We start from the raw sequence: 144,179 nt of genomic DNA, 5'->3' as shown, positions 1-144,179 counted from the left end.
AATGTACACAACCACTACCTTGGAAAAAAAATTCAAAATGAGATCATACACAGTTACTGGTAACAAAAGTCAAACAGAAGATTGTGGCAGATCTGAGGTCAGCAAGATATTACTCTGTTATTCTGGACTGCACACCTGACATCAGCCACATGGAACAAATGACTTTAATGGTGCGTTTTGTAACAACAGAACATAGCGAAAATGTTCCTGCAATGGTGACTGTCAGAGAGCATTTTCTAGAATTTACTGACATTGATGATACTACAGGAGCTGGTATGACAAATGTGCTTCTTAAAAAGCTGGAAGATACGGGAATTGCGATAGCTGACATGAGAGGTCAGGGCTACGATAATGGTGCCAACATAAGAGGAAAGAACAGAGGAGTGCAGACACGGATCCGAGAGTTAAACCCTTGAGATTTTTTTGTCCCATGCAGTTCTCATTCCTTGAACTTGGTGGTCAGTGATGCAGCATCAGCTTCTAGTGAGGCTGCTGAATTTTTTAATGTAATTCAAAGCATCTATGTATTTTTCTCTGCATCAACTCATCGATAGCAAATTTTGAAGCAACATCTGAGAACATGCTCTCTGACACTGAAACCACTGAGTGCCACACAATGGGAAAGTCAAGTGGAGGTGATAAAGCCTATCAAACACCAAACTGGGAAGAGAGATGATGCTATAGTTGCCATTATGGAGGATAATGCTATGACAGGAACTGTTCGTGGGAGAACAGTGGCAGAGGGAAATGGAATCACCAGAAACATACATAACTTCACATTTCTGTAAAAAGAACAGGAGTACTTGTGGCACCTTAGAGACTAACAAATTTATTTGAGCAGCCTACTTCATCGGATGCATAGAATGGAACATATAGTAAGAAGATCTATCTATCTATGTATATATATACACACACACATACAGAGAACATGAAAAGGTGGAAGTAGCCATACCAACTGTAAGAGGCTAATTAATTAAGATGAGCTACTATCAGCAAGAGAAAAAAACTATTTTAGTGATAATCAAGATGGCCCATTTAGACAGTTGACAAGAAGGTGTGAGGATACTTAACATGGGGGAAATAGATTCAGTATGTGTAATGACCCAGCGACTCCCAGTCTCTATTCAAACCCAAGTTAATGGTATCTAGTTTGCATATTAATTCAAGCTCAGCAGTTTCTCGTTGGAGTCTGTTTTTGAAGATTTCCTCTTGCAAAATTGCCACGTTTAAGTCTGTTACTGAGTGACCAGAGAGGTTGAAGTGTTCTCCTACCAGTTTTTGAATGTTATGATTCCTGATGTCAGGTTTGTGTCCATTTAGTCTTTTGCGTAGAGACTGTCCGGGTTGGCCAATGTACCTGGCAGAGGGCCATTGCTGGCACATGATGGCACATGATGGTAGATGTGCAGGTGAATGAGCCCCTGATGGCATGGCTAATGCGATTAGGTCCTATGATGGTGTCACTTGAATAAATATGTGGACAAAGTTGGCAAGGATAGGTTCCTGGGTTAGTGTTTTTGTTGTGTGGTGTGTAGTTGCTGGAGTGTATTTGCTTCAGGTTAGGGGGCTGTCTGTAAGTGAGGACTGGTCTGTCTCCCAAGATCTGTGAGAGTGAGGGATCATTTTTCAGGATTTTCTTGTGGCTTAGTGTTGTGGCATGACATACTGTTTGAAATAAATACTGTTATCAAGAGACTCCAAGGTGTTGACCTCGATATATCTGGAGCAATGGAACAACTGGATAAAGCAAAGTCATACCTACAGTCTTACCGGTCAGATGAGGGCTTTCAAAACATTCTGAAGAGTACACAGAAGCTGACAGAGGAACTTCACATTGAAGCTATTTTCCCACCCATTCAAGAATACAAGAGTCACCGAAGAAGAAGACATTTTGATTACAAGGCACGGGATAATCCCATAAGAGACCCCAAACAATTCAAAGTTGAATTCTTTAACCAGGTGCTAAATTGTGCAATACAGTCAGTTGAAGAACATTTCATACAGCTCACGAAACACAGCAGTATATTTGGGATGTTGTAAGATATTCCAAAACTCCTCACTATACCTGAAGAAGACCTACACCAGCAATACAGGGCACTAGAGACAGTGTTGACACATGATGACATGCGCAATATTGATGAGAGTGATTTAGGTGTTAAACTGAAAGCCCTTTCACGATGCATTTAAGCAGGATCAACTCCAAAGGCTGTTCTGGAATATATGTGCACAAATAAGATGACCACCCTCTTTCCAAATGCTTTTGTTGCTCTGCGCATACTTCTAACACTTCGTGTAACAGTTGCCAGTGGAGAATGCAGCTTCTCCAAGCTGAAGTTAATAAGAACACATCTACGCTCCACAATGACACAGGAGAGGCTGGCCAGCCTTCCAACAATCTCAATAGAGCATGAGCTGGCCCAGACGGTGGACCTTCAGGAAGCAGTTCAAATCTTTGCAACCAAGAAGGCATGGAAAGCACCACTTTGAATATTCAAACAGATAAAAATGCCAGTGTTTACTATGGAGACAAGAAAAGTTACAATTGCTGTTCAGGCATCTGAAAGTTAAGTGTTACTTAAAATTTTTGAACAAGGCATTTTAAGTTGTTAGTTCTCCTTTATTGGCATTTTAAGTTGTTAGGTAGCAGAGCAGTACCATGAGAGGAGTAGAACAGGAAGAAGGCAAAACTGAGATCTTTCAAAGTTTTGGCCCAAGTGAGGGGCCATGGGGGCGTCATTTGAGCTCCCCGCCTCAGGTGCCAAAATGTTGTGCGCCGGCCCTGTTTGAGACCATAGATCAATGACTTCTTCCTTGAAACTTTTAAAATAGCTATTAACGAGAGTCATCCCAGAAAGAAACCTGATGTGTATGCAATGGGCTAGGGAGGTGATGATATAATAATACGATTAACTAAAGCCCTACTTAACTTGTGATATTGCAGAAACAGTGGATTCCACAATATTTGGCTTCCACTGTAATTTTTAGCCCTAGGCAGCTGACAGTGGGAGTTCCTGCTCTCAGCCCCAGGCAGCCGACACTGGGAGCCGCCGCTCTCAGCCCCAGGCAGCCGACAGTGGATAATCGCGGAAAAGTAATAAGGGACTTTATTACTACAAATAATTACTTTTCTGACAATTTTCCATGGCTTGTCTGCAGCTCAGCCAGAATTTTTTGACAATCATCCTACAAGGCATGTAGGGCCTTGTGCATAACTTTATTATGCTCCCCTTTTTCCTGAACCTCAGTTTACCTCTCTGCTGAAGCACAGACCAGAGCTCTGTCTTTTCATGACTTCCTCAGAAAAAATCTTAAACTGAGTTAAATCTCACAGCTATGACATGCAAAACCTTGACTGTGAGTGGTAATAAGTGCTGTCAATCACCCTCAGAGAGATGGTACCATACAATTTTCTTAGCGAACAAACATTTAACATACACACAAATATTTGAAACAGTACTTTAAATACTGTTTTGAAAAACTTCTTAAATATTACTATTCAACAGTATTGATATCCTTCATGCAAATGTCCCCATTTTGTGAGATGCTTTGACAAAACAATTAAGCTTCTATATTTCAGGGCACAGAGGCAAAGTGACTCACCAGCAGATGCACTGCCTTGTGGCTAAGAGTGACATTGCAGGGTTTCATCCTCTAGTCCAGCTGACGAGTCAACTGGTGCTATTCTTTGGCCTTGTGACTTGGCCCTCCAGCTGAGTTTCCCTGGTCTCACCATTTTCCAGATAAATCAGGGTTTTCACCCAATAGCGCCAGGCCCAATAGTATTTCTGGTCCCTTGTGTCTGGGTGTCTTCTGGTTAGTTCGTAGTGAGGCTGTAGGGGAACCCAGTTCCTCCATTTATCCCGGGTTCCAGCCCAGGAAGCCTTGTGCAAGTGGCTATCATCTGGGCAGACCTATTGCTTCTTCCCTGGGCTACTTTCTACAGTGTATCCACCTTCTCCACAGGGTACTCATATTCTCAGTAGGAATCTGCCCTAGGGCCTTGTCCTTAGTCATAGTCCTCGAGGTTATGTAGGCATCCTCTACCAGAGGGGCCTCTGAACTTAATTGGGAGTGTTCCAGTAAGGAAGATCCTGAGTTCTGCAATCCAGCCTGTGAGAACAGAGAGGCTTCCATTTCCAGGGGACACAAGGAAAGCATGTGGTGAGCTCCATGTTGGTGGGGAGCTGTGATCCTGGTCAGAGGAGCTGAGATTGCTTTATGGAGCACTATCCAAGCCAGGAGCTGCTGCTAAACTGCTGTTAGAAAACCACAAACTGCTGCTGAGAAACTGCTGGGGCTTTGACCAAGCAGGGAGCCATGGAGGCGATTGCTGGGCTTCATTGCAGGCAGGGCAGAGGCTGTTGCTGTGCCCAGTACTGACTGAGGTTGGCACGCAGTGAAGGTAGTGTGAGTAACCACCACATCTGTTGCTTGGTTATAACAATCCCCATTTCCAGGGGGGATGTGAAGCTTGAAATGACCCCAAATTAGAATCTCCTTTACTGTTGACAAGATCAGGGGCCTGGGCACACAGGTAAGTATTGCCTGCTCCCAGTTAACCCGGGAAGGAAAGAGGGGTCTGTGTGTTACAGTAACAAAGAAACAGAAAGTAAATTAACATAAATAAGGAGTAGCTCCAGCTTCCGTGCCATACCCAGATCCTCCAGCTATCTGTCCTATCACTCTTTGTCCACAGTCAACCTACAGTAGCTTGGTTCTTTGAGGTACTCCCTCCCTGGGAGCTCAAAGTGAGAGATCTGTCCATCTCCCCAGGCTCAGTCCTTCTGACCTGGACTTCTCCTTCTGTAAGGCTCCTCCTCCAAGAATGGCATGCCTGACATACGTGGAAGGGTGGGGCTGCCTGAGCTCAAACCTGCTCTTGCCTGTTGAGGAGTTTGTACACCTCGTTACAGAAACATCAACAGTCACAGCCCACTCTGAGCTCACCAAGGTGAGCTGGTGGTTTCTCACTCTCTATAATGTGTGTGTTGCATGTGTGTAACCTGGATTCTCCAGAGCCTGAGGAGTATGGCAGTTTCTTCTAAAAAAGCATGCTAATTATGAGCTGGACATTTTCCTGCTAGGAACTGGATTGATACTACCAGCTCATTTCATTTAGATCTCCAAATAGCCATCATAACGAACAAGTTTCTATCATTATTACTCTCTTAGGTTGGGTTCAGACTAGTGAAAGGCTCCATATCAGATTACAAATCACCTGAGCCACCCAGCCCCTTACCCCAAGCATTTTGTAATGCATATTTTGCACCAGATTTAGTTTTTATATAACCAACTTAGTTTTCAAGGTGCCATGCTCATACTTTTAAAAAACAAAAAATGTCTGTGTTCTAAACTATAATGTATTTATTATCTAAAATAATTCATATGTTTAGTCTTAAAAGTTTGGGGGCATACTCTTCCATTCCACTTAAAAACATGCCTAACACTCAAAGGTTAGTGGGTAGACCTATCTACACTACAAAATCAGCTCTGTTGGGACACAGGGTTAAAAGACATGTTTTAGAATGTAAATAAATCTGATTAGGAATTTTCCATTGAAATTATTTTTCAATACAAAATGATATTTCCACAAAACCAACATTTTCTGTAGGAAAATTTAAACAAAATATTTCATTTCAGGTTGGTTTGACTTAAACCAAAACATTCTGGCTTGTTGAAATGAACAAAAACATTTCATCTGGAGTCTGTTTGACATCAAACTACATCTGCCTAGTGTGCCACAGTGCTGATGCATGTTCTAGTTTGGGTGCTTAGTGTCCCCATTCACACATATAAGCTCCTTGGTTGGACTCCATCTCCCATGATGCACTGCGATCTGCCCTCTGACTAATCCATGTGATGTAATATAAGAGATGTGGACTGGCCAAAGAGTCCTGTCCATAGGAAAAATGATAGCATGAGGCACCTGAATGACAGCTCATATGGGGCACCTTAGGAAGATGCAGTACGATCCCTCACTCTCACAGACCTTGGGAGACAGGCCAGTCCTCACTTACAGACAGCCACCAAACCTGAAGCAAATACTCACTAGCTACTACACACCACACAACAAGAACACCAACCCAGGAACAAACCCTGGTGCCAACTCTGTCCACATATCTATTCAAGGGACGCCATCACAGGACCTAACCACATCAGCCACACCATCAGGGGCTCATTTACTTGCACATCTACCAATGTGATATATGCCATCATGTGCCAGCAATGTCCCTCTGCCATGTACATTGGCCAAACCTGACAGTCTCTTCGCAAAAGAATAAATGGACGCAAATCAGACGTCAGGAATTATAACATTCAAAACCCAGTAGGAGAACCCTTCAATCTCCCTGGCCACTCAATAACAGACCTAAAAGTGGCAATTCTTCAACAAAAAAAACTTCAAAAACAGACTCCAACGAGAGACTGCTGAATTGGAATTAATTTGCAAACTGGATACCATCAAATTAGGCCTGAATAAAGACTGGGAGTGGTTGGGTCATTACAAAACCTAAACTTAAATTTCCCCCATACTAATTTCACCCTACTGTTACTGACACCTTCTTGTCAACTGTTTGAAATGGGCCACTCTCATTACCTTTACAAAAGTGATTTTTCCTCCCTTAGTAGCCTACTGTTAATTGAATTGTCTCATTAGACTGAGCTCCCACTTGGTAAGGCAACTCCCATCCTTTCCTGTGCTGTGTATTTATACTTGCAACTGTATTTTCCACTCCATGCATCTGATGAAGTGGGTTCTAGCCCACGAAAGCTTATGCCCAAATAAATTTGTTAGTCTCTAAGGTGCCACAAGGACTCCTCGTTGTTTTTTCTGATACAGACTAACACAGCTACCACTCTGAAACCTATGAAGTTAAACTGACTCAAACCTAAACATTTTGAATTTTTTAGAATTTTTCATTCCATTAAAAATTTTGAAATTTTGATTTTTGTCCCAATTCAAGATATCAGAATTTCCCACAGAACAGAAATTCTGATTTGCTCTCAGCTCCAGTAAATAGTCAAATTTCTGCTCAGAACCTTCCTGCCCCAACATATGATCACACTGAACAAGCTATCACTGCATTATGTGAATTTTGGCACTTTTTTCCACCTAACATGGGACATTTTCCCTAATTTAGCAAACATTTTTCTAATAGCAGGAGAACAGGTGTACAATCAGTAGCAATCAGTGATGTTATATTCATATCAATAGTGCCCATGAATTGCTCAGGTTTTTTTTTTAAATGTATGTGCTCCATTTTACAATCATGCTCAAATACCTGACCCAGTGTATTTCAAGGTGATATCATCAGTGCGTAAATTATTCAGCCCTTGGCTTGGATTTTATCATGTTATTAAAAATATAGTATAACCAACCAGAAATGCACAGCCTAAAATATTTTAAGATTATTTATCCCCTTCATGGAAAAACCTGGAAAGGGTTTGCATGAAAAATGAGTTTCACCTAAATCAGCCTGTCAAGGGTATGGTTAGCAGAATCACAGAAAGGCCACCCAGTGTCCTGGATATCTTGAGACCCCTGGGGAAATCTAGAAGATCATGGAACTAACATGCAGAGGCCCAGCAATTCTGCATTACTCTGTCCATAATAATCAATAGGACCTTGAGGTCCAGTCTAGTGTGTACAAATTTTGGGGGCACTGTTTTGTAGAGGTAGCCAAGGGAATGAAGGAGCAGCAAAAACAATAGGAATCGTGCTGAGGGGAAGTCTGATGAGTGGATGGCCAAACTACATATATTTAGCAACACAGTATGTGTGGCTTCTGGCCAACATCAGGAGATGGCTGTGTATAGTGAAGGAAAGACATGCTAGCTGGGTGGCAGCACAATGGCTGCACAGCAAACCTTTGATCTGAGAGTTGTTCCTGATGTATTAACCTTAGTAGTGCCTTAGGATTAAAGGGAAAAGAATACAGGGGATCACACATTTTAAGGTCTATGGGTAATTCTGGGGTAATGGTTTGTCCCTATGTGACAAGTGTGATGACACAGACAAGAATCTGAAGGCAGATCTACGCTACAAATTTGTAGCTGTGCCACTGTAGTGTGTCTGGTGAAGGTGCTCTAAGCCGATGGGAGAGAGCTCTCCTGTAGGCTTAATAACTCCACCTCTACAAGAGGCAGTAGCTATGTCAGTTGGAGAAATTATCCCGCTGACAGCGCTGTCTGCACGGGGTGGGGCGGGGGGGAGGGGGGGGGAAATAGGTCGGTATAACTATGTTGCTCAGGTATGGATTTTTCACACTCCTGAGCAATGTAGTTATACCAAAAGTAAGTATGTAGTGAAGACAAAGCCTGAGAGAGCTAACACTGACTGGACCAATGTTAACTCAGGAATTTCCCTGTGGGTTAGTCAGGGCTTGATGCCATAGAGAGTAGGACTGGCCAGGAAACTGGGATTTCAATTCATGAAAAATTCTTTGGTTTTGAAATTTGTTTTTGTTCTGGATCAGAATAGGGGAGAAAGAAAGCAAGAGACACCCTCCCCCCATGTCAAAATAGCCTTGTGGTTGAGTACTTACTTGGCTGGTGAAGACCCACATTCAAGTACGTGTTCCATTTGAACCAGGTGAGTGCCCTAAGCATAGGATTGTTGGCTATTTTGGAGTTTCTCTTGTTCTGACCAGAAATTCCATTTTGGACTTTAGAAACTTTCCAGATGGAAGTTTAATTAAAACCAACTTTTTCCCATGTAATGTGTCAGATTTGACAAATGTGGCACCAACAAAAATGAAAATATTTTGTGGAAAAATTCCCAATCAGCTCTAACAGAAAGTGCATGTCCCTGGGTTGCAAACATTTTTCCTGCCCACCCTCAATTCCTCTACATCTGTCAAGTCCCCACTACTGCAGGGTTACTGAAGAGAAGCTTCCTGGTCCAGATGGGAGCAGGAAGGAAGCAAAGATGCTGCTACTATTGTTCCCTTCTGGATCATTTTGTGCACCATTGGGTGGATGATATGGCCCCCAATTACATAAATAAATTACTGAAATATAAGTTAAAATTGAGTCCTAGATACAACTATTTAGACTGTTTACTGTGCAAGTAACAGTGGCTTTGAGTGGTGCACACATTCCAATTTGCCCACGGCAGTAAAACCCCTCAAGACAGCCCTGTCAGGTATAATGCTGACATGCATTAATGTCCCAGTTACCAGTAGATAATATAATGCAATTAACAGATCTCATCACTTGAGGGAATGCAGAGCATTACAAAATCTGGATACAAATGGTTTACTCTTTCATAATCAGTGCAAAATTCATACAGCCCACCACACATCAACTATTCTGATCTAACTGCACGTACCAGCCTGCCTACTCTAGCCCTGTATTTCCTAAAATATTGACTGGAGTCAACAGAAGATTTACACCTGCAGTCCTAACATATGCAAAACCTACACTGACTTCAATCTAATCTGCACAAATATGTAACCCAGTGGCCAGAAGCTGCAGAGGGGAAAGAGCTCTCTACTCCCTCTATGGGTCAAAAGGGGAAAGTGCTGCTGTAAAGAGCTTTCTTTACATAAGCTACCTACCCACAAATCCTCTAGTGACACTTGAGAAGTCGCAATAACTGGACATAAACTTGGATATTTGGGGGGTAGTGGGCTCCCAGAGAGACACAAAAAGGGGGAAATAGCTTTAGCTTGTGGTAAAGAGCTCATTTCAAAGCATCCAGGATTCTGCTTAAGTATCATCTTGGCTCCCTTCCTATGAGGACTGGGAAAAGCAATGCAGACTGGACTGTGTGGTGAGATGTTGACAGAGAGAACAGCAGCAGAGTTGAATGGCCTCCGGTAAGGCCCTACTTACCCAGCACCTTCATAAAGCTGAATTAGTAGTTGGGTTAAGTGGTGGTGTCTTTAGCCAGGGCCAGGCAAGCTGCTTTTTTGGGATGTGAGACAGAGCAGCAAAGAGACATTTGCATTACTACTGCTACTCACAGATTCAAATTGTGAGTGGAGGTTAGTGCATGGGTGAGGTGGTGTAGCCAAAGGATTATCACCTGTGGGACATTCTCACTCCTGGGGAGGGGGAAGGAAGTTAGATGAACTACTACCAAATTACTGTAAGTGTGTTGAGTGGTGGGGTATTTTAATCTTTTGCTGCATATATATTATGTTGTTGTGATTTCCCACATTTACAACTTTGTTCCCTTTCCCTCCCCTAAAAAAATATTTCCTTGTTTGTACACAGACTCAGAGTCCTTGCAAGTGAGAAAATTCTGTCTGGTAAGAGCACCCAGGAAGAATGCATTTAGTTTCCCAGGCTTCTGGGGGGTGTGGGGGCGGGTGCATGCACTTTAGTTATTTTTCAGTAGGGGCCTACATACTGGAACCTGGCCTTTATTGCTGCCATTAACCACATGACAGAAGAGTTACACAAATAAAGGCAGAAAGATCATGCCCTAGCTTGGGGTTATCAAGGATTCCACAAATTAACAACATATGAATAAGAACAAGACTTTCAGCACATCACTAATTAGCTGTCCTCATTAATTCAGCACACAAAAGGCTGGTTCCTCGGTAGGGTGAAGTCAAAAAAGGTTCTGCAAAATTAGCATTTTCTTCTCTGAGGATATTAGCAAAGAGCACCATATTCTAAAATGAGACAGAGCTGATGTCTCCTGGCATTATTGTTACTTCTCATGTGTTTTGTAATAGCATACACCTGTGAAATAATTGGTCAGCGTGCCTTCCCTTCACAATGGAAAGCACTAGATAGCGGTCCTGGGTAGGGATTACAAACATAAAGGCACAGATATGCTGTGGGATGGGGGCAACATAAATATCAAAATAAGCAGATAAAATGTCATTTACCAATGTTTATGAAGTTTGGAAAGAATTTTAAATCAGGGTGATATTAGACAGCATCTCTAAATGGATTGCTCTGGGCCCCCAAAAGTTTCATAAAGCAATCCAGGTGGAACTTGCCACAATCACCTCCATTAGTTGCAAATCTTGTTCCCACCACCATATTGCAAAGGCCCTGCAACAGATCAGAACCACTTTGGTTCAACAATTCAGGGGAAGACAGATCCCAGGAGCATGCTCAGTGGGTATGCTCCCACAATGCACAACAGAACCTAGATCTGTGGCGGTTCTTTGTGTATGGCTTTTTGTTGGAGGATCCAACATTGCACATATTCTCCAGTCATTCCCAGGCCACATATTACAGTGAGAGGGCTTGCTAGGGCCATAAAGTCTGTGAGCATGTGTGCAGTGTTTCTTTAAATTGTACCAGAAAGCCAAAGAAGGTAGCCAAAGTTGCATCTCACTGCTCACCCTACTTGCAGTGATACTTGGCAAAATTATCACAACCGTGTTTTGCTTTATTTGCTACCAAATTCACGGCCATGAAAAACACATCACAGACCATGAAATCTGGTCTCCTCCCGTGAAATCTAGTCTTTTGTGTGCTTTTACCCTATACCACACAGATTTCACAGGGGAGACCAGCATTTCTCAAATTAGCCGTCCTGACCAAAAGGGAGTTGCAGGGGGGTCGCAGTATTGCCATCCTTACTTCTGTGCTGCTTTCAGAGCTGGGCAGCTGGAGAGTGGCAGCTGTTGGCTGGGCACCCAGCTCTGAAGGCTGCATCCTGCCAGTGCAGAAGTAAGGCTGGCAATACCATACCATTTCACCCTTACTCCTGCGCTGCTGCCTTCAGAGCTGGGCACTGGAGAGTGGCAGCTGCTTATTGAGGGCCCAGCTCTGCAGGCAGCAGCGCAGAAGTCAGGATGGCAATACCATACCATGCCCTCCTGACTTCTGCGCTGCTGCTGGCAGCAGCTCTGCCCTCAGAGCTGGGCTTCCAGCCAGCAGCCGCCGCTCTCCAGCTGCCCAGCTCTGAAGGCAGCATCACCACCAGCAGCAGCGCAATAGTAAGGGTAGTAGTACCACAACCCCCCTTACAATAAACTTGCGACCCCCCGACAACTCCTTTTTGGGTCAGGGCCCCTACAATTACAACACCATGAAATTTCAGATTTAAATAGCTGAAATCATGAAATTTACAATTTTTAAATTCCCATGACCATGAAATTGACCAAAATGGATGTGAATTTGGTAGGGCCCTATTTATTTGCTTAACTAGAGCTATAGAGCAAAATTAATCCCTGTGATAATTGTGTATAATTCTACTTAAGTAAATGGGATTAGAATAAATATGGCTATTATTAACCATGGTAACTGAGGTCTTTGCCTGTTTGCAGAAGTTTATAGATGTTTCTCCTCCCCTTTCCAGCTGCTACTACTGGATCAGATACTTAGTGCCTGACCCATTCACTGGAGCAACATCTTCCTGTCTAAATTTGAGATTTTCAAAACTGACTTAGTCACACAACTCCCACTAATTTAAATCTTATATAGCCATACCATCTGAGTGCTATCTAGCAGAAAGCATCTTTCTTTTAATTGGCCTTTACAAAACGCGATGCCTTTTATTCATTAAAACTAAAATAACCACCACTCCAAAAAACAAAACAAAAAACCAACCAAACAAACAAACACCCCAACAACAAAAACCAACATAAACCCTTCCTTTTGCATTTCATCTCAAAATTAATTAGCTAAAGCTACCCTTTATTCCAGCTAAATGCATGTGAACTTTAAAACAATGTTAAAACCTAACATCAATCGACCAAATAAGGTTGTGTTCTAAGATTGGACATCAACTGAAACATAGGTGTTACTTCTGTCTTCAAGTGAGTCACTGCAAACCACAGATGCATGTTCTACCTGCACCTCTCATAATAACAATAAGCAACTTTTCTAAGTGGGTAGAGAAAGCCAGACACAGGATCACAAATAGCCTTTATACTGACAGATGAAACACAATAGATCCTCTTCTGATTCTGGTGGGTGCACAAATGCATGTCTGGTAAGAGGAACCAAGAACAAACCACAGCAGAGTGCATTGTTGAAAAAGAATAGTCACCCAGCTTCAAGTTTTTTTTTTAAATCCCTAATACAACAATTATCATTACGAGTGATTTTTCTACTATATAACTGACAAGTAAATTATCCCATCTGTACCCTCATGTTGAGTTACTGCTTCACCTTCCCTAGTAAACAAAGCCGAGGGGGAGGGGGGGAATCCTACTTGCTGCTTTCAGCAACAAAGAAATTTCTTTCAAGGAACCAAGCTGTTTGTTCTTCCTTCTATACTGTATTATTTTTAAAAAAACAGCTATAATTAGATAAAGTGGTAGCATAAAGCCAAAAGAGCTTTCTCTGGAAATCAGGGAAATCTTGCTTCATTTACAACTATGCCTTTGGATGTCATCTTCCGCCATTGCTTTCATTCCTACAGCCATCCTTAAAAATATAAAAGGCAAATTAATGATTACTAAAATAAAAGTGTTTATTCTTCTTTATTAAACACTGAAGAGGTATACTGGGCAAATGGATAGAGTAGTGGGTCACAAATGTATAAATTCTGTATATTCATTTAAATTCATCTCTACTTCCTTCCTTACTTCCTGGCATTTCACAAAGGAGAGAGAGAGAACCTAAATCTTTGATTTGTCCATCAGTGTTATTATACTATACAGTTGTCTGCAGAAATTTAAGAAAAAATAGTGTAGGGTAAAGAAATAGAGACCTGATAGCTACTGCTGCTTTATCAAAGATGAATAATAATTAGGCATCACCAGCAAACATACCTGTGCAGAGAAGATGAGATAAAATTTTCAAGTGCTCCTAAGTTACTTAGCAGTGTAAACCCCATTTTCAAAGGTGATTTAAAGCCAATTTTTAAGGAGTTAGGCACCAAAGTGATTTTGAAAATCCCAATCTGCATATTTGCGTGCCTAAGTAACTTTAAAAATCTGTCCCTTAGGTTCTTAAGTGTCATAGGGTATGTCTACACAGCAGCTAGACACCTGCGGCTGACCCATGCCAGACAGCTCAGGTTTGTGTTGCTTGGCCTTCCAGGTTGTTTCATTGCTATGGAGGGTCCCAGAGTGTATGCTGCTGCCGAAGCCTGGAAGTCTACACAGCAATGAAACAGCCCCGTGAGATCAAGCCAGCTAACGCAGGCCAGCTGTGGGTTTTTCTTTCTTGTGTAGACATACCTTAAGTCACCTTTGAAAATGGCAATAAGAAGCCACTTACGTTCTTTTGAATATTTTACCTTAGACCTATATGGGGAAAAGTTTCATAACCAGCAAAAGTGGTAGAAAATATTAAGTTCAATGGGATTTATTAAATGAAATAATGTTCAATTTTGTCTTCAATTCTGTTTGCTTTCCCCATAAGAAACCATAAAGTGTGATTTTTTTTGCAGCAATTATGAATATTCTCACAACTCAAATGCAAGAAATGTTACAAGGTTTAATTATGGAAATTTTTGATAGCCAAAAAATTAAAAATGCTGGTGGAAATGCCACTGACAAAAAATCTGGGAATTCTAACAAAAATGTGTGGAATGGGGGACAGGTGTTGATGTATGTAGCTGTAGCATTGTAGAAGATGAATGGGACAGACCAAAAAATGGGGAAATGTAAGATTTTAAAATGGAGATACTGGACATCACATTTATGATAGCGAAAGATAAGGGAAATATTTTGTTATGGAGTGATATGGTCTACCATCATGGCCTACTGATTCTTCACTCATTTACCTCAACGTAACTGCTCTGACCTCAATGTAATTACCCCTGATTTAAGCCATTGCAAGTGAGTGGAGAATTAGGCTAGTCGTGTCTCCCATATTTGTTCAGTGGAGTCTTCAGGATCTATCCATTCACAAGATTTCTCTGGTCTTCCATGCATCCGTAGATGCTACCCCAGAGCTTCTCCAAGCTTTTGATCAACTGCTTTCTTCTGAGTAGTTCTAGAAACAACATAGGCTAAAGATCAAGGTGAGCAAAGATGAAAAATCATGCCAAATACAATTAAGCACAGGCATACAATCATTGCAGGGCATGGGTTGTGCCTAACACTATGTATAGTCTGAGTTGTTGTGCACACACATATCTAATTACGTCTGTTTAGACTTTTAAAATCTTGTACACAAATTCCCACTATTTAGATTCCAAATGAAAATTTAAATGACTCCCCGTTTTGCTCAGTGAAAGTGGTGAGCTTTGGGGATCACTTTCAAAAACACTTCATTTGCAATTCAGCTCATCTCTTCCTTGTTGGAGGAGATGAAAGCATGCCTCTATCTTATGTTTCCCTCTGCTCACACACACAACCAAGTATTCATACTTATCAAAAAAGAAAAAGAACTAGATCAGCAAACTTTTTCTCTCCTTTTCCCAGTGTTTCTTTGACTGCATAATTGAAACCCAGAAAAAAATTGCACGAAAGAAAGAGGCGCAGATGTTTTCATCACAGGTACCTCAAATAACTTTAAAGTGTCCTAACTGAGTATAGCCTGTGAATATATTTCATGCCTCACTCACTGAGAATTAGCATTGGAAGTCATCACAATGAACACAGGGAACTGGATGAATTTCAATCTGTTGCAGAAACGAGCCACTTATGTTGTTTGATGTCAGCTGCAGTCACATCACTGCAGACATCTTTTGCAAGACTAGCAAAAGAAGCACTGTCATTTTTGACATGGCTGCCTGTCCCTTTTCACTGCTCGAGTGACAGCATTCATAGTGTTCTTCCTGTTGCTCAGTGTATATAAAAAACCCAGGTGCAGAGATGATTCTCCCAGGCTTCACTTTGAAGACTGTCAGATTAGCTGTTTCTTTTAAAACCATTCCCTTGGATCAGCTGACATTTATGCAAGCCACACAACACTGAAGAATCAAGATTTCAGGCAAGTGATACCACTTTGGGGACACACAAGCACTAATCTAAATGAAAGTTATGAAACAAGAATTAACAATACATGCAACCTTACACCGCTGGGGTAAGAAAACACATTACACCATTATGAGAGTTCAGGAAACGCATCTCCACTGTGCAGGTAAAATAACTCATGCTCATGTTTTAATACTACCATTATTGGTCTTTAAACCTAATCCTGACCATCACTACTGCATTAGAAAATAGTCTCATGCAAGCTGTACAAAAGGGCCCAAAATGGAAATTTTCAAGGGAAGCTGGGTGCCTCACTTCTATCTGTGCCTTTGAAAATCTTCTAAGTAGCAACATTCAAATACCAGAATACAAGTCCAAATAACTGCCTTCTGTGGTAGGTTGTTAGCACCACAGGGGATGTAGTACTAACTTCTACAAGGGATAGGTGAATTTTTTATGTTTTGAGGGTGTGGTTTGGTGCATATGAGCAACCAAACTTTCAGGACAACTCTCCAAAGCTCTTGAATCCATCGAATTGGGCTGGAAATCAGATGAAAGCAGACTTTCTTGTGTGATCACTGACAGTGCCTCTTCCAGCTCAAAATACCAAGAGAAGAACCTTCCCCATGAATTGTGACACTTCTCAGATGACACCTGGCTGGAAACTAGAGGTGCGAAAACATAAATATGTCAGCACACTTTGGAGTCTCACAAAAATCTGGGTAGAGCAGTGGTATTTTATGTGAAGTCTCAGCAATTAGTTCCTTCAGGAAGGACTCTTTAAGAAAGAAACAATATTTTCCTTTCTTAAAGACATAGATATACAACTTATGTTTGGGGACAAACTTCCCAGCTCCCCTTCCATTACATGTATACCACATTAATCCCACTCAGACCCTATTTTGTTATTTTAAATGGGATTTACATAGGGCACGGTCTTGTGCTGACCTTCTGAACAGGGGTGAATGTCACCTACACAGAGAAATCAAGTTTTCAGCTTTCAGCCACCTCTTCATTTTCTTCATTTGACCCTTTGTTCTTCAACTCAGCGGCTGTCTATACTGCATTATTCTTCAGATGGCAGGTGGCACATTAAGATTCAGAAGACTTTTTACACCCTACCAGAGTTTTTCATTACAGTTATTGATATTATGTATTAAAAGATTAATGATTTGGAGCCCTTAATATCAGGAAATGATGTCTCTAACGATACAGCTTTGACCTCAAGTCTGAAGTCTGCACTGCAGTTTCCTCATCTAAAAGCCTGGCTGAGTACCTTATTGGCTAGAATAATGGCTTCTAGAGTTTTCACCTCTGCTACTCCACTTTATATACTGTTCTTCACAGAAAAGAACTGGGAAAAGACAAAGGTGGTTCATGGATACACGTCAAGGTGCACACCAGGTGACCTCAGCACCTCAGTTTGGTGTACAAGTCTTCTATATCCAGCAGTCAGCAGTCAGCAGACAAAATGGGGTGTTATCCAGGATTTCTCAGCTCCACTAGATGTAGTGAATTTGCACGAAGCATGAAGGACGTAAGTATATGCTCTTCACATTTAGATAACGTTACAGAAGTTCTGAGAGGTGGAGAAAGGCAAATAAAAGCAGGATACTGAGTTAAAAGCTATGGCAGTTATAGCATTCTACAACTCACAAAGCCCCCAATCCTGCAAAAAGCTCCTCATGGCTGAAACTCATCATAAGATCGAGGCTCTGGGGACCGCCAATACAGAACGTTAGTTCTAGTGCCGTCAGTCTTTTCACACCTTAGACACCAAGTATGACTATTCAGCTCTGCCTAAACTGTTCTGTTTGAGACTAGATTCCCTGCATTTCCCTCCATGTTTTGGAAAAGATTAAAAAAATGTGTACCAGCATTTGCATCGCCAGCATGCAAATGACAGCTTTCTCCTTCAGGGAAGCCATAAGAAAACATTTTTTATGTAAATGTACATATCAAAAGAGAATGAAATATTAACCAGCCGGCTGAACATTTTATTTTTAACAGTGTTCCAGCAACAGATTTGCCACCTTCAGTGGCAAGTATGATACTCTGCAAGGATTTTTGTCACCAAATGCTTCTCTCTGCAATCCATGTATTGCACTGGATTTCTCTGCAGAAGACTATTGACCATATGTGAACACTGGGATGTAAAATATTGCCTTAGGAAACTGAATTATGTTTAATTTTCTTGTAATTCAAACTTTTTTATTTCAGATTTTCATATTCTACCAAACACAAACACAAGGCCCAATTCTGAACACCTTAATTATGTAAGAACTCATCACATGAATAAGTGCCCAAACATAACAAATAAGGCCCCAATCCTACAAGTCTTATGCACATGCTTAATTTTGTATACTTCAGGTAGTCCTGTTGATATCAATACATAACGGGGTATTCAAAGACCACAGTTCAGCAATGCACATAGGCATGTGCTTAAGGCCATCCCTGTTCAGCAAAGCGCTTATGCATATGCTTTTGGGGAAGGACTTAAGCGCATGCTTAAAGTTAAGCATGCACTCAAGTGCTTTGCTGAATTGGGGCCACGAAGCATCAATTTAAGCACATGCATAAATCTATCCCAGACTGTGGCCCAACAGGCTGCATAAAAGAATTTTATCAGGTAAAAATAATTCAATACCTAAAGCTTATGGGAAGAAATTATTTTGCAGAATTTCCATATTAATAATAGACTCTAAACTGTTCTGCTTGATGTCAGAAGCCCTTTCCAATTGATATGTCATAAGAATAAAAAGAATCCAATGGTCAGAAGATATTCACAAGGTGTCTCTCCAATTTTGCGATATAATTTTGGCATTTGATATTATTGGATTGTCTATACATTCTCATATATTAGTGACAAGTAGGGCTACAGGTGAGTCATGGCATTTTTTTTTAAAATCACAGAGTGGTCATGTTAAATTTAGTGAAAGTCATGGGTTTAGAGACTGCTCCGTGATTTATGATCAAAAATACCCTGACAAAGGAGGGGACACCAGCCACCCACAGAAGCATCCTCCACCCCAGCACTATAACCCTAATCCTGGCCCATGTGGGGAGGGAAGGCAGGGATGGGCACTTGAGAGCGAACCCACCTTGCACTCATCTTGGGCAGTGGCTGCTCCTGTGTCCTGCAGAGTGGGATCTGGGATTGAGGGAGAGCCTGCCCCACACTCATGTCAGGCTCATCTGCAGTGGCACTCCTGCTCCGCAGGGCTGGGCCCAGCTCCCCACTCTGGGCATTGCAACTTGATGCGCTGAGTTGCGGTGCCACTCAGCTTTGGCCCATTCCTTTCTCATGATAATGGGGCAGCTGGGCCAACCTGAGCAGCACTGGGACCCCTCGTGCCTGGCTGCACTGCTTGAAGTGTGGAGCCAGACCCAGCCCCAGCCCCACAGGACAGTAGTCACTGCTGCTGGTGAGTCACGGACACACACACAAAAAAAAAAACTACAGACAAATAGCATGATTTTCCTGTCTATGACTTTTCTTCCACCGTGACAAACTTGCAGCTATAGTGATAACTTGCTCTTTTCATACAATTCTTTTTTTATATATTGGGTGCGAGATTCACAAAGAAACTTTGGAACAGTGATGCTCAGCATCACCATGCCTAATTTCTAGGAAATCACTGGTATTCACAAAGCCTGAGTTAGGTGCCTGACCTTTCAGTACAACAAATGTAAGGAGACAGGCACCTCAGAATGGGAGTCACAAAAGCCAGCACCTTAGACAGTTCTTCGACTAGACTAGCCCTGCCCCTCTGGGGGATAGGTACCTATGACCAAGCTGCAGGGAAGTGCCTCCCTCTGCCTGGGATTCTCAGATGCAAACCCTCTCTTGGCATTAGGTGCCTACACTCTCTTAGGGAGGAGGAGGACAATGACAATGGCCTCCTTCATAAATTTTAGTCCAGTGTAGTCACTGGTTCAAGTCCCCTGTCCACCTGACGAAGAGCAGGCCTTTGAACAGAGATCTGCTACCTCTTAGGTGAGTGCCCTAGCCACTGGGCTATGATATTCTGATGTGGGAGGGACTCCCTCAGTCTCTCCTGAGGAAGTTGTTCCACTGTGGCTTATTAAAAAAAGTCATTGGCCCAGGGTGACTAGAACCTGGATGTTCTACCTCCCTGGTAAGGGCTCTAACCACCACTCTATGGAGTCATTCCCGTTTTTTCTCTTTCTCTCTGGCCGAATGATTCTTTTATTATTTAGCCACAGTGGAACAGCTTCAGGGATCCTCACATGAGGTTAGGGCACTCACCTCAGAGGTGGCCAAGCCCTGTCCAAACCCCTTCTCCCCCTCAAGAAGAAGGGGGAATTGAATCAGGGATCTCCTACATTCCAGGTGTGTGCCCTAACCACTGGGCTAAAAGTTATGAGGGAGGTGGTCCTTCTTCTCTATTTTGTGACTGGTCGCCTATTGGGGTCCAGTGCAGTAGGCTAGCTCTGAGCACACTCACCAGATTGGGCCCCACAGGCAAGTTGGAATCTGGGGTTTAGGTGTCTGGGCACCTGACGTGGGGCTCCAGTGCACATGCCCACAAACTGAAACATAGGCACCTAGGGAACTTTTACTGCAATAAAGTAGGCACTTGGGCACCTACAGTTTTTGCACCAGCTGAGCAGGAGTTTTGTGAATCCCAGTTGGTCCTGATTCTGAGATTTAGGCACCTAAAGTGACAGTTGGGTGCCTAAATCCTTCTGTGCCTCTAGCCCAAAGACTTATTTAAAAAATGGTCGTCCTGTTTCTGCTCCCATTCAAATCAATGGGAAGATTGTCATTGGCTTCAGTGCGAGTTGGAGCAGAACCTCCGTCCTTCAGTAAGGACTCTAATTTTTTATTAAAAGCATATCCCACAATAAAATATTTAGTATATTCACAAATATTCTGATATCTGCTTTTTTGGTACACTCCAATATACTTTTAAGAAGCAGGCAATGGTAGGTCTGTTGTGTGCAGTGTCTATGCTTTCCACATGCAGTCATTTCCTGTTCCTGCTGGGTAGGTGCATGCTCAAGGGTCTCTGTATGCGGCCCTAGTAAAGCTCCAGTTCATCCTGTATTCTTTTAAGTGAGGACCCACATGGCATAAGAAGGACTCCTATATATGGTGTCAGAAGATCATGATCGCTGCTGGGAGACAGAACACTTTAAATTTTTTAAAAATACTTAGAAACCTTTCATTGTGTTTCTGTGCAACATGTGACATAAGTAAAATAAAATACATCATGGTGTGGACTAGAGGTTTTAATAATTTCAGGTAATCTGCATAATTTACTTATGACTTTGCTACTTGAGAGTTATGCAGGGCACCCCAAGCTCATGCCAGGAAACCTTTCTACTGAACCGTCATGCATTCTTTATTTATTAATACTATAGGCAGTTCTGGGCAGCTCAGCCAGAAAGGTATGCACAGCATTGAAGGAATTCAGAAAAGAGCAAAAAAGTTGATTAGGCACCTACAGGATTTGGCTGCAACTGAGCTGGGGTTTCATGAATCCCAGTGGGGCCTGATTCTGATGCATAAGGAAAGATGGGAAAAAACCAAACACCTACCATTTGGAGAACTGTCTACACTTACTTGAAGGATGAAGACAGGGCTTTGGACCTGTGCTCCGGCTCTGCTCCAGCTCCAGGCACAAACCTGCAGCTCCACTGCTCCGGAGCTGCTCCGCACTCCAGCTCCGGGCTCCGCTCCAAAGTCCTGAATGAAGAAGCCAATAGGGATTGTTAAAGGTGCTACAATGGGTAATATGAAGATTAACTGAATGAATGGGGGAAAAGGACAAAGGTAGTTTAAATATCGAGAAACATTTCTTAATGGCAAGATTTATTAGACTATAGGGCAGTTTCCCCATGGCAAGTGGCAGAAGTCCTATCACTTGCATCATTTAAAACTGAACTGGAGAATATACTGTAAGAGACCAATCCTCCATTGGCATAGGGATATCCTGGGTGACCTAACAGGTGTTTTTCCCATCATTTGTTTTAATTACTTTAATTAATCTTGACTTTCTTAATTTTCACCCTTTTAAAATACGGCAATATAAATTCTACAAACTAGCAAAGGCTCTACCTGCTTCTCCCATCTATGCTGATGTGCAGACAGATGTTTCACACAATCTAGTTATTTTTGTGGGTGGTTTGGTTTTTTTTTTCCTTCTAAAGCCCCACTTTTCCTTGGTGCACTGTGAATGGGAGCCAAGAGCGTACTTATGAGAGAGCAGCTGGTTTGAAGTGGAATAGACACACTGCTGCCAGAGTAATACAAAGAGCAGTTAGAGAGCCACTGACAGTTCAAAGTGTCTTGCTTTCATTAAGCCACACCTGCCATCAGCTCTGTGGCATCTGTTAAATTCCCTTTAGAGGAATGTTGTTTACATGAGAAAAACGAATAGCTCCCCTTTTGCAAAATGAAAACCTGTGGCCGTACAAAGTTGTTGAGGAAATTAATATTAGCTCATATATACCATTTAATGGTAGCTTCTCTTGAGAGCTGTGCCTAAAACAGTGACATAATTTACTGTCATTGCAATAGGAGAACCCTGCAGACGACTAAAAGTGATGCTCTGTCTGTGTGTCTAGAGCCACATGTGGCAGCTCTCACAGGCTCAATGACAACTGCAACCACACTGCTTGAGGCACACCAAGCTATAGGAGGATTAAGGAGCAAAGGGATAGGTTATTCTGCGATCCCTTTCCACTCCTTTAAGCAGGGTGGGAAAGAGAAAGAGATACTAGGCCAAGATCGCTGGTTATGGCCAAGATGCAGAGAATCGGTGCCCTACACCTCTCCCTTTCACTCTTTGATCCTGGGGCTGCTATGTGCACTGCTGCTTCTCTGAGCTGTGTTAGAGCAGCAGCTGCTCCAACTTTTGCTTGCCTGTAACAGCCCCAAGAAACTGAAAACATAGCCCAGGACTTGCAAAGCACAGGGTCAGCCTGACCAGAGCTTTTTCCCTACTACGTCCCCTGCCCTGCTACACTGTCAGCTGGGAGAGTGCATGGCATCTCAGCACTCGTGGGCTGCATGCCAACAGGATCAGCTCTACCCTAGCTTGATCCTCTCTGTGCCAGTTAGACAGCCTTTGTGACCAAAGAACTAGCAGTAGCAGTGCAGCACAAAGGAGACACGTTGCACCTGTTGAACTGAGGTGCCACAAAACAGCATGACAGACTGAGATTGCACTGTAATGTCTGTGGCCCGGTGATGTGTCAATACATCATCCGCGGCTGATGAGATATCACGACTCTTGACAAAAACAAGTCATTGCAATATCAGTACATCCCACTGTGACTATTTTGTAGCTCATTACAACCCCATTCAATAATGAAGAAACTCTCTTAGCTCTTCAAGGCTATCCCTGCTTTCAGCTAGCCACACATAAAAGCATGTCATTCTAAAAATTAGCAACAATCCCAAAGCTTCCTTCCTTTCTAACTAAGAAAACATGAGCTTTAGACTGTGTTTGAAAACACAGATGCTCCTAAATGTTATTATCCACTGTACACTATACAGATCGCCAGTCCATCAAATACATCAATATTGTATTGCGCCAAAGCACATGGTAAATTTAAGCTGAAATTTGCGAAGTGAGGTGTCTAAAGTTAGGCACCTCTGGCCTAATTTTCAGAGGTGCAAAGTATCTGTAGCGCTCACTGAAATGTGCTACGTGCTGAATGTTACACACCCAAATTTGAATTCTTCTGTCTTAGGTTATATCTGCATTAGAAATGCTATAATGGCATAGCTGCAGTGCTGATGTTGCAGTGCTAAAGTGCAGATACTTACTACAGCCACGGAAGAGGTGCTTCTGTCACTGTACTAAATCCATCTCTCTGTGAGGCAGAAGCTAGGTCACTGGAAAAATTCTTCCTTCAACCTAGTGCTGTATAGACTGTGGCTTAGGTCAATTTAACTCCATCTCTCGGGTGGGGGGGGGGAATTTTACATCTCTGAATGATGTAGCTGGGTCAACCTAACTTTCTAGTGCAGAGCCACCTTGAGATTATAATCTCTGTGGAGCAGTGACCATGCTTGTTCAGAATTTACCACTTTATGGGTGCTACCAGAAGCAAATGAATATTAATAATAATATATAAATTGATAAAATGCAATAATAATAGCCATACAGATTACATAGAAAATTGCATTTAGTTCTGTCTTCTGCACCAAAATATACATTTCATGGTGATTACCTTGTTTAGCTACAAAGTAAAATTAGTCCCAAGCAATCTGCAGAAATGTGCAATTACTACATTGCTACACAAATTTCATCATGGAAAACCTAAAAGACCTCCCTGCCATTGCAGCAGCTTCCGATGTTAGTGCAACTCAGTTTCTCCTGTACTCTGCTTATGGCACACAATAGTTTAGGCTCCTAAGGGTTGTGATACTTTGGTCTAATTCTGCTTGTCAGGCTTAGTGTGGGGGTGGCGGGGTGGTGTTCAGTGGTTTCTGATACACAGTATATATGAGCTGGTAGTTGGTCTCTTCTGGCCTTAAACTCCACGATTCCAGAATGGGCTCATCATTTCTAATGTTCCAAAATAGGAGAGCCCACTTTAGTGGGAATGAAACAGGAGGTAATCTTGCTAATTTAAAGGAGCCAGATTCCAATGCAGTTCAAGGAATGGACAATGATCTTTAAAGCCCTGCAAGGTATGGAACCCGATTATCTGAGAGATGATCTCTACTCTTCCCCCTGTGGAGGCAGTTAAGATTCTCTAAGAATCCCTCAGCCCACACCGCTTCCCGCAGCCCCCATTGGCCTGGAACGGCGAACCGTGGCCAGTGGGAGCTGCGATCGGCCGAACCTGCAGACACTGCAGGTAAACAAACCGCCCCAGCCCACCAGAGGATTTCTCTGATGGACCATGTGCCAAAGGTTGCTGATCCCTGCTCTAGGATAACCTTGTTAATACCTGGAGCTGAGCTCTGCAGGATCAGAAGTAGAGATTTCTCAGATGAAGTGCATGCTCTGGCATGTGTTCCCTTTGATGGTCCACCAGAGCTTGACTCTAAGAAGCAGGACATGATACAACATCTATCGATAGAGCTGGGCTTTTCCTGGACTTTGGTAATAGTGGTTTTACTTTAATACTACCCATTGAGAATGTGCATGGGTTTTTTAAACTTTGTATGTAAGCATTTAGTTACTGCATTGAAAGGCTCCTAATAAGTCAACAAATCACAAAATATGTGCTTTTTTTCTGCCCCTACTATCTACAGCACTTGTTATTGCACAATTATCTCATCACCTTGCTGTGGCATATCCTTATTTACTCACTATCAAGTCTTGCTTCCGTCTTTAAGGAAATTCAGTTTCAGTGGCCAAATGCACTGGAGTGTCTTCCAGACAAAGTCCTCTAGAGCCAGTGACATGAAGATCCATGCTGATGCTGGGGGAAAGACAGTCTGAAGCACCTTCTTAGAGATACTAACATTTATGCAATGCTTGGGAAATCCTGATAGCTCACCTGTGGTCAGGAAGAGAATGTACCTACTTGAAAGGAGACTGAGAATTAAAAACGGCTTTTTATTACTATGGGCATGCCACAGTAGTATCTGCCCAATCACCTGAGTGCTCTGCATTCCTCAGTAATAAGGCACAATAATAACAATGACTTTATTCCATGGAGCGGAATGGTAGTATTATGAGATTCTGTGGGATTATGCAGTTAATTCTCATATACCACAGCTGGTAACTGTGCTATTAATGTATGTCACTATAGCAGAGTTACTTGTAAGTGAACAATAGCTTTCATGATATTTAGTAGAATAAAGCAGTGTTTCTCAGCAGGGGGTTTGAGGCCCCCTGGGAGGCCATGAGCAGGTTTTAGGAGGTCTGCCAAAATCAACCAGAGAGCAGGGCCTGCGTTTGGGTTGTTGGGGCCCAGGGCAGTAAGCCCAAGCTGTGAGGCTGAAGTTGAAGCCTAAGCAACTTAGCTTTGTGGGGCCCACTGTGGTGTGGGGCCCAGGGCAATTTCCCTGCTTGCTACCCCCTAACACCAGCCCTGGCTTTTCGCCTACTGGATATGCAGAAAAACAGGTTTTGTGGCACAGGTGGGCCCTAGCATTTTTACAGCATGCTGGAGGAGCCTCAGAAAGAAAGAGGTTGAGAACTTCTGGAATAAAACATTACTATCATTCTGTAAAATAAAGCACTGCTGGCTCATTCACTACTGAAATCAAATAAGCAGCTACTCATTAAATCCAAGCACATTTTTAAATGGAAAATGCCATTGGGAGAAACTTGAAAAGGAAGAAAGGAGTTTGCAATATTTTACATTCAGACCCTTGTTTATGGTGTATTAATTGAGGCACATTCTGGCCTACTTAGGCATGAAGCCACAACTCTTTAAATGAAGATCAAAGCTTGAAGGTAAAACTACTAAATAAACCAGAGTTGTCACATTTAGAAAGGTGGAAAGATATTTATCTGAGAAGGCAAGTTCTCTTCTCCCACTGGAAAAGCTGTAGGAAAAAAATGTGGAATGGACTATACTGACAGCATTGCAAAGTGGGGGCAGCTAGGGAGATTTTGTGACAGCAGAGGCTTACACAAATCTTCAGGTGGCAATACTTTGGCTAGGCTGTAGTGCATTTTGTGAGCTAGCAATGTACACTTAAATAGAAAAAATGCCACCCTAATAAGGCCCCACAGCAAAAGAATATATATTAATACGACTAAAATTGTTCTTCCCTTTGAACCCTCAATGAAGACTGTAAAGACAGTGATTATTAAAGAATTCAGCTGGTTTCAGTATTGACCTTAACCTGGGAAAAGCTAGGCAGAAGCAGAGGGAAAACAGATTAAAAATTCAATGCAGTGTTTCACGGCCTTGGTAATGTGGGACTGGGGTACTCGAGAACTACTGACAGCTTGCATTTCAAAGCTGATTTGTAAAGTTGCCAACAGGTCAGTAATCAGTAACTTTACAGAGCATGCAGCTGACACAGAAAGGCTAAAAAGAACAACAAAAGACATAATTGGATCTTAGGACTCCAAAGATGCCGTGAATGAATTCATTTTTGTCACTATGTATACTGAATGTTGCGACTAGATATGGGTTATAATGAAGATGATTTGCATATTTTTCATGACGTTCGGACTCATTGAATTATAAAAATAACCCCCACACATGAAGCTGTTTCACTGGTACTTGGAAAACCTGATTTGAGACATTCAGAGTCACGAAGAAGTTAGAGAAGGAAAAAAGACCCACTAGGTCATCATGTAAAAAGAAAAGGAAGACTTGTGGCATCTTAGAGACTAACCAATTTATTTGAGCATAAGCTTTCATGAGCTACAGCTCACTTCATCGGATGCATACAGTGGAAAATACAGTGGGGAGATTTATATACACAGAGAACATGAAACAATGGGTGTTACCATACACACTGTAACGAGAGTGATCAGGTAAGGTGAGCTATTACTAGCAGGAGAGCGGGGTGGGGGGAGGGTGAACCTTTTGTAGTGATAATCAAGGTGGGCCATTTCCAGCAGTTGACAAGAACGTCTGAGGAACAGCAGGGGGTGGGGGGGGAGAGGAAATAAACATGGGGAAATAGTTTTACTTTGTGTAATGACCCATCCACTCCCAGTCTCTATTCAAGCCTAAGTTAATTGTATCCAGTTTGCAAATTAATTCCAATTCAGCAGTCTCTCGTTGGAGTCTGTTTTTGAAGTTTTTTTGTTGAAGAATTGCCACTTTTAAATCTGTAATCGAGTGACCAAAGATATTAAAGTGTTCTCCGACTGGTTTTTGAATGTTATAATTCTTGACGTCTGATTTGTGTCCATTTATTCTTTTACGTAGAGACTGACCAGTTTGGCCAATGTACATGGCAGAGGGGCATTGCTGGCACATGATGGCATATATCACATTGGTAGATGTGCAGGTGAACGAGCCTCTGATAGTGTGGCTGATGTGATTAGGCCCTATGATGGTGTCTCCTGAATAGATACGTGGACAGTCGGCAACGGGCTTTGTTGCAAGGATAGGTTCCTCGGTTAGTGGTTCTGTTGTGTGGTGTATGGTTGCTGGTAAGTATTTGCTTCAGGTTGGGGGGCTGTCTGTAGGCAAGGACTGGCCTGTCTCCCAAGATCTGTGAGAGTGATGGGTCGTCCTTCAGGATAGATTGTAGATCCTTGATGATGCATTGGAGAGGTTTTAGTTGGGGGCTGAAGGTGATGGCTAGTGGCGTTCTGTTATTTTCTTTGTTGGGCCTCTCCTGTAGTAGGTAACTTCTGGGTACTCTTCTGGGTCTGTCAGTCTGTTTCTTCACTTCAGCAGGTGGGTACTGTAGTTTTAAGAACGCTTTATAGGTCATCATGTGTATCTCTCTTCCAATGAAGAATTATTCCCTATAGTTTATTGACAAATCATTTGTCCGGTCAAGACTTAAATGACTGCAGCAAATGTGACTTCCCCCATATCCCTAAGGAAACTATTCCACAGTCTAGTGACAGCTGTGTTTAGAAAACCAAAGAAAATAAAAGCAGGCAAACACAACAGAAAATACCAGAGGAACTACAGGAAACTGAAAACTTCATAGTAGTTTAACGATAAACTCAAAGGCCCGAAAGATGAAGTCCTTATTCAGTGTTACTAAGGTCAAACTGCTATTGACTAAACAGAAGTATCATTTGAATAAGGACTAAGGGTGTCACAATTGGGCCCACAGGGTAAAATTATTTTCCCTAGCATCTGCCCAAGTAAATGTGCTTTGTGCAGGGAGCTATGCCATGCTTGGCAATGATGGAACTCAACCTACAAGCTTTGTACAGGGCAGCTTCTCAGTCTTTCTGTGGCCATGGCTCCAGCGCCTTAGAGTGGACCCCTGCATCCACCATGAAGAGGTTTGGGGGACCTGGTTGGGTGTAAATGTGAGCTTAATAGTCACACTCAAGGCACATTTTCATGTAATAATACCCTTGGCTGTCATCTGGGGAGACTGAGCTGGGGATCTTTGGCTAGAAAAGCATAAGCCTCACCTGCTTGACCTAAAGGACCAACTTCATTACCTGAGAGGCAGTAGCCGACTAATACACCCCTGTATGTGGTACAGCTGTAGAAGGGGAAAAGGCCCCCAGAGGTTTACTGCAAGTTACACTTGCTCTGCTCCCAATCCTCTGCAACAGTGGCATATGCAGAACTGGCAGCATGCCCAGCTCTGTCAGGTACAGGGCATGCAAAATCTCTCTGAGCTCCTAATTCTACATAATGGAGAATGCATCTAAGGCTCTCTATGGTCCTGGGTGAATTTCACCCATAAAGAATGGTGAGGAAGGTCACATGACCATTTCCAGATGCTGTATCTGCTCTACTTTGGTAATCCCTATCTTCACACAGGGCAGGATGGCAAAATCTGACAGGAGTTACAGTCCATTCACCTTGGTTGCCATCAGCATAGAATAGTTATCAGAGCCTAGATTCTCACTTACATTGGTGCAAATTCATTAGGTCAGAATATGAACAAGAGGCTGCTAGACAACTCTCTAACACCACATTCTACAGGCCAGTACCCTCTGACCCTATTGAGGATTACCAAAAGAAACTACACCATCTGCTCAAGAAACTCCCTAAAGAAGCACAGGAACAAATCCTCACTGACACACCCCTAGAGCCCCGATAAGGAGTATTCTACCTGCTACAGAAATCCATAAACCTTGGAATCCTGGATGCCACATCATCTCAGGCATTGGCACCCTGATAACAGGATTATCTGGCCTCTTTCCTCAGGCCCTATGCTACCAGCACTCCCAGCTAACTTCAAGACACCACTGACTTCCTGAGGAAACTACAATCCTTTGATGATCTTCGAGAAAACACCATCCTAGCCACTATGGATGTAGAAGCCCTCTACACCAACATTCCACACAAAGTTGGACTACAAGCCATCAGGAATAGTATCCCTGATACCATCATGGCAAACCTGGTGGCTGAAATTTGTGACTTTGTCCTCACCCACAACTATTTCACATTTGGGGACAATTTATACCTTCAAGTCAGCAGGACTGCTATGGGTACCTGCAAGGCCCCTCAGTATGCCAACATTTTTATGGCTGACTTAGCACAACGCTTCCTCAGCTCTCGTCCCCTTATACCCCTACTCTACTTGCACTACATTGATGACATCTTCATCATCTGGACCCATGGGAAGGAGGCCCTTGAGGAATTCCACCAAGATTTCAACGATTTCCACCCTACCATCAACCTCAGCCTGGACTAGTCCACACAAGAGGTCCACTTCCTAGACACTACAGTGCTAATAAGCAATGGTCCCAGAAACACCACCCTATACCGGAAACCTACTGACTGCTATACCTCCAGCTTTCATCCAGACAACACCACACGATCCATTTTGTACAACCAAGCTCTAAGATACAACCGCATTTGCTCCAATCCCTCAGACAGAGACAAACACCTATTAGAATCTCTATCAAGCATTCTTACAACTACAATACCCACCTGCTGAAGTGAAGAAACAGATTGACAGAGCCAGAAGGGTACCGAGAAGTCACCTACTACAAGACAGGCCCCACAAAGAAAGTAACAGAAAGCCGCTAGCCGTCACCTACAGCCCCCAACTAAAACCTCTCCAGCACATCATCAAGGATCTACAACCTATCCTGAAGGACGACCCATCACTCTCACAAATCTTGGGAGACAGGCCAGTCCTCGCTTACAGACAGCCCCCTGTCTGAAGCAAATACTCTCCAGCAACCACACACGACACAACAAAAACTCCAACCCAGGAACCAAACCCTGCTACAAACCCCAGTGCCAACTCTGCCCACATATCTATTCAGGAGACACCATCATAGGGCCTAATCACATCAGCCACACTATCAGAGGCTCGTTCACCTGCACATCTACCAATGTGATATATGCCATCATGTGCCAGCAATGCCCCTCTGCCATGTACATTGGCCAAACCAGACAGTCTCTACGCAAAAGAATAAATAGACACAAATCTGACATTAGGAATCATAACATTCAAAAACCAGTAGAAGAACACTTCAGTGTCTCTGGTCAGTCAATAACAGACCTAAAAGTGAGAATTCTTCAACAAAAAAACTTCAAAAACAGACTCCAACGTGAAACTGCAGAACTGTAATAAATTTGCAACGTGGATACCATCAGATTAGGCCTGAATATAGACTGGCAGTGGTTGGGTCATTACAAAACCTAAACTTAAATTTCCCCAATACTAATTTCTCCCTACTGTTACTCACACCTTCTTTTCACCTGTCTGTAATGGGCCACTCTCTTACCACTTCAAAAGTTATTTTTCCCCCTTGGTATCCTGATGTTAATTGATTTATCTCATAGACTGACCTCACACTTGGTAAAGCAACCCCCATCCTTTCATGTATTTATACCTGCTCCTGTATTTTCACTCCATGCATCTGATGAAGTGGGTTCTAGCCCACGAAAGCTTATGCCCAAATAAATTTGTTAGTCTCTAAGGTGCCACAAGGACTCCTCGTTATTATTACCATTGCTATAAATGAGATCAGGCTCCAGCCCACTGTTCTTACAGACAACTGTCAGTGGGTAAGGAACAGAAGTAATTTCTTGAAAAGGCAAAACATGGAGTAGAATTCATAGCACATCAGATATTCTCATGTGTCTCAACCCAAGAACAAATAATATGTTGGATTTTGGACACCTTCCTGTTTACAAGAGAACAGAGTCATAAAAGTTTGTTGTTGTTCAGGCTGTAGCACTCTCAGGAATATGGCAAGTCTTTTGGTTCCTGTCCTTAGAAAACCTTATTGCTCCTGTGCTTGTTTTTCTGCTTTTCCGTTTTTGAAGATTTTTTTAAAAAATGTTTCCATGAGGATATTATAGTTGTATATTCACTTAAAAGAAAAATATATATATAAATATTAACATAGGAATGCACTTTACTGTTATTTTTGCTCTTCTCAATACGCCAGTGGTAAATATGTGCCAGTTTTCAGGATTAAATAATTTATTTTTAGGGATTTTTTTTCATATCATGTTTCCTACAGGTTCTCTACAGGGATTAAACTATGAAAATACAGAACATGAATATGTAATTAGGATAAGGATTTGTGAGTCCTTGTTTTATCAGAATTGCAGACTCCCTTACTGGGACTCCGAAGAAACTAATGGTCAGGACTAGGTTTTTACTCCTGAAGAATTTTTACCATCAGGTTTGTGGGAGAAATGTGTATGCCAATTTGCTATCATTAGAAAGAATCTACTGCTGACTTTATGAAGAGAAAAAGCATGATGTAAGAATATATATATTGCAAAATGCTATTTAAGTGCAATGAAAAATCTGGCATTGTGTCCATGGGAAAATATATTATTAAGTAACATTGTAAAATGACACAAAGTCTCTTTTCAGTTCTGCACATGGGATGTCACCTCTGATAATCTGATCTGTCTCTGTGTATGGATCTCCCATGATGGCAACAAGAGACTTTCATATGTAGGGAGAACAAAATGTCTCCCTGCATATGACTTGCAGATGTATGGAAAACAGAAATCTTCCATGCTGCTTTGAGAGTAGATTTTGTTCTAAATGTTCTTCAAAAATGCTGTTATTTCCATCAGTCCAGGATACCTTAATAAAGAAAGCAGAGCCATACCAAAGCCACAATGGATGTTGCAAACTGAATGGGACAGTACATTGATGTGGTTAAGATGCCAAAACCACCGAGTGTCCTGAAAGGACTGTGAATGGAACAGTTCTGTCATTATAATGCCAAAACTCACTATACTGTCCCCAGCAGTTGATTTTGAACACACATCTCCTTACTAAGCAATGGCTAAGGGTGCATATGTTAAGTTTATGAATATTTGAAGGGTGCTAACATTAAGAAGGAAGAGAAATTATTCAGCCTATTAAAGGGAGCCATAACGAGGAATAGTGTGATAAAAAGAAGAAAAGGAAAATGTAAACTCAATATCAGACAGACTTCCCTATCAGTGGAAAGATTGTCGTCCTAAGATCCACATGCAGAGGACTGGGTCAGAATTTCCACTGCACTATCTTGGTTAAGGGGTCAGGCAACCACCTATCTGGACACCCTTAAATCCATTTAACAATTGTAAAGTGAATTGGCGATAAAACCTTTGGGAATTTTTAGTACACTTCCTCAGTGTAGACATGGTCTCACAGGTCAAAGGGTTGGACCACTGCAGAAGTGCACTAGCCCTCTGTCTACAGAAAGGTTGACAGGAGGTCTGTTAAGCATTTGCTTACTGCGCTGCCATTGGGTCTGACACTTAATTTGCTATGACTTTTTAGCACTTTCTACCAACATTTGGAATGAAGACAGGCTGTGCTGTGCATGCATGCGTGGCTAACTTAGCTACCTAGGGAATGTGCATATCTTGTGCGATGAGCAATGAATGAGGCAGGACTCCACAGGAGCCATTATTAGTATGGCTAGCACCACTCACTCCTTTAATTTAATAACCTGATGTCCTGTCTATCCCATTTTTTAAACATTGTAATAGCTGTGATCCCATTTACTTATACACACACACACATAGAGACCCACACACAAAATTATAAAAAGCCCTGGAAAGTCCTCCAAACTGTTTTTTGTTTAAAAAAAACTGTCAATGTTGCTAGCACCCAAAGTTGAAACTAAGGCCTCTGCAACTCAGTACGGGACTGTGTCAATCTTCTTTGCTTCATCACAACAAATTGTCAAAAATTGTAGGTTTTGCCGTATCAGCTTCATAGAGGTAAAAAATAGGTTTAAATGTTTAATAGGCCTTTAAACAAAAGTGGCTTAATTCTTCTTTTTAATATAAAATTGAATTTGACAGACACCTATTCCATAACACTCTAATAATTTTTAGTATTTTGATACGAATCTACTGCACATATAGTTTACTGTATGTAGTTACTACTATCCATACAATATTTACAATGCACACTTTACAGCTAAGTTTATGTGATAGCTGTTATTGTGTAGTCAGTAAATACAAGAGCATGCATTTTTCAAATCGTAAATATGGATAGACTAGAATGGCCTTCGTCTTTGAAGGATGTTTACTATACACTGAGATTTACACCATCAAGCCAGCAAGAAATTTCACAAAAATCTATTCCAAGCCAAGCTTCTGAAACAAACAATGCCATTCAGAGGGGAATCACTGCAACAATGATGATATTGTCTATAGTGTGACAGTGGTGTGGTGGGTATCACTAAAGAGAAGAGAGTGGAAGACACAAATCACTAAAATTAGGAATTGAGAGGTCTTTGCCCCCACATTATCCAAAAACCAACTATACAGAAAGCCTTGTTAAATCATATTAAAATCATAGATGTCAGAGATGGGAAACACCTCTTAGACAACCTAATACAGGCCCCTTTCACTACAAAGACTGCAAAAGAGGGTTGGCAAAATGTTTTCTTGTGCACAGCAATTCTTTTCCTGCTCCAAAGATAGAAGCAGAGAGGGTATGCACTGGAGTGTATCAGGGACTCTGCAAACCAGTACAGCATGAGCAGTAGCCACCACATAACTTAATGCTTTGAAAGTTACTTTCTTCTATGTATAAATAAGAGGCAGACCTGTGCATCCCTGCATAGTCCTAGACCCAGAGACATTACAACTAAAGGGAACATAAGAACAGCCATACAGAATCAGACCAATGGTCCATCTAGCCCAGTATCGTGTCTTCCAATGGTGGCCAGTGCTAGAAGCTTCAGAGAGAATGAACAGAATAAGACATGTATCAAACGGTAATGATACATGGTCTAATGAAGATAAAAAGTATGAGAATCCTTGTGAATTTTAAATCTGAAATTTTAATTCTGAAATAAAGAATATTATATTATATTTATTTACAACATTAAATATTTCTTATTAAATTCTATACAAAATTTTATTTTCAATGTTTTAAAAACATATCTAACAATTTTGTGTTAGTTTTCTATAGAGTAACATCAGCTTTTATAACAAAAAGATCTTAGACTTAATGTCCAAATGCCTCTCTGCTGGGGACACCACTGAGGAATTTGTGTCAGTCTCCCATTTATCACATTGATCAACAATCCCATGTATATCATAATGAATATTAATAGTTTGCACTTCTATTGCACATTGCATCTTAGGATCTTAAAGCACTTAAAAACATTAATGTGTCCTCACATTAGGTAAGTAGTAATATCCCCCTTTTTATGGATAGGTAAACTGAAAGATGGAAAGATATGCTTTAGTCAAAGACAAGTTATTAGGTTCAATACAGGAGTAACTAGATGAAATTCTATGGCCTGTGATATACAGGAGGTGAAACCAGATGAACTAATGGCATCTTCTGGCCTTAAACTCGATGGATCTATGAGCTGTAGGAAACTGCTAAATTACTTTCACAAGGCCACAGAGTGAATCATTGACAGAGCTATATAATTTTATTTATCATTAAGAAACAGTGATACAACTGATACTTTTTCTATATTGACATAACATCACAAATATAGCATAAAAGAACTGCTGACTAGAAAAAGACAAGTTTGATTGTTGTGATTATACACTTTCCTAATGTTATATAGTTTACAATTAATGGCATTATTTTTTACTAGAAAGACCAGTGTTTAAATGTTAATACTTATATTCAGTTGATATCACTTCATAAAAAAATCAGAACCACTTTACCTTCACCCAAGGTACATCTGATTCCTATATGTCCTTATACAAAATAGATAAACCACACATATTTGCTAAATTGTGTGTCATATTGTCCATTGTAATTTGACAGAGTAATAAAAAGGCTTTCTTCGCATATTTAAATGGAAGGGAAGAAAGTTAAGGCCAGATTCTGATTTCATTTAAAACTGTGTAAATCAGGAGTGTCTTCACTGGCTTCAGTGAAGTTATTCAGGGGTAAAATTGGTCTGAGATCAGAATCAGGACTTTTAACTCTGAAGTTTTGACCTTTGTTGATTTGAGATGTCAAACCTTCTTGCATTAATTCGTATACATATTTTAATGCTTTCAATTTGTTACAGTATATATTGTACAGAAGGGCAACATCTATTTGATGTTTAAAAGGTTATTGTATTTATTTTATTATGTGGAAAGCTTTAATAAAAATCTACTTTCTAATAAAGTTGGGAGGAGAGTTTGAAAATCATGTAATATAGGTTAAAACAGTGATATTTCACCCGTGGCTCTTCCACTGCACATGACGCATCATTTCCCTCAAACCTTCTCACCATGTGCCATCAAGATGCTGAAGCAGCAGATGCCCTGGGAGAAAGAAAAGACAATTAAAAATGAAAAGCAAGGGACAGAATCACACACCACACTACATCTGGGTGGCAGTGATTTTAAGAAAATCAGACAGATTTTGAATGCTCCTTCTCCTGATAAGCTTCAATGACATTTCTCAGACTGACTCAATACACCATAAGGGCATTGTTCCCATTTGGATAAGGTTTAAGTGCTGGCTTAAAATTGGAGTCAACAGTACCAAAATTTTGCTCATTGTTCTCATGATATTTTGGCCCCAAGAGGTGAAATTTGGGGAAGGAACAATGTCTTATTTATTTGTCTGTAAACACTATGTATATCTTTGAGGCAACAGAAATAATAATTCAAATCTTGAATGGTAGATCTCTTACTAAGTCAGGGATTCTCATAAAATTTCCACTATCTTGAGTGGAAAGTTCATGAGAAAAGTTTTGAAAAATTTCAGCCATATTGGAAAGTAGGCCCCTTCCAGATTTGGATGTGACTTGAAACCAAAACTATAGGGGGAGTTCAGATCCAGTGACACAGATCCAAGCCCATGGAATTTTCCCCCCATCCCTCCCCAGTTTTCAGTGTTCCAGGTTTATTCTCTCTAATCCTAACCTCTGTGTAGCTGTTTTTTTATGAAGTATCTACTAGTAATGCCCAAATCCTATGCTAAGCTTCACAGTCATGGCCTCCAAAGAGGGAGGGGAGAGCAGTAAGTGCAGAATGCAAGAAAGACACTGCTCCCTCTCCAGAAGCCATTACTGTGGAGCAACTCAGATTGGAATAGCTCTGTGGCCCCAGTATGTCCACCTCTCGGTGGGAGTGGAGGATACAAGTATCCACACAACAGCTACAGCTCAACTGCATGTACTGTGTGTACAATGGCCTGCATTGGGGCCCCTGTAGAGCTGAGCTCCACACCAGAAAGAATGTGAGCAGCCCCCTGACTCTTGTGCAGCTGAGCTGAACTGTTTTGCTTCGGAAGAGTCTTTAAACCATGCAGGCATGGACCGGGTTTGCCACTAAATGCAAAATAAAGAGAAAAAAAGACATCCTTGTTTGCTAGAGTTGCACTGATAGGCATTTCCAAGTTGGATGTGTAGCTTTAACTGCTTCCTTGCACAGGTGCATTATGATTAAGCCCAACAATGCTACCTAAATGTAAGATAGTATATCATGAGTAAGGGTGTTTAGTGATTAACTCCTTTCTAGAATCAGATGTTTTGAAACCTCACTGTCAATGTCCCAGCTGTCCAATAAGACAATCTTGGCAAGGGAGGAGTTAGTGTGGGCAACATAGACGAAAATAAATTTGAAAAAAATAACATTTACCACAAGGTCGCAAATCACCTACTGCATTCATGCTTTCAAATTCCTATGTAAGTATCTATTGTGTATAAATGTATTTTAGAATAAAATCTCATTGTAGAGCATGACTCTTCTCCTTGCTGCTTTGGAGAACTGTGGTGGACGTAACAGTAGTTCTTAACATCCACTTGTATAAACAAGTCAGAACAATTTTTGCTGTACTGTCTGCCTGCTGCCAGCCTGATTTCACTTCCCCTTCTTTGGACTTCACTTTCAAAATTCATCTAGACATTTGCGTTAGATGACACTTCACAAATATTAGCTTGTGAAGAGGGAGCGTATGCCCCATTCCCAAACCTACCTTCAAAGAGACAATATCCTTTGGACAATATCCTTATGCAACCCACTCCTGTGTATGCTATGGCAGTTCTGCAAGTGCCAGTACAACCTCTTGTTTTTGGCAGCCACATGAGGCTGTGATCCCACTGGTCTGTTCTCCACTGTTCAAGTATTCTATTGTGGCACTTCTGATCATTTTTTTTAAAGCAGCTGGGCATCAATATTGGAAAAGAGCTTCTTGAAGAGGAAATAGCACGTGAAGTAACATGCAGACAACACAGTCAAGCCCAGCTGTGTTTGAAACCTATCCTGTTCTGAGAATGACATACTGCATACCTTTTCAGAGGGCACAGATGTCATCCCAACAGTTGGAAATGAACAGAGGGAGCCAGAAGACCATACATTCTATTTGTGTGCTAAGTGACGGATTGCTATTCAGATTGTCAAAACCACAGTCTGTCCTGAGATTCCAAACCTGTCCAGAGGGGATATGTTATTGTTACCCCCACTGAAAGGTAGATTAACTTCACAGATAATAAAATATAGCTTTAGAAGTCATGGACAATGAGTTTTTAGGTCCAGTGAATCATGATTAGTTTTCTGGAATGGGTAGCAAGCGATATCATAATGCAATTGCCATTGCTTTTGGCTTTCTACAGAAGGCTGTCATAGAAATGGCTAGGAAATGTTCCAAAGAATGGGTGAATTTCTCTTGAAAGGTAAAACCAGTAAGGCAGGTGAGGTTCATTTAACATTTCTGCTAAATAAAGAATAGATAACGTTTTGAATGGATTTCAGTCACACAAAGTCATGAAAACACAAAACCCAGCAAAATACATAGTAACATTCTTAAAACCTCACTCTGATCTATAACAGATTATAACGGGGTTCAAAAAAGAATTAGATAAGTTCATGGAGGATAGGTCCATCAATGGCTATTAGCCAAGATGGGCAGAGATGGTGTCCCTAGCCTCTGTTTGCCAGAAGCTGGGAATGGGCAACAGGGGATGAATCACTTGATGATTACCTGTTCTGCTCATTCCCTCAGGGGCACCTGGCATTGACTGTCAGAAGACAGGATACTGGGCTAGATGGACCTTTGGTCTAACCCACTATGGCTGTTCTTATGATCTCCCACCGGGTTTTATGCCAGTGTGAAACCACTGACTTCAGAGTTACCCCTGACTCAAATCAGCAGTGTTGCCCGCTCCAATATTTTATCATGAGTCACGAAATAGTTGTCTGTGGTTTTTTTATTTTTATTTGCTTTTGTTTTTAATGATTCTCATAAATTTCTGATATCTATCTTTAATCTTGTGAAGTTTTGTCCTTCTTCAAAACAGCTACCATCTCCCATTACTGTCCTCAACATAACTGCCAGGTCCAGTTAAACTTTGCAGGTGAAAGTGAGGCTGCACCAGCAAAAACAGGGTGCTGTCAGGGAAGATAGAGGCCCCTTAAGGTATGTCTACACTGCAAAAAAAAGGAAAAAAAAAAAAAAAGATCCACAACCTCGATTCTCAGAGATTTGGTCAATTGACTTAGGCTTGCAAGGTTTGGACTGCAGGGCTAAAAACAGCAGAGTAAGGGTTTCGACTTGTGCTGGACCCTAGACTCTAAGACCTGGTGATGTGGTAGGTCTCAGAGCTTGGTCTCCAGCCTGAGCCAGAATGTCTACATTGTTATTTTTAACCCGTCCACAGCCTGAGCCCCATGAGCCCAAGTCAATTGATGCAGGCTCTGAGACTAGGTGCTGTAGGTTTTTGTTTTCAGTGTAGTTGTACTCTTAGTTATTATGTGGGAGCCAGTAAGCAGACAAGAGAATGTGAGAGTAACAGGGAGGGGATCTGTATTAGGGAACTGGATAGGAAAGGATAGGTGAGGGGTATATGAAGAACAGGAGGCAAGCAGGGGTGGTGCAGGGGAACATGAGGAGCAGGAGGCAGATTGAAGGGGGGCATGTAGGGGAATGTAGCATGACAGAGGAAGAATGTGATGGATAATAGATTGTGAGAAGAAAGGGAGGGAAATATGGAGGCCAAGTGGATGTAGGGAACAGGGGTGGACATGAGACTGTGCAAGGACATATAAAAAGAATGTGAATGCCTATCCTATCTAACTAGGAAGGCAGACAGAGAGGCAGTAACTCACACCATGGGGGATATGAGATGGTAAAGGAAGTTTCCTCTGATCAACGAACAGAGAGGCTGATTTTTTGTGCATGTATTTAAGGGTGAATTTTGACCCTGAGATGATCACACACACAAGGGGGGAGGGGTCTCCCTACAGGGAATGAACAAAAGAAGGCAAAGTGTAGTCTGATTTAAAAAAAAATCTCATGATGTTTAAGTCAGTCTTATTCTGAGTCTGATTCTGGGGGGCTGGCTTTAGAATTTTGAAGGTTTGGGATGGCAAAACTGCACCAGTGTAAGTGAGGTCAGAATCAGGACTTTCACAACATTCTTAAGATTATTGTAACTATAGCTGTCTGAGTGTCATCAAGACTGGGCAAGAATGGATTGTGATCAGCCCCTACATAATAAAAGTAAAAATATGTAATACAATGAAACAACTGCCATTATTGCCTTTCCATGAAGAAATCGCTAAAGATTATATATGTATTAAGATAGTTATACAGTAAATTAATACAAGACTACATGGAGTTTAAGGCTAGAAGTCATTCTTCCCCATCTGTGACATGAAAAAGTACTGCTCCAATATCCTCTAGCAAAGTATCAGAGGTAAGACTTAAAGATCCACTGGTGTCATAGCGTACTAATATTTTACAGACGAGTGGCTACCAAGATTTATCTTTTAAAGGCTTGCCAGTGTCATACTGTACTGCTATTTTACACTTCAGTAGCTTCCAGGGTTTATCTTTTTAGAAAGGCCCATGCAAAGGTTGCAGTGTCTTTGATAGGAAACATCCATAATCATTTAAAAGACTGAAAAGCAGTTGAAGCTTAGAAACATTAATAATCTTCACTGCATTCACAATAGGTGGCACGTTTTCCTTTGTAAATGCAGCATGTCAGAGATCACCAAGAAAGGAAAATTTCCCAGTTTTCTCCTAGATTGATGGAGGTTGTTGAATAGGTTGTGGACAGATGGCTGGAAAGAGGCTTTATTGGTGCTTGGTAATTTTTCTTTTCAAGAATTTGTACATCCCCCAATGCACTAGCAAGCACAGCTGCACCAGCACACCCGGAGAAGTACTCCATGCCAAGTATATACCTGGTATAGGACACTTTCTCTAGAGCAGGGAGAAACCAAAAATCAGATTGAAAAATTGAGTCACACTCTGGTTCCCGATCTGCTCCTGGGCAGCAAAGCATTGTGACTTTTGACAAAGCCTTTATTAATCAACAGCAGCAAAAAATACATAGTAAATATGCTTTGGGAGTTGGCATACTGGCATCTGACCCTATAATATGCATAATTCTAAACAAGGTAGGATTTCTCCTCATGACTGTTTTCTTTTTTGACTCTGACTTCATACTAACCAAACAATCTTCAAAGAGCCAAAATCACACCTTCGCCATCCCATCTTGCTGCATCAGTGTTTGTTATAGATGGAAAAGCTGCTCTAAGAGCCCATTGGGATAGCCTGTGCTTGGTAGACATGTGACATTTTCATTTTGTTATGTGCCTCTCAGTAACTTGTGGTAAATCCATATTCAGTCATTTGTACAACAATAAACAGCTTCATTGTTGCAACATATGTATACTCAAAAAGAAAAGGAGTACTTGTGGCATCTTAGAGACTAAGGTGCCACAAGTACTCCTTTTCTTTTTGCGGATACAGACTAACACAGCTGCTACTCTGAAATATGTATACTGTAGTTTCAGATCAGTGGTAGTCAACCCCGGGTCCACAAACAGGTTTTGGGGGGCCGCTAAGCAGGACCAGCATTAGGCTCGCTTGAGGCTCAGGGCAGAAAGCCAAAGCCCCACTGCATGGGGCTGAAGCCTGAGGCCCTGAGTCCTGACACCTGGGGCTGAAGCCGAAGCCTGACCAATGTAGCTTTGTGGGGGGCCCTGTGACATGGGAATTGCCCTGTTTGCTACCCCCTAATCCTGGCCCTGGCTTTTATATGCAGAAAACCAGTTATTGTGCACAGGTGGGCCGTGGAGTTTTTATAGCATGTTGGGGTGAGGGGGGCTGGGGGGCTCAGAAAGAAAAAGGTTGAGAACCCCGTTTTAGATGATGCTTTATTTCTGCCCATTTTATGTAAAACACTAACATAAAGCAATCCTTCCTCCTAAATTGTACACTGGTGCGCTGTATTTAGAAGAGGATAAGATTTATCCATCATATCCTACTTTAAAGAGAACTTTTACTCTCCACAATATATACAGTCCTGATTCTCCACAATGTGTGCATCTATCAGTTCTTCCATAGGAGTCCAGTCTAGCTAACATCCTATTCTTTATGGTCTGATATCAACTCATTAAGTGTTATAAAATTTCACATAACATAGGTTTGCGTGCAATTATGAGTTTCTTGACATCAGTGCTCAGAAAATATACCTTGTTACCTGTGGCAAAAATGTTTGTCCAATTTAAGAAAATTCTTTGGTAACAGATATGTTATCTCCTAGCAATGCTGGCCAGACTGCCAGTCTTCTTTTTAAATAAACCTGCCTAGCTTTTTCCACACCTTTCAAAAGCTCTAATCTGACCAGCCATACCAGTGTAAGAGTTTAGTTGTGCTGAACCTTAGTGTCTGCTAATGATAAATTTACTGAACACTTTTGATGGCTCTAACACAAAGGATGCAAGGACTTAATTGTCTACGTGCAGTTCTTGAGAGGTATGTTATTGCCATTTTCCCCTACTTCTGGCAATACCTATAGTATGTTCAGGTCAGCCTTTTTTTCCTTCCAAGATCTTTAGATCCTACAGTCCTTTCAACCAACTCTGCCATTTGTTCAAGAACTCTCTCCTTATATAGCAATTTTTATTGAAACCTACAGGGAATGGGTCTGTGTTTGCAACTATATAAGCAGCTAGATTTTCTGAACCTTTCATCTTCCACCTTTGGGATAATTTTCTTACTTATGCTAAAATAGTTTCATTTTTATCAAAAGATTGCTGTTTGGAAATTTGTCACCTAGTGGATCCGTAACCTTTATTAGCTGTTTATAACTACCTTTTATTTATGGGACAATTCTTCTGTGCTTTGAGTAGCTATTGCCATAGCACAAGCGATCTCACAAGCAGTTTTAAAAGATTTATTTTCTGAGTGTAATTTTTTGTGAATAGACTTGCTGTTCAGTCCATATTCAACTCTATGTCAAAAAACACCAGGAAACGCACCCAAGTTACAGTTTGCAGGAAATGGTTTCAAATAATATTGCAATACAGTCAGGGAAGGCTCTCAACCTTTATACAACAGGATGTGGTGCACAGCAAACAAACCAAGTGTCTGATTGTGAAAAAAACACATTGAGTAAAGACGCTCATATGCATAGGTGTTTGCAGGATAAGACTCCAAGCTTGCCAAATGTATTCGTATTTGAGAATTTGCTTTATTTCCTTATTCCATGAGAATTTGCTTTATCTAGATTTTTATATTTTACTGTGGGTCAGGATAGCTCTTTCAGAATCATGGAAGATGTATATACAAACGTCTCCTTACTTAAAAAAACCCAACAACCCTACCATTACTCAATGTAATGAGCTATTCTCTAAGTTGCATCACAAACAGAAATACTTATACTCTGAAGCTTATTATTGGAGGCATGCTATTACCTAGCTGTAGTATTTTTATATAGAACTGGTCAAAAATAATTCAATGTTGAAATTTGTCAATGAAAAATAGGTACATTGTTGCAAAAGGTCTTCCTGAATTTTGGACTCTCTGACTACCTCCAACATTGCCTGGGACCTAATCTAAGACACTACCCTCGCTATTCAGATCTTTATTAAAGGGGGTTATCCAGAGTCTCCCACCCAAAAAGAATCAAAACCTTCCTTTTAATTCAAAAGAGAAATTACTCGCAACTGAAGCATCTAGGCAACTCACCACTGTATTTTACTTTATATATTTAAACTGACCCAAACACAAGCAAATAAACATGCCTGCAGCAAGATTGTCACTCAGGCGTGTCTACACAACACAGCTTTTAGTGACACAGCCACGTTGACCCAGCTGTGTTGCTAAAAGTCAGGCAGTGCAGCCGCTGTTTGTTGGCACTTTTCCCAACAAAATACTTCCACCCCCAACGAGTGGCGTTCGCATTGTTGACAGGAGACTGCTTCTGCTGACAACGCGCTGTTTACATTGACGCTTGCCGTGGCAAAACTTTTGTCTTTCACGGGGAGGAGAGGGTTGCCCATAGGCTTATCCATATGGGCAACCAAACCTACAAAAAAAAAAAGTTTTGTCGCTCAGTTGCCAGTGTAGACATAATCTCACTCACTGAACTACATTTCCTAGGGTAACAAAAGGTTCACACCTCCTTCCCAGTTTTAAAAAATGAGGCTTGACTTCTACTATGCCTCCATAATAAGCGGCTTCTAACTCCAAGGGAGAGCAAATAATGTTCCAGCTCTCACTGGTCATATTATCAACATACTGTACATGCAAATAAATTAGGTATTTTAAACAATCATTGGATAATTCATCAGCCCACTCCGGTTTGCACAAATATAGTGTATAACTGAATTTTTAAGTACTTACTTTTACACAGAAAATAACACCTTTTCTTTCCCTCCTCTCCAATATTTCCTTTTAAGGGATAGACTTTTTAACAATTCTCTTCAATCAAATTCCCTGTCTCAAAGTAAGAATTACATGCTTCAGTTCACTCTAAAGAAAGGAAAAGTCTGTTAACCAACTACAGTAGAAGGAAAACAGAATAAAACTATGCACAATACACCCATTCATACACATATTCCACATACAAAGACTGTCAGTAGGTTGTTTTCTTGTCCCATGCATTTCTATCACCTGTCCAGGCAGTTATAACATGCAAAATTTCTGTTGGAAAGACTGGCAGAATTTTGGGGGTGCAGTGACCTGTTTGAGACCAGCCATGTCAGACATACAAAGGACCATGTAATACATAGGCTTATCCACATGGGCAACCAAACCTTCATTCTAAATGGAGTTTTACTTTAACAGGTGAGAATCTGTTTGGTAAAAACTGTCTTCTTCTTGACCCTGAGAGTTGCAGCAGGTCCTCTTTTCCCTTTCCTGACTTTTTTCCTTGCTGTGACATATACCCAGCCTTAATATTAATACCTTTGGCTTCCACCATGTAACATCTACCAGAGTGGTGATAATGTATGTGTTCCAAATGGATTAGCTTAGTGGAACCTGATTACTGGAATCTGATTTCTTATAAACTGCATGAACCTTTACTATAAATAAATAGTGAAATGCATTGAAACTATTCAGGATTTTCATTCCTGTTAATTAGAAGTATAGTTTTGCTATATCCAAGTTCACTGCAATATGGCCAATATAAATAGATGAACATACTTCCCAACTAACAATACAGTGCAAATCAAATAATTTCCAGTGTCAGTTAGTCATTATATTCTGTAGTTCTGGTGGTCTGCATAACTTTCAGCTTTGTCCCATTCTGCTGATAAACCCCCTCTAATAATAACACAGTTCAGTTGTTTTAAGTAAAATAGGTTTGCCACAACTCTTTCTACTAACTGCTTTGTAGCAGGTATGCTAGACAGTGTCTCATATACCAGCTGTGACCACAGTATTGTCTATTAAACAAAAAGTGTAAGGGCTAGGTACTGCAGGGGTACCATCCTCTTCCTCTTATTCCTTAAAGTGGCTGATCTTCTACCTCCCCTAAATCAGTGACAATAATCATTAAACCAATGTTTCCAAAGCTGTGAGCCATGGCTCACTAAGGGAACCACGAAGGATTCCCATGGGGAGGGAGGGAAAATATTAATTGGAAAAAATTAAAATTGGCATATAGATTAAGAGGTTATTAAATTAGGCTTCATATATCACCTGTGTCTTATCTATGGGTCTGCATCTTATGCTACTGCTGCTGCTGGGGCTGGGAGCCTGCCTTCTGCTCTGCTCCTATAGGGATCTTCAGCAGAGAGATTCTTGTCCTTGCTGAAGGAAGCATTCATAAGGAAGTCTCTTAACTCAAAGACCCCAATGAGCAGAGTGCAGAGAGAGGCTCCTGTTAATGGTTATGGCAGCAGTAGCAGATAGGGGAAGTGGGCTGAGGAAGAGACAGGTGTATCTTATCTTTATAATTGAACAGTTTTTACTAAGTACTAAGCTTACAGGTAGCAAACGTGGCTGAAGATGATGATGATTTTAATAAAGGTAAACAGAAAAGGAAGAAAAGACACTAGAAGTAATTCTTCCACTCTACTCCATGCTGATTAGGCCTCATCTGGAGTATTGTGTCCAGTTCTGGATGCCACATTTCGGGAAAGATGTAGACAAATTGGAGAAAGTCCAGAGAAGAGCAACAAAAATGATGAAAGGTCTAGAAAACATGACCTATGCGGGAAGACTGAAAAAACTGGGTTTGTTTAGTCTGGAAAAGAGAAGGCTCCCGGGGGGGCGGGGGAGACATAATGGTTTTCAAGGACATAAAAGGTTTTTACAAGGAGGAGGGAGAAAGATTGTTCTTCTTAACTTCTGAGGATAGGACAACAAGCAATAGGCTTAAATTGCAGCAAGGGAGGTTTAGGTTGGACATTAGGAAAAACTTCCTAACTGTCAGAGTGGTTAAGCACTGGAATAAATTGCCTAGGGAGGTTGTGGAATCTCCATCATTGGAGATTTTTAAGAGCAGGTTAGGCAAACACCTGTCAGGGATGGTCTCGATAATACTTAGTCCTGCCATGAGTGCAGGGGACTGTATTAGATGACCTCTCAAGGTCCCTTCCAGTCTTATGAGTCTATGATTCTATGAAATTACAAAATAGATGAACTAACAGTTAACTCAGCAACCCAAGGGGATATTCACTCCGGCCATCCCCTCTCCTAGAGGCAACCCTAAACCTGCAGATCCCCCAACCAGAGTTCAGTCCTTTGGTCCTGTCACAACTACCCCGTCCGAGACAAGCTCTCAGCCTTTCAGTCCCAATTCCTAAACTGCCCAGCCTTCTTTCCTCAACCAGCTCCCAAGCTGTACCAAGAGATTTAAAAATTTTATTAAAACTTATGTTAGGATTATCTAAGACATGGCTTAATTAAAAAGTTTCTATTCATCTGGGTATAATGCTTAAATTATCCAAAAGCAGCAAGTTTGGTTTAAAAAGGCATAAAATGTATTAGTTGATAATCCACAATATCCCAAATTAGGGTTAATAAATTTAACAGTACAGTTTAAATATCAGTATTCAAATACTCAGATACATCACACATATAAAGTTATACTAAGAGTTGCTTGTGGAAAATAAATATAGTAATGAGTGTAAATTGTCCCTCAGTAATTGAGAATATAGGGTAGGTTTTCCCTGAATACATATGGTCCATTAGAGAAGTATTTCAGCTACTTTCCTGTCTTCACTTCTCATTGGCACTGTAGCTCACTTCTCCTAATGTCCAACAATATGTTCTAAATAAATGTCCCTTGAACACCTGATAGTGTCTGACATCAAGAGTCACTGCATCCGCCAGGCATAGCACTGACTTATTCCGTATTCCCATAACATTCACTCATTACTGGGATCCCATGCACTCTGATGATCAGCATGTGTATTTGAACCTCACAACTCCTAGCTCTCAAGGCATCAGCTGGGGAGTGTGTGTATTTCTCCACCTTTTGAGATTTGGCATAGTGGAAAGACAAAGGCTGTGTCCTGAAGAGGATGCCATTCGGCTATACCACACTTTGTGCTCCCCACTTCCAGGGGAGTGTACCGCAGTCCAGTGGTCCAGCTAATTCCTCAGTGGTAAGTGGGGTGAGGGGGCAACCTGGGCCCACCCACTACTCCGGGTCCTGGACCAGGGACCCTGTAAATAGCAGCCATGTGCTGCATCCCCTCCAACCTCTCAGTTTACTTCCCTGGGCTGCTTCCCTGTAGCCCCGGCATCTTCTCCGCCCTTATCTCAGGGCCTCAGCAAGCCAGTCTTAGCAGTCAGCCAGGCGCTCACTCTTACTCCCCTGATCCTACCCAGCACTGCTCTGTCAAAGATGCTAGCTTTCCTCTTCCTGCAAGGCAGCCAGAATTCCCTCCTCGAGCTCCAGGGAGCAAATGAAGCCGCAGCCCTTCTTATATAGGCCAGCCCAGCTCTGATTGGCTGCTCCTTGTAGCCCCTCTCTAATTGACTGCCTCCTACGCAGACTCCCTAGGGCTCTACTAACCCCTTATGGGCCAGTGTGGGGCAGATGCCCCATCACAGGGATGCAATTGAACTGGACAAATGGATGGCATCCTTCCAGGATCCTCTCAAGTATGGTCCTCACTCTTAGAGCGATAATTGTGTACTCCATGTTCTTTACCTGTGGCACAAGGACTCCCAGCTCCTGACGTTCCTCACGCTATCCAGTAGGAAGCAATATGCTTCTCCAGCTGTCAAGTTGTGTCTCAGGCGTCAGTCCAAAGTGAAACAAAGTCTCCCACATCTCTTCCAAATTCATCTTCCAAGGAGCCACTACACTTGATCTTAACCAAAAGGCCAAAAAGCAAATGACTGCCACTGCTAATGGACTGTATTTATTCAGGGCCAACCTACCCTAAATTCTCAATTACTGGGGGACAACCTCCACTCATTACTGAATTTTTCTACAGTCTACTGCTAGTATAACTTTCCATGATTGATGTACCAGCGTACTTGGATACTGATATTTAAATTGTATTGTTACATTTATTAACCCTAATTTGGGATATTTCAGATAATCAACTAATGCATTTTATGACTTCTTTTGGATAATTTAAGTATTATACCCGGATGAATAGAAAATTTTTAATTAAGCTGTGTTTAGATAATTTTAACATAAGCTTTAATAAAATATTTAAATTTGTTCTTATCAGTTAAATTAGTGATGCAGAAACTACACCAACTAGAAGGCTCAAATTATGATCCTGAAGATGACTTCTGATATGAAGGTGGAGTCTATAGCTGCTGCTTCAAAAGAAGTTCTTTTTTCTGAAGACCTTCATCTTCTGCTTCAGAGACTGAAGCACAGACCAAGAAGATGATCACTCCATTGCGGATTCCACAGAATATTTCAAGGACTGCATGGACAGTTGCTGCTCCAAGGAATCCATGTTGGGAAATGGCTTATAAGAAGCCCCTCAGAGCTTCCAGGACATCGCAGATGAGCTTCATTGTGGGGAAAAGCAGCACATCCTCAAAGAACACCCACCAAGATACTGTTACGGGGGGGTCTCTAGGACTGCTGCAGGGGACATCACAGCCAGGATAAACATTGCTTTGCACACCTTTCAACAGAAGGATGTCACAAGGAGAACTTTTGTCACCTCTTCCACTGCCAAGGTGATCCTGATGCTGGAGGTGCTCCGTCTATTCGAAATGCCATCCAGGAAAGTACCACCACTGAAAGGAATAGCACCTCCTTGAAAATCCAACCTGCTCCATGGAGCCTCAACACCTCTCTAGATGCTGGCCAAGCTGAACCTCCTGATACTACTCCCCCAGATCAAGGAGAACCATCTAGCAAGACAGTTCAAGTGACTGAACCCCATCCAACACAGGAAGGCAGTACCCCACAGTTCTGGGTCTCCCCCTCCCAGGGGAACCCCCACCTCCTATCCCTACCTCGCCTCAGTCGTAGGCTCCTGCCAGTCACCAGCTAGGCCCCGCACCCTGGGGCAGACTGCAGTATGAGCCACTCATCACAGGCAAGGTTGGGTTTCGACCTGCTGCCTCTGGCTACCCATGGGCTGCCCCCTGCAACTCCAGTGTCTAATAGGCCCTGCAGTCTGGTACTTTCCTAGGCCAGAGCTCCCCGGCTCCCTTGGCCTGTCCCCAGCCCTGCTCCCCTCCAGATACTTAGTTAAGCCCCTGCAGCCTCAAGGCAGAGAGAGACTCTCTCTGGGCTTCTAGCTCACAGCCTTTATAGAGCCAGCTGGGCCCTAACTGGGGCATGGCCCCCAGCTGAGGCTGCTTCCCCAATCAGCCCCCCTGCCTTTCTCCTGCAACAGCCCTCTCTCAGGGCTGTTTTAAATCCCTCTGGGCCCGAGCGATTGTCCACCCCGGTACATGATCATTAGAGGCATGAAACAGACTTCCCATCCTGTAAGAATTTAAGATTTCAAAACGTTTTCCCATCTTGAAAAGTCAAAATCTCAAAAAAAAATTTCAAATCAAAAATCCTCCTTCTCACCCACCCACCCACCCCCGCACCCCCCAAATTCAGATTGGATCAAAATGTTATGTTTTGATTTTGACTTTTTTTCTACTATAAATTAACTTAAATTTCTAAACAAAAAGTCATTTCAACCCCAACATTGGATCTTTTTTGTTTCAAAATATGTCAAGATATCCTGTTTCAACAATTCCTAAAAAAAAAAATGTCAAAACAGGCAATTTATCAAATTTTCTTTCATGCAGATGTTTTTGGTGTTGACAAAACATCATTTTCTAGTGAAAAACACCTGTTATTGAAAAATTCCTGGCCAGCTCTTGTGGTAATATATTTACAGGTTGTATCATGATTAGGCTTGGCAGAATTCAATTTTTTTTTAATAATTTCAATTGATAATGTTTGTTTTAAGAATTTTTTTTTCATTTTTAATCTATTTAAATTTTCACAGTTGTAAGAAATTATGGAGGAGGTCAGCCAACATTTATTTAATGACAGAAGATGTTGACATTAAAGAAGTGAAAGCTTTATAACCACTAAAACACAAATTGTCAACATCACACGTCAAAATATACAAAGTAAATATCCTGAAATCAAACTCTAATAAATTCTGAAGTTGCATTTTGCTTTCTTTGCCCAACTGTAAATTCTGATTATCAATGGAAATGTTTTTTCATCAATTTGTATGGATGATGAAACTGACGTTTACCAACATTCACCAAAAAAAATCTAATCTTACCAAACCTTAACATGATACATGTGTATAAGGGGGAGGGGGCAAATTAAAGGTGTCAGGCAACCCTAATTCTGGCATTTCTTGACTTTTGAAAGCTTGACTTTCCGACATTACTAATGTCCTTTTAGCATAGCATTCTTGTATGTAATATACTGTATATTTTATTAATTGCCTTCTAAATAAAACATACCATGTAAAGAACATTGCTACTAAGTAAAACTTTTCCAGAACTTAAACCCATTGAACTTTTTATAAGCAGGTAGCATATGTGAGTTACTCAGCTTTTTCAGCTCTCTAACGGCGCAGTCCCTCAAGGTGCTGATCTCACGGGAGGCACTCTTCTCCTTACAAAATCAAGCAAGGATGGAGTATCTATTTTCACAATAACAGTTTCTCTGGTTTTGGTAAAGATAATGAATTAATACTGATAGATAAATGTATCAAGCTTGGGTTTTGTTCTCTGAAGCATTCAAATGGATACACCCATCCTATTTAAATAGTAACGAGAATAAACCTTGGTCTTACAGAAATAAAAATTAAACCTCCTCCTCTAAAGTTTTTCCAATATAATAAAATTCAGTAAGCTTACTCAAAAAGAAATTCAGCATGTTCCTTGTGGAAGGGATAAATATACTCATTATTAAAGGACACTTGGAAAGATATTACAGACAATTAGTTCATAAGCTTTTCATTGTGGGGTATTTCAGCAAGACACAGCTGAAAAGATCACCCCTCCTTGTGGCACATGCTTCTGCATCCTCCTGCCAAAATGACAGTTGTGCTAGTGTCAATAATCAGTATAGGTCATTGCTCTGGGCAGGATCTATACCTTGAGCAGTTAAGATGTAGGCTGTGGACAAAAATGAGCAGTGTGGCTACCTGGAACAAGTTTAATTTTGTGAGTTGTCAGGATCATACTATTTCTGCCCACAGTCTCCAGAAGGGACAGACAAATTCTCTCACAATACCCTATGAAAACATTTGTTGAATGATATGGTGTGCTGGTGCTACAAACCTTGGGACATGCCCCTAGAAGTTTTCGATTATTTCTACACTAAAAATGCTACAGCAGTGTAGTGCTGTTGTGTAGACACTGGCTACAGCAATGGAAGGGGTTCTTCCATTGCTGTAGTTAATCCACCAAAAGGTGGCAGCTAGGTTAACGAAAGAATTCTTCCATTGATCTAGAGCTTTCTATACCGGGGTTTAAATCAGCTTGACTATGTCTCACAGGGTGTGAAATTTGTCACAGTCCTGAGCAATGTAGTAAAACTGACCTAAGATTGTAGCATAGACCACTCCTTTGTGTCACGCACAAATTGAGTACAGTGCCAGTGTGGGTACAAGCCATTAGAGCAACCACATGGAACTCTATTGTTATTTTGTCATGTGGTTGCACTCTGTTATGCCAGTGTGACTCAAGGGAATTCACTTGAGGCTGAATCACTAGAAAAAATTCTGTAACATTGACATACCCACGGCGGGGGGTTGCCTAGAGTTAATTGAGTGTCAGCTAACTAGAGGTAGTTAACATCTGGCTAGTCTAGATGCTCCCCAAACATTTGTTCCAGATTACAAACATTTGTGGTTTGCCCAAGGGATAAGGATAGGGTAAACTGTAAATGTTTGTATCCTGGAACAGTTGTTTGGGGGGTATCCAGACTGGCCTTTAAAAAGGAGTTAACTACTTCGAGATAACTGGAAATCAACTCTAGGTAAAAAACCTCTGGTAAAGACAACGTGTGTGACTAAAGTCAGTCAGCATATTTGCTACAAAACGTTTCTTCACAAAAAGATCCTGTCTCATCAAAGCCTAAATATTTTGCAGAGATTTGTCTATTTCAACAGAGTTTTCAATGGGAAGGGTGGACTCTCCAGTCACTGCTAGAAGAGGTGGGTGGGAGAGTGTGTGACTGAGTCGAAAACCTTACATTTTTGATCAAAATACGGACATTTCCAACACAATTCTATTTTGAAAACACATCCAGTGTGGAACAAAGGCAACATTTGAAACTTTGAAGTTGTTGCAAAATGGAATTGTCATTCTCTGGCCAGCTCTGTATATGATCAAGAAGATGAATGGAAGCACTGGATCTTCTAAGGCATGGGGCTGGCTTTGCTCCAAATATCCAAGTACCAAAAAGGTACTTCCAAGGGTTTCCTAGTACATCTGAAGAAAAAGAACATCTCTGCAAATAGTCAAGTGAATAGTCTCCAACTTTGATAGGTTCACTATACCAGTACTGATATAAAAATATTCCTTACAGTGACTATTTTATCTCTGACTTAGGTATTTATAAGTACCTTGGTATCTAAGCACATAGAATCAATTAAACTAGTGTTTTGCTCTTTCCCCATTCCCTGGGGATCTATAGCTGGTTTTTATTTCTTTGTGTTTTTTGGGGAATGTACAGAGCATTTAGCATTTGCAGCATTTTGCATTTTTGATATATGTGGCATCAAATTTAGACCATTACCATTGTGAACCTCTTAATATACAGTAACTCCTCACTTAAAGTCGTCCCGGTTAACATTGTTACGTCGCTGATCAATTAGAGAACATGTTCATTTAAAGTTGTGCAATGATCCCTTATAATGTGGTTTGGCAGCCGCCTGCTTTGTCCACTGCTTGCAGAAAGAGCAGCCCGCTAGAGCTAGCTAGTGGGGGCTTGGAACCAGAGTGGACTGGCAGCCCCCACCCCCTCCTCAGCTCCCCTAAGTTACTATGCAGCAGGTTACCAATTGCCAGGCAGTTCAACTGTCCCTCCCCACTCTGCCCTGTGCTGCTCCTGCCCTCTGCCTTGGAGCTGCTCCCAGGAGCCTCCTGGTTGCTGGGGGGGGGGGAGGAGTGTTAATGTCAGGGTGTCCCCCCTCCCTCCTTTATCCCATTGGGCCATCTCCACAGAGCAGTGGGGCACACAACAGGGCTCAGGACGGAGGGAGCTTGCTGGCAGCAGCTGCTGTCTCAACTTGCTGATCTACTTAAAAAGGCAGTGTACTTAGAGTGGGGGCAGCGTACTTAAAGGAGCAATGCACATCTCTCTCTCTCTCTCACACACACACACACACACACACTGTGTGTGTCTCTGTCTCTCTCTTTGCCATGCTGTCTCCCCTCCCTCCAGTCGTGCTGCTTTGTAGAGTGTGAGGCTACGTGAACAGCAATGTGCTAACCCTTGAGGGCTCAGCCGAGTGCTAGTTCATCATTTAGCAGTAAGGCATTCCCTGGGAAATATCCCACCCTCTTCCACCCTCTGACTTCACCACCTCAACCAAGCTTCACAATCATCATTGCTGTGTATAGCATTAAACTGTTTAAAACTTATACTGTGTATATGTGTGTATATATATAAAATATAGTCTTTTGTCTGGTGAAAAAAATTTCCCTGAAACCCTAACCCCCACTATTTACATTAATTCTTGTGGGGAAATTGGATTCGCTTAACATCGTTTCGCTTAAAGTAGCATTTTTCAGGAACATAAAACTACAACGTAAATTATTGTAAATGAGAAGGGAGTTGAGGAGTGCATATAAAATGGACTTAACTGTGTCCATAAGTCCGGCGATGCTAAACTCTTTTTCTTTTGTACTATATAAAACCTACTTCTGCAGCATCAATTGAAGTACTGGTACTGTACTCAAGCCTTCAGAGATTTGGGTTTATACTAAGAAATCTAAGCTTTGGAACCCTCAGGTTCATGATACTTAAAATGATAGATGACCTGATAAGAAAAGATTCATATTTTATTATGCCATTGCCCACATTGTTGGTCCAACATTGTAATCATTAATCCACTGAGCGATGGAGGAATGGCTGGAATTTTTGAAAACCTCTAACCAATCAGAAGCATTCCATTATTTGAATATCATAGCTTATTTGATGATAAAAATTAACTAATAACTAAAGGAGGATCATGTAAATCTGATCTAAATTAATTTTTAAAATGTGCTTCCAAATGACTCAGAAAACAAGAATTTCTTAGGAAGCCTGGTCTAACAGAGGAAAATGAATAAAATCATTTCAAAAAAATGTACCTTATTCCTCCTATAACCTTGACACCCCCTCTAAATTATTTATGTCACTATCCTTGGTGCTAAGGACAGATTGCAAAGAAGGATCTTGAATTAAAAGTGCCACCTGCAAACTAGAATGTATTGATACTGTAGCTCTGACAAATAGGTACAGAATGAGTCAGATCTTTTTGATATTCTGATTCTAGGAGATAATGCGGAAATGATTAGTCCCAAGGATTCTATCTAACATTTGTTGTAAATGTGATGCTTTACAATTGACAAAGGTGTTTTCCGTTTGGTTTTGTGCCATTATTTTGTCTCATTGAAGTAAGGCAAACAACCTTTCCTTTAACCTCACTGTTAGGTTAGTTTTAAGTGGTAAAAGGTTGTTAATATTGCAAAGCTATCTTCTTCAGCGAGATTTTTTTGGAAGCCGAATGATTACTGTATTTTTAAGGTATTTCCTTTACAACTTCTGCTGTGTAGCGGTGGGAAAATAGGAAGAATCCTTTCTGAAGGATTTCTGAATTCATCTGAAGAAAGTTTTCAATTGCGACATAGAAGTTAATGTAAGCTTTTAATAAAAAAAGATAAAAGATGCTGCAAATTGTTGGTCCCCAATAAATCTCACCTGGGACACAATATTACAGGATAAAAAGCAGCATTACCCCCCATTGAAATAAATATATGTAATATATTTAATAAGATACATATTTGGAGAAGGGACTGATACTATATGTTGATATTACAGGTTTGTACAGTGACCTTGTTGAGGCCTGGAGGCACTATCATAATATAAATGTTAAATAATAATAAACGAAATCAAGGAAATGTGGATGTTCAAACCAGGATTAATAAGAGGCATTTTGATAGATGCTTACACGTGCACTATTCTATATAATTGGTCATTAAGTCATAAGCACATATTATAATACAACCAGTAGACACAAGACAATATAGAAGAGACATATCTTTTCATTTATATGAAGACTGCTATAACCCTGATACCTTTGTATCCTTGTTGAGTATTATTAACTATCAGTTTTTCTCTCTCAGTATTGTCACAGTTACAAGGTTAGCTATACCTTTTATCTGCTTCACTTCAGTCTCTCTCAAGTGTACCCTTTCAAGTTACAGTGCCTGTACCATCACTCTTCTCAGGGTGGAATGCACAATACTCCCTCCCACAGACTGGGTCCCTGGGCTACAACACCCTTGTTTACCAATGTGGTTCCTCAGCAAGTCCAGCTGGGTTTGGCACCTGCAAGAGACTTCCCTTCAGGAGCTGTGACCAGTAGGTGATATAGCAACTCAGAGCAACTTCTTCAAAACTAAGTATTATTTATTTGGATCAGAAAAAAGATAGAATTCACAGAAAAGGACTAAAACAACAGCTTACACACATTTGTTTTACCGAAAGGTTGGGTAGGTATAACTTGTCCCAGACACAATGAAAGGAGGGATAGTCTGCTCCCCAGAAGTCACTTCCGCCTTCTGTTTCTCTCTCAGCTTCAGCACTGAAGCTCCAAAGTTCATTGTTTCATTCTGTCCATTTAGATTCTCCTTTCTAGAGTTATCAGCCAGCTTGTTGATCAGAGCATGCTGGGGTAAAACTTCAAAGGAATCGGCCTCTGTATCGTTTGTTAAGTACTAGTAACTGGGTTATCTGAAGCCATTGACATTGGTTCCTGCAGACTTGAAAGCCACCTAAATCCACTTGCAAAGTAGATTAAGTTAAACTGTACAAAGACACTCTTAAAGCTTGTCTACGCTTGAAATGCTATGGCGGCACAACTGCATCACTGCAGGTAGGCCACTCTGTCACTTCAGTGTGTACACTACCTACAAAAATGTGGAGGGTACTCCCATTGGCCTAGGTAATCCACCTCCGTGAGAGGCAGTAGCTAGTTTGATGGAAGAATTCTTCTGTTAATCTAGTGCTGTCTACACTGGGGGTTAGGTCGATTTAACTACGCCACTTAGAAATGTGGATTTTTCATACCCCTAGTGAAATAGTTAAGCCAATTTGATTTGCTAAGGTAAAGCAGACCTTGGTGCAGAAGAGCGTCCACTTGAAAAGCTAGTGTGGAATAGCTATTTTGATCTATTTTCCCATGTAGCCAACCCCTAAAACTGACTTAATCCCTATTTATTTTTTTAGCAAGCAACACAATAACCGCACAAACCAATAGCCATAAAAATATTGGAAATATCTCCCACATTCTTCACAAATATTATGTCATCTTGCAGCCTTATTGGCTCAGACGCATGGATTCAGTTTCTCTATTGGGGCTGTAGTCATTCCTATGAAAAACTCCACTATTTACTCAGTGGTCTGATTTATCAAAAAGAAAACGACAAGAGAAAAGAAAACTAACAAGAGACAGAAAGACACTAAAACTTAAATACATAAGGTTTAAAATGTAGTTAATAATGTTATTCGAAGGGGCCTCCTTATACCCCTTGAATTCTGGAACTTGCTGAAGTTCAGATACTTCAAAAAGTTACAAATAAAAAAAAAGACTTATCAGGTTCTTTCATGTTACCCAATAAGGTGATTTCTTTATCCTGTGGAGAAACCAATAGGAGACAACTTCATCTGGATGTCATCTGATTGGCTACATTATAAAAGCAGACTGACTGATAGCCAATTGCAACATAAAACGGATGTTCATGGAATAGGATAATAATGTTTTAATGATGAAGGAGTTAACACTGAGAAGAAAAGCAATTTTTGAGAGCAGTGTCTTGGATTCAGAGTAGTTGTTTGGACCAGAAGACCACTGGTGCTGACTTAAAGAGGACAAACACAGCTGTTCATCTATCTTTGAACAAGGTAGGAACAGTAACATGAACTACAAACATACTCTAAATAAATAGACCAGGAGAAATTATCTTGGGTTTGTGTCCACCCATCATAAGAACGTAAAAACAGCATACTAGCTCAGACAAATGGTCCCTCTAGACCAGTACCTGTCTTCCATCAGTGGCCAATGCCAGGTGCTTCAGAGGGAATGAACAGAATAGGTAATCATCTCTTGTCATCCACTCCCAGCTTCTGACAAATGGAGGCTAGGGACACTCAGTGCATGAGGTTGCAGCCTGCCCATCCTGGCTACTAGACAGTGATTGAACTATCCTCCATGAATTTATCTAGTTATTTTTCACCCCTGTTATAGTTTTGGCCTTCACAACATCCCATGGCAATGAGCTCAATGGGTTGACTGCGTTGTCTGAAGAAGTACTTCCTTTTGTTTGTTTTAAACCTGCTGCTTTTTAACTTAATTGGGTGACCCCTAGTTTTTGCATTATGTGAAGTAATAAATAACATTTCCTTATTCACATTCTCCACACCAGTCAAGAGTTTATAGACCTCTATTATATCTCCCCTTACTCATCTCTTTTCCAAGCTAAACGGTCTCAGTCTTTTTAATCTCTCCTCATATGGAAGCTTTTCCATACCCCTAATCATTTTTGTTGCCATTCTTTGTACCTTTTCCAATTCCAATATATCTTTTTTGAGATGGGGCAACCAGATCTTCACGCAGTATTCCAAATGTGCGCATAGCATGGATTTATATAGAGGCATTATGATATTTCAGGTCCTCTCAGAGGTCTAGAGAGGCCCAGGCCACTTACGGCTTTTGAGGCCCCAGCCATAATCAAAATAAAAAATGACGACACATGGAAACAAACTAAGGCACCAAAAAAAGAGTGAGACATAATTTGAATATTTTTTTATTTAACAAATGCTTTTCTAGCCTTTTTCTGTGCAAAATGCACTAATTATTGAGGAAAAAATCTAGCTTTTGTGCAATGTCACAATTGATATTAAGCATGGCAAGCCCATTCAAACTCTCTTGTCCCACAGGTGAACGGTGATAGTTTTTTACCTGCTTCAACACATTGAAGGTGCATTCATCTGAATCCACTGATGCAGGCAAACTGACAAAAATACGCAACATGTAGCCAACCATATTTGAAATGTTCTGCTATAAATAAGTAGCATATCCACACTTGAAATGCTCTACTGTAAATAGTAGCCTATTTACACCTCAAATGTTCTAAATATGTAGCCTATCCACACTTGAAATATTCTGCTGTAAATAAGTAGCTTATCTACACTTGAAATCTTCTACTGTAAACATGTACACAAATGCTGAATGGTACACAGATGCTGAAAAGAATCAGAATGAAGGAATACTAATTAAGATCACAAAACGAAACAATTGGACAGCTTATTATCCTTATTACTGAATCAAAACTCAAGCACGCAAGGTATAATATAACAGGCTGAGCTGAAAACAAAGGCATGACATATATATAGTAAACACAGACACAGATACAGACAAAGGGATAATGTCCAAAAATTTCAAATGTGTGTCCTCACAAAACTCACTGTACAAGATTGTCCTCACAAATTTTCACCGTGAATCTGGGCCTATAGATTATGAAAGCCTATGACGATGGCCAAGCTACCAAGCTAGGGCTCAACCAACCAACCAGTCACTCTTTTAGCTACCATATGAAGATAATAATGAGGAATTCTCACACATAAATAATTCCTAAGTCAAATAGATGTAAAACTATAAAGACACTAAAATGTAACAATTCTCTACCTTTCAACATTCACTTGATCCAGCACCAGCCACTAGTGGTGGTTTGTTTTTTAATCAGTTGATCTGAGAGGACACATTCATCATGGTCCAATCTTGTGCCATCAGAACCAATATATTTTTATTAATATTTATGAACATTTTTAATTCTTTAATATAACAAAATCTGTATCAGTTAACAAAAAAATTATGTCTTTTACCAAATCACATCTCTTCATTGCTTAAATTTGCAGCTCTAAGCTGAGAGAGTGTATCACATTTTGGTCTGATAGGGATGCGCATAAAAACAAGTTGTGAAACTTATCAAATGCCAAAAAATTAATAAGTGTCTAAATTTGAGGCCCTGGCCAAATGGCCCTCCTGGCTCCCCCTATGATTGGCCCTGTGATATTTTCTGTCTTATTATCTATCCCTTTCCTAATGGTTCCTAACATTCTGTTAGCTTTTTTGACTGCCGCTGCACAGTGAGTGGATGTTTTCTGAGAACAACTCACAATGACTCTGAGATCTCCTTCTTGAGTGGTAACAGCTAGTTTAGACCCCATCATTTTGTAAGCATAGTTGGGATTATATTTGCCAATGTTCATTATGATCTCACCTAATGAAGAATTAAGACATACAAGAAGTCTAAAATTCTTTATCCTGCTCAGCCAAGGGTAAACTACAAATGTTTGTGTCCTGGGACAACTGTTTGAGAAGTATCTAGATCAGCTTTTATAAAGGCGTCAACAAACTCAAGGTAACTGGCAATCATTTAACCAAAGCGAAAACAGGATCAAATATCTCTAGTCTATCCATACCCTGAAACACAGAAAACAAAGAATAGGAACAAATGACTAATTTTCACCAGAGCAAAAGGTTAACAATAAAGGTGCCCAAAAGCACTGTACTGTAGCCCAGAGAGCTAGTTTAGCCTTTTATTATATTCAGCTGTAACACAAGGATGCTATAGGCCTGTAAGACCTTAGCTTAAGCAAGTTAATATAAGTATAGCTAAGCAGAGTAGGCCTGAGACCCTTGGCATAGATAAATGGCTGGATAGTTACCTTCAGACTTTGGGGAACTAAGAATAGCTTGCTCAATAGCAGGAATTGGAACATAATGGTACCGGGCAATCGTCGGAATGCTGAAGTGATACTGGGCTTGGATATTTTAGGACAGAATCATTGGCAGATGTCTAACCACAAATTTGCTTGAGCAATAGATGACATATAGGATAATGAGTTAAATGGCAAGAATATGTTAACCTATAGCAATAAGCATGTCCCAGTACTATGAGGGTGAGGAAGTTAGATTTGGACAGGGAAGGCTTGGCATCAAAATGTATATTCACAATAGGGCCTGATGACTATACTAGGCCAAACCACCATATGGAGGGGGATAGCTTTCCATCATTTGACCCTTCAGCTCTATTGTTATCTACCACCAATCTCTGGGCATCAGGGAACCAGGACCATCAGACTCATTCAACATGCCAGACTGATTCTTTGTCTCTGACCACCAGATCCTCATGGCAGGGTGTGAGTAGACAAGTCACAGAGCGTATGCAAGACTGATACCACAGATATCCGCAATACTACATTATTCCTATCTGTTTATGTGGTTTGGAGCTTTTGTCTCTTTATTACTTCCTCTAATAAAAAATACCAAGGCTTTGCTTTGCTCTCAGTATGAGTGTCCTTTCCATTCACCCCGAGGTTCCCGACAAGATATTGAACTTGTCAGTTTTAGTTATGTGGAGCCTTATTCTGGGACAAGAACCCTATTACCCCCCGCTCATTAATCAGTGTCACTCGGCAATCAATATAATTATTATTAACCATTAAAAAGGATCAAGCAACGGTAGTAAGACAACTAACACACTGAAAGGCAGACAATTTAAAATAGTTTAAAATAAATACTTTTACACAATGTTTTTTCACCTGCGGAACTCATTACCACGGGCTATCATTTTGTTCAAGAGCTCTTTAGTAACCTTCAGAATACAATTACTCTTGTTATTTGACATTTATATCATAGAGAAGGCACAGAGGCCTCAGTAAGGACTGGTGGCTCTGTTTCATCAAGACTGGGATCCCTCTATGCCAGAGGTGGGCTAACTATGGCCCGCGGGCCACATCCGGCCCGCGGGACCATCCTGCCCAGCCCCTGAGCTCCTGGCCCAGGAGGCTAGCCCCGACCCCTCCCCCTCTGTTCTCCCTTCCCCGCAGCCACGCCGCCATGCAGGCAGCACTCTGGGCTGCAGGGCTGTGCGCTCCTGCAGGGCAGCATGGCAGCATGTCTGGCTCCGGTCGGGCAGCACAGCTACCAGACATGCTGCTCTGAGCGGCATGGTAAGGGGGCTGGGGGGTTGGATATGGGGCAGGGGGTCCCAGGGGCAGTTGGATGGGGCAGAGGTTGTGGTGGGGGGCGGTCAGGGGACAGGGAGCAGGGGGTGGTTGGATAGGGCAGAAGTTCTGGGGGTGGCAGGGGGGGAACAGGGGGCTTGATAGGGGGTGGGGTCCCAGGGGGTGGTTAGGGGTGGGGGGGTCCCGGGAGGGGGCGGTCAGGGGAAAAGGAGCAGGGGGGGTTGGATGGGTCGGGGGTTCTGAGGGGGGCAGTCAGGGAGCAGATAGGGGGCAGGGGCCAGGCTGTTTGGGGCAGCACAGCCTTCCCTTCCCGGCCCTCCATACAGTTTCGCACACCGATGTGGCCCTTGGGCCAAAACGTTTGCCCGCCCCTGCTTTGTGCTATGTACCATAAAAACACATATGAAAATATTGTGCCTGCCTCAAATAAGAAGTTTATCAGGCTAATAAGAATATCCACAATTACATTATATAGGGTTAAACAAAAATATTGTAAGGGATGTAAACTGTCTTGATTCAGCACATAAACTAACTATCTGGGGTTAAGAAGGTACTGCCCTTATAGCAGCATTTCCCAAAGTGTGGGGTGCACCCCCATGCAAGCACACAACGGATTCACAGGGGGGAAGGTGGGGCACTGACACGTAGTCTCCAGAGTCTTAACAAAATAAGTAATTAGCTTAAAAAAAAAAACCACTTTGGAAAGTGACCTGAGTGTAAAAGGTGCAGATATTTCTGCCCGAGTGTGCAGACAGCCTGAAACAATAGCTCTGAGACGTAACTACCACATTTATTTCACTAAATGGTAACAGATGCTAGTGAAGATAGTTAACAATGTTGACATTTAAAATATCTTCACTGATCAAAGCATGTAAGAAAGGAAAGTTACTACTGTATTATAAAGATTTACTTAGAGCAGGTTTGAAGGGGGGCACAATTTGTAACCCCCCTTCATTTTCCTGAAAGGTGGCTCTACTTTCAAAAACTGGGAAATGCTACCGTCAGTGTAGGTTATTCCATACTTGTATCTTGCACCTTCCTCTGAAACATCTGTACTGGCTTCTATCAGACACATAGTACAGGACTGGATAGACCTTGACTCTGACTGAGCATAGCAATGCCTAAGAGCACTTTTATCATTGGGACACGTAGACTGATGGCATCACTGAAAGCAGAAGAGTGAGTATTTATTTAGAGGCACATGCAAGCAAAGTTCAGTGTGATCCTACAGAGTTCACAGCTGTCTGAGTTTGCTCTGACTGCTATTGTTCCTTTACAGAGGATCCTGATGTTGATTGTAAAACATCCCATCATTTTTCACGTTCATGCCTTTAGCTGTACCTCTTGTGCTGTTTCAGATAAAAACTGTAGCACACTGACCCCCAGAAATAGAATGTTATTTGTGATGAGAGTCTCTGTCATCATATTATTGTAAAGTCACAATTTAAAAGAGTTAAAATATATATACAACTTTGCCTGCAGTAACATCAGGACAATGCAGTGAATAGAGACAAATATTGCTGTATTTGGGGATGGCATTTTGTGCTTAAATATGGGGCTCAAATTGGAAGAGTGATGGGGGGGGATGTAAATGACCTTGTTAAATTGAATTTGTTAGTCAAAATCAATGAATATTTCTGTTTAAAAGATAGAGGCCTCCCATTCAGGAAAGTATTTGTACAAGTACTTAAGTGTACCCCTACTCATCAAAGCCCTTAGCATGTGCCTAATTTTAAGCATGTGCTTAAACCCATTGAATTTAATGGGATTTAGGCACATTCACAAGTGTTTTGCTGAACAGGGGATGCTTTTCTGAAGCGGAGACAAGGAGAGGAAAGAGAGGGAAATAATTCCTTCTGTTAAAAGGAAACAAGAAATATAAGATGGAATATGCCACCAATTTTTGTGGCAGCTGAGCTATTTTGGCTTATTGCTGATGATGATCAGTTTCCCTTGCAGGGAAAGGTTTTGTAACTGGTGGCAAGAACTGGGTAACCAAATCTTGAAGTTAGACCATCAACTGGGTGCCTAGATGCACAAAACCTATGGTATGCACTTAAATGCCTATTTGGGAAGCCAGTCACTCTCTTCTTCTGTCTTGCGCGCTCCTTCGCTCCATATATAGGTGGTCACCCACTTTTCAAAATTTGCCTCTGTGTCTTAGTGAAGCTGTACTTTGTGGAGTCCAAATTTCCTCTGCCATATAACTCTGCCTTTAAATCAGGACTGGGTGTCTTTCTAAAAGATATGCTATAGCTCAAACAGAAGTTATGCATCAGATGCAGAAATTAATTTAGTGACATCCCATGACCTGAGTAATGCAGGAACCAGGAGGAGATGATCGATGGTCCCTTTTGGCCTTAAAAATCTATGAATCGACATAAGGTTACTTGGTACACAGAATGGTACGGATTTTTTTAAAATAAACCCCATTTCAAAATAATAGTAATAATAGAGTTGAACGAAGCCATATCACAAATGTATACCTGAAAGTGTCACTGTATTCTATGAGAGACTTCAAAGAAAGCATTAAAGAAATTATCATCCTAAAAGTTCCTTTTTATTTCACTTAATGTCAACATTTTCAATAAATGCCATTTGTCTGAGTGCTTTTGTGGAATGTGATTAACATAATTTCCTTCATTTTCTCTAAACTGTGTGTTTACAGGGCTATTTTTGGTAAGATACAATATAATCTCGTTAGGATAAAATGGTATAACTTCTGCATTTTCTATAGTCACTCAATCTTACAAATTTTAAAGACTCTGGCCAAATTATTGATGTAGAAGAAACCTCAACTTTTGGAATATCAGAATTTAATTTTGCAACCTTAAAGCTGCATTAGTGTTATTTATTGTATATTTGCATTTAATGTCTGAAGAGTTTAAAGAATGAGGTGAGGAAATCTGGTGGTTAGAGTCATGAAAAGATTTTCAGGCCTCAGAGGCAGCATGACAGAAGGCATTTGAACTAATGTGGTCACAGCAGAGTGACCAGACAAATACAGGCCTAGCTTGAGACTATTGTACTTAATGCGTTAGTCTGGATTGTACCTTCATATGTCACATGCAGTTATGCCAAAACTTTGACAAGGAGTATTAGGGTTTAGGATACATATTTCAGTGGGTCTGACATACCATCTGGTAGAGGGCACTGGCACCCATAGACATTAGTTATTACATCACCACTTCTCACTCATTCTCAGAAAGAACCAAGACCTCCATCTTTGGACAGAAGTACCACAAACAGAGCAAGCTGAAAAAAACTCAATTTCTGTATTGCAGGAAATTCTTAGATTTTGAATTTGATTTCTTCCTAAATCAGATTGAAAAGTAGAAATCTCAGATTTTTTACAAAAAACAGATATTCAATAATGGTTTGTTTGTTTTTGGATAAATTTGAAATGTTTTGCTTGCCTTTATGATTTTGACTTTCATATTATGTCATAAATTACAATAAAAATCAAAATGATAATGTCGAAATGAAATGAATAGAGTCCAAACAAAATGTTTCAACCTATTAAAACATTTGAATAATTTCCCACAAAATTTTCAGCTAAATAGATATATGCCCACAAAACAAGTTGAATCAGCATTTTCTGATGGAATACTGTTCCGCAGAAAAATTTCAACCAACTCTTGTCAAAAACTTTAATTTACCTTAATGGACAGGTTGTGATCTCTCAAATGGAATGGCAGAATTATTCCCAAGACATTTAGATGGACAAGCACCTGAGTGATAGTTGTGATAAAGGCAGTGTTATCTGTCTCTGTACTTCTTTCTTCCATGTATGACAAATAACTAACAGCCTAAACAGTTAATTCCTGAAATTTTTACACCAATAGCTAGTGCCAAACTAAGCACTGGAATCTCGTGGCTGTTGAAATTCTCTCTGAAAAAATCATAAAGGAACAAAAGTCACCTTTTCCTTTTATACCAATAGGAAGGGATGGTTCCCATTATGTAGATCAGGCTACAGTTTATTAAACATTCCAAGAGAATAAATATGGCAGGGAATTGTATTTGTATGCAATGCTTTCACCAGGAAAGTCATTCATAGAAGGTTTAAATTCAATTTCCTTCAGTCTCCCAGCTGTGGAAAGCTGTTGCAAAGAGGATTTCTGTCTTCCATTGTTGTTACCCTTTTTAAGTACCAAAAAAAAAAAAACCCACCTACTACAACATTTCATCTTTACTATGCAGCACTGTATAAATTGCCCCACTGTGATAGCCTGCTTCTTAAAGCAACATATGAGAGGAGATGCTGAAATACCCTTTGCAAATCCATAGCAAGTCATTGCTAATTCTATCAATGATTTTGGGATGCTACACACGTGTCCTTAGCCCACAATCACAAGGTCTAGAATTCAGGTCTCTCTTTTTGGAGACACAAGATTCAGTTTAGCACAGACAAATGTAGCATGCATATTTTTGTGCTCTCATGCTATATTCACACATTTGTAAGGATCTGACAGTAGCAGCGCAGAAGGGCTATCAGGCATCTGGCTGCTCCACAGTCTATCAGCAAACTATAGCTGACACTGGCTGGGGCAGTACAGAGGTAGGAATTAAAAACTTTGTCTTGTTAAATCTTCCCCTTTTCACATCTGTGGAAGTAGAGCAAGATTCAGCAGAAGTTGGGAGGGAATCTGGTAGAGCAGTGGTTACAAACTGATTATTTGCTCCATTATCTTTCTGGGTACTGAAGTTAAGATGACTAATCTATAATTTCCTGGGTTATCCTTATTCACCTTTTTATAGATAGATATTATATTTGCTCTTTTCCAGTCCTCTGGGATCTCACCTGTCCCCATGAGTTCTCAAAGATAATTGCTTATGGCTCAGAGATCTCTTAAGCAAATTCCTTAGGATTTATTTCATCAGGCCCTGCTGACTTGAAGACATCTAACTTGTCTAAGGCAGGTCTACACTATACAATTACCTCAGTATGTCACTCAGAGGTGTGAAAAATCCACACCCTTGAGCAACATAGTTATACTGACTTATGCGCCAGTGTAGACAGAGAGCTTCTCTCACCAACATAGTTACCACCCCTCACAGAGGTGAATTAACTATGCCAACAGGAGAGCGCTCTCCCATCAGCATAGAGCGGGGGGGGGCAACCTGCAGCCACTGGCATAGAGTATCTTCATTAAAGCTGTACAGCAGCACAGCTGCATCCGTACACCTGCGCCAAGGCAGTGTTTTAAGGGTAGACCTGCCATAAGTAATTCTTAACTTTTTCTTTTCCTATTTTAACCTCAGACTCTACTCCATTTACATTGATATTCGCTATGTTAGTCATCCAATCACTGCTAACTTTTTTGGTAAAAACTGAAACAAACACACATTTAACATTTCTTGTCTTTTCCTCCTCATTGAATAATGGTCCAACCCTGTCCTTGATCTCTTCCTTCTCATGTATTTGTAAAATGTTTTCTTGTTGCCCTTTATGTCCCTAGCTATTTTAATCTCATTTTTTAGCTTGGCCTTTCTAATTTTGTCCCTACATGCTTGTGTTGTTTTATTTATATTCATCCTTCATAATTTGACCTAGTTTCTACCTTTTGTACGACTCTTTTTTGAGTTTTAGGTCATTGAAGATCTACTGGTTAAGTCAGTGTAATCTCTTACCATATTGCCTGTGTTTCCTAGGCATTGGGATAGTTTTTTGCTCTTGTGTCCTTAATAATGTCTCTTTTAAAAACTGCCAACTGCCCTGAACTTTTTTTCCTTAGATTTGCTTCCTATAGGATCTTACTTTAGGAAACTCTGAGTTTCCTAAAGTCCGCCTTCTTAAAGTCCATTGTCTTTATTCTGCTGTTTTCTTTCCCACTATTCCTTAGAATCATAAACTTTATCATTTCGTGATCACTTTCACTCAAGCTGCCTTCCACCTTCACATTCAAAACCAGTTCCTTCCTGTTTGTTAGAATTAAATCTCAACTAGCCTCTCCCCTATTTGATTTCTCCACCTTCTGGAACAAAAAGCTGTTTCCAATGCATTCCAAGAATTTGTTGGATAATCTGTGCCCTGCTGTGTTATTTTTTTCCCCAACAGATGCCTGAGTAATTGAAGTCCCTCATCACCACCAAATCCTGTGTTTTGGAGGATTGTGTTAGTCATTTTAAAAAAGCCTCATCCACCTCTTCTTCCTGGTGAGGTGGTCTATAGTAGATACCTACCATGACACCATCCTTGTTTTTAGTACATTTATCTTTACCCAGAGACTTTCAACAGGTCTGCCTTCCACTTCTATCTCAGCCTCAGTACAAGTGTCCTGATATACAAGACAACACCTCGTCTCTTTTCCCCCCACTTGTTGTTCCTGAACAAGCTGTATGCTACTATATCAATATTCCAGTCATGTGAATTATCCCATCAAGATTCTGTGATGCCAGTTACATTATAATTTTGATTATTCAATGGTATTTCTAGTTCTTCCTGTTTAATCCCCATATTTCTCACATTAGTACACAGAAATCTAAGATATTCATTAGATTTCCCATCTACATTCCCTCTTGTCTCTCCTTGTCCCTGCTGTAATTGCCCATGTTTTCCCCAGATTCCAGCCTTTCACCCAGGTTCCATGTTTTGTTTTACTTGTGGGCTTTTGTCTCCTGACCCCATTGAACCTAGTTTAAGAGTCCACATCAGTAGGTTATCCAGTCTGTATTCAAAGTTGCTCTTCCCTTTCCTTGACAGGGGGACTCCATCTCTGCTCAACAGTCCTTCTCAGAACAGCATCCCATGGATGAGGAAGCCAAAGCCCTCCTGGTGACAACATCTGTGCAACCAAGCATACCTCCAGGATGTGTCTCTCTCTGCCTGGGCCCCTACCCTTGACTGGAAGGATCGATGAGAACACCATCTGCACCTCCCAACTCCTTCACCCTCACTTCCAGGGGCCTATAGTCTCTTTTCATCTGCTCAAGGTCATACCTTGTGGTATCATTAGTGCCCACACGGATGAGCAGCATTGGATATATATATTTATTTAAAAGAAAAATCTTTTCAGGCCTCTTCTAAAGATCAAAGAACCAAAAGAATTTAAGGACACCTCTTTTTTGTGTTATTTTTTCAGTTTGTCTGTCTGCAGACTTGACAATAAATATGCATCAGTTTATATTGGCAAGAACCTTTTCAACTGGAAAAAATAATTTCAGTTCTACAGAAGTCTTGTCAACACACAAAAGATACACTAGTTTAAATAACAATTGTTTATTAAATCAATTTAAGCCATGTCTACAACAGGGAAAGGATTTATTTAAATTATGTGTTAAAATCCTAGTGTAGAAAAGGCAATTGTAGTTTTAATATGAGTTAACTGGTTGGAGTAATTTCTAACAGGGAGTCCAGGGTCTACCTCAACCAGCTAACAGGTTAAAACTGCAACTCGCTTTGTCTCCACAAGAATTGTAATACACATTAAAACCACACCTTTTCCCCTTGAAGACAAGCCTAAATTACACTGGTGAAAACACCAGAGTGGACACACTTAAACTGATTTACAACAGGCTTAAATGGATTTAGTTTACGTCAAGAGAGAGTAGGGATCTTTAATATACCAGACAGCATAATGAGATCCAATGGCTGAAAGCTGAATGTAGACAAAATCAGAATGGAAATAAGTTCAATTATTTAACCATGAAGATAACCGATGATTATTACAAGTTGTCTAGTATGCTCTAGTTCCACCAGAAGTTGTAGACTTGATGTAAGAATTACTGGATGAAATTCTGTTGCCTGCATTATGCACTAGATGACCTAATGGTCCCTTCTGGCCTTAAAGATCCATTAATCAATAAATATTTGCATTTAAAAAATAATATAAGCAATTTATAAACAGATTTAAGTATGTCTGTGCAGGAGTTTGCACCAGTTTAACATTATACACACACATGCATGCACACATATGTACTGGTGATATTCTTATGAAAAATTGCAGAGCTATATGATACATTCCATTTATTATGCCCTTTTGATATTATGCCTACCTCAGAAGCACTGTATTCATTAAGCCATCAGCACCAGGACTATTTGTACCATTACAAATCCATATAATATGTAGACTACATGATGGCACAGTGTGGTTTTTCACATTAGGCATAAAGGTTTTGGTGGCATGAATTGCAGATACTTTGCGTTATTGACAGGTGGCAAAGCCACAAGTCAGTTATTAATCATAGAATCATAGACTTTAAGGTCAGAAGGGACCATTATGATTGTCTACTCTGACCTCCTGCACAACTCAGGCCACAGAATCTCACCCACACCCTCCTGTAACAAACCTCTAACCTATGTCTGAGCTATTGAAGTCCTCAAATCATGGTTTAAAGACTTCGAGGTGCAGAGAATCCTCCAGCAAGTGACCCGTTCCCCACACTGCAGAGGAAGGCAAAAAACTCCCAGGGCCTCTGCCAATCTGCCTGGAGGAAAATTCCTTCCCAACCCCAAATATGGTGATCAGCTAAACCCTGAGCATATGGGCAAGATTCACCAGCCAGACACCCAGGAAAGAATTCTCTGTAGTAACTCAGATCCCACCCCATCTAACATCCCATCACAGGCCACTGGGCATATCTACCGATAATAGTTGAAGATCAATTAATTGCCAAGATTAGGCTATCCCATCATATCATCCCTTCCATAAACTTATCAAGTTTAGTCTTGAAGCTGGATATGTCTTTTGCCCCCACTGCTTCCCTTGGAAGGCTGTTCCAGAACTTCACTCCTCTGATGGTTAGAAAGCTTTGCCTAATTTCAAGTCTAAACTTCCTGATGGCCAGTTTATATCCATTTTTGCTTGTGTCCACATTGGTACTGAGTTTAAATAATTCTTCTCCCTCTGTGGTACTTATCCCTCTGATATATTTACAGAGAGCAATCATATCTCCCCTCAGACTTTTGGTTAGGCTAAACAAGCCAAGCTCTTTGAGTCTCCTTTCATAAGACAGATTTTCCATTCTTCAGATCATCCTAGTAGCCCTTCTCTGTACCTGTTCCAGTTTGAATGCATCCTTCTTAAACATGCGATACCAGAACTGCACACAATATTCCAGATGAGGTCTCACTAGTGCCTTGTATATCGGTACTAACACCTCCTTATGTCTACTGGAAATACCTCGCCTGATGCATCACAAGACCACATTAGCTTTTTTCATGGCCATATCACATTGGCAGCTCATAGTCATCCTGTGATCAATCAATACTCTGAGGTCCCCAGTTTATAACAAAAATTTTTGTTATTAACCCCTAAATGCATGACCTTGCACTTTTCACTATTAAATTTCAACCTATTACTATTACTCCAGTTTTCAAGGTCATCCAGATCTTCCTGTATGATATCCCAGTCCTTCTCTGTATTGGCAATACCTCCCAGCTTCGTGTCATCCGCAAACTTTATTAGCACATTCCCGCTTTTTGTGCCAAGGTCAGTAATAAAAAGATTAAATAAGATTGGTCCCAAAAGTGATCCCTGAGGAACTCCATTAGTAACCTCCTTCCAGCCTGACAGTTCACCTTTCAGTGTGACCCATTGTAGTTCCTTATCCACATTTCAATTTTCATATTGATCCCCATCGTTTCCAATTTAGCTTATAATTCCCCATGTGGAACTGTATCAAATGTCTTACTGAAATCGAGGTAAATTAGATCCACTGTGTTTCCTTTTTCTAAAAAATCTATTACCATCTCAAAGAAGGAGATCAGGTTGGTTTGACACGATCAACCTTTTGTAAAACCATGTTGTATTTTGTCCCCATTACCAATGACCTCAATGTTCTTAACTACTTTCTCCTTCAAAATTTTTTCCAAGACCTTACATACTACAGATGTCAAACTAACAGGCCTGCAGTTACCTGGATCACTTTTTTTCCCTTTCTTAAAAATAGGAACTATGTTAGGAATTCTCCAGTCATACGGTACAACCCCTGAGTTTACAGATTCATTAAAAATTCTTGCTAATGGGCTTGCAATTTCATGTGCCAATTCCTTTAATATTCTTGGATGAAGATTATCTGGGCCCCCCGATTTAGTCCCATTAAGCTGTTCAAGTTTGGCTTCTACCTCGGACGTGGTAATATCTACCTCCATATCCTTATTCCCATTTGTCATGCTACCATTATCCCTAAGATCCTCATTAGCCTTATTAAAGACTGAGGCAAAGTATTTGTTTAGATATTGGGGCATGCCTAGATTATCCTTAACCTCCACTCCATCCTCAGTGTTTAGCAGTCCCACCTCTTCTTTCCTTTTTTTCTTCTTATTTATATGGCTATAGAACCTTTTACTATTGGTTTTAATTCCCTCTGCAAGGTCCAACTCTACATGGGTTTTGGCCTCTCTCAGTTTATCCCTACATGTTCTGACCTCAATAAGGTAGCTTTCCTTGCTAATCCCTCCCATCTTCTACTCCTTGTAGGCTTTCTGCTTTTTCTTAATCACCTCTCTCAGATGCTTGCTCATCCAGCTTGGTCTACAACTCCTGCCTATGAATTTCCCCCCCTTTCTTGGGATGCAGGCTTCTGATAGTTTCTGCAACTTTGACTTGAAGTAATTCCAGGCCTCCTCCGCCTTTAGATCCACAAGTTCTTCAGTCCAATCCACTTCCCTAACTAATTTCCTTAATTTTTTAAAGCTAGCCCTTTTGAAATCAAAAACCCTAGTAACAGATCTATTTTTGTTTATCCCTCCATTTAGTTCGAATTGAATTAGCTCATGATCGCTCGAACCAAGGTTGTCCCTTACAACCATTTCTTGTATAAGGTCCTCACTACTCACCAAAACCAAATCTAAAATGGCATCCCCTCTTGTTGGTTCAGCAACCAGTTGGTGAAGTAATCCATCAGCTATCGCATCAAGGAAAATCTGAGCCCTATTATTCTTACTAGCACTTGTCCTCCAGTCTATATCTGGGAAGTTGAAGTCTCCCATGATCACACAATTCCCATTAGTATTTACTTCATTAAAAACATTAAAGAGGTCTCTGTCCATATCCAGATCAGATCCCAGCAGTCTATAGCACACCCCAAGCACTATCCCAAGGGAGGATGTAGTAGCTTTCTTCCTCAATGTGATTTTTGCCCAGACAGACTCTGTCTTATCCATTCCATTACTTCTTATTTCTTTACAGTCTACCTCATCATTGATATACAATGCTACTTCACCACCTTTGCCTTTATTTCTGTCTTTCCTAAACAGCACATACCCTTCAATACCTGTACTCTAGTCATGACTATTCCATCATGTTTCTGTTATCCCTATAATATCTGGTTTCACTTCCTGCACCAGTAGCTCTAGTTCCTCCATTTTGTTATCTAGGCTTCTCGCATTAGTGTACAAACACCTTAATGTTTGCTGTTTGGCCTTGCTCACATTCTTTACCCAATTAGGCACAGACATTTTACCGCTAGTATCACCTATTAGACTGGTATGTACACTACCCTTCCTCCTTATGTCCATTCTCCTACCCACAGCTGTATCCTCTCTTACTTCGTTTACTTCCCTCTCAGAGTTAAAATCCAGTGTGGAGATTACCTGGACATCTCCCAACCATCTCCCCCAGATTCCTAGTTTAAAGCTCTCTTGATCAATTGTGCCATCCTCCATCCTAGAAGTCTATTTCCCTCCTTACTCAGGTGAAGTCCATCCCGAGAGAACAGTTCTCTGTCCATGAATGCTTCCCAGTGGCCATACATCCCAAAGTTCTCCTTATAGCACCAGTGCCTGAGCCATCTGTTGAGCATCATAATCTTGTCACACCTTTGTTGCCCTTCTCTAGGAACAGGCAGAATCCCACTGAAGATCACCTGAGCCTCGATTTCCTTAAGTGTCTTCCCCAGCCTGGCATAGACTCCCTTGATACATTCCAGTAAGAATCTAGCCGTATCATTTGTTCCCACATGAAGTACAATCAGTGGATTCTTTCCCGCTCTTGTTAGGATCCTCTTCAGCCTCAGGTCCACATCTCATATCTTAGCACCCGGCAGACAGCACACCCTTCTGTTCTCTGGATCAGCTCTTGTTACAGGCCAGTCTATTCTTCTCAGTAAGGAGTCCCCAATCACATAGACCTGCCTTTTCCTGGCGATAGTGCAATTCTCCAGTCTATCCTCTGGCTGCAAGTCCTCTCGATTCCTATTGTCCCTTGCAATCCTCTGTAACCCATCCTGTATTCTCCTGAGGTTCATATTTGGTGTTGTTATCTCCACTGACTCTTGCCCTCTTCCTATAGGACTAGCTGCTCTTCTCTTCTTCCTTGCCCTCTCACCTTCAGTGATCACCTGCTGTGCCCCTTATTCATTTTCCAACTCTGCAAACCTGTTCCTGAGCTCTATTTCTCCTTCACTAGCCTGTCTTTTCCTCTATCTGGTTCTCTTAGTCACATGCTTCCACTGTCCACTTCCCTCACCCAGCAGTCTCCCCTCAGAGTTCTTTGGTTCTGCTTCCATCTGCAAGTCTGAGCTTTTCCCTTCAGCCTCCTCATGTCTTTGCTCCATCATCTGCTCAAACCCCCTTCTAAACTTGACCAGCATTTCCACCTGCATCTCCAATCCTCAGATCTTTTCTTCCATCGGCTCTGTCAGACGGCACTTCATGCAGACGAAACTCTTTTCAGATATCCCCTCCAGGATCACGTACATGCCGCAGCTTCCACATCCAGTCATCTTCATTGTGTCTTCCACTGCTTGGGTCACTACCTCTTCTGCCTCTGTATCTGTTATAGCCTTCTCACCTAAGTCCTTTTAGTCTGGAAAACACAAACCAAACCAAAACACCACCACCCACAGCAAAACAAACCCCCAACGAGCACCAAAACACTGCCACACACTCCCTTCACTAGCCTGTCTGTTCCTTTGCCTGGGTCTCTTAGTCTTCCCCCCAAACTCCCCTTGCAAACTCCCACTCAAACTCCCCTGTTTACAGCTCTGTTTGCTGGCTCTTGTGCAGCTGTTATTCATAGATTCCAAGGCCAGAAGGGACCTATGGATAATAAAGGCCAGAGAACTTCCCCAGAAATGACCTCCTGGATAATAAAGGCCAGAGAACTTCCCCAAAATATATAGTTATGCAGATTATCCCAGGTGAGTGCTGATAAAACCTTCATACCACATCATGCCATTATATATTCTGTATATACAGCACAGACTCCTCACAGTGAGCCACAAGCTTGAGGACCTTTGGCCCTGGAAGCCTCTTCCCCTCCAGATCTGTGTATGGGCTGGAATTTCCCAAGAAGAATGGCTGTGTAGGAATTCTTGGGAATCCTTCAGAAAGGAGAATGCCAGGAACAGCAGCTGCCTGTACAACCAGGGAATGAGAGAGGGTCTAGCTTAGCTCCTGCAGCACTCTCTTGCGCAGCTGGGACTTTGGTGGCACCTTGTCCCTTCAGCCCCTTCTCCTTCTGGAATTACCAGTGAGGTGACACCTTCAGTTTCAGAACATCAGCAGTTTTGGACTCTGAATGCAGGTCAGGAGTACTGACTCCCTGCACTAAGCAATGGAGCACAGTAGCTTGACGGAAGGGCAAGAGAGAGGCTGTTGGGCACATATGCTTTTGTTTTTGAATCTGACCATCAGCAGCTCATTTGCTTTTGCAGTTCTCTGATCCCAAAATACCTCTGTTATTTTTCCTTCCCCAGCCTCATTTACCTTGACCTATCCAAGTGATCATGCATGCAATTAAGTCAGATTAAAAACTTATAACTGGCAGTGCCTTTTCTGTGAATATGTAGCTTCCAGGGACAGAAAGCTGCATTCTTATAAGGCAACTAACATGATTTTGTTCAAGTTTTGTGCAACACTTCACCCTCAGACTCTGAAAGTCCCACATGATTGCTGCAATTCAGACAAAATTTTTATAACTGGAAATTAATTCCCTGATTGCAAACTATGGCCTTTAAAGGCTATATAGCCCTAACTATGGAAGAACAAATGACTGACATAATGGAAGCAAACAGAGAAAAAAAAACCCCACACTTCCTTGAAAGATGCTCCCCTTCACTGTTTCCTACACGATGGAGTATTTAGTCCACTTTCCTATATCAGTAACCCTCCATGTGTTTGCAAACATTATCTTTATTGTGAATCATTTTCAATATTATTTTCAGTTTCAATTTTGGTGGAAGCTTGTGTAAAAAAAATTTCAAGGGGAAAATATTCAGAGCAATCCCCTAGACATTCCCGTTAACCTGCTGATAACTACTCTGACATGTCTCATAAGCCTTCAGTAAAAAAGAGGAAGAATGTGCCACGTAAATTCCTATTACCTGTTTTAAAATTCTATTTGCAATCTACAATTTATGGTGGAAAAAAAACCTAGTGAAGATTCACTATACGATTGTTATTATTATTCAGTTCCTCCAAGTCCTTCTCCCCCACACATTACTTATTTGGGAGAGCAGAGATTACTTGAGCTTGTCTTGTTTTTGCATCATTTTCACACTGTGTCATGGCATCAACAAACCCTCCATTCTGTGAGAGTGTAATTCCTCTATGTGAGAGTCACTCGTATCACAGGCTTTGTCTGTGCTGTTCTCGGATCACTCTCCCATTAGGGAAGGGCAAAAATAGCTCTAACCCCAATCCAGATATCAAACTAATGAAAACACAAAAATGTTACATTAAAGAAATTCAGTTAAAAAGAAACTAATTCTTCCCAGGACTATAGACACCTAATTTGACTTGAAAAACAACTGATCATCACAATGATACATAAAAATACTTTAACGTCAGATTTCTGTGTAAAATTATACTGTACAACTTAGTAAACATAGTGTTATGTTTTTCATCTCATTCTACAAGCATGGTCCAAAACAGATTTAAAATAAGCAAATGTGAACAATTATATAATATATATAGACACACATGCACACACAAAATCTCTCTCTTTCTCGCACACACATGCTTCAGTTAAAAACAAAATAAAAAACCTCACCCCAAAACAGTAAATAATTTTGAAGACAATTATTTTTTCTGATATCACCATCTGAATATTTTATTTTATTTTCCCTCCTGTGCCATTGTCCCTTGTCACTGCAGGCATGAAACTGGAAGAGCTAAAGAAAGCAGAACTAAGACAGATAAAAGGGTCAGTTTGCTGAGACAAAAGATGATATCACGTCGAGACAAATTACAGAGGTGCAGTGTCTAAATGTGTTGAAGCAATAACTGCTATACAACAGCCATATCAGCAGGGCTGCTCTGTGCCTTTTGCTTACACGCACTGCATGTAAAGCATAAGGTCTACAGATGAAGAGTTGTTATTCAGGTCACACAAGCAGCATCCCAGCAGTTTCAAAGACTGCTAGCTACTAGGCCCCCTGCAGGCCATTCTGTTCATACACAGAAAGTAGCTAAAAAAGAAGTCATTAGAAGTGACAGGTAGTCATAAACTTGAGGGCAGAGTTCCATCCTGCCATCTCGCACAGCATTTTCACAAGTCTATCGATAGTCACCTACTTATCCTGCAGGGATTGTGGACCATGCACGAACATTCAGGCAGGCTCCTTAAAATGCAAGCTGCAGAACAGAGTAGCATAAAAAAGATCCCTTTAAAAACACAACAGTCCCAAAATTTCCCTAAGTCTTCTGCACTATTGCAGCTATTGCACACACTTATTATTCTATTATGATTACGGAAAGCAAAATATATACAGAGAGAGATTAATATCACAGAAAATTATCATCATTCATCCTATTGTTATTACTGGGATTACCCTTTCTTTAAAAATCTCATTACATCTATGAAGGGTCTTATAGCTAGTTGTGAACTGCTGGAGAGGGGCTAATTGTAGGTTCCCTAAAACCATGATTGCTAAATTAGCTCTTTAATCCATCTGCCTGTGATATGAAATTGCAAGAGATAGCTACAAACTTTGCAAGGGAAACACCAACTGCTATGAGAATATTGGTCACATCACCCACTTGCTACCAACAGGGCAAGTTAAATCCAAAATTCCCACTCAGACCTGTTTTATTATTCCATTACTCTATATTACAAGGAAACATCATCATCATCATCACTTTTTTTCTGACATACAGTGCTACTGGTGTAACTAATGAGAGGATAATTATATCCACTGTTGTTGTACCTGTGTTGATCCCAGGATATTAGAGAGACAAGGTGGGTGAGGTGATATCTTTTATTGGACCAACTTCTGTTGGTGAGAGAGACAAGCTTTCAAGCGTATACAGATCTGAAGAAGATCCTCACTCACCTTGTCTCTCAGGATTATTACATGTAGCCATCCATATGACATACATGGCTATTATATACCTAGCATTATTGATCTTGTAAGGAGTTTGCATGTTTAATTAGACTGAGGACCAGCAGTCACTATAATGAATTGGACTTGCAATAAGCATCAGTGCTAGTGTCTGAGCTGTGAGAATAAAGTGAAAGCTTGGGGACATGCTTCTGTAGAAACCAAAAGTCCTCTCTTGCATGTTTTGCAGTCAAAGTTGTGGAGGAATTTCATTCTTAAATTCAGTGCGCCCAATCCAGTGGGAAACAGCCATGCTTTCTGAGTCAGGCATGTCATGGAACTCCAAAGGACATTGGCTCAACAGCTGGCCAATTTATCCCCAGGTCCGTCACAAAAGACATATAAGAAACTAATGCTGTGGAAAGAGCTGTAGAGAGAGTTGAGGAGGAGTTTGGGGAAATGAGCACAGGTAAACTGTTTCCATGATTCCTGTCAGCTGCAACTGCCTCTTGGCTTGTCCCCAGGGAAAGATTAGCTGAGTCCCACATGGCCAGTAGGGAATAGTAAAAGAAAAATGAACATCTGGGGGAAAGAGGTGGGGTAAAATTCTTCTGGTTGTGGGATGCTTCAGCTCCCAAATGTGATGCATGGGATTTCCTCCTGGTTACCAAAGTACTTCCCTCAAACTTAGTTGGTATGGTTTTGGGAGATTTGCTGGTGAGTGCAGATCTTTGACCCAATTCCTTGTTACTGATTGAGTACCAGAACCAAGCTGACATTCAGCAACATTCTCAACATCTTTAATATACTATCCTACCTAACTAAATTACAGTCTGTTAGGGAGATATCTCCACTCCCAGCTTCTGTTTGGGATTCCAAGGGGCTAAACTGCTCATTGTCCTAATATCATTCTCTCACTCTCAAGGAGATTAGGACTGTGGTAGTGAAGACAAACCACAAAGTAGGGAGCAGCCTACATGGCTGCCAGTCCCCAGAAGTTTAGAGAACTCCTGAAGACTAGGTGTTAAGGCTATTTTGGGTCCATAGTTTGCAACACACAAAGAAAAGTCTGTTTTACACTCTTGTTTGCATTGCATAATACATTGTCTTCTCCAAGAATCCTAAATTCTATACCCCCATGAGCTTAGGTTGGAAAAATAATTTAGAAGCATTAAAATTATTGGTGATGTCTGTGTTGGCCAGAATGTTTGAAACCAAAGTTCTGGAGCCGTACCTTACATAAATGCCAAGTTTTGTAATTATATTTCTGTTTGTCCACATTCTTTTGTCTACATTATTATTCTGTTGGTTTTAGAGATTTGTTAATCAGCACCTCTGCTGCTGATTTTTGTTTTCTGTATTAAGGAAAGGATTTCCAATTATTTTAAAAGTGTAGTTATGCCAAAGGGGAATTCTCTGGCACTGAATTGGCAATATAGATAGTGCATTTCTGTACCAAGTGCTACTGAAAAAATCAAACTGTATTTAAGAAAATAAGAACAAGATAATAATTTCAAGGAACCAAAAGAGAATACTAAATCTCATTCCAATTCTCTCCAACTTAGGGTGGAGCTATGAACTCCCTGGGGTGTTGTTAAACCATCTGGCTAAATGAGTAATGTGAAATGCTAGAGAGAGAGAGAGAGAGAGAGAGAGAGAGAACATATATCTGGTGGAGCCTCCACATCATAATTGTTTCTTTCTTATATGAAGTAATATTTTACTGTTATATAACCACCTTTATTTCCAAGGGATCCCAAAGTGCTTTACATATTATATGTTGTACATACAGCACATGTTATCTCTGGAGCAGAGAGCAACAACAGACCAGCATACAGCCCATTACACAGTAGTTGGGAGGTGAAATTTTGGCCAAGGACCAAAATCCCTGCTTGTACAGCATAGTCCTAGAGGCCCTTAATGTCCCCAGAGAGCAAACAGGATCCTCTAAATTTAAATAAATGATAGAGAAAGAGAAATGTAATGTTACCCTGTCATTTAAACTATGCAAAATGATGTTCTTATAGCATAATATGCACCATCATTCGAGTCCTGATGCATTAATGGAATATCAGTCAAAAGGGCAGAGATTAAGGACAAAGAGGTATAATGTCTCCTTGCTGTACATAATTTGTTCTAACTTTGAACCAGTTTTACCCATTTTCATGTGTGTTAACAAAACCACGCATATATACACAAACATCATGTATAACAGCAGCCCTTCTTGTGGTTAAAACAATGAGGAGTCCTTGTGGCACCTTAGAGACTAACAAATTAATTTGGGCATAAGCTTTCATGGGCTAAAACCCACTTCATCAGATGCATGGAGTGGAAAATACAATACGGAGGTATAAATACATAGCATATGAAAAGATGAGAGTTGCCTTACCAAGTGGGGAGGTCAGTGCTAATAAGCCAATTCAATTAAGGTGGAAGTGGCCTATTCTCAACAGTTGACAAGAAGCAGTGGAAATCACTTTTGTAGTGCTAATGAGGCCAATGTAAACAAGGTGGCCCATTTCAAGCAGTTGACAAGAAGGTGTGAGTATCAGCAGGGGGAAATTAGTTTTTGTAGTAACCCATCCTCTCCCAGTCTTTAATTTGATGGTGTCCAGTTTGCAAATTAATTCCAGTTCTGCAGTTTCTCCTTGGAATCTGTTTTTGAAGGTTTTTTGTAGAGGAATTGCCACTTTTAAGTCTGTTATTGAATGTCCAGGGAGATTGAAGTGTTCTCCTACTGGTTTTTGAATGTTATAATTCCTGATGTCAGATTTGTGTCCATTTATTCTTTTCCATAGAGACTGTCCTGTTTGGCCAATGTACATGTAGAGGGGCATGTAAATAAGTGTTGCACCCACTATATTTACAGAAGAAATAAAATCCTTGTTAAAAATTCATTGCAAAATCATGCACAGAGTTTTGTGAATACTGCCTAACACAGTAACACAGCCAAGCTATGATATTTTTATCTCAAATAGGACCTTTTACCACAAGCAATCTCTTTCAATGAGGCTATGTGTTGACTAACTTAATAGCAGAACTAGTTGAAATTGTTTCATCAGAACAAATTTCTTTTTGCTTATTGTAGAAATTTTTGGAACATTTTTATTTTGGCTAAAATTGCCATTTTGGGGGGGATTCTATTACTTTTTTTTTCACTTTGACATTCTGTTTTTGGTAAAATATTTTTAACTTTGCTTTTCAAAAACTGGTTTTTTTTAACCAAACCAAACTTCTTACTGAGAATAGTTTTTGAAAATTAACCCTAACCCTAATCTTCAATTTTGTTTTTTTTCAAAATATGGATACTTCCCTTCTGAAGTCAGTGGCAGCAGCAGTGGGGTTTGATTAAGTCATCTGACACAAACCAAGATCCTCCCCTTTCAGCCTGGAAAGTCAGCAAAGTTTGTTAAGAGTTTTGCACAACCAAAGTCCATAAATTTGGGAAAGACAACATCAGCTTCTCTTGCTCATGAGCTCTATCAGCCATCCTACAAAGATTCCAATCAAAAACCCACAATAAATAAATAAATAAATACCACATAAAAATAGTAAAAAGTAGGAAGTGACATCAGAGAAAACAATCTCTCACTCACTTAATTGTGTACACAAAGCAAAGGCCCTTATTTTAAGACTAAGAAGTTATTTTACAGTTTTGAAGATTGATCAGTTTTGTAGATAGGAATGACAGAGTTGGTCACACTGGAGGATGAGTGGCACTATCTGTGAAAGAAATTATGGAGACAAATATAGTAAAAATCTTAAATATATCAAACAGTTCTGTATAGATAGAAATTCCATGCTTCAATAATAGAAGTATGGCAGTAGGAATATACTACTGACCACCTGACCAGGATGGTGATGGTGATTGTGAAATGCTCAGGGAAATTATGGAGGCTACTAAAACAGAAAACACAATAATAATACGGGATTTCAACTATCCCCATATTAACTGAGAACATGTCACCTCAGGATGGGATGCAGAGAAAATTCCTAGACACCATTAACAACTGCTCCTTGGAGCAGCTAGTCCAGGAACCCACAAATGGAGAGGCAATTTTTCCTATCTTTTAACCAGTTACTGATCCACGAGAGTACCTTCCTTTTTATCCCATGACAGCTTACTTTGCTTAAGAGTCTTTTGTGGGGGACCTTACCAAAGACTTTCTGAAAATTTAAGTACACTCTATCCACTGAATCCCCCTTGTCCACATGCTTGTTGACCCCCTCAGAGAATTCTAGTAGATTGGTGAGGCATGATTTCCCTTTACAAAAACTATGTTGACTCTTCCCCAACAAATTATGTTCCTCTATGTGCCTGACAATTCTGTTCTTTACTATAGTTTCAACGAGTTTGCCTGGTACTAAAGTCAGGCTTCCTGGCCTGTAATTGCCAGGATCGCCTCTGGAGCTCTTTTTAAAAATTGGTGTCACATTAGCTATCCTCCAGTCATTTGATATGGAAGCTGATTTAAATGATAGGTTACAAACCACAGTTACTAGTTCTGCAATTTCACATTTGAGTTTTTTCAGAACTCTTGGGTGAATGCCATCTGGTCCCAGTAACTTGTTACTGTTAAGTTTATCAGTGAATTCCAAAACCTCCTTTAATGACACTTCAGTCTGTGACAATTCCTCAGATTTGTCACCTACAAAGGACGGCTCAGGTTTGGGAATCTTTCTAACATCCTCAGACAATTAAAACATTGTCAGTGATGGAGAATCCACCACAACTTTGGTAAATTGTTTCAAGAGTTAATTACTCTCACCAGTAAAAAAATGTATGCCTTATTTCCAGTCTGAATTTGTCTAACTTCCACTTCCAGCCATTGGATTGTGTTATATCTTTCTCTGCTAGACTGAAGAGCTCATCATTAACTATTTGTTCCCCATGTAGGTACTTCGAGACTGTAATCAAGTCACCCCTTCACCTTCTCTTTGTTAAGTTGAATAGATGGAGCTCTTTGAGTCTATCACTATAAGTCATGTTTTCTAATCCTTTAATCTTTCTCATGGCTCTTCTCGGAACCCTCTCCAATTTATCAACATCCTTCTTGAATTATGGGCACCAGAACTGGACACAGTATTCTAGCAGTGATCACACCACTGCCAAATACAGAGATAAAATTTTCAGTTACATTTTAGACCTACCAGTTAGCCAGTTTTTAATCCACTTATTGCATGCCATATTAACTTTATATCATTTTAGTTTGTTAACTACAATGTTGTTCAGTACCAAGTCAAATACCTTACAGAAGTCAAAGTATATTACATCAACACTATTACCTTTATCAATCAAACCTGTAATCTCATGAAAAAAGATATCAAGTGAGTTTGACAAGATCTATTTTCCATAAACCCATGTTGATTTGTATTGATGACATTACCCTCCTTTAATTCTTCATAAATCAAGTCCCATATTGCTTGCTCCATTATCATGCCCAGAAAAATGTCAGACCGACAGATCTATAATTACCCAGGTCGTCCCTTTTACCTTTTTCAAAAATTGGCACATTAGCTTTCATCTAGTCTTCTGGAACATCCCCAATGCTCCAAGACTTATTGAAAATCAAAATTAATGGTCTAGCAAGCACCTCATCCAGCTCTTTTGAAACTCCTAGAGGCAAGTTATCTGGACCTGCTGATTTAAGAATGCCTAACTTTAGTAGCTTCTGTTTAACATCCTCCAGATATTAGTGGAATAGAAAAAGTGTTGTCACTGTATGATGAGACTGAATCATTTGTTTTTCCCCAGATATAGAACAGAAATGTTTATTGAACTCTTTTGCCTTTTCTGCATTAGTATTGATACTTCTGCCATTTCCATTTCATAATGGACCAATATCATTGACAAGATTGTCCTTAAATCTGCTGGCCATAGATTTCTCCTTGAGTCCCTTGGCTTCCCTTATCAATTTTCTACAGTTCCTACATTTTTTTTATATTCATTACTGTCAACTTCCCCTTTCTTCCATATATATATTACAACTGCCTTCACTTCCCCTCTAAACCAAGTTGATTTCTTTTACCCCACACAGTCTTCTTCTTCTGTTGTGGCTTTTGGGGAATCTAGTAAAGTGTTCTTAAGTGACTCCCCATTATCGGTCACTTTTTAAATTAAATTCTTCCTCCCAGCTAATTTGGCTCATAATTGTTTCCAGCTCTGAGAAATTGCCCCTATTAAAGCACCAAGTATATATATATATATTACTGGTCTGGACCTTATTCTGCTTGTACATTATAAATGTGATCAAGTCATGATCACTTGGAAGGAGGCTACCATTAACAGTTCTTCTTTATCTGCTAGAACAAGGTCTAATACAAAATTCTCCCATGTTGACTGTAATACTCTTTGAGTTAGGAAGGTGTCATCAATAATATTTAGAAATTCCAAGAATGTTTCAGTACTGACAGGATGAGACTTTCAGCATACGTCACTAAGATTGAAGTCCCCTATTAGCACAGTTTTTCCCTACACATTATAGATAGGTATGTAAGGAGGCAGTCATCCTGTTCCCTAGTGTGCTTTGGTGGTCTGTAGTAGGCATCCCAAATAATAGCCCATCTTGTACTTTATCTGTTAGGAAATTGATCCATAGGCACTCAAGATCATTTTCTCCTGGGTTATCTGTGACTCAGAAACAGGTAATGCCATTTTGACTGAGTGTCACTCCCCCTACCCTTTTGTCCACTCGATCCTTCCTAAATAGGTTATAAGCATTGATTTTAAGATTCCAATTGCATAAATCATCCCACCAGGTTTCAGTAATACCAACTAGATAAAATATATCCTCATAAATGAGCAATTCCAATTCCTCTTGTTTGATTCCCAGACTCCTAGCATTAGTGTATAGGCAATTCAAGAATTTCCTTTGGTGCCTTGATTAATTTTTTCCTCAACATCTTGATTTTGTGTTAACTGAGTGTTAACCCCTCCTGATGACTCTGGCCAGACTGTCTCCAAGAACATTGATTCCCCCTGTCTCCAAGAACATTGATTTCCCCTTCTACTGAGTTGGAGGCTATCCAGGCTATCCCTCTCCCCATAGAAGGTGGACCAATGTTCCATAAAACCAAAGCCCTCCTCTCTACACCATTTATCTAGCCAGAAATTCCAGAATCTTCTGCCTTCTTTCTTCTTATTTGCTCAATGGAGATGAAGGATCTCAGAGAAGATTGCTTGGACATTCTTCTTCTTCAACACACTTCCAAGTTCCCTGAAGACAACTACTACCTGCAAGATATCCCACGATGTTGTGTCATTAGCACCAATATGAACCATCACTGATTGATCCTTGCCTATAGACTTGAGAAGCCTCTCTAATCCTACATCTTATCTCCAGGAAGGTGGCACACTGTCCTGTTGTCCACCTGTCCATTGCAGAATGTTCTTTTGATTCTTCTGATTATTGACTCTCCAACAAGCATTGTCTGTCTTCCAGGGACAGTTTGGTGAACTCTTTGCAGGTAAGATTTTTTATTTTCTTTTAGATAGGGCTGAGCTGCAATTCACAGATGAGTCCCATTCCTCCCTTCATTCCTTTGGATGTGATTGATATTGAGAGGTATCTTCCATATTTTTCACATTGAGGACATGGTATAGATTTGAAATTTCTAGCTGTGTGAAATTCCTCCTGCTTCTCTTCTCTCTGGTGGCCCAAGTCTGCCTATTCTTATCTGTCTCCAACTTTGTAGAATGCTGATGTGTCCCCTGGCCTCTGGTGGTTATGAACTGCCAGGCCTCCTCTCTGACTTCCTCTATCACCAATTCCTTTGTGGCCAGCTCTATTCTTCCTTGAACCCGGAATAATGGTGTTTGCCGAATCTGGTTGTCTAGGAATTCTGATTCTTAGTAGCATCTCAAGTGGCCCCTCCAATCCAAGAATCTTTTCCTTCAGCACAGCCACCAACTTGCACTTCATGCACAGGAAATCCCTTCTGTCTTCAGGCAGGAAAGAGAACATGGAACATCTTTTGCAAGTCACTACCACTGTTCAGTCACTGGCCACCATGATCCCACACTAAGTGCTGAACCTGAAAGGAAAACCTCTCACACTCCCCCTCTCATCTCCCTCTGAAACTCTCCTGTTAGCTGCTTCTGTTCATGGCTCTTGAGTTCACCTAGCAAGTGACTTTTTATACCAAGTCTTCCCTGCTCAGCTCAGCTCCACCCCTCACCACCAGAAGACTTCAAACAGCTAGACTGATCAAAGCTGTAAGGGCTAGAGCTTCACAAGCTTTAGCAAGGCAATGATCAAAGCTCCAAGGGCTTACTCAGGGGCCCATGGCCCAGCTATACAGCCTGTACACAGAGACTGAACAAACAAATAGTCAAACAAACAACCCACAGATGAAGCAAACACACCACTCACCAAGTCCTGCTACCTGAAAGCACAGTATCTGCAGCTACTCCCTCAAAAACTGGTCTGTTAGCTTCCTTCTGTTTCACCCATAGTGTCATGGAACAGTGTGCTGTGATCCTGCTGCTGTCATGTACACAGACACACACACTAGTTTTTCTACTTGCACAATTCCTGTGTCACTGTAATTCTCTCCAATAATGATCACAGACTCCAAGATTCCTTGAGGCTTGTTAGTTCTTTCTTAACTAGAAGGAGAGCAATGTGTATGTAATGTAAAATAATTTTAGCCTTATTAACAAGCCTAAGGTGCCACACAATTAATCAACTTCTCAAGTGGTCTGGTGAGCTACATAGAAATCATCTGGTTGGCCTGCTTTACTGGCACAATCATTTTCAGTGTTAAAACTCTCAAGTGTTATTAAAAACATAAGAACGGCCATACTGGGTCAGACCAATGGTCCATCTAGTCAAGTACCCTGTCTTCAAACAGTGGCCAGTACCAGAGTTTCAGGGAGAGTATACAGAACAATTTTGGAATGATCTACCTCAGCCTTCCACTCCTGGCTTCTGGTAGTCAAGAGATGGGGTTGCATCCCTGACCATCGTGGCTAATAGCCATTATCTAGTTCTTTTTTTAATCCAGTTATACTTTTAGCCATCATCCCATGGCAATGAGTTCCACAGGTTAATTGTGCATTGTGTGAAAAAGTACATCTTGTTTGCATTAAATCTGCTGCCTATCAATTTCCATTGGGTGAGCCCTGGATTTTTGCATTGTGGGAAAAATTCTGGCCACAATTATCTCTGTTCCAGTTATTTTATTTACACCATTCCCCATTGACTTTATTGAGGATTGAATGGGTATAACTGAAGATAGAATTTAGTCCTTTGTCAGGATCATGTCTTTCTAACCTTGAATCAGCAACTTCATCCCCAGTATATGAGCTGCTTGCCTTTTTATGCCCTCTCTATCTTATTAGGGGAAAAGCTCAGAACATATTATCACTGGAAACAACCGTAGGGCCTGATGCAAGGGAGAGTTCCCATAGACATTCAGGTGCTTCTGCTCTGCGGTAGAGTCAAATCAGGGGATAGCGGGCATAACCTGCTTCTGTCAAATTCCTGCCTGTACAGTTACTCCTGTCAGCACTCCAGTACTTGTGCTGTTTTTTTCTCTGTTGCACTGGCTTTACTTTTCCCTATGCTGCTGCTTCTTAACAGAAAAAAGCCTACAATTTGTAAAAATGGATGATAATTCTCCCGTCTTTCCTTCCAATTACTTAGATTTTGAGTTCTTGGGGGCAACCTTGTCTACATATCTGTTAAAACATCTACCTCTCTGTTGGTCTTATAAAATAAATAATAATTGGATTGAATTAGTCCTATGGTGAGCATCTTTAATCTGCAGTTTTCCATTACTTGTTTCGATTGAATTGTCTCTCTGAAATATGAAATGTCAAAATGCCCCAAAGTTTCTCTCCTTTAGCCTCATCTAAACAAAGAAAATACTTCTAAAATTGCTTTGGCAAAATAGAACAGCAGACACAGAAGCCAGAGTATAAACAAATTTATTAATAGTTAATTGTATTTTTTCCAAATTTTTCCTCTTGATACCCAAACATCTTCCTTATTTCTTTTGCAAACTCTGCACAGCATTTGCAAGTTGGTGAGAATGAGATCAGGAGGCTTTTTGTAGCAGGTGCAATGTGCTACTTACCCTTCAGCTCCCCCTCTCCTTTAGAGTGAAATTTGTAACTGTGCATCACATGAGAAGTCATCTACCCATTTCTTAGCAAACCTAAAGAATGGACAAACTGCGTGATGAAAAGATTACAGTGTACAGAAATTACAAAAATGGTTTCTAACTTTTTTCTGTTTAACTTTAAAATTGGGGCTCAGACAGTTTTCATTCACTGGCTAAAATCAAATTTACTTCCATATCTAAAATGGGCATTTTAAAAAACCACAAATACAGAGTGAAGTTATGTTCACCACAATAGGAGCACTAAAAAGTTTGTGGAGCCAATCCTCATATTCTCCTCTCCAGACTCTCTCCTAGTTCAATACTTCTCATTTTTCATTCATTGTAATGTTACTTGTTTATTTTTATCATCTGTATGCATGCCACTGTACCAAACAAGATAATATGATATCTATCCCAAGGAGTTTAACAACTAAGTCAATATTTCTCAGCTGATAGGTCGCAACCTCATGGGGGTAATCGGGGTGTTTCAAGGCTTTGAAAAATTTATTATACTCTAATTATACTCTTGCTGTCCCACTCCCTGCATGTGCTTATCCTTCAAGGTTGATATTCTCTATCAACCTCTCGAAACACACATACACAAATAAATTATATAGGCTTATAATTGTGATGATTACTATACATTTTACTCTGATTTTGATGGTCAAGATCAGGGATGGAATGGGGGGCATGAAAATGTTAGCTTTGAAAAACTGGTTGCCAACCTGAATAAGTTGCGAAACTGGTCTAAGACACTGATCTCTCAATTGTTTTAGCCCGGGTGCGACACTGAAACTACACAAAGCCCTATTTACTTAAATGCAGCTCATTGCAAAAACAATGGAAGGATCAGGGCCTTAGTAGGTCAGTCAGTTCAGTCTAGACACTTGAACCATATTAGTGGAAGTGGAAGGGCCACAGTCTTTAAGTGGGTCTGATATCTGACTTTCATTTGAAACTGATGACTGAAATGCTTTATGAAAGGCGTGTGTTTACAGACACTTCAACCAGAAAAAATAGAGACCATTCCAAGACATTTAAAATGTTATTTTTTCCATAAAACAGATTGTCAAACTTGTAATTTGTCTGTGTATATTAATATCTATAAAGTGGCTAGACAAACAAGTTCTGGCCAATGTGGTATGATAATCACTCTGCTGGGAGCCAATGAGATTGCTTGATTTCTCTAACCATTTTGTAAAGTGAGATAACAAAATTCCAAACTCTTTTAAGGCATTTGGCTTTTACTTAATTATAGTAATCAACCATTTATTTTCTTATTGGGGCAAGCACCCAAACTCTGATCTGATGCTCAAATATTGATTTGCGATCACAAGTATAGATTAGCTGTGTGTTTTTTCCTACTGGAAGAACTTTACATTAATATGATAGAAAATATTAAGCAAACAAATGGCCTGATTCTGCCACCCTTACTCATGTCATACCTTATTCACTGAAACCAATGGGACTCCTTGTGGAATAAAGTAATGTTCAAAGTGAGTCAGTGTGACAGAATCAGGCCTGAAATGAGTGAGGAAACCACAAATTTTAGAATGATAACTCATATTTCCTTCCTGGGAGGAGCTGGGGAAATTCACCATCAGAAGAGCCATATAACAAGGAAAAATATCCTAAGAGGTGAACCTCTGGGTTTAGCTGTAGTGCCTTGGTTAGCAAATCATGAAAAGATACACATGGGCTTTAAAACAAATAGATGGATGACCTCAGACACTGAAAAGTTGCATACATGTGTTTAAAATTTGTAATGGGCATGTACTTACAGCCAACAAATATCAAAGCACGTGGAAGGTGTCCTTGCAATTGATAGCATACCCAGTGCTACAATTGTCATTAATTATATCAATTTTATCACAAATACTTATCAAAATTCAGCTCATAATGTTTTGACACCATGAAATTTTTGTCCTCTTGGATGAATATAACCTGTAAATAATCACTCTGCCCTAAAAAAGGGATTCTGCAAGAGATTTGGGTGGAACTGACTTTACTGGTAATATACCCAACAGCTAAAGAGAAATACACCACAAATGATTATAAGCATTTTCTCAAGATCTAACTCCATGAGCTACCTGCCATCCAGCTGTTCTATTCCCCCCAGGACTCTACTATATTACTCCTTATCCCCTTAAAATCTGCAATTCCTGCATGTCCCTCAAATCATCCACTATTATCAGCTCTGCCCTCCTGATCCCTGTCCATACTGCTTCAGCCAGGGCCTGCCAGCTTTTATCACTGACTGTTACATCCCCGTAGAACCTGATTCAACAGTTCCAACTCAATCCTTCAAGCTCCTTTCTAATGCTTCCATCCTGGTATGGGTGCTATACACCAGTTCCCACTGCCACCATGTTGTCCTGCCACTGCTCTACCTATTTGCTATCCCATTCACTAAACAATCTGGTGGGCGTAATGTAATGAAATGAGAGGACAGACTGGGGACCATAGAAGGACAGTGGAAAAATTATGACCCTTGGTGTGTCCCAGTTTCCAGGGATGAATGTCTGTCTTCTAGTGGATTTGATAAGTGGGTATTGGCTCTTTATAATCTGCTCAGTCAGTCTCTTTCCCCTGAGATCCTCTTGTGCAGCACTGTGGGACCTAAATATGCTCATCTATTGAAGTGGATACTGCCATGTACAGTTGAGATCTGTTGTATTAATGTAGATGGAATGCATAGGCCAAAGGTGTTAACACAACTCAGTCACTGTCCTACATCAAACAGTTTTAAACAAGGTGTGGGGTTTGGTACGCAGAGACCTCAGCCAGCTTAGTACCATGGCAAATATGCCATTAACAACCCTTTTAACCTTTTACAAAAGATACAGAAAAGAAGGAAAAACAGTTAAAGCATTTGTAAAGTGAAGTATTAGGTAAGGCTTTCATTTTAACTTCATCCTTTGTTCCCTTTCCCTTTAGCAGGACAGAGTTTTTAGAAGGGAAAAAAAAACCCTTGTCTGACAGCCTTATAGATGGTATCAAAGATGGTAATAACTGTCCTTTTTGGGGAAAAGAGAAGTTAGTTGAGATGGGCTGGAGCCGTTGTTATTTCTGTTGTTGTTAAAGTCTGGTCCTGTTTCCTAGGAAGACAAAAAAAGACAACTACAAAAGGGGAGAGAAAAGAACAGCAAGAATAGAAAATGCAGCTTCTGTCTTTGATGCCGAATTTCACTGATAGCCTCATTGCTGAAAAACTCAGGCTCAGCAAATGGTCTTATCAGCCACTCCGAAACCTGGCAAACTTGTACCAGCATTGGGCTGCTTAGGGCATTGCTTTTATCTACCTGTCAGGATTCCTTCCCCACTCTGAACTCTAGGGTACAGAGTGGAGACCTGCATGAAAGACCCCCTAAGCTTATTCTTACCAGCTTAGGTTAAAAACTTCCCCAAGGTACAAACTTTGCCTTGGCCTTGAACAGTATGCTGCCACCACCAAGCATTTTAAACAAAGAACAGGGAAAGAGACCACTTGGAGACGTCTTCCCCGCAAAATATCCCCCCAAGGCCTAAAAACCCCCTTTCCTGAGGAGGCTTGAGAATAATATCCTAACCAATTGGTTACAAAATCATCAAAGACCCAAACCGCTGGATCTTGGAACAATGGAAAAATCAGTCAGGTTCTTAAAAGAAGGATTTTATTAAAAAAAAAAGGAAAGGTAAAAATCATCTCTGTAAAATCAGGATGGAAAATACTTTACAGGGTATTCAGATTCAAAACACAGAGGATCCCCCTCTGGGCAAAATCTTAAAGTTACAGAAAACAGGAATAACCCTCCCTCTTAACACAGGGAAAATTCACATAAAACAAAAGATAAACTAATCCGCCTTGCTTGGCTTACCTATACTGGTTGCAATATTGGAGACTTGGATTAGGATGGGTTGGAGAAGATGGATTTCTGTCTGGCCTCTCTCAGTCCCAAGAGAGAACAACCATGTAAACAAAGAGCACAAACAAAAGCCTCCCCCTCCCGCCCCAAGGTTTGAAAGTATCTTGTCCCCTTATTGGTCCTTTGGGTCAGGTGCCAGCCAGGTTAACTGAGCTTCTTAACCCTTTATAGGTAACAGGATGTTGCCTCTGGCCAGGAGGGATTTTATAGCACTGTATACAGAAAGGTGGTTACCCTTCCCTTTATATTTATGACACTGCCTCTTTCTGGTCACAGGCTTATAGCAATGTTGCAAATATGCAGCCATGGCCAGCTAACCAAACTCTTTGTAGACAGAAAGAAAAAAGAGATGGATAGGAAATAAAAGAAATAACACTGGGTAAGAAAAGAACACACAAAGGTGTGTAGGGCGAAAAGGTGGGGAGACAAAGTCTCACATCCTATATGGCATTCAGGATTTAGCTGACGCTTATGGAGGTGGCGATGTCATCAGGTTTCATCTCTCTGGTCTGGTCAGGACTTCTTTCAGTATTAGGATGAAGAACATCCAGGATCCCAAGAGATGGTGGGGGTGGCAACCATGATGGTGAAGCTCACTTCTTACACTTTTCTCATCTTTTAGTCAGCCAACATTGCAGTTGCCAGCTTTCCTCCACAAAGTCTCCTTTTTAAGGACCCCAAAAGGGAGTGATGAATGGAATAGTCTATCCCCTCATTATTTTGTCCACCAATTAGGACTAGTTTCTGACACACCAATTTTGGTTCATTAATTTCAGGTCCCACATTTTCTTGCTTACCAGGCATGATCTTAACACAGTCCTGGAATTACATCCGGAGGCCTTTTCATTTGGACTAATTCAGTCTGTCTTGCTTTTGCACTTTTTCTTATCAACATTTATTACTATAAATTATTGTGACACTTCACAAACTTCCACTCACTTTTTACAAGTGAGCTCACAATTAAGGCAAATCTGTAGGTTCGAGTATTACAACAGACCTAAGAGTACTATTAGGTATTTATTTAACCACTGTCTTTGAAAAAACCAAAGAGCAGACATTATCGCTCATGCATTTAAAACAGAAAGTGACACTGACTACACAGGCCAGCCTGGCTCCAACATCCAACTGAATAACACAAACACTACTGAGTTCTGACTATTCTCAGTGTTAGTAACCTAGGGTGTTATTAGCAGCCCAAATATGGACTGTGAACTTAAGGCCACCTGTACCTCTCGCCCCACATTAGTCTCTCAGCACCTCCCTTCGTGAGTTACCCACTTTCACAACCAGGCCTGCTAACAGCAATTCTGGGCCCCAGGGCCATCCCTAGGGGGATGCGGGGCCCGGGGCAGAAGTGACAAATCCGTCACTTCCAGGACCGACTGTGCTGGCCAAACGTGCCGGCCCATGGGGCCCCACAAAGCACAGGGCCCAGAGCAGTCACCACCCTACGCACCTTAGGAGCCCTGCAGCCCTCCTGGGCAATTTAAATTTAGTTTAAATTTAAATTTCCCTAGCCCCTGGGCAATTACCCCCTTTGTTTCCATTCTGATGCAGAATGAAAATTAGACTTTGAATTTTTTCATGAAAAAATGAGAGAGAAAGAGAGAGAGATCCAGCCCAGAACAGCCAATAGCCCAGTGGTTACCACACTCACTTGGATGTGGGGGTGCCCTAACCACAGGGATATACAGTCAGTTTTTCACAGTCTCTTCTCTTGGAACCATTCCTTTTTATACAAATAATGAACTATATTTGGGCTAAAGGGAGGGCAACTGAGGGATGGTCTACACTAGAAAGTTAGGTCGACCTAGCTACATGGCTCAGAGGTGCAAAATATTCACACCCCCGAGAGACATAGTTAAGCCGACCTAAGCCCCAGTTTTCCAGCTATCAAGCTACTGCCTCTTGGACAGGTGGATTGACTACAGTGATGGAAGAACCCCTTCCATGGCCGTAGCACATGTACTACAGTGGCACAACTGCAGCTTTGCAGCTATGCCACTATAGCATTTCTAGGGTAGCCCTACCCTGATGCTATAGACCAGTGCTTAGAGCATTCGCTTAGGATGAGGAAGACCCAGGTTCAAGTTCCAGCTCTGAATCAGACCAACCCAGCTACGTTGCTCAGAAGTGCAAAAAATCCACATCCCTGAATGACATAGTTAAGCCAACTTCATGCCCAGTATAGACAGGGCTAGGTTTGATGGAAGAATTCTTCCATTGACCTAGCTACCACCTGCTGAGGAGATGGATTAATTACAGCGATGAGAGAACCCCTCGCATTGCTGTACTGGGTATCTATGTTGAAGCGCTGCAGTGTTTCTAGTGAAGAGAGAGCCTCGATCTACCGCTGAGAGATAAAGCTGTGCTGACCCAACCCCCAGTGTAGACAGCACTCGGTTGATGGAAGAATTCTTCCATCGACCTAGCTACCGCCTCTCAGGGAAGTGAATTACCTCTGCTGATGGGAGAATCCCTCCTGTTGCGGCATATAGTGTCTACACCGAAGCGCTACTGTGGTACAACTGCAGCACAGCAGCTATGCACTGTAGTGGTTTAAGTGTAGATGTACCCAATGTCCCTTAAGTAGAACAAGCTTCCTGCTACTCCAGGTGGGAATCTGTTAACATATTTCCTCCTACACTTTCTTTGTCTCCGGAGAGATCCTGCTAGCTCATCTCACCACCTCAAAGGCAGTCTGTCTAAATCTGAGTAGTTCTGGACCAAGCCATCAAAGGGCAAGTCTACACTTAAAACGCTGCATCGGAAAAAGAGCTCTTTCATCGGCTCAGTTAATCCATCTCCCCGAGATCCAGTAACAACGTTGGTGGGAGATAGTGCTGTCTACATGGGGGGGTTAGGTCGGTATAACTACATCACTCCAGAGTATGGATTTTTCACACCCCTGAGCCATGTAGTTATACCAGAATAGATCTGTAGTGTAGACCAGACGAAAGCGAACGGCCCTGGTGACAGCTGGGACTATTGCCTGCGTGACTGAACCATTGTGTCTTAATAGTTGTATTCATTTACCTGGATGAGTTCATTCTGTGGTCTGGGAAGGTCTGTCCTCCCACAGTCAAGTTTGTTTGTCAGAGAACATATCCATCCTCCCCCTTTTATTTGGTATGCCATAAGATAACAATTTCTAGCATTAAGGCTACAAGTGTGCATTCGTCCAGCTTCTAAAATATAATGTATAAGTGGTCACATATTGTCACATGGACATTTAAAATAAATATGAGTGCTATCTTGACATTGTATCTAATGATTAAATGGTGGCAAATTATGATTATTATGCTAGCTACTATTGATTATCTTGTTACTTATATGAATTTTGTACCTAGCTAGTCTATGCCAATACATCCTATCATTATTAATTATATATCCTCCATCCCTCGTAACTGTGTGTTTGTCTCACCTTCCTGTTTTCTTCTTGTTTACAGATGAAAAGATTTTTGGGGTAGGCACTCTCATTGACTATATGTTTGTACACAGGAGGCCTGTTCCAGTTGAGACCTCGAGATGTTATCCCCATATAAATAATGTAGGGGGAGATTTTCAAAGATGCAATTGGCAGTTATGCACCCAACTCCCATAGACTTTCAATAGAGTTAGACATCCAACTAACACTTATGCCTGGGAAAATCTCTGCCTTAAACTTTACTTGGGATTCTTTATGGACCAGCTTTATAAGGTGACATAGAAGCCCGGTAAAAAGGGAGTGGGGTTAGTATAAATACTGCTGGAATGAGACAGAGCAACAAACTGTAGGGCAAAAATAAGAGGTACAGCCTACTGGCATATAACCTCTGTATTTAAAAGCCTATTATTCTTCATGAAAAAGGTACCCAGAGGAATCCACACTGAACTACAGAAATAGCCTTATTTTTGCTGCCTAAATATATATGTATATATGTATTTCCCTGGGTCTCTGAACAGCTTGACTAATTGCAACACAAGTTTTCAACCAAGCAACAGAACAGCGAGATTTTCCAATCAGGTTTCTCCACAGTAGATCATTTTAATTTGAAAATTATTGAAAATAAATTAGTGTAATTACCCACTGAGTCTAATATTCCTTGTCAGCGAGAGAGGTTTTAGGCTAATTGAAAAGGGTTTGGTATTAAAAAATTTAAAAAAACTCTGCAAAGGAAAAATACAAATGAATTACACCTGCAATCAGTGCCTATGCAGCCTATCTGCATAGAGCCCTCCATTTCCAGGGTCACAATGCTGCATGAAGACCCTGGACTACCATTTAGCCACCATTGATCTCTTGGTTCACAAAGCACAATCTCTGATTATCTGTCTGGGCATCCAACCTAACTCCAGTGGCAGCAGTCTATGGCCCAGATTAAATTCACAACTTGTACTAGTGTCCTTCTTTGCTTGATAAATTTCACTTCATCTGTGCTTCCTGGCTTTCAAACCAGCTGGCCAGTTTGTATACACCAGCAGCATTTATGTGACACCTGGGATTGACAATTGCAAGCAAAAAGACTGCTGGTGTGGAAAAGCCAGCACACCAGGAGCTAGTGAAGCAAAAGATGATGTAATGATAGTAGACCACACCTTAGAATAAGTTGATAAGTTGTTTCCCAGTGGTGGAAAATTCCAGACCACCTGATTTAATGTGAAGGGTTCAGAGCAGACAAGTCAGAGTCTGGCTGCTTCATCTCCACTGCTACTTTTGTCCCATCCCCATTTTCCCCTTTACTTCCTCACAATCAGGGTGGAAGTATTATTCATTTTATTTTTTTTCTAAATAAATACTTTGCTGTTTAGCTCTTGTCTCTATCCTTTCTCTCTCCCAAGGTGGTCAGTCTTCTCTGATCCTTTTTGTGTTCTCTCCCAACCTGCAAAGCACCACAGAAAATGGTACAGGCAGCGGGTCATGGGAAGACAGGGAATGTTTTGAATGTCCTACACTGAGGGGAGAGGTGGGCTGGTCACAGGTGAAGAAGGAGATGGATGAAGAGCTGCAGGTCTGGCTTTGAAAGGCAGTGTGACAAATCACAGGGTCAGCCTTGCCTCTACCTAGAGCACCTCAGGCTATGATCTCATCAGATCTCACAACCTAGATGGGTTGAGTCTGCTCACTGTATACGGACTGAAGACTTACAATGAAATCCCAGGATGGTGCAGGACACTAGTAAGTCAATCGGTGGCACTCTTCTCTCTGAGTCAGTGGTGAACAAATGCAATCCTTCTGAAAATGCAGTCTTTGGGTGAGATAATATAACTGAGATCCTGAACATTAAAGACCCCTGGTACTTTTTTCAGTAGCAAGAACGCTAGTTCTATTGGCCTGGCCAAATTCCAATTGGGTATTTACATTCTGCAAACTTAAATTCTCCTTACAGTTCAATTGGATGTGGCGTCCCTTTTAACTTTCTATCCAAAACATATATTGCATTGCTGGTTCTCACTAAGTCACTGCTGCTTTTCAGTCTACAGATGACAGCTGCTTTGCACTGAGTTAAGTGATTCCTGTTTATTGTTTGTAGACCCTTTTTATTGGTTCATAGATTCCAAGGCCAGAAGGAACCACTGTGATCATCTAGTCTAACCTTCTGTATAACATAGACCATAGAACTTCCCCAAAATAATTCCTAGAGCAGATCTTTAGAAAAACATCTAATCTTGATTTTAAAATGGTCAGTGATGGAGAATCCACCACAACCTTTAGTAAATTGTTCCAACAGTTAATTACTCTCATCAATAAAAAGAAAAGGAGGACTTGTGGCACCTTAGAGACCAACAAATTTATTTGAGCATAAGCTTTTGTGAGCTACAGCTCACTTTATGCATCCGATGAAGTGAGCTGTAGCTCACAAAAGCTTATGCTCAAATAAATTTGTTAGTCTCTAAGGTGCCACAAGTCCTCCTTTTCTTTTTGCGGATATAGACTAACACGGCTGCTACTCTGAAACCTCTTATCAATAAGAGGATTATGCCTATTTCCAGTCTGAATTTGTCTAGCTTCACCTTCAAGACATTGGATAATGTTATATATTTCTTTGTTAGATTGAAGAGACAATTATTAAAAATTTGTTCCTCATGTAGTGTGACAAAGTGAGCTCCTTTTTAAAACCTAGGTGCCCTGATTAGCCTGCCTTAATTGATTCTAGCAGCTTCTTGATTGGCTGCAGGTGTTCTAATCAGCCTGTCTTAATGGTCTCCAGAAGGTTCCTGATTGTTCTGGAACCTTCCCTATTACCTTACCCAGGGAAAAGGGACCCTACTTAGCCTGGGGCTAATATATCTGCCTTCTATTACTCTCCTGTAGCCATCTGGCCCGACCCTGTCACATATCTCCCCCTCCACACACACTCAACACTATAGGGTTGGGCAACTTGGGATGTCAGGCAGTGTACTCGTGACAAGCCATCTGCATTGCCATGGTGGCTTCCAGCCCGGTGTTGTATGGTGAATTGGGAAGGTTGTAGGGACAAGAACCATCTGGTCACCCTTGCATTCTTCTCTCTATTTCGCTGCATCCTGGAGGGGTGCATGGTCGGTCACAAGGATAAACCATCATCCCAGAAGGTAATAATGTAGTGTTTCCATGGCCCATTTCACAACTAGGCACTCTCTTTCAACCACGGCATACTTCTGCTCTCTCGGGAGGAGTTTCCTGCTGAGGTAGAGGATTGGGTGTTCTTCATCTCCGACCATCTGCGATAGGACAGCTCCCAATCCTTCTTCAGATGCATCTGTTTGTAAAATGAATTCTTTGTTGAAGTCTGGGACTATAAGCATGGGGTTACTGCAGAGGGCTGTCCGTAGATCCATGAATGCTTTCTTTGCGGCATCTGTCCACTTCACCATGTCTGGACCCCGGGCTTTTATCAGGTCTGTCAGGGGACTCGCTCTGGTAGCAAAATGGGGAATAAATCATCGGTAGTACCCCACCACACCCAGGAATGCCCAGACTTGCTTTTTCCAATTCGACCGGCACCAATTTTGGATAGCCTCTAGTTTGTTTAGTTGGGGCTTGACCATGCCCCTTCCTACAATGTAGCCAAGGTATTTAGCCTTGGCTATCCCTATAGAACACTTGGCTGGGTTGGCTGTGAGGTCAGCCTGTCTTAGCGTGTCCAGAACCGCTTCCACCTTTCCTAAGTGGGTTTCCCAGTCGGGGGTGTGAATAATCACATCATCCAGGTATGCCACTGCATAACTGGTATGGGGCCATAGAAGCTTGTCCAGAAGACGCTGGAAGGTGGCAGGTGCCCCATGCAGTCCAAAAGGAAGAACAGTATATTGAAACAGACCCTCTGGTGTAGAGAATGCCATCTTTTCTTTCACATCTTTGGCAAGGGGAATCTGCCAGTATCCCTTTGTTAAATCAAGGGTGGTCAAAAATCGGGCATTGCCCAGGCGGTCAACTAACTCATCGATACGGGGTATGCGGTATGCATCAATTTTGGATATCTCATTCAGCCAGCAAAAGTCATTACAAAACCTAGTGGTGCCATCGGGTTTGAGCACCAACACAATCGGGCTTGACCACTGACTGTGGGACTCTTTGATGACTCCCAGCTCCAACATCCTTTTTACCTCTGCCTTGATCTCCTCCCTTTTTGCTGCTGGGACCCGATAGGGCCTTAAAGTTACCTTTGCCCCAGGGTCTGTAATAATGTGGTGATATGCTTCAGTGGTCCGGCCTGGTTTGGTTGAAAACACATCCTGGTATCGGTTGATCATCTCAGTTACCTCCTTCTTCTGGTTTGGTGTCAGATCAGTGGATATCCTGATCTGCTCCTGCATGTTATTTCCCTGGATCGGGGTCTCTTGGGCCCTACACATGCCTCTCGTTGGTGCCAAGGCTTTAAGAGGTTAATGTGATAAATTAGTTCTTGTTTTCGGCGTCCTGGCTGCCGCACCTTGTAGGTTACTTCCCCCATGGGTTCAACCACCTCATAGGGCCCCTTCATCTTCAGCTTGCTTTCTGCCATGGTTACCAACACCATCACCCAATGGTTGGAACTGTCAGACTTTTGCCTGGCGATTGTAATGGGTTCGCTGGGCCTCCTGCGCCTTTTCCAAATGTTCCCGTACAATAGGGGTGACCCGGGCTATCGGTTCTAGCATCTGCAACACATGGTCAATTATATTTCTCCCCTCATTGGGTTCCTCTTCCCAGATTTCTTTTGCAATATCTAGTATGCCACGGGGTGGCGTCCGTATAATAATTCAAAGGGGGAAAACCCAGTTGAGGCCTGAGGTACCTCCCGGATTGCAAACATAAGGTAGGATAGCAGGGTGTCCCAATCCAACCCATCCCGACTTACCACTTTCCTTATTGCCTTGAGGGTTCGGTTAAACCTTTCTACCAGCCCATCGGTCTGTGGATGATAGACTGAAGTTCTCAGGATATGTATATGGAGCAGCGTACAGAGGTCCTTCATTAGCTTCGACATAAATGGGGTACCTTAGTCTGTTAATATTTCCTTTGGTAGCCCCACTCAGGCAAAGATTCCCACCAACCCTTTAGCTATCTTTTTAGAGGCCGTGTTCCGCGGGGGGACGGCTTCCGGGTAGCGAGTAGCATAATCCAGAATGACAAGTATATGGTGGCCCCGGGCTGTCTTCTCCAGGGGTCCCACTAGGTCCATGGCTATTCGCTCAAAGGGGACCTCTATGATGGGAAGGGGTATTAAAGGTGCCTTCAAGTGGGGACGGGGACTGTGCAGCTGACATTCCGGGCAGGACGCACAGTACCTCCGCACTTCTTCATGTACTCCGGGCCAGAAGAATCATTGCAGGACCCGTGCCAGGGTCTTCTCCCCAAATGCCCCCCAAAAAGATGACTATGGGCCAGACTTAATACAGCATTCTGGTGTTTTTGAGGTACTAGGATCTGCTGTACCTTCTGCCCCTGTACTGGTGCAACCCGGTATAAGAAATTCTTCTTCATTATGAAGCAGGGTCCTGGTCTCTGGGTTTTCCCTTCCACGGGGATCCCATCTATTTTGGTCCTCCTTCCTAATCTTGTCGTACCTTGGGTCTCCAGCCTGGTCCCATCCAAAATTTCCTCTCCCGGGGCTAATCTGCCTGAGATGTAGGGGGCCAGACTCTGTTGTCTCTACTAGTTCAGAGGCGTTAGGGTATGGGTCATACTCAGGTGCTTCTCCCTCCTGGGTGGCCTCCTTTTCAGTTGCTCAGGTCTGCCTACCTACGAAAGCGACCCTCTGTCTTTGGGCCAGTATTTGGGTTCCCAAGGCCTTCTTTCCCTTTTCGTCTTTCTACGCTGTCTGGGAGTGGAGAACAAATCTGGGGATATTTCAGAGAAGGTTGGGGATTGACAGTCTACTGTGGATGCCTCACTACTTTCAGGGCTTCCCTCTTTTTCCAATTCCCCTACCGGGAGTAAGTCTCCAAACCCTGGGAAGTCCCTCCCTATGAGCACCGGGTATGGCAGTTTAGGGACTACACGTGCTGCTACCTCAGTAGTGTTCCCCTGAATCTCGATTTTTACTGGGATGGTGGGGTAATAACCAACTGTCCCATGGACGCATGTTATCCCCGTATGCTTAGCTCACAGCAGCTGACTACGCTTCACAAGCTTCCCCGAGACAAGCGTGATAGCACTCCCCGAATCAACGACTGCTGTGGTCTGTACCCCATTTAGCTTCACTGGTCTGGTGTACATATGTGGGGTTAGTGAGACCCCCACAAGGTGGATTAGGGAGCATGGGTCTGCCCAGTTCCCCAGGTTACACTGCATAGGTTCCTTGGCATTGGGACACTGTGCAGCTATGTGTCCCCACTTCCCGCAGGCATAACATCTGTATGGAGCCCTAGACGTTCCCTGGTCTCTTAGTTTGGGCAGTCTAACATCACTATACTCTTTCCCCTCAGTGCTTCGACTCTTTGTGGCTTCTGGTGGGCCTTCAGCCCCTCTCTTTTTCCACCTGGACTCTCCTGGTGGCCCAGTCACCCGAGCTCTAGGGCTTGGTGCTGCTAGCTTACCTCAAGGTGCTTCTTCCTTAACTGGTCAGGTCAGCTCCCTCGCCGTCCTTCGCCTTTCTACCAATGCGACAACCTTGTCATAGGTGGAGGGTTCATTCCGGCTTACCTAGGCGCCAAGGTCTGGTGGTAGTCCTTTCATGTACCGGTCGATGACAAGAACCTCTAGAATCTCCTCCGGACTCTGGGACTCAGTTCATAACCACTTTCGTGTGAGATGGATGAGGTCATATAATTGGGACCACGGGGTTTTGTTTTCCTGGTACCTCCAGTCATGATATCACTGCGGTCGTTACCCCAGATCTGGCCAGGATCTCTGCGTTCAGCTGGGGGTAGTCTGCCGCAGCCTCTTCAGGCAAATCATAGTAGGCCTTCTGGGCCTCCCCACACAGGAATGGAGCGAGGATGCCAGACCACAGTTCTCAGGGCCAAGCCTCCTGCAGGGCTGTCCTCTCAAAGGCCAGCAGGTATGCCTCTACATCATCCTCCCACATCATTTTCTGAAGCCAATTGCTGGCCCACATGATCTGCGTCCCATCATGGCTGCGGTTCAGCTCTGTAAGGGTCTTTACCTGGTTTACCAATTCCCGCAACATAGCCCAGTCTTGAGTAGCCTGGTCCATCAGCAGGCGATTAGTCTCTTGCTGCAGCCGCACTGCCTCCTGTTGGGCGGCTGCCTGGACACGAGTAGCCTCCTGCTGGGCAGCCATGGCTTGTATCAGTGCCCGGACTACCTCCTCAATTGTGGTGAAACAAAATAAAAATAGACACTCTTCCCTTTTTTTTTTTTCCCCAAACACCCTCCTTCTTCCACCGCGCTGTGGACACCAGATCCCACTTCCGACACCAGTTGTGACAAAGTTCCTCCTCTACCTTGGTGGGTCTTGTGCTTATTGGTGGATTTGCTCACCTTGGAGCTTCACAGCAGCCTCAGCTTGGCCGTTTTTCTGAATCCACAGTCCAGGTTGACTCCTCCTGTGTCTGACCAGGAGTTGGGAGGTTTTGGGGGGAACCCGGGCCTGCCCTCTACTCCGGGTTCCAGCCCAGGGCCCTGTGGAATGCAGCTGTCTAGAGTGCCTCCTGGAACAGCTGAGCGACAGCTACAACTCCCTGGGCTACTTCCCCATGGCCTCCTCCCAACACCTTCTTTATCCTCACCATAGGACCTTCCTCCTGGTGTCTGATAATGCTTGTACACCTCAGTCCTCCAACAGTCCACGTTCTCTCTCTAGCTCCTAGTGCCTCTTGCTCCCAGCTCTTCACATGCACACCACAAACTGAAGTGAGCTCCTTTTTAAACCCAGGTGCCCTGATTAGTCTGCCTTAATTGATTCTAGCAGCTTCTTGATTGGCTGCAGGTGTTCTAATCAGCCTGTCTTAATGGTCTCCAGAAGGTTCCTGATTGTTCTGGAACCTTCCCTGTTACCTTACCCAGGGAAAAGGGACCTACTTAGCCTGGGGCTAATATATCTGCCTTCTATTACTCTCCTGTAGCCATCTGGCCTGACCCTGCCACAGTAATACATATAGGGTGTAATCGAATCACTCCTTAACCTTCTCTTTGTTATGATAAGTGGATTGAGCTCTTTGAGCTATCACTGTAAGGCATGTTTTCTAATCCTTTAATAATTCTCGTGGCTCTTCTCTGAACCCTCTCCAGTTTATCAACATCCTTTTTGAATTGTGTACTCCAGAACCGGACACAGTATTCCAGCAGTGGTCACCCCTGTGCCAAATATAGGCCCCCTTCAGGGTAAAAGAGGCTATATTATGTTAAGATTGTATTATATTATTTATACTCCTAAGAAACATATATGAAAATGAGAATTTGTAATAACTGTGATTTTGGGAACTTTATGGGGAAACTTGAAGGCAATGGCTTCATCCCTCAGAACAGTGTGTGCCTTGGAAAGTTGTGGAATCTCATGTCATCTGCATATGTTATTATGTTTATTATCAAAGTACCTAGTGACCAAGCAAGAACGGTGGCCCATTGTGCTTGGTGCTGTACAAACACAGAGCAGTAGATCATCCCTGACCCAAAGAGTTTGCAGTCCAAATAGATAAGACTGACACAGGGGTGGGGAGGAGGTTGAATACACAAGCAGAGTAAACACTGTGATGGCAGCAAATGTTGTGTTCGTTCCATGATTTTTGTGGGGGGTAGGTTTGGTTAGGAGGGGATCATTTAAACTAAAAGAAAAGTGAAGGGAGAGGAGACCCTGAAAGGAAGGGGAGAGGAGATGGGGCAGAAGAGAGTAGGTGGTGCCATGAAATGAAGCTGAGATGAAGAGACTGTAATAGAGGGGGAAGGCACAGGTTGGCATAAGCAACCAATCAGCACAGGGTACAAAAAGTCCAACAAAAACTGTAGAAAGCTCTCTGAATGTCTATATTAGTATAGATATACCAGCAAAGCCACCTAAGGGAGGTGCAATGTATGACCGCAAAAGGACTCTGCCGGCATAAGCTGAGTCTATACAGGAGGGTTTGTGGGCGTAGCTGTCAGTCAAGGTGTAATTTTTTTTCACTCATAACCAACATAGCTATGCCAGCAAAACTTTGTAGCATAGACCTGGCCTAGGTTGGAAGCTCCGCACTACTTGCAAAAGATATACCATTGAAAGCCAATTCTGTACCTTCTGCATGATGCTTTTTGGGTCTTCAGGCAAGGACACAATGTCAGCCATAAACTAGTCTGTTTGTCCAATATAGTGGTGATGAAGTTCCCTGTAAGCTGCGCAGCCGCATGGTTGCACATCAGCCTATTTAGCACCGCGTAGGCGCTCAAGGAATCTGTCTGGGTGGGGACCTGCCATGGCCAGTGACCGGCCGGGGGAGGGGTGCTCCTCCCCCAGTCCCAACCTCGACTGGCCCCCAACCTGCAGCGGCCGGGGCGGCCCAGACCTGCCACAGCCAGGGTGCCCCTCTGCCAGCCCAGACCTGATGTTGCTGGGACGGCCCGGCCCGGATCCAGGCACAACCAGGGCGCCCCTCCCCCGGCCCAAACCCAGCCCTGACCCAGACTTACTGGGGCTGGGGAAGGGGCACCTATCCTGCAGCCCCAGTCCCGGAGCTGCCATAGTGGGGAGAGGCGCCTCTCCCACCCAGCCTAGGTGCTGCTGCAGGGAGAGAGCGCCAGGGGAAGTCCCCTCTCCCTGCCGTAGCCCCCTCCTCCCAAGCCCCTCATCCCTGGCCCCACCCCAGAGCCATCACCCCTAGCCGGAGTCCTCACGCCCCTGCACCCCAACCCTCTGCCCCAGCCCTGAGTCCCCTCCCACACTCCGAACCCCTCGGCCCCACCCCCACCACATGAATTTTGTTATGTGCACCGATATGAAGGGGATGTGTCACACGTCACCTCCATATTGGTGCACATAACAAAATTCATTCCGCACACGGATGGGAAAAATTAGAGGGAACACTGAAAGGAACAACCTTTGCAGTCTCCACATTGGGTCGAATTCTGTTCTCACACCAGTATAATTTAAGAGTTACTCCTCTGACGTCAATGGAATTACAATTGCGTGACAGTGGGGTCTCCACTAAGGAAACTGGAACTTGCAAATAAAAAATAGTATCGTGCCAGCTGCCGGATTTGCACTGAGCATGTCTCTCAGGCACTCAACTGCGAAAGCTATCAATTTACCATAAATGTGGAGTGCTTGAGCTACTGCATTCACCGACAATGTTGTCCTGTGAAGGATAACAAGCACGAGTTATTGTAGTTGAAAAAAGGACTTCAACAAAGGAAGCCAAAAAAATGAAGATGAGCCAAATGAAGATTATGCTTCAAAGGCAACAAAGGAACACTAGGTGAGCAAATGAGAGCACGACTGAATCTAATGTTGTATATCTGGCTTTCACAGCTGCTCAGGACAGAAAAAATCAGGTGGGAGAACTACAGAGAACATTATTTGCTCAGAGAGACAAAAGGCATCATGGAAATCAAGCCTCCATTTAGTCCAAAAAAAAAAAAGAGGTCTTCAAATGTACACACCTCATAGAAGTTTCTAGTTCAGAGAATCGGCCAAATTCTGCTCTTAATTACAAGTGTAGATCCACAGAAGTCAATGGGATTTTATGAAGTCTGAAGTAACTGAGATAAGAGTTTGGTCCAGGGTCTTTGTGTTATATAGGACAATGAGAGTTTGTTCTGTTTTCTTACCAGTTAAATTGACAATGGTTCCTACATAAATATAAAAAATTGATCTAACCTCTTAACCCAAACATATTATGCATTACTGAGAATGTGAAACACATGCCAAAGGGAAGCAGGACTGATTATAAAGAGGAACCACTATGTAGAACAAAAAGAAAAGGAGTACTTGTGGCACCTTAGAGACTAACCAATTTATTTGTCTCTAAGGTGCCACAAGTACTCCTTTTCTTTTTGCGAATACAGACTAAGACGGCTGTTACTCTGATATGTAGAATAAGAGACTGCTGTTGTTAGTCATTGGCTGTGTGGGTGTTTTTTCTGTATGCTGTCCCAGTTCTGTGCAGATAGCTGACACAGCAAACCTCGATCAAACTGCCCAAAAGACCACAGACCTGTTTCCGTAGCGAAGGTTTATTGTCAATGAAGCACAGTCCTAGCTCCCCGGATCAATGCCTACAGTTACACTAGCACATGTATGCCCCTGACAATGGACCCGGCTCAGTGACTGGCAGGACTTTCTATTCCCCTCTCAGCTGGACAAGGACACTCCCTCTGAGACCCCTCTTTTATACACTTATACAAATAAGTTACGTATTGCCCCTCTGACATGATTAGTTACCACCCTTTAGCTTTTATTTTTGAAACACCATCCCTGTTCTTGCCAAGTTCGTGTATTAGACAGTGAACGTGCAAGCAGGTATCTGTTTTGTAACAGGGCAGGGGCTGAGTTGGCCTGACTCTTGCTAACTCTGCTTTATCTCAGCAGGGCTTGACTTTAGTTCAGGCCTAAGGCCCTACACCAAGCCCCTGATACCAGGCCTCATGTCTCAAGCTCTCTCTTTCTACTACAACTGGGAGTCAGAACTCCTCAGCTCTGTTCCTAGCTCTGTCACCAACTCACCTTGTGATCTCAACCTTTGTGATCACTTAACCTATATATGCCTCAGTTTCTCCATATGTATTTACTTACCTAATAGAGTAGTTGTGAGGTTTAAATGGTTTGTAAAGGGTTTTGAGAACTTCAGATGAAAGACATTTCATAAACAAAGTACATATTATTATTGTTATTGATACAAAAAGATATCAAGCAAAGTTTTGTCCTAAAATTCAGGAATAGTTTCTTTCAGCTAGAGTGTTAAAATATTAATGTTAAAATATTAACATTAAAATCTGCCTATTAATACTTTAGAATACATCATATCAAACAAAGTGTGTATAAACATGTTATCTATGAAATTAGAATTCTTAACTGAAAATGCATGATTTGTCCACAGATTATGATGATTTGATAACTTTTCTCTTTCCAGCTATAGAAGAACACAGAGCACAATGCTGTTACACAGCAGTCCAAGAATACTGTACTGCATTATGGAGTCATCAGTCTCCTGCTCATTTTTCTTCTGAGTACAGAACCTCCCTAAGTCTTTATTATGTAAAATGAATTTGAGTGCTTTCTGGATTGTAAGAAAAATAGCCATAGGTCTTCCAAAATAATTCTGTATGGTAACTCCAGTTGCTGCTTGATTTTAAATGGCAGGCTGTCAAGCCAATGATGAAGAGCCCTGTTAGAGGAGAGCTGATCTGTCACTCATGGTGGAAGAATTGACTGACAACCTGTCCAGTTATGAAAACTAGAGCTTTCCTCATTACAAAGTGGTTACCCAGAATCAGTAATATCTTTGTGTCATCTGATTAATGAAGAGGCCGCAGAGTAAAAAGACATCAAGACCATTCCCTATAGAGAATATCAATGACAATTTGAAAGATCCCAATGTGCTTTACGAATGAGGTATAGGTACCTTTGTACCCAATAACGATGCAGCTACCTCCCTGGTAGAACCTGGCAGCTGCTTAAGAGCATATAGCAACATGACATAGCATTTTTGGATAGGAAATAAGGAATATCATATGCCAGTGAAACTGCTGGTTAAGCATCATGTAACTGGGGTTGGCCTGGAATCCACAGCTAACCCTCCCTTTTGCAAAAAGTGCCACAGAGATTTAATAAACCAGGAGGCAGACGCTCAGTTTTACGAGTTCCACTTTCAGATGTTCTCTTGCCTGCCGCTGCTCCTGGAATCCCCATCCAGAGAGGTTACCACAATGCAAAGGGATACACAGCATATCTGACTGCCAGGTCTGACTGCCAATGCCCTCCAGCTGTCATCCCCTCCCACTCTCCTTTCCAGATCCATGGAATTAAATCCCAGCAGCACCTTCTTGAAGGGTACGCCTGCATTTGAATGTTTATTCATTCTTATTTGTAAATTCTAATGTGGATGGGACACAAACTTTTGTTGCCTGTTGTGTTTAACATTAGGCTGCACCGAACATCTCTGTAGCATCCCCACTAGCATTTACAATCATGGTAGAACATGATGGAAATTCAAAGGTAGACTTCCCAAAGTGATTTCCACTGTGCAGGTTTGGGGGGTTGGGAGGGAGAGGTGGAGGGTGGAATTCTCCTTCCCACCCCAGCCTCCCTCTTCTGTGTCCCCAAACTGGGATCCAAAATAGCAGGCTCCCCTCTGCACAAATGTATAGAAGGGAACATGAGGGCTTATATCCTCAAGTCAAACTGTGAAGTGTGAAGGGATTTATGGACACGTCTCTGTATTTGTAAACCTAAACTAATAATAATAAAACAAACACAAAAAACAAAAAACACCTACCTTACTCTGGGCTCTGAACTAACAGCAATAAATCTAACACACTTATAGTGCAGAATAGAATAACAAATGTAATGTCTACTTCCACTGTTTAAAAAAAAACATACCTTTAAATACTTGGCATGACAGAGGGCTTGGGGTCTGTCAATTTATATTTCATGGCAAGAGAAAACTGATAGCAGATTTTATAAGGGGCATGAGGTCATGATCTAATTCCAAGAGCCAAGAAGGTTGAACATGCAAATCAAGAGTCAGTCACATTGACTATGGAGGGGTGCCTAAGGCTGGTCTACACTACAAAGTTAGGTCAATGTCTGCCACCTTGCTTTGACTTAGTTGCACATTTGTCTACACTTATATTTGTCTCCCACCAATGTAAGTGCCCCCTTACTGCAAAGAAGTAACAACACTTCCCTGAGTAGCACTGAGCCATGGTCGATGTATTGAGGATGACACAATGTAAATGTAGACACTGCATTACTTTCTTTAACCCTAACAGTCCTCAGAAGTGGTCCCACAATGCCCGACACAGACCAATCTGGTCACAATTGTTAACTCCACTGCTCAGGTCTAACAGAGACTGGAATTCACCCCTCCCCCTTAAAGGCCCACAAATGTTTGAAATGCCTTTTCCTGATTGTCCAGCTTGGCAAGCACACCTAGCAGCTCTCCAATCTTGTGTGCAACTGCCCAGCTAAGCATGCCGGCTACACGGTCCAAATGTGCTCCGGCTTGTAGTAGACAGGAGATATTGGATCTCCTGGGCCTGTGGAGAGAAGAGACTGTACAAGCACAGCTATGGACCAGTCATAGAAACATGGGCATCTATGAGCAGATTGCAGTAGGGATGCAGGAGAAAGGGCATGACAGGGACCAGCAGCAGTGCCGCATGAAAGACAAGGAACTGCAAGAGGGATATCAGAAGGCCAGGGAAGCCAACCATTGATCTGGTGCCAACCCACAGACCTGCTTCTTTTACAAAAAGCTGCATGCCATGCTCCTCAGAGACCCCACCACCATACCACAGACCACCATGGATACCTCTGAGAAACCTGAACCACAGACTCTGGTCATGAGCATTGAGGAGCAAGAGGAGGATGGGGGACATGTGACCAGGAGTCCAGCTATGCTGTAATCCAGGACCTATTTGAGACTCCATCACAGGCCAGTCAGTCCCAGCCATTGAGCACAGATGAGCCCAATGCAAGGGAAGGAACTACAAGTTAGTGTGTAATTGTATTTCCCATTATAATGATATACTGATACTGCCCCCAACTTAATATGACACAGCTAACAACGTTTCATTAATTAACTTATATTAGAAGAGTGAAGTACAACAAAGAGAGGTAGAGTTGTTATCTGCTTTTCATTCCCCTGTACAGTTAAGCAGAGGATGCCACATGGAGCAGTTTGTTTATGTACACAGGAATCTCTCTAGAATTTTCCTGAAAGATCTAAATGAAACTTCCATGTAGGTTGTGACCGGGGTCCTAGAGGGGGCCAGCTGTGGTCACTCAATTAGGGTGAACTGCAAAGAATGAGCTAGACAATCCCCAAAAAGATGGTGGATATTCCAATACTTAGATTTACCAAGCCAGCATAAAACAGCCTCTTTATTACCTTACTGGTTAATCAGAAGTCCAAACAACACAGTTCCCTTAAAGTGATCCAGCCTCAGGGCTCAATCAAGGTACCTAAGTCAAATATGATGGCATCTGAAAATCTTATTTCATCATATAAAAGAACAGGTTCTACCAATCCCAAAGGATCGGATACATTACCTCCCAGGTTAATTAATGTTTCAGATCTTACCCAAATACATGCTACAGCCAATTCTTATTAACTAAACTAAAACATTTTAAAAACAACAGAACAAGAGTATGGTTAAAAGATCAATATACATACAGACATGAGTTCAGTCTATTGAGGTTCAGATTCATAACAGAGATGGTGAGCTTTGTAGTTGCAAAGTGTTCCTTTAGCATTCAGTTCATAAGTCATAGTCCAATGTCCAAATATCACATTCAGGGTGTACCATCATAACTGGGACTTCAGTCCTGAGGCTCAAACTTCCCCTGATGAAGCCTAAGCAGATATGAGATGACAGAATCAGGACCCAAGGATCTTTTATACAATTTCATGTCCTCTTTGACAAGTTGGAATTCCTCCGGGAACAAAAGGTAATTAGGATGACTTTGAAGGAGGTCCATCACCAGTACTTAGCTATAGAATTAACATAAGGCAATTTACTTTTTCCTCCACCATTCACAGATTATTTGCTATACATTTCAAAGAAAGATGAATACAGAAATATCCCACGTTTACAATTCATTTAAATGCTAGGATGTTCTTTTGAGCTCTGAATTATCAGTATACAGCATAGACAGGGACTGTTGATTACAGTGTTGAGCCTATTCATACATATATAAATGCACAAAAACACAAACATTATCCCCCCAGGTGTCTTTTGAAGGTTGTTATGTTCTTATCCATTAATGGCTATTAGCCAGTATGGGTACGGAATGGTGTCCCTAGCCTCTCTTTGTCAGAGGGAGAAGACGGATAGCAGGAGAGAGATAACTTGATCATTACCTGTTAGGTTCACTCCTTCTGGGGCACCTGGCATTGGCCACTGTCGGTAGACAGGATGCTGGGCTGGATGGACCTTTGGTCTGACCCAGTATGGCCATTCTTATGTTCTTATGTTTATTTTGCAGGATATTTAATCCTTTCTAGCCATGCGTCACAAAAGTACTCTGCAGTCCTCTCCAGAGGGTTTCTTGGGATGGCAGTCTTATTCCTTCCTCAGTGGTAAGACATTTTCTAATACACCAGTCTGTGATAACTTCATCAGACATCATCAGGCTACTAGCATAGGAGCTCAGGCAGCTTTGGGATGCCAGCAGCAGCTGTGCTCCCTGAGCCTTTGTTACCCTCAGGAGTGTGATATAAGCTAAAATGACCACCACCAATGGAAGGTGGTGCCAGTATTCAGTGCCATGCCCTATACTCATAGTTTCATGTAACTGAGAATTTCCCTCACCTCTAGATGGCCATACTCAACATAGCTAGTGCTGTGAATGGTGCCATGCACAAGCAATCCCAAGCAGAAGTGTAAATAAGCACTAGGTTTAGAGACAGAAAGGAGAAGATCATCCCAGAAGTAGTGTGAGAACAATAATCCTTGTATGAGGGGCAAAAACAGTATGCACGATCAAACACTTCTCTGTGGAAATGTTGCTGTAAACTCCCCAGGATATGACAATGAACTCTAACAACTGGGACATAATAAGCAGGGAAGGTGAGAGACAGAGGGAGAACCTTCCAGCATGGCCAGAGAGAAACTTAAATTCTAGAGATGTCAGATTTTCTTTCCTTTTCTCTGTAACTAAGCTAAGGTGAGCCTGTCTCAGTGGGTTTTGCAGTGAGTATTTAGATGAGGTACTTTGCGCAAACCTGCAGCTCCTATCCACAGCTCAGCTGGATACATGGCATTCAGCCTGAGCTGTAGGCTGGCATGACATGGCTGCATGAGTGGACGTGGCAGTTGGCAGCCTGGAATACTGGAGAAAGAAGAGCATTGAGACAGCATTGTGAATGAACCTGCTACTGGCTCATTACTGTGATACCCAGTTCAGCATCCAGCCAGTACAGGTAAGAAAGTAGTATGCTGCGTTTAGAGGGGACCAGGCTCAGGGGGGAGCCAGAGGCTGCTTGCAGCAGCAAGCCAGAGATAGTAGCCTGTGGGAGGAAAGCTGAGCAGCAAGCAACTTAGGAGCTAGGACTGAAAGGCTGAGAGCTGGTCAGAGACACCCAGGGAGGCAGCAGCAACCACAGTGCCCAGCCCTGCAGGCCTAACAGTGTGGAGGGATCCCAACAAGACTTATCATGATACTTCTGTACCAAAATACTCTAGGGGCTGAGTTAGGATCATTACTGTAACTTAAAAATTGTGCTTGGTGTATTTGCATCCTTTATTTTGTAAATCACTCCTAATAAAAAGTAATGTTACACATCTGGGTGGGCCATCAGCAGTAGGGATTGACCGTGGGAACCTCTGAATCTTAAGACATAAGCTTCTACTACCTGAGCTAAGAGATTTGGCTTTGTTAATTAAGGTGACTGCAAGCTCATCAACCTCTGTCTGTAGCGCAGCCAGAAGTAGAAAGAGACAGAGTACCACACTGAGCAGGTTACAAAAGCAGTCATGAGTTGCTGAGGTGTGAAAGTGTTTATGGGAAACCCCCAAGGGCTAGAGCACAGTGTAGAGCATAGTGCCTGGAGCGCCTTCAGCATTTGCATCCAAGCTAGTGCTATACAGAGCACACTACCAAATATCTAGAGCGGCTGAAGTGAGCTGTAGCTCATGAAAGCTCATGCTCAAATAAATTGGTTAGTCTCTAAGGTGCCACAAGTCCTCCTTTTCTTTTTGCGAATACAGACTAACACGGCTGTTACTCTGAAACACTTGCAGTGACACCTTGCAGTAGAGTCAGTTACAATACACAGTGTATTGCACCAGCATATCTGGCAATGGTAAATTTAGGAAACAGATCTGATCTGTGCTTTGTCAGCTCCCCCTCCCATCCAGCTCCTGAATACTTTTCACTCCTTACCCATCTTCATGCCACTCCCTACTACTATATATATTTCCTACAGAACAAAGAGGTTAATTCCTTGCTTGAAATGAAAAACTTAACTCAACCTTAACTCTTCATACATCCCTGCTCATCCTTTCTGCAGTTGGCCATCTAGTAAGATGAGCTAACTGTCACTACACTACTGCGCTACCCACTTTCAGCTATAAACAGACAGCATTTGTAAAGAAACATGTAGCTCAAAAAGTTTGGTTATATTACAGAACACTGAACTCAACGTCTGTTTAGATTAAGAGTCTTTTAGAATACAGATCTAGCATCAGGCCATTTAGAAGCTTATTTCTTATTTGTATTTTTTGTTAATTATAGTACAACCCAACTGCACCTAGAGTGACAGCTACTACTAAGTCTCTCTGCAATGTGTTGGCGAGAGTGACAGTGTTCCTATGAGTTTTCAATATAATCAGAGCAACATAGCAGGTGGTCAGTAACTCTGGATTCCATGACCTGTAATATCTTCTATCACAGTACATGTCATGAGACTGGTTAGCACTTAATTGTAAATCTGACTGTATTATAACAGTAAAGCACTAATGTTAGATTTCCACTACAGTCTGGGAAATATACTATTGCTCTGAATAACGTGAATAGCTCTTCTAATTCTCTAGCTGGAAGAGAAAAATAAGGCAGCCTTTCATTTGTTACCTTCTGACATTTAATATTACTTATAATATTACTAGCAACATGGGATTATCACACTTAAATCCTCAACCATGCTCCATCTACACTTCTGGAAAATATCAAAAGCCAGCTCAGAACATCTGAAGATTTACACAGACAGGAAGGAGTAAAGGGGTCTATTTTTTCCCTCAATGCTCATATTAGTTATGCACATAAATCCCTTGCATGTCAACAACAGTCTCCTGAAAGAATTAAATGAGAACAAGTAATTATACATGTCGTACTTAAAGGAACACAATGGAGCTCAGTGAGCCCCACAATGTTCCTACCCTATTTCCCTGAATCTTTCTAAAACCCGCTCTTGAATACAATATTGTAAACGTTATTTTTCACAGTATCAATTTAAAAATGTCAATCTTCGTAATCAACCCAAATCACCCAGTGTGGTTTGTAAAACATACACAGGTTTTATGTATGTATATGACCACTTGCATAGTCTCACACATACCTCTTTGAATGTGTCCACACTGGGGAAAACATGGGGTTTTAACCGTTAGCCAGCTCATGGTAAAATCCTAGTGTGGAGAAGGCAGTGATAAGTTTTAGCATGTAGCAGGTCAAGGTAGACACTGCTAAAAACACATACTGCCTTGTATACTTATATGTCCCTCCCACTACAGTAGCGCCTCACAATCTTTAATGTATTTCTCCTCGCATGATGAGAGTTACGGAAGTACCATTATCCTCATTTTACAGATGGGGAACTGACGCTCAGAAAAGCTAAGTGATCTGTCTACGGTCACATAGGAAGTCTCTGGTAAAGCTGGGGACTGAATTTAGGTTTCTCAAGTCCCAGGCTAACGCTGAAGACAAAGCCTCTGGGACACAAATGCCCCTTACTTCAAGTTGCCACAAACCAACACCTCTCAGATGTAGGCGAATACATGCCCAATTGAACAAATGGCACTTACTTCAAAACGGATCAACCTAATGCCTCTTGCACCTACTCACTTCATCAGAAGAGCCTTGTTTAGAACAAAGAGCAAGTGGACATTGTCTTTGCTCCAAAGACAGGAACATATACAAGAGGGGTTGGACTGAGGCATTTTGAAGGAAGAGTCTTAACTGGAGTAGGGGATTTCAGAAGATGGTCAAGGAGAGACATTTTCAAAAAAACTTATTGGGAAAAAAACACTAAGTAAAAATGAGACTGAAAACATGATTTAAAGGTCAACTGTGTCCCCGGTCTTATGGAAAAAAACACAATATATTAAAGACCAATTGCTACATCTTGTAATAGTGTCCCTCCAAAGTGTTTGAAAACTATTACTCTAGAATATTGGGATTGGTTTTTTAAAGAAAGGGAGCTTTTAAAGATGAGCTCCCATAATATTTTAGGCTGTGACACTTCCTGATGGTTCACAGAAAAAGATTGTCATGTGCATACAGTGCATATATTCTCATTTTCTCTCTTTCTCACTCTCCTCCCCCCACTTCACAGATATTTCAATGTAGAGTTTGTTGAAGTTAACTCTTTTTTCCATATGCAAATCAGTCCAGATTTCTGTGACTATCAAATATTCAACAAATAGATTGAGGGAAGTTTCAGCCTGTGGGTTGTTTGTGAACTGGTCATTTAATCTCTTTACTATTTACTATTTGTGATGTATGGTCGGTCACTTGGGATTGTTTCCACTCACTTGCTGGATGATACATTTTTAAACAGGAGAATGACAAACAACAGAGAAAGTGACACACTTCCAGTGTTCATATTCAGATTAATAATTGTTCATACTAAAGTTTGTGAAACTGTTCCAAATAACCAGGGGATCTCTGAAGATGAACAAAAATACTATGTTCCATTCTATTCAGGTTCTTACGTCATAATATCTGAGTCCCTTCTGGAATTAAAAAAAATAAACAAAGTGACTAACATCGGTCATGTGGGGTTTCCGTTTTTCCCCCAAGGGGAGATATTTTTATATGATCCTACAGATAGCAGCGGACCTAAACTGGCTGCTTCATACACAAATCTCCTTTTTCACTATTCAAGTTATTCTATTTGAATTCTTAAATTACTAATGTGGGACCTGACCTGGCAAATTATTTTGCACACAGCCAGACCCATCTATTTCAGTAGGATGACTCAAGTAAGTAAGGGCTTGCAGGATCAGACCCATATGTTAGCTATAAAAACATATCTCTCACAGGCCACACCATAGAATGAGTGAGTTTAGCTACAATTTCATGAAATGTTACAATTTAATGTCTTGACTGTTTTCTTATTATGAAATTTCTTCTGTCCTACTGTTGGGCATATTGAATTTTCAGTGCATCTGGACTGTCTTTGACAGGAATGCTAATACAAGTTATATAGATAGCAGGGGATTTTTCCCTGCAGACCTGACAAATTCCGTCTGAATAAAACCACTATCCGAAGTACAACTTAGCTGTAGTACACGTTGGTGTCTGAAGCTTAAGCAGAAAGCTCAAACTCAGGTATACAGTTCCATAAAACTCTTTGAAGGTTGGAGGGACTGATACTGCAAATAATACAAGTGTTGGTCCTTTTCCATGGAGATGCTCATGAGGCGTCAATTTCCAATATGCTCAACTCTGAAGAAAAAGTGAACTCCATGCTGCTCGTCTTCTGTTATGTATTCAGTTTTCTAGAGAGAACTGGCCACTATTAAAAGAAATGAGGCATGCTCACTCACTCCATTGGTTCCCAAAGAAATGACGGTACATTAAACAGGTGCTGAACATCTCCGATTCTCCCCACACTTTGCTTAGCAGAATTCAGTGATGCTCAAAGATGCATTATTTATTGACTCTCCTGGAAGTAGGTTAATTTATGATCTGATCTTGATTGTCTCTCTTGGTGAATGTGAATATACAGTTAAAACATGCAACTGAGGCAGGTTATTCCTCCATTAAGGCAAACTTCCCACTTTAAGTCATTCATGTTTCCAAATATTTAACATAGGTCCAAATCATGCAACCCTTACTCACCTGAGTAGTCCTATGGAAAGCAATGGAAATACTCAGGTGAATCGGGACTGCAGGATCAGCATGGTTTTTCAGATTGTGCAGTTTCAGCAATTAAAAATGCATAGAGCATATATATCCGTATATATAGATAGATCATTTAAAAAGCAATAGATGTCCTTGCCCACACCATGGGAAACAAAGGCTAATGTGTTCATTTTAATTAATTAAGCCAATTTTAAAACGAACACATTAAGCTTTCTTTTCCAGGGTGTGGGCAAGAACAACTATTGTTTTTAAGTTATCCTTATCCAGTAGCTTTCTGAACGGATATAAACTATTTTATGGTTTTGTACTAGCACCTAGCATCCTACATTTGAGAGCTTCCCATGATATTAGATTTGCACAACAATGCCCCGAGTGGAATTCATACTGTCTCCTACCTTGCCTCTTCCCTGGTCACAGACCTGTGAATATCTGATTTGGAGGTTCATTGGCTGAACTGGAAAACAAAAACAAAATAAAAAAGTGTTATTTTCAAGGTTTTTTAGCCTTTTGTTAATAAAATTGAAGTAAAATTTGAAACAAAAAATAATTTCAAATAAAAAAATCGAAATGTTTTGGTGAACCTGAATCTGCTTTTTTTGTCAAAAAAAATGTTGCCTAGCTCTACACAGACAGATTTTTTTCATCAGACCAATTGTACATATTTGATATGCAGTCTCCAAGAAGTCTTAATGGCTCTGAAAAAGCTCTTAGAATTTATCTTGAAGATATTTTAGAAACCTTGGTAACTCTTAAGTATATAACCCTAAACAGGATAAGTATGGTAAGAGCATGAAAGGGGATACATTCCAGTGAAGTAGCCAGGACATGTGATTGTTCCAGAGAGATTCAGTGCTCTTGGGGGATCATTTGTGCACCAGTCAGCTAACTGAGTCAAATAGTAAAGAGTTAAGCTTAGAAGTGCCAAACCAATATGGATTTTTTTGTTTCTAAAAAGTAGATTGACTTTAATTTTTTATCTGCTGCGAGTCCAGATGTATTTTAATATACCACTCTGGAGTTACTGAAAAACTTGAACTTGAACTGGGACTGGGATTACTTGGAAAAAGTAATGCATGCAAGGGAGAAGGTTCATCTTAATGGTATTTATTTAAGACAACAATGGTAGACTTAAATTATTCCTGTATGTAAAACTATTGTAAATTGTGTCTAAAAGGAGATGTAATCTACCTTCCTAAAGAAAACCGCTTTATGCTGTAAACATGCTACAATATTCAGTATTATCTACTAAAGAACATGATCAACAAATGCAAATATCAGAAATTCATTTCACTGACTACTCAATACCATGTGTCTTTGTAGCTATAAATCCACACAGCCACCACAGATTCCCATAAAACATGCTGCAGGAGCCAAAACTTTTTAACTGACAGCACTATGGTTAATGAGGTAAATAGTTCCGCAGTATGATTTTGAAAATGTCTACATATATATTTTAGGTAGGTGATCTTAAAATGTGCCTTCATATATACAAGAAGCCATGTTTAACCCAAGAGACCAGAGCTGTTCTAGTCTATTTCAGGTAATTTATACACATCATCCTTCTGAGAATGTTTTTATTTTTCAATCTACCACTAAATAAATACAAATAAACAAACAGAGAGAAGCACATTTAAAATGATGTTGATACAAACCTGAACTATGACATTAAGTTTAGAATTCCCAAAGTTAATGTTCAAACTCACCTGAATGCATATTTGACCTGTATTTTCACAATGCAGTAAATTAAAGAACTATGCATTACAGCTAAGCACAAAAGTGCACAGCTTTCATTTTGATGGAGGGAAAAAAAGAGAGAGAGAGAGAGAGAGAGAGAAGACAAACCATGTTTTAACCTGCTACTGGGTTCACAGCCAAGGTCTAGATTTTCAAACATGTGCTCATGCACTTGTAAACCCTCAGCTGTTGTACTTGCAAATCCTTATTTGCTCAGGCATGATGTATGTGCATATGCCAATCAGGGTTTAAGGCTGCACATCAGTGTTTGTGCATATGGCAGTCAGAGGCATGCAAGTCATCTATGCACACTTAAGCATATGTGCTTTTGAAAATCTGTCCCCAGAGAGCCCCTTTTAACTCTTTCTGAGGAACAGATAAAGATGTATATAACTGCAGGATTGAAATAATACAGATATCCATATTGACAGCTCTGGCGACCAAATATCTATTCAATTCAGTTTCTTATACTGCCCACACCATCATAGGATCTGAATGCCTTCCAGTAATTCATTAAGTTACATGACTAACATCTGTCATGTGTGGCTCATTCCCTTTCTCTCAGGGGGAAAACTGTGTGTGCAGTGTAGTGTTTTGTTGGGTTTCTTTTATTTAATTCTGTTTTTTATAAATGTTATGTACACTGTGCTATGCAGTTATATTGTAGAAGACAAGTCAAAGAAGTATACTTGCACTTGGAGCAGAAGGCAGTGAAGACTGGGCTGGTTCTGGATTCCTTTGGGAGTTTGTTTCACAGTCTTGGACTGGTCTTTGGGAAGGCTCCATCTCCTCCAGAGACAAGATTTACCCATGCAGTGGACAGCTCTATTTTGTTTGAGGAGATGAGTTATCAACCATGATCCTCATACTGGCACGTCAAGTGATCTTTTGGGTCTCCTGGCACAGATCATTGAGTGCCTTGAACAGAAGGATCAAGACCCTTGAACTTGACTGAATATTCTGTGGAAAACTAATGTAGTCTGTGTTGCTGAGGAGATATGCTGCTGTGTTCTGTACTAGCTGGAGTTTCCTGAGGGCTGACTGCTTCATAATCAGCCATCTTGCATTCATGGAATCATAGATTTTGAGATCAGAAAGGATCATTACATCATCTAGTCTGACCTTCTGTATAACACAGCCCATAGAATCTCACCCAGTTACCCTGAGTTGAGCCCAATAACTTGTATTTGACTAAACGTACCTTCCAGACAGGTGGTCCAGTCTTGATCTGAAGACATCAAGAGATGGAAAATCCTCCACTTTCCTTGGCAGTTTTTTCAATTTTTTAATCACTCTCACTATTAAAATGGTGTGCCTTATTTCTAACTTGAATTTGACTGACTTTATTTTCCGGCCATTGGTTCTTGTTATGCCTTTCTCTGCTAAATTAAAGAGCCCTACAATACCTGGTATTTTTCCCCATGAAGGTACTTATACACTGTAATCAAGTCACCTCTCAATCGCCTCTGCATTGTTATAGTCCAGCTGAAAGGTGACAAAGTGTTTACAGCTGAAGCCAGGTCATCTTATCCCAGGATAGGATGGAGTGTACTATCTAAACAGAGCAAGCATTACTCACACGTGCTGTTACGTGACAGCTTAGTGTCAGTGATGAATCCAGGAGAACTCTAGAGCTACCGACTGATTTGACCAATTGTGGGTGTGCACCCTCATCAAAGGAGACTGCACCAAGGCTGCGAACTCTTCAAAGTACTTTCTCCCCACCTCAGTGTCAGCTTCATGCAGTTGCTCTTCATCCATGCACTGATCTTGTCCAAATGCTGAGCCATCTTGTAGATAGTGGTACAGTCAAATAGCAAAGGATAAGCATGGCTGAGTCATCTGGCTGTCCCTAGAACCAGTTCGTTATAGGTAGTGACAGTATAAGTTTCCCAAGTACATATCCCCAATGTGCTTCATCCTTGCTCTAAAGAACTACTTCTGAGAGTGAGAAGGGTTCAGTCTCCATAATTATTAAGATCCAGTCCAATGCGCATTGAAAACTCAATGGGAGTTTTTCCATTGACTACAGTAAGTCTTGAACTGACCCCGCTATTGAAACAGACAACTAGCTAATGACAATTTCGTTATATTAACCTATTCTCTAGGAACTATGATGAGACCTCCAACTCATTTTACATAAGCCACTAAACAGCCATCAAAAGCCTAAATTTAAATTGGCAAACTGGAGGTGGAAGGCTCCATAATCCATTACTATTCCCCTGAGCCATCTGGTCACAGTTCCTCAAACACCTTGTATGGTACTTAGTATCTATGAGTAGTTTACAGGGATTTGTAGAAACTAAGTGTACATATTTAAATATGATGAACCGTTTTTTCTCAACATCAGTAAAAGCAGGCTATCAGCTATGCTGATATTCATTTTAGTTACACAGACTAGTGTTTAAGTAGAAGGAAAAAGGATATCTATCAATATACAATTTAAATACTATGGTGTGTTAACCTATAGGATAACTGCACTCCAGTATAGGTTCCCTACAGTGGTATAAATCAGCATGTAAATACAATGACTTGTATATGATTAAGGCTAAGATTTGGTCACTGATATTTTTTGTAAAATTCATGGACAGGTCACAGGCAATAAAAAAAAAAATTAATGAAGTCCGTGACCTGTCCCTGACTTTCACTAACAATATCCCTGACAAAATGGGGAGGTAGGTTCAGCTCAGCACCCACTGCTGCTGGAGCTCCGACCGCTGCGGTGAGTGAGAGCTCTGCCCCTCCCCTCCCGCATGGTGGCTGAGCAGCTCTGGGGGGGCCATCTACCTGTGGCAGCAGGGAGCTTTGGGGTGTTCCCCACCACCTGCAGTGAGTGGAAGCTCCGGGGGTCCCCCTGCCTTCCACCATGGCTGGACAGCTGCAGAGTGTACCCACCGCAACAGGGAAGCTGCAGGGGGCCCCCGCTGCACCCCGTGCCTGGGCAGCTGCAGGAGGGCTCCCCCACTGCCCATCATGGCTGGGCAGCTGCAGGATCCTCCCGCTGCCAACTATGGCTGGACAGCTGCAGGGTCCTCCCACCAGGGCAGGGCCAGGAGATGCAGGGCAGGGGCAGCTTGGAGCTCCAGCCCCGGGGCAGAAAATGTCACGGAGGTCATAGAAATTACGGATTCTGTGACTTCCATGACCTCCGTGACATTATTGTAGCCTTATGTATGATCATAATGACAGCACTGATCAGCAACAGTTGGTCACACAAAGACAATCCAATAATATTTGCATATGTTTGTGCTTTTGATCACATAAGTGCATGTAAAAATATGTCCTATTTTCAGTTAGACCAGTAGCCTGCTTTCCTCTTATAAAATTATTTCCAATTATTTGTGCACATAGTCATAAATGGAATGGTGATTTATTTCTGCAGCTCTCCCATTTTATAACTCACACTGCGGTCAATGGGCCTAATTCTCTACTGGAAAGAAAGAAAGAAAGAAAGAAAGAAAGAAAGAAAGAAAGAAAGAAAGAAAGAAAGAAAGAAAGAAAGAAAGAAAGAAAAAGAAGCAGCAGCAGCAGAGCTCTGTGTAGCTCAAAAGCTTGTTTCTTTCACCAACAGAAATTGGTCCAATAATAGAAAGTATTTGACCACCTTGTCTCTCGTGCACCTTGTGTAGTCTTTTACACCTGTGCAAACTGAGTATCAGATGCTCCCAGATTATAATGGTACCATTTTACAGTCATTTTGCACATGTGGACACAACTACAAGGTGCCAAACGGGGGGAATAAGGTCCAATGGGAATTCTATGTGAGGAAGGGCTGCTAGCTTGGGCCATAAATGTATTCTTAAAAGGCAATCTTATAAAAAATGTAGCCATGAAAGACCAAAGAGATTCAGCTTAATATGATTCAGTATATATTTTAATATTTTAATAGTATGCCCAGTCTGAAAGCTACACTTCATTTAAACTAGATTTTTACAGTAGCAGTCAGGGTCGTTTTATAGAAGAAAACTCATTAGCAATATAGCAGACATATGAATATAAATGCAACAGGAAAAACTCAGACTGGAAAGGCACAGATATGAAGGCAGCATGTTTACAAAGGTCTCATCTCTATACTGACTTTACAAACTTCTTTTAATAGCGTTACAATGACAGGCTCAAATTGGATACTGATGTTACTTGGCAGACAGATGAGTCTTCCTAATGGATGAACATGTACCTATATGTTTTACTGCAAGAAAATTGAAATCAAGCTTACACCTTTGTACACTTCCAGCTGATATAAAATAAGGCTTCTAGCCCTCTCTCTCCACAAGGTCTCTAATCAGTTACACCATGGTAGATTATATGTAGGTTATCTGCTTACCTGCCATCCAGCGCAACTCTGAATCCAAGAACAAACTTCGCCCTGAGCTGACTGGCTTAGAGAACAGTTGGAGTGCTGATATATTAATCTTTCAGCTCTTAATTCCATGGATCAGAAACAAAAGGTAGGAACTAAAATCACCTGAGTCTAATCACTTGTAAGTCTCTCTGTCACTAATCAGTAGTATTTTATGGCCTCCTGTCCAGCTCCTCAATAATTCAAACACTAGCAATAGCAGATATCTTACTTAGTCTTTTTGATGTTCTAGTGAGACGATCCATTATGTACCGTTCTTTTTAACTGAAGATGCAACTGTTTTGTGCAGCCCTTGTGGTTCTTTACAAGTTCCAGTAAGAAAGGCATGGTCAAATTTTCATTGGTCCTCAAGGAGAATATTGTATTAAAAGCAGGAAGGAAATTAAATATACATTTTTTGTTACATGCTACTGTCTCAGTAGTGAATTGGGTTAAATGGAGAGGGCAATAGATTATTTTAAACTTAATGAGCTGATAACAGAAGACATCATGTTTGAGAGTGAAGATCATTATATTCCATTCCTTGTCCATTGCACAATGGCTGTAGATGAAGATAAGAAAAGTGGGAGACACAACTACTCTACCCTCAGACAAATCCAGCTTCATTGGTGCCCAAGTGACTGAGGTACACCAACTCTGAGTGACAGCTCAAACACAGTTCTTGAAGAACTTTAATGTGGCTGGGGGTGGGGCAAGATCTAAAGATCTCCCTGGCTCACAATATGATGCTTCTATAATGCTTATGTAGTCCCTATCCAAGTGTGTTATTAACTACAGTTTGAAAAGATGCTTAAACAACCTGGGTGACTGTCACATTCTGGGGTGCAGTCCAGACCAGTGAGGGGTTGGGTGTCTCACAATGCTTTGCTGTTGTAGCTCCAACCACGGCCGCTCACAAAAAAACCCTAACAGCATGCAAGTCACACCCTGAGTGTCTGTATACAGCCACAGCCCTGGTCTAGCAACTCTGACCCCAGCAGTCTGCCAACAACACTCCAGTCACACTCTGACTTCCACCTACCTGGGTTACTACCTGCAAGGTGACCCCAACATGCTCCCAGTCCTGAATTTTCCCCAAAAATCAGGTGTTCTGTGCTGTCCAGCCCTTTCCTGGACAGTTCAGATATTAGAGGTCCGTTGCCCCTCTACAGGGTCAATATTCAACAGTTTGCTACTTAAACTGGAGTTACGAAACAGTTCAGTTTAAACACAACATTAGATTAATTTAGATTAAAAATAAAACAAGTTTATTTAAATACAAAGAGATAGATTTTAAGTTGAATATAAGTATAAGGTATTTGTGATGTTCCCCTCTGGTGTCATCTGGACCAGTGATCTGCTAGGTCACTCCAGTCCTTGACTCTGGGAGCCAGCCTTACCCTGCTCTGCTGTGAGAACCCCCACTCCTGGGCTGCTCACGCACAGCCTCTGGCATGTAAGCTGCTCCCACCTACTTGCAACCGAATGACACTAGCCAATATCCCCAGTCTAAGACACAACCCTAAGAACCTCCGTCTTGCAGTGTCCAGTTATGTCCACTGGATGCTGCAAGCTTATATGAGTTCATCAATTTCACAAAGAAATTGATATGTACCAGATTTGTTGTCCCAAGGGGAGTCTCTGACATGGTTCAAACGAAATGCACTGCTTCAGGTAGAATAAACAAACACATTTATTAACTATGAAAGATAGATTTTAAATGATTATAAGTCAAAGCATAACAAGTCCAATTTGGTCAAACGAAATAAGAGCAAAACGCATTCTAAGCTAATCTTAACACTTTAAATGCCCTTACAAACTTAGATGCTTCTCACCACAGTTGGCTGGTTGCTCTTCAGCCAGGCTCTCCCCTTTGATCAGTGCTTCAGTCACTTGGTGTGGTGTCTGTAGATGTAGATGGAAGAGAGAGGAAGACCATGGCAAATATCTCTCCCTTTTATCATGTCCTTTCTTCCCTCTTGGCTTTGCCCCCCCCAACTTCAGAGTCACGTGAGCATTACCTCATCGCAGTCCCAAACTGACCAAAGGAAGGGGGGTGACTCACTCGAGAGTGCAACAGATCCTTTTTTCCTGTGAGGCTGGGCTGGGTTTGTCCCATTCATGCCCTGATGAGGTGTGAACTAGCTCTCTGCTTTTGAAGAGTTTTTGCCTGGGCTTGCTTTAAGCCAGGAGGACACATGTTCAGCTTCATAACTATATACATGAAATTACAACCTAAAACATTACTATAACAACGATCACTATAACATTACCATAACAACAATGCTCAGTACATCATGAGCATTCCGAAGACACCTGACATGACAAACTTTGCATTAGACACACGCAATCATATTATAAGAATGAACATGGGGGTGCTGAATGTTGCTCTGAGGTACAGAATGTCACAGTACTAAAGTCAGAAATGGTTAGAAGGAGAATGAAGATAAAACGGTTCTTAGTAGATAAAACTTAACAAACTAGATGTGGTTCAAGGTAAAATTCTTACCACATGTTCCCAGCAACAGCGCTGACCAAATTCTCAGGTCAGGATCTCCCCCCCAAAGTCAAAGGGCTGGTTCCTTTGTCTTCTTAGGTGGGTAAAAGAGAGAGAGAAGGAGGGAGAGAGATAACCTGGTGTGTTTTTGCTGCTCACTTTTATAGTCCAATCACCCTTTGAAATTTATTTTCCTGAGGGTTACCCTAGATAAAGTTCCTTCCAGCTGTGAGGAAGGAGACATGGAGTCTTGCGGTGAAAGAGGTTCCATGTTGTTGTCTACTAAAATGCCTATTGATCTGTCGCTGTCTCTCTTCACTACTAAAGAATGGCTACTTGACAGATGATTGCCAATCAGCTTTGAAGACACCTGGCTAGAGGCATCGGCTTCTCCTTCATCTTTGAGAAACCAGTTTACCCCCCTCCACACTTGTCTGGTAAACACATTATAGTCATAATTTCAGCTTATGTTCATAACTCTTAATACACATTTTGTACTACAGAACCCAAGAATACTGAAGATGGTGTGTTATTAGTTTTTAAATGGTACTTCACAAGCATATTTTGCATAAAGATTATCACAAAAATGTGTAGGGTGTGAATACAGGGATGTTTTAAGTCACAGTGACCTTAACAATGCAGGAAATAAAATACACATATATTGCGATGTAGTAGAAAGTACACCTATTACCCAAAAGTTCTCATCTCAATTGATAACTGCCCAGATGGCAATGTTGCCTGAAGATTTTAATCAGATACTATGGTGATGAGTGCAGTCTAAGAACCTATATGGTACAGAATAGAATAAAATAGGGTATTCACCTAGTTACACTCATTTTGGTTCCCATCATAATGTATGCACTAGCTAACTTTAATGTATTTACTTCTGTGCTAATATATGGAAGTACTTGAAAAAGTATCCCTAGTTCCCCTCGTGATATTCACTGATTTTTTCAACATGGTTACTGGAAACAGTGATAGAAATATACCTATTTCTCCCTCTATTTATTGCTGTTTCTCATTCTTTTTAGGAGCAGATTCACCATATTTAAGTCATTTGGGGGGGCAGAACCAATATATTTTTCAGGAAAACATTCTGCAGTATTCTGTTTTATCTCCATTTTTTTCTAAATAGCAAAGATACTCTTCATTTGTCAAGTGACTTTATTCTCAAGATCAGCAAGTTCTTTCAAAAGCTAATAAATTATGCCTCACAGGATCCCTGTGAGATAGACAATTATTATTTTTTCTAGTCTGAAAGTGAGGCAAAAAAAGGTTAAGGAATTTGCTAGAGGTCAACCAGCAAGTCAATGACCTAGCTAGAAATAAAGACGCTAGGTAGCCTGACTCCCAGTTATGTATGCTTACCACTTGATAACATCCCCACAATAAATTAATAGATTCAGTCTGGTAGTCATGACTCTAGACAGACACTGACCTCTTACTAAATAATTTGTGGATGTGTATATTGCGCACCAGTCAATCAATACCACCAGCCTGTTCAAGCTTTATAGCTTTCCTGCAAAGACAGCACACACACATTTCCTTAAGAGGATGACAAAGAGAATCTATAACTCTTGAAGCACATATCAAACAATAAAGCATCCCTTGGTTAAAGAATTTGCCTCAGCCATGCTTTCATACTACTTGTGTTCACTTTTAGGGACCATTCATACTACTGACCCAGATATTCATAAAAGCAAATTTCAAAGATGGGTGTGTAGGAAACAGAACTCTAGATTCACAGTCTTGAATAGTCACTCTGAAAATTTTTGCGAACTCACCCTCTCAAGAAACAGAAAAAATATTATGTGATTTCTCTGACAAATCACAAGTAACCAATAAATAAATTATAGTATACTCAGGAATATTCTGTAAACAAAAAAGAAAAAAACTAAATTCCTAGGTAAATCATTTATCAAATTTATTCACAGAGCTCTCATTAATATGTTTATGTTCCCCTAGTATGTTCTAATAAAGCTGTTGTTATTGCTGGCACCAATCTGTCTTGGTGAAGTTTATTCTGACACTACCTGTTAATGGTAATTCATCCAGGCTTTGATCCTTTGTACAGAATATTGTTCTGGATTACCCAGTGGTATAGTACCAACAGAAGTAGCAATCTTGGTCTGCTAGATGGAAAATACAGGTTTAAGAAATATGTGGGAATCCTACCTCCCCATTCTAGTATCACTAAGATAGATCAGAATGGTATCAAACTATTTCTAGCAAGGGAAGAAGAGAAAGGTAAGGAAAGAAAGAAAATCTGGGAATAGTATAAAAGCGAGAAAGAAGGAAAATAGAGAAAATGTGTAGAAAATAAAAATGAAAGGCAACAGTGGGAAAGAAACAGGAAGAACCAAGACGAGAAAAGTTAGTAATCAACAGCAGATAAATTATTTTCAAGACAAGCTTGAAGTGAGAGACTCTGCTACCCAGAGGCCAGATTGTGAGTCTTTCTTCATGTTGACTAGTACCCTAAATATGGGTATTCAGTTGAAAGCAACGGAATTATTTGTGGAGTCAAATACTACTAAGTGTGAATATGGCCCTTAGAAAGAAAATTCCTGGACATTGACAAACTGCTGTAATAACAATTAATTTATATAGAGAGAGAACAGGTCAAACTAAAACTTTTGGTCCCATAAAAAAGGAGCCTGTCAGCCCACGCAGAAAAAAAAAAAACCAAATCCCAGAATTTGACAAGAATTGAAATGAACAGGTACTTGAAAAAAATGGTTTGCTTACATTACAAACTGGCTACTTTGCGAGATTCTCCCCTCCCTCCCTCTCTTCACACCCCCTATTTTCCCAAACTCCTTCTTGCTGGACGTTCCTGACATGTCAGTGCTTGGAAGTGGACTATGGCATGTCAATAGCTGATAATGTTGGTTGACCATAATCAAAACACAGTGCCATGTGCTTAAAGTGCCAGAGAAAACAACCCGGTCTCTGAGAATTTCTGAAACAACTATGTGACCTGTACTGCCAACTAGCTAAACTATGAGGACAGCCTGTGGCTTGCAGCATTTGATTTCTGTGGGTGGAAGACTTTTGTTGCAGAGCAACCAAGGGTGAATCCATCAAGTTTCTGTATGCTATTCTCTCTCCCTCTCTCTCAGCAGACCTCCCAGTCTGAGGCCAGGTCTACACTATAAACTTACATCAGTGTAACTATGTCGCTCTGGGTGTGAAACATCCACACACCTGAGTGACGCAATTATATCGACCTAACCCCCAGTGTAGATACTACTATGTTGACAGGAGGGTTTCTCCCATCAACATAACTACCACTTCTTGCGGAGGTGGATTAACTATGTCAACAGGATAAGCTGTCCCATCAGCATAGTAGCATCTTCACTGAAGCACTACAGCAACAGTGCAGCTGCGCCTCTGCAGCGTTTTAAGTGTAGACCTGCCCTGATCTTCCAAGCAGTTTGTAAGGAATAGAGCTGATTTCAATGATTGACTCATGAACTTGTGTCTGCCCAGTACATAGCTGAGGTTGTCTTGGGGAATAAAACATAGTACTACATTATCACTAGCTAAGATTTCCTTCTTAGCAAGCCACCTTGAGCCATGACTATAAATTGGATTTGGAGAATAGGGACAATTAACTTCCACTTCTATATTTTTTCCTGTCAGCCACCAGCCTCAGACTTGCCAAATCTCCCAGAAGATGCCTGTCTGTCTATCTGTTTTATATGGTGCCCATGACTGTGATATTTGAGTGCTTCCAAAAAATTATTAACTATACACATAAAGGTCTCTCTCAGTCTCTCCCTGAATCAGCAGGAAAGGTTAGGGAGGAGAAGCAGGTTTTTTGCTCTGAAGACCCCAAAACTCATGATCATCCTGGTCTCTTCTGGAAGCAAGTTCCAGATTTCTAGACCAGTCGCTGGAAAAGCTCTGTCACTTGAACACACAAGTTTCATTTTTGAGATTGACAGTGGAGAAGAGAAAAACCACAAAGAAGAATGGGGTCGGGAGAGGGGGAAAGAGAAGAGGAGTGGAAGAATGTCATCAGAAAACCCAAGATCTTTTCAAGTTAATGGAAAAACAAACGTCTGCACAAAGTTTAGCAGATTTTCTTTAATCTAGATCCTGGCCCAGGATTGTTAAAGTTTCTTAGGCATCTGAGTTGCCCCCTTGGTGCCTAAACTGAGCCTGAACATACAGAGACTGGACCAGATGTCAGGACAGGGACGCAGAGACTCACTCTGGAGAATGAAGTAGAAAGCTGATTAGCTGAATGAACACAGAACTGTAAGCTATAATGCAAAATGCACATGTTTCCTATAAACTGTTTACTGTCTCCAGTTCTGGCATCCATAATTCAAGAAGGAAGTTGAAAAATTTGAGAGTGCTCACAGAAGAGACAAGATGATCATAATTGTCCCTTATGGCCATATAATCTATGAATCTAAGACTAAACAATGAAGGTGTTTGAAGTACAGGAAAAAAAGTTCTCCTGTTTTTCATTTGGTGATGATACTCTTAGCTGTAGTTTTTTGCTGTTCAGCACCGTCATTAATTGGAGGTGCTGGGAACATGAGGAAAGTCAAGAAACTATCAGATTCCAATTAGAAATCTACAGAGAACTCTCACCCAGGTGGTTACGGGGCACCAACTAATGGTCAACTGAGCTGTCTGCATATGCTTTGATTCAACTGTCTTTTAGCTTGATGGAGGAGGTTGATGGGGATGGCTGGATGCTTTTTAGGTCAGAGGTAAGTAAGGAAGCTAGTGTCATGGGAAATGTTGAGAGGAGCTTGGCTGATTTGTTCTTTCATTTGATACTTAATATCATGTCCACTGCATAGGGAATGGGGCTATTTATTTAATGTGATTAAAAGATGTAAACAATTGTAAGTATTATTGTTACTTAAACAGGGGTCATCACACTAGGAAAACCTTGAAGATATATCACACTGAAATGTAAACCTGATTAAATTGTTCACTTGCTCTTATTATGTTTAAACAAGGGTTAAACATTCACTTGATCTTTTCATGTTTAAACAAGTGTTTACTCCCGTGCAACCCTAGCTTCTCTTGACCTGCAGTGGAGTCATGGTAAAGCTGAAAGTAAATTGCTATTTGAGGAAATGCCCTTTTTTAAAAGGTTACCCCACTGTGCAAGTGCTTTTTAAAGTAGCATGTGGTATCTCTGTATAATATAAGGTGTAAGCACAGGAGCTCTCCTGTGTATGTCTGATATTTTCTAGAAAAAAATAAAGGGGAAAGGGAAGAAGACAGACGAGGAGAGTGTTACATTTCTTTTGGCATTAGACTCCTTCCAGGTTGAATTGCTGATTATCTATTTTTCAAGAAACCCTCCACAGTGTCCTCTGAATTAGAATCCGTACAGCATGTAGAGAAAGAGCAACAGCTGTCTAGATTAGCTATCATCCCTTGTCAAAATAAAAGAGCTATTTCTCAGCATTAGACAGTACACTACAAATAACACAATTTAAAAACAAAAACTACAGTGCTTCCTTCTTATCATTATTTGCATTTCACTAGGACAAACATGTCTACCCAAATGAATCAAGAATACTTCTTTTCCTTTGCTTTCATCATCAAACCCTTTCATCAGTGTCATGTTAATCACTGGATCTTTATTTTATTTGTTGCATTTGCTGCAGTTTTGCTTTTATAGTTAAGTGCTGTCATATCTTAACAAGTTTGTCTGTAAATACCTTCAATGGTTCAGGTCAGCTTAATGATTTATCAGCTATACAAACCCTCACAGAAATGCACCATCTAGCTTCGGAGCTGAACCTACAAATACCAAAGAATGCAGGACATAGTTAAAGCCTGATTTAAAGGGAAGGGAAGTTGAGTCAACATAAAGTGACTATGTGCAACTTTATTGGGATTTTGTTTTCTCTAACAAGCCAGAAATGCATATTTTACCATTATTTCAGTGAGAAAAAAGAAACCTATATCAAGCTCTTTGTGAGAACATTAAGGTACATACAGTAACAGTAATTGTTAGTTAAGTAATTTTAATTAACAAATAATGACCCATAGAATATCTCTCATGAATGTGTTGAATTTCAATTATGAGTTTTATTAATCAATATATAATCTAATGGTTAAAACTTATTAAGACGTAATAAATCTTTTTTTTTAAAGTGTTATCACATAGTGGTAAACTTATCAAACTCTTTACCATCCCGGATACTGGGTTTTTATACCAATATTCAACTATGGGTCCTTAATACAAGTCTCTACCAATTTACCAGCTAAGCTTTGTAACAGTCAAAAGTTACTAAACTGTTACTTGACAGTTCAACAAAAGCAATTCTATTTATGAAATTAAACAATTATTTAATTATTAAAATAGCAATTCGGTTCTCAGATAATGATCATGCATAGCCAACCGCATGCATGCCTGCACACATGCATAGCACAGTCTAATATATAGTTAAATGTTTTACCTGGTTTTTCATATAAGCAGATCTTTTAATGCCTTTGTTGAAAAATCAACATTCATTCATGCTCTAATCACTTACTATTTAAAATGGAAAGGCATATTATTATGACACCCCTTTGTTGAAAAGATCTTATAGCACCAGAACTTCCTCAAGGTGACTCTTGTCATTCAAGGTGTTCTATCCAGAATTTCTTTCTTTATACATTACAGCTTCTTTATACATTAGCAATCCATTTCTTTACATAAGTTTGATCTCCCATCAAATAGATTGACAGTTCTGTATCTGATATAACAGTAAGTCTTTATTCTGTATTTCAATTTAAACCAACCCACAAAAAGGAAAATGTATGTTCCTCAATCACAAATTCTCTAGGAATTTGTTGATAGTAGGCTAGCTGATTCTGTTTCCAAAACCCCATCTTCTGTGAAACATAGAAAACAGCTTCTCTTTGCTTCCTATAAGTTTCTGGCATATCACTATCATTGATATACTCAGTAAAGTTAATACATTCCATATTTTATGGATCTAATCATTCCACCCTCATCCTTCTTCCCCCTTTCCATCTGTCTATTATAGTGCTTGTACAATGTCTAGCACAGCATCCACATCACAAAAACTGGCATGAATTGGCATCTTTGTTGACAGTTTCAGCAACGAGGCCAAAGATTGAATCAGCAACGAGACTGAACTACCTGCCCACCCTTAAGGATATAATTACACACATTCTATAGCTGTTCTGTGGATAAACAGGATTTCAAATCTCCATGGCTACTAATCTGGAACCTTTCATGAGCTCTAAATTCACTATAAAAGACATATAAAGTTGTTGACAAAAAGCTGAAAAAGAGAGGTTTGAAAGCAGGTGTGAAAGGACGGTCAAAAAAACTTAAGCAAAGGACAAGGAGAGACAAAGTACTGAAGTAATATGCTGTGATAAGAAGTTTTTGTTTTCTGTTTCTGGAAGCATGGATAGCAATTACAGTTCAACTTCTATTCTGATTCAGAGTTTGGTTCAGCCACTTAAGAAAACAGGCTCTTCAAAAAAAAAAAATTAAGATCCAGATTTCAGAAAAAAATAAGTCTGGATGTTCATACTCAAAGTTCTGTTGCAGGCTCAACACTAGCTTAGTCCTCTGTAGTAATGGGACTAAAATCAAATCTACAATAAGGCACAATATACTGTGCTGGTGCAGAAACCATTTCCCTTTCATCCTGTTGAAGTGTTCAAGACAGACAATCCTAACTTGTTCTTTTACCTTAAATTATTAACATAACTGGTAGTTTCCCAAAGCACCTTTCAAAGCAAAGCTATATTTGTTCTGATGGTGCAATTATTAGTCAGCAATGAAGAATCTATAGGAAAACTATATGAAATATTTAAATTGGAATTAAAATGGAAAGAGTAGAAGAGGTATATATTTCGGCAGCTATTTCAATAATTTATTATAGTTGCAACGATGTAACTGAAAAGCTACAATTGCAAACCCAGAATTTGTATGATTTTCTAGTAAAAGTGTCTGTAATGAACTTTTATAACAACAAAACCAGGAAAACAAACTTAAAATGTTATTTTACACTTTTATACACTGGTTCTTAAAATGTCCGTGTAGTGAAATCAGGAGTGAAATCAGATGGTCAACACAACATGCCAATGAAAACATGTTTTGTCTCAAGGAAATCCCGTTTATCCCAAAACTCAGAAATAACCTGACTTGAAAATCTCTCATTAGACACCTGCAGCTCAGGAGGCAAGAGCGGCCAAGGTGGCTTTAAGCCCTGCTTCCTATGCATAGGTGTGACACCCAGAATCAGAATCTCTGCATCATTATGCATTGTGGCTTCACTCCCAACACACCAGTCCCATCCCCACCCCTGCACCCAGTGTACCCTTTACACCCGACTTGCGAGCTGGTCCTTGGAAGACAACCTCTTCAGTTCCTGCATTGGAAAATTCCCCCTTGGCTGGATCCATGGCTTTTAGATCCCCTTTTCACCACTCCAGCCCTTTTACCTGGAATAAAGAACAAGGGTAAATATCTCACCTTTATGACCTGGTAGTTACACATATAGGGCTAAATATCTGCCCCGGTACAATCCATTGGTACAAACCACTGCAAAGCCACCTTAACCAGCTTCCTCCTGGCATGGGGGAATCCCCGGGCTCTGTAGAGCTGGTGTAGCTGTCCACTTTCTGGTTGCCAGAGAACGGGGAGTGGCAAAAGACGTGTACATTTGGTATGGCTGCACAAATTCAGCTATGTCCTTCCCAAGAGCTGGTCACATAATCTCACCCAGAATTTTTTTTTTCTCTAAATGGCTACTTAGAAATATTTAAGCATACAATTATCTTTACCTATTTTTAAAAGAAAAATTAAATGGAGTATAGAGTGGCTTTTATTTGTTCATGTAAGCCCTGGTCTACACTAGGACTTTAGGTCGAATTTAGCAGCATTAAATTGATGTAAACCTGCACCCGTCCACACGATGAAGCCCTTTATTTCGACTTAAAGGGCTCTTAAAATCGATTTCCTTACTCCACCCCTGACAAGTGGATTAGCGCTTAAATCGGCCTTGCCGGGTCGAATTTGGGGTACTGTGGACACAATTCGACGGTATTGGCCTCCGGGAGCTATCCCAGAGTGCTCCATTTTGACCGCTCTGGACAGCACTCTCAACTCAGATGCACTGGCAGGTAGACAGGAAAAGAACCGCGAGCTTTTGAATCTCATTTCCTGTTTGGCCAGCGTGGCAAGCTGCAGGTGACCATGCAGAGCTCATCAGCAGAGGTGACCATGATGGAGTCTCAGAATCGCAAAAGAGCTCCAGCATGGACCGAACGGGAGGTACGGGATCTGATCGCTGTATGGGGAGAGGAATCCGTGCTATCAGAACTCCGTTCCAGTTTTCGAAATGCCAAAACCTTTGTCAAAATCTCCCAGGGCATGAAGGACAGAGGCCATAACAGGGACCCGAAGCAGTGCTGCGTGAAACTGAAGGAGCTGAGGCAAGCCTACCAGAAAACCAGAGAGGCGAACGGCCGCTCCGGGTCAGAGCCCCAAACATGCCGCTTCTATGATGAGCTGCATGCCATTTTAGGGGGTTCAGCCACCACTACCCCAGCCGTGTTGTTTGACTCCTTCAATGGAGATGGAGGCAATACGGAAGCAGGTTTTGGGGACGAAGAAGATGATGATGATGACGAGGTTGTAGATAGCTCACAGCAAGCAAGCGGAGAAACCGGTTTTCCCGACAGCCAGGAACAGTTTCTCACCCTGGACCTGGAGCCAGTACCCCCTGAACCCACCCCAGGCTGCCTCCTGGACCCAGCAGGCGGAGAAGGGACCTCCGGTGAGTGTACCTTTTAAAATACTATACATGGTTTAAAAGCAAGCATGTGAAAGGATTACTTTGCCCTGGCATTCGCGGCTCTCCTGGATATACTCCCAAAGCCTTGCAAAAGGTTTCTGGGGAGGGCAGACTTATTGCGTCCTTCATGGTAGGACACTTTACCACTCCAGGCCAGTAACACGTAATCGGGAATCATTGTACAACAAAGCATTGCAGTGTATGTTTGCTGGCGTTCAAGCAACATCCGTTCTTTATCTCTCTGTGTTATCCTCAGGAGAGTGAGATATAATCCATGGTCACCTGGTTGAAATAGGGTGCTTTTCTTCAGGGGACACTCAGAGGAGCCCATTCCTGCTGGGCTCTTTGCCTGCGGCTGAACAGAAATGTTCCCCGCTGTTAGCCACAGGGAGGGGGGAGGGTTGAGGGGGTAGCCACGCGTTGGGGGGAGGCAAAATGCGACCTTGTAACGAAAGCACATGTGCTATGTATGTAATGTTAACAGCAAGGTTTACCCTGAAAGAGTGTAGCCATTGTTTTATAAAATGTGTCTTTTTAAATACCGCTGTCCCTTTTTTTTTCTCCACCAGCTGCATGTGTTTCAATGATCACAGGATCTTCTCCTTCCCAGAGGCTAGTGAAGATTAGAAAGGAAAAAAAACGCACTCGAGATGAAATGTTCTCCGAGCTCATGCTGTCCTCCCACACTGACAGAGCACAGACGAATGCGTGGAGGCAAATAATGTCAGACTGCAGGAAGCACAAAATGACCAGGAGGAGAGGTGGCGGGCTGAAGAGAGTAAGTGGCAGGCTGAAGAGAGGGCTGAAGCTCGAATGTGGCGGCAGCGTGATGAGAGGAGGCAGGATTCAATGCTGAGGCTGCTGGAGGACCAAACCAGTATGCTCCAGTGTATGGTTGAGCTGCAGCAAAGGCAGCTGGAGCACAGACTGCCACTACAGCCCCTGTGTAACCAACCACCCTCCTCCCCAAGTTCCATAGCCTCCACACCCAGACGCCCAAGAACGCGGTGGGGGGGCCTCCGGCCATCCAGCCACTCCACCACAGAGGATTGCCCAAAAAAAAGAAGGCTGTCATTCAATAAATTTTAAAGTTGTAAACTTTTAAAGTGCTGTTTGGCATTTTCCTTCCCTCCTCCACCACCCCTCCTGGGCTACCTTGGTAGTCATCCCCCTATTTGTGTGATGAATGAATAAAGAATGCATGAATGTGAAGCAACAATGACTTTATTGCCTCTGCAAGCGGTGATAGAAGGGAGGAGGAGAGGGTGGTTAGCTTACAGGGAAGTAGAGTGAACCAAGGGGCGGGGGGGTTCATCAAGGAGAAACAAACAGAACTTTCACACCGTAGCCTGGCCAGTCATGAAACTGGTTTTCAAAGCCTCTCTGATGCGTACCGCGCCCTCCTGTGCTCTTCTAACCGCCCTGGTGTCTGGCTGCGCGTAACCAGCAGCCAGGCGATTTGCCTCAACCTCCCACCCCGCCATAAAGGTCTCCCCCTTACTCTCACAGATATTGTGGAGCACACAGCAAGCAGTAATAACAGTGGGAATATTGGTTTCGCTGAGGTCTAAGCGAGTCAGTAAACTGCGCCAGCGCGCCTTTAAACGTCCAAATGCACATTCTACCACCATTCTGCACTTGCTCAGCCTGTAGTTGAACAGCTCCTGACTACTGTCCAGGCTGCCTGTGTACGGCTTCATGAGCCATGGCATTAAGGGGTAGGCTGGGTCCCCAAGGATACATATAGGCATTTCAACATCACCAACAGTTATTTTCTGGTCTGGGAATAAAGTCCCTTCTTGAAGTTTTTGAAGCAGACCAGAGTTCCTGAAGATGCGAGCGTCATGTACCTTTCCCGGCCATCCCACGTTGATGTTGGTGAAACGTCCCTTGTGATCCACCAGAGCTTGCAGCACTATTGAAAAGTACCCCTTGCGGTTTATATACTCGCCGGCTTGGTGCTCCGGTGACAAGATAGGGATATGGGTTCCGTCTATGGCCCCACCACAGTTAGGGAATCCCATTGCAGCAAAGCCATCCACTATGACCTGCACATTTCCCAGGGTCACTACCCTTGATATCAGCAGATCTTTGATTGCGTGGGCTACTTGCATCACAGCAGCCCCAACAGTAGATTTGCCCACTCCAAATTGATTCCCAACTGACCGGTAGCTGTCTGGCGTTGCAAGCTTCCACAGGGCTATCACCACTCGCTTCTCAACTGTGAGGGCTGCTCTCATCTTGGTATTCATGCGCTTCAGGGCAGGGGAAACCAAGTCACAAAGTTCCATGAAAGTGCCCTTACACATGCGAAAGTTTCGCAGCCACTGGGAATCGTCCCAGACCTGCAACACTATGCGGTCCCACCAGTCTGTGCTTGTTTCCCGAGCCCAGAATCGGCGTTCCACAGCATGAACCTGCCCCATTAGCACCATGATGCATGCATTGGCAGGGCCCATGCTTTCAGAGAAATCTGTGTCCATGTCCTGATCACTCATGTGACCGCGCTGACGTCGCCTCCTCGCCCGGTAGCGCTTTGCCAGGTTCTGGTGCTGCATATACTGCTGGATAATGCGTGTGGTGTTTAATGTGCTCCTAATTGCCAAAGTGAGCTGAGCGGACTCCATGCTTGCCTTGGTATGGCGTCCGCACAGAAAAAAGGCACGGAATGATTGTCTGCCGTTGCTCTGATGGAGAGAGGGGCGACTGACAACACGGCTTACAGGGTTGGCTTCAGGGGGCTAAAATCCACAAAGGGGGTGGCTTTACATCAAGGAGTAGTTCAGGCAGGACTTCACGGAGGGTTCCAATAAGAAATGGTGCACCTAAGTTATTGTTCTTATTGGAACAAGGAGGTTAGCCTGGCCTCTGATTGATACATGGCTAGATTTACCTCGCTGCACCTTCTCTGTGAGTGACTGCAGTGTGACCTAAAGGAATGAGTCCCCTAGACAGGGGAGGAGGCAAATGAGTACAAAACAAATCTGGTCTATTTCTTGTTTTGATCCACTCCATCTATCTTTTACATCTTTGGCTGGCAGCAGACGGTGCAGAAGGACTGCAAGCCATCCACATCTCATGGCTGCTCGGCAGAAGATGGTACAGTACGACTGCTAGCCATCCTCATGTCTTGCCTGCCTGGCAGAAGATGGTGCAATATGACTGCCAGCCATCCTCATCTCTTGCCTGCCCGGCAGAAGATGGTACAATACGATTGCTAGACATCCTCATCTCTTGCCTGCCCGGCAGAAAATGGTACAATACGATTGCTAGCCATCGTCATCTCTTGCCTGCCCGGCAGAAGATGGTACAATACGATTGCTAGCCATCGTCATCTCTTGCCTGCCCGGCAGAAGATGGTACAATACGACTGCTAGCAATCCGTATTGCCTGCCTGCTCACCATTAGACGGTTCAATACGACTGACTGCAGGACTAAAGAGAATGACCTGGTCAAGTCACCAAAAATTTAGTCCCTGCGCCCATGTCTGCCCAGGAGCTCCCAGCCGACGTGGCCAGGAGCACCTCGGACATGATGAGGACGGCTATCAGTCATACTGCACCGTCTGCTGCCAGAAGGCAATGGGTTGCTGCTACTGTGTAGCAATGCCGTACCGCGTCTGCCAGCACCCAGGAGACATACGGTGACGGTTACCTGAGCGGGCTCCATGCTTGCGGTGGTATGGCGTCCGCACAGGTAACTCAGGAAAAAAGGCGCGAAACGATTGTCTGCCCTTGCCTTCACGGAGGGAGGGAGGGAACGGGGGCCGGACAATATGTACCCAGAACAACCCGCGACAATGTTTTAGCCCAATCAGAGTGCTCCATTGTGACTGCTCTGGACAGCACTCTCAACTCAGATGCACGATTGTTTGCCGTTGCTCTGACGCAGGGAGGGGCGACTGAGGACACGGCTTACAGGGTTGACTTCACGGAGGGTTCCAATAAGAAATGGTGCACCTAAGTTATTGTTCTTATTGGAACAAGGAGGTTAGCCTGGCCTCTGATTGATACATGGCTAGATTTACCTCGCTGCACCTTCTCTGTGAGTGACTGCAGTGACCACACCACACGATCCATCGTCTACAGCCAAGCTCTGCGATACAACCGCATTTGCTCCAACCCCTCAGACAGAGACAAACACCTACAAGATCTCTATCAAGCATTCTTACAACTACAATACCCACCTGCGGAAGTGAAGAAACAGATTGATAGAGCCAGAAGAGTTCCCAGAAGTCACCTACTACAGGACAGGCCTAACAAAGAAAATAACAGAACGCCACTAGCCGTCACCTTCAGCCCCCAACTAAAACCCCTCCAACGCATTATTAAGGATCTACAACCTATCCTGAAGGATGACCCAACACTCTCACAAATCTTGGGAGAAAGGCCAGTCCTTGCCTACAGACAGCCCCCCAACCTGAAGCGAATACTCACCAACAACCACATACCACACAACAGAACCACTAACCCAGGAACCTATCCTTGCAACAAAGCCCGTTGCCAACTGTGCCCACATATCTATTCAGGGGACACCATCACAGGGCCTAACAACATCAGCCACACTATCAGAGGCTCGTTCACCTGCACATCCACCAATGTGATATATGCCATCATGTGCCAGCAATGCCCCTCTGCCATGTACATTGGTCAAACTGGACAGTCTCTACGTAAAAGAATAAATGGACACAAATCAGATGTTAAGAATTATAACATTCATAAACCAGTCGGAGAACACTTCAATCTCTCTGGTCACGCAATCACAGACATGAGGGTCGCTATCTTAAAGCAAAAAAACTTCAAATCCAGACTCCAGCGAGAAACTGCTGAATTGGAATTCATTTGCAAATTGGATACTATTAATTTGGGCTTGAATAGAGACTGGGAGTGGCTAAGTCATTATGCAAGGTAGCCTATCTCCCCTTGTTTTTTTCCTACAAACCCCCCCCAAGATGTTCTGGTTAAACTTGGATTATTGCTGTGCACATTGTAAGATGAGCTATTGCCAGCAGGAGAGTGAGTTTGTGTGTGTGGTTTTTGGAGGGGGGTGTGGGGGGGGGTGAGAAAACCTGGATTAGTGCTGGAAATGACCCACCTTGATTATCATGCGCATTATAAAGAGAGGTTTCAAAGAGGGATGGGCTATTACCAGCAGGAGAGTGAGTTTGTATGTGTGTGTGTGTGGGGGGGGGAAGGGTGAGAAAACCTGGATTTGTGCTGGAAATGGCCCTACTTGATGATCACTTTAGATAAGCTGTTACCAGCAGGAGAGTGGGGTGGGAGGAAGTTTTGTTTCATGGTCTCTGTGTGTATATAATGTCTTCTGCAGTTTCCACGATGTGGTATGCATCCGATGAAGTGAGCTGTAGCTCACGAAAGCTCATGCTCAAATAAACTGGTTAGTCTCTAAGGTGCCACAAGTACTCCTTTTCTTTTTTCTTTTTACGAATACAGACTAACACGGCTGTTACTCTGAAACTAGAGGAATGAGTCCCTTAGTCAGGGGAGGAGGCAAATGAGTACAAAACAAATCTGGTCTATTTCTTATTTTGATCCACTCCATCTATCTTTTACATCTTTGGCTGGCAGCAGACGGTGCAGAAGGACATATTGCCTACCTGCTCACCATAAGATGGTTCAATAGGACTGACTGCCGGACTTAAGAGAATGACCTGGTCAAGTCACTAAAAATTTAGTCCCTGCACCCATGTCTGCCCAGGCGCTCCTGATCGACCTCACACAGGTGACCAGGAGTACCTCGGACATGGCGAGGACGGCTACCAGTCGTATTGTACCGTCTGCTGCCACAAGGCAATGGGTTGCTGCTACTGTGTAGCAATGCCGTACCACGTCTGCCAGCACCCAGGAGACATATGGTGACGGTTACCTGAGTGGGCTCCATGCTTGCGGTGGTATGGCGTCCGCACAGGTAACTCAGGAAAAAAGGTGCGAAACGATTGTCTGCCCTTGCTTTCACGGAGGGAGGGAGGGAGGGAAGGGGGGACTGACGATATGTACCCAGAACCACCCGCGACAATGTTTCAGCCCCATCAGGCATTGGGATCTCAACCCAGAATTCCAATGGGCAGCAGAAACTGCGGGAACTGTGGGATAGCTACCCACAGTGCAACGCTCTGGAAGTCGACTCTAGCCTCGGTACTGTGGAAGCACTCCGCCGAGTTAATGCACTTAATGCACTTCTGTGGGGACACACACACTCGAATATATAAAACCGATTTCTAAAAAACCGACTTCTATAAATTCGACCTTATTCCGTAGTGTAGACATACCCTAAGGATAGATACAACTCTTAAGAAGTTTAAGAATATCATACAGATGTAGGGAAAGCAATTCAATAGACAGTCACTACTTGCAATTAATAATACCCAAACATGGACAAACAACCCATGAAAAGATGTATGAGGAAAAAATAGGAGAAGGTCTCTGAGTTTCTAATGTTCTAATATAGGTCCCAACTCTGCTACCACATATACAAATAGGTGTTCTCTAGAGCTCCTTCCAGGGTAGGGCCCTCACAGATAAAGCACCTATTAGAGGAATAAAGATTAATGGCAACAGGTGATGTGCAGAGAGGTGGTCTTATTCACATCAGTGGGGAAGCTGATCACCCAGGTAGTGCTGCAGAAATCAATAGGATTTATAGGGAGAGTAATTCTTCACCACTGTGAGAAAGGCGATGGGTAGGCATAATCTGGCCCTAATAATGGAAGAATGGCGTGTTTGATGTGAGGTATAATTAAGACCTCAAAGCACTATGCAAGTGTTATGTATTAAAAGGTCCTGTGGTCTCTCTTTATTCTTCTTTTCCAGGATCAGGTTCTGATCTCACTTACACTGAAGAGAATCTGGAGTAACCTCAGTCCCATGTGCTTGAGCATGGGGAGCACAAGTCCAGGCATGTCTGGGGGCATTGCTGAGTCTCCAGGCAAGGTTGAGCAATTCTGCTGGTGTGACTTCATGCAGGTGAGTCATTGCATTGTAGCTCCCTTGCTGGACAATGGCTGGTGATGTCTGTTCAACAGCACCCACCCGGGTGTTGGTTACCTCTCTTGTCATTGTCTCTGTATAGCTAGTATGTGGGTGCCTCCCAAACCCACAGCATATTTTAGTGAAAACCATACAACACAATTCTTATAATTTCAGATGCATTGATGATACACATATTTAGACAGAACAATGTCTTTCAGCAGATCATAACCTTTCCCCTGGTACCTTACAAAGCATGCTCTATATGCAAATCATGATTATATAAAAATGAGGAATATGGGGGTTACAGGGCCCTCCCCCAAGGTACAGAATATCATAATTGTATTATGCAAGAATAATTTCACCAAATTATCACCAGTAAGTGATGCTAGCAGATTCTACTTTTGCTTCATATACTTTTAGATTTGCATTTGCGCTAAGAAGTGGCCTTAGCAATATTTATATTCTTTACATTGTACAAAGTAAAAGATGAAATAAGAATAAAACAAATAAAGACTAGAACAGGGTCACCTATTAGTGCAAATGCAAAACTAAAAATATTTCTGAAGCAAAACAAAAAATTCCTATCTACACTTACTGACGAAAAGCCAGGCCACAATTTTTAAAAATGGCTAGTGATTTTGCGTGGCCAATTTGTGAAACCTGAAAGGAGCCTGATTTTTAGAAAGTGCTAAGACTCATCCTCTGAAAATAACTCCCTATAGGCAGGAGTGCTGGAACAGTTTGTATAGTGGGGGTGCTCAGAGCCATTGAACCAAACTGTAAACCCTGTATATGATGGAAATCATGGCAAGCCAGGGGATGCGGCAGCACCCCCAGCACTACTTGTTCTTGCACCTATGCCTATAGGGGTCTCAAAGCTGAGCACCCAAAAATTTTGTCATCCCAAACCTCTAGTCACTTTTGAAAATCTTGACCATAGACTGTAAATTATTCTTAGATAAGACCACAAAGGATGAGAAAGTGAGAGAACAGAAAGATGTGCTGTTCCCTGATGACGTTCTCACTCTCCTTCTCATAGTTTGCAAAACTCTTTGTGGACCTGATTATTCAGCTAAACTAACATTGCTGAACAAGCAACTTAGTTAGAAAGTCGTTATTTTCTACATCCTTTTAATTAGGTATTAGAGATATGATTTTTGTTTTCTTGTTGGGAGTCACTACAATAAAGGTTGGAGCAGTTCCTATACCCTCCTGGCCAAATGTATATTTAACTTGGATTTCTAGCTAGTTCTTCTAATAGCTCCACTTTCTACTCTTGAATATATGTTTTTTCTATTTTTTCAGTTCACAATTTTTTCAGGGATATTCTTAGATAATGGTACGGTTACCATTTGATCCAAACACTTAGTCAAAATATGGAATCTTGCAGATCATTTCTCTTAGGAGAAGAAATTGATGATGGAATCAGGTATTTCTTTGATGCAATCTTGTTTATTTATAAATAAAGTATATAAAGTCCTGTTTCCCTGAGAAGAATAGGAAGCAAACAGCAGGAGATAGTTTCTTTACTCACAGTTCCAAGTCTCTTTCTAGCCAGCACTCTACCCAAAAGTTCTCTTTCTCTCAGTTGCTTTCTTAGGATCATGGTACAAGTGTTTCTCTGGCTGTCTCTTGGTTTCCTTGCTAACTTCTTTGTGAGTTTTTCTCTTACACACAGACACACAGTTGCAATCAAATCAAAGCTCCACCCTTGTGTTTGTTATTAGACCCTCAGGGAATCCCTAGGATTGCATGGTCTAGCCACTGCTCAGACTTGCACGTGGT

At 41.6% G+C, this 144,179-nt stretch overlaps 1 protein-coding gene and 1 long non-coding RNA gene across 2 annotated transcripts; one reads left to right on the top strand and one right to left on the bottom strand.

Annotated features, from left to right (window-relative positions):
* Nucleotides 1-35,983: 35,983 nt before the first annotated feature.
* On the bottom strand, nt 35,984-123,219 carry LOC141983826 (uncharacterized). The gene is made up of 4 exons (XR_012638536.1): nt 123,088-123,219; nt 117,425-117,483; nt 44,374-44,470; nt 35,984-36,050 (listed from the first exon to the last, which is right to left on the bottom strand). It is a non-coding gene; the product is annotated as an uncharacterized LOC141983826 (long non-coding RNA).
* Nucleotides 123,220-134,981: 11,762 nt separating this feature from the next.
* On the top strand, nt 134,982-143,475 carry LOC141984293 (uncharacterized). Its single transcript, XM_074947226.1, has 3 exons — nt 134,982-135,387; nt 135,975-136,183; nt 143,434-143,475. Exons 1-3 carry the CDS (start codon nt 134,982-134,984, stop codon nt 143,473-143,475), a joined length of 657 nt encoding a protein of 218 aa, XP_074803327.1.
* Nucleotides 143,476-144,179: the final 704 nt, after the last annotated feature.

This window comes from Natator depressus, chromosome 3, assembly GCF_965152275.1.
Source record: "Natator depressus isolate rNatDep1 chromosome 3, rNatDep2.hap1, whole genome shotgun sequence".
Taxonomy (NCBI): Eukaryota; Metazoa; Chordata; order Testudines; family Cheloniidae; genus Natator; species Natator depressus.
This window is presented reverse-complemented; position numbering and strand designations above follow the sequence as displayed.

Bases quoted from the DNA above. Each gene is read 5' to 3' on its own strand.
- LOC141984293 (XM_074947226.1), top strand. From the start codon at position 134,982: ATGAAGGACAGAGGCCATAACAGGGACCCGAAGCAGTGCTGCGTGAAA. The intron at 135,388-135,974 runs GTGAGTGTACCT...TTTCTCCACCAG, and splicing joins AGGCGGAGAAGGGACCTCCG to CTGCATGTGTTTCAATGATC. The intron at 136,184-143,433 runs GTAAGTGGCAGG...TCCTTCTCATAG, and splicing joins GAGGTGGCGGGCTGAAGAGA to TTTGCAAAACTCTTTGTGGA.